We start from the raw sequence: 144,179 nt of genomic DNA on the forward strand, positions 1-144,179 counted from the left end.
GTGGTAACCACTGTGATAATTTCTGCTTGTCTCCCTTCAGCTGGCTTCCTTTCACTGCCCAGAGCTTGGCGCCTTGTGCTTGCTTGTTGCTGCTATTCTAGAGGAACACTCCTCCTGCCTCTTCAGCAATACATGGATGCTGTGATGCTTCCTTTAGGTCTGCCATCTTCAGTAGAATGGGGTTCTATTTCTAGAACTTACTTCAGGCTCCCGATCTGTGCATGATCCAGTTAGAGAGCCCAATAGAGTAGCCTGTGCCAATTAGGTCAGCGCTAACCTTCACCTTTACCTGGTTGAAGGAGGGCTGCTGAGACAGCCTGTCAGTGTGCGCCCTCCGGCATTCTGGCTTTTCTTCCTGAGGAGTGCTGCCTGTGGTCCTGTAACAGTTGCGTTTCTGGTTCCAATGGCCGGACAGTCCAGGTATTCATCAAAAAGTGCATATGAAGGGACTCTTCATTTCTAGATGCTGTGTGGACAGTGGTGGACGAAATAGACACTGATGTCGCATTGAGCTTGGAGAAAAATGGGGACACAGACATTACACAGACAGAAACACAGGGAAAAATATTTACAAATTTGGTAAGTACCACAAAGGAAGTGGTATGAGGAAGAATTAGGAGTCTGATTGAGATCAAGAAAGTGTATTAATTTGCTAGGGCTGCTGTAACAAAGTGCCAAGAGCTATGTGACTTTAACATCAGAAATTTATTGCCTCACAGCTCTGAAGACTAGATATCTAAGATCAAGATGTTGGCAGGCTTAGTTCCTTCTGAGGTCTGTGAGGAAGAATCTGTTCTATGCCTCCTTCCTAGCGTCTGGGGGTTTGCTGGTAGTCTCTGGCGTTCCGTGGTTTTTGCTACACCATCCTAATCTCTGCCTTCATCTTCACATTGTCTGCTCCTGGTGTGCATGTCTGACTTCAGATTTCCCCTTTTTATAAGGACTGCAGTCCTGTTGGACTAGAGGCCCATCCTACTCCGGGAAGACCTCATGTAATTGCCAAACAAGTTTACATTCTGAAGTATTGGGGATTAGGACTTCAACACATGAATTTTGTGGTTATGCAATCAAACCCCTGCAGTCAACAGGGAAGAGCTCTCCGGAGCAGAAAAGAAAGACAGACATTTTAGTGGTAGAAGTGTCTCTTGGGGCTCTACAATCATTCAGTATAAACAGCTGGTGCTCAGCCCTGTGTGAAGTTGGCCTTGTCACAGTAGCTTAGGCTGGGAATGGAGAAAGAAAAACTCACATGGATTGTGTTTGTATATCTTGTTACTCATCTGATACTACATTTGAAAGTGCAAATTCAGTCTCCCACACAAGAGATGGGGCAGGAGGCTTTTTTAATTTCTTGTGCTTTGACATTAATGTGATGATCACTCTAGTTTAGACTTCTGGGTCACAGGGCAGGGGATGGAAATTTGGATAGTGTGAAAGATTTATATAATCATCTCACATGTCAGAGCTGCATGGAAATGTTAAGATACTGAAAAAATATCATCTGTGTTTTCATCTATCCATCCTTTGCTATATGTGGGCACTGTGGTAGCTAATGGCAATACAATCAGGTGATGGAAAAAATATTTAACCAGGCTGGCACGGTGGCTCATGCCTGTAATCCCAGCACTTTGAGAGGACGAGGTGGGTGGATCACAAGGTCAGGAGTTTGAGACCAGCCTGACCAACATAGTAAAACCCCATCTTTACTAAAAATACAAATATTAGCCAGGTGAGGTGGCCCATGCCTGTAATCCCAGCTACTCAGGAGGCTGAGGCAGGAGAATCGCTTGAACCTGGGAGGTGGAGGTTGCAGTGAGCTGGGATCATGCTGCTGCACTCCAGAGTAAGAGAGCGAGACTCCATCTCCAGAAAAAAAAAAAAGAAAAAAAATATATTTAACCACTCCTGATGTCAGGGCACTGGCCAAAACCAGTAACATCAGTAAACAATTGGTATGGCCCCCTGCCGATGCACTAGCTACCAGCCACATGTACAATACTTAATAACCAGCAATTGTCCTAGGTCTCACGAAGCTGGCAGCTGGCTAATAGAAATATGATGCATACGCCTGTGTAATTTAAAGTTTTGTTTTTTGTTTTTTTTTTCTAGAGTATGGGGTTTCATTTTGTTACCCGGGCTGGAGTGCAATGGTATGATCATGGCTTACTGAAACCTCAAATTCTTGGGCTCAAGGAATCCTCCCACCTCAGCCTCCCGAGTTGCTAAGACTACAGTGTGTACCACCATGCCTTGCTATTTTTCAAAATTGTTTTTTATACCGATGTGGTTTTACTGTGTTGCCCAGGCCGGTCTTGAACTCCTGGCCTTAAACAATTCTCTAGTACTGGCCTCTGAAGTGTTGAGATTACAGGCATGAGCCACTGCACCTAGCCAATTTAAGGTTTTTTAAATAGCTATGTTAAAATGTAAGAAGAGACCAATGAATTTAATTTAACAATATATTTTATTTATCCCAATTTATCATTTCAACATGCAATGAATATAAAAATTATTAATGCAATATACCACGTTCTTTTTTAATATTAAGTCTTCAAAATCTGGTATGTATTCTAATGCATTTACAGCACATCTTAATGGAGAAACCACATTTCCAGGGCTCAATATTCACGTGTGGCTGGCACCTACCATATTGGATAGCACAGGCCTCGAAGATAAATGGAGATCAGAGATCTAGCTCTCACTTTGTTAGAAAGAGAAGAGGCCTATATAGAATAAATGTCCTTTGAGGGGCATTTGAAAAGAGATGTAGTAGGGGGATCATGGAGTGAGAGAAGTATATTAAAATATGAAATGAATATATTTTTCATTTCCCTTTCCTCCAACTTGAAATCATGTTTTCTTGCAGCCTTTCTGTCAGTATGAGTCCTAGAAAAGTGGTGAGTATAAATAACAATTTGGGGAGAAGGAAATAATCTGATGCAAGGCCCTGAAAATCAAAATAAAGAAATAAAAGAAGTTTCTTCTAATATGAAGAAGAAAAGGATAGATAGAAGGGAGGGAGCAAGAGAGAGAGATGTCAGTGTCCTTGCTTTCTCCTACTCTCTTGGGGTTGAACTGTGATAACAGGTGAGGTCTAGAAATGTGTGTAAGCATGAGGGAATGTAATGAAAGTGGTAGTAGTGGCCCACTTCCATAAAGCATATGAAAGGGTACCAGCATATGCAACCCCAGTATATGCCTCTTTGGCATATGAGTTATTTTGAACTAAAGCCATTAAGAACCAGCAGATGTAGGGAGAACTCTCAAAAAAAGGCACAGTTTTCTTTTTGTAAAGGAAACGTTGTTAAAACGTGTGCACTGTATGAAGAGACTCCCGAAACAGGTTTTGTGTGAGCAAAATGACTGTTTATTCACCTGGGTGCAGGTGGGCTGAGACCGAAAAGGGTGGTGGGTTAGGAGTTGGTTTTATAGGTTGGAGCAAGTGGTCAGTTAAAGGTGGTAATCTATTTTAGGGAGGGAAAGGGCATCACGGGATGCATGGTCACAAGGGTAGGGGTTATCTATTACAAATAGGCATGATTATAAGGGTGGGTGTTATCGGTTGCAATCAGAGGGGAGTGTGCGGTAAATTACATAGTTACAGGGGTGGGGGTTTTGAGAAACCTAAGGTCCAGGGGGGAAGTTTCACAAGGCTGAGCAGGAACAATGGCTGCAGGTTGCAGGGGGAGAGAAATTAGTTGAGGCAGGAACAAGTTGTTTCACTTCTTTCTATGGCCACCTGGTTACTTGTGCTTACATCAGACTTTCTGGCTTCTGGGGACCATCCAGAGGTGTGCGTGCAAGTCACCAAGGCTATAATGGCCAGGCTTGGACTCGGAGGCCTAACAAAGATTACATTTAAAAAGGAAATTTCCATTTGTAAAAGGTGTCACCCTCCACCATAGCAGGACGAGTAGGATTCTTAACAGCTCCTATCAATGGAGAAGGCACATATTTAAATCTTTATAACCTTACTAAACAACCCTTGGTTACTATACTTTTCCTGGTTATCTTCCCATAACTTGACCACCCAGAAGCTCAAACTTTCTTTCCTTTATTTAGCCTAAGATGTTATACAAGCCCAAGTTCTATCCATCCCTTGGGGTTACTTATCACTGGGTGCTTCCGTGTACATACATGTGTTAAACTTATGTTTGTTTTTCTCTTTTTAATCTATTGCAAGACTAATTTATAGGGCCCCAGCCAGAAAACATAATATAGGTAGAGAAAAAAGGTTTTCTTCTTCTTCCCTTCAAGAGCCTGGGGAAGAATGCAAGCTTCTGCATTTAAATTGGCACCATATCCCAAAAGGTGAAAGAAAGGGCAATGGGGTAGAATGGGATAGAGTGGGTGGGGGGTGGGGGGGAGAAGAGAGAGAGAGAAACAGAGATAACAGGAAAGAGAGATGAGCCTGAGACTTTGGGTAACCACAACCTGCTCAGGATATCACAGAGCCTCTGTGTGCCCCAGTGAGGGGATTTGGAGACACTCAGAAGTTGGAGTACCATTAGGGGCTAAGAATCAGAAGAAATAAATGAATAATTTGAAGACCTGTTAAATGGAAGCAAATGACTGGAATCGTGGACTGTAATAGCAGATGTCAGCTCAGTGTCCCTGAAGGCCAGGGTGATATTGTGATATAGAATATATATTGTGATATAAAATATATAGAATATATATTGGTTTTCACTCCCAGTTCCTGGCCCAGAGCTCCTAAAATCCTGGTAATTTCCTGAATGATAGGGGTAATATAAACATCTTTTGTTATAATGTTTGGTCTTAGTCCCAGGTCCCTGACACAGAGCTTCTAAGACCCTTGTAATCCCCACAGTGATGAATGTCTTTTGCATGGTAATGAGATGATTCATGGCTGGGGCCCCTAGAAAGCTGGGGGCTGCTCACCATAAAGACTAAGGCATAATGAGAGAGATGGAACTTTCAGCCCCACTCCCTGACTTTTGAAGAGGGGAGAGGGGCTGGAGATAAAGTCAATCACCACTGGTCAATGATTTAATCAGTCATGCCCACATAATGAAATTTTCATAAAAATCCTAAATGACAGTGTTTGGAGAGCTTTTAGGTTGATGAACACAGTGATGTGCTTGGAGGGTGGTGCACCCAGAGAGAACATGGAAATTCCGCACTCCTTCCCACATACCTTGCCCACTGCAGTTCTTCCATGTGGCTGTTCTTGAGTTGTATCCTTTAGAAGAAGCTTGTAAATGTAGGCAGTGTTTTCCTGAGTTCTGTGAGTTTGCTAGGAGCTGTGAAAAAAAGTTCTGAAAAAGGAATTTGGAGGAAAGAGACTTTTTTTCCAGTAAATAGTTTGCAAACTGGCAGAAGCAGCCTTTGGAGTAAAAGGAAGCTACCTTCCAGAGAAAAAAGAGAGAGTTTGAATTTTACAGCAAAATTCAGGTCCAGGTTCCCAACTAGGTCTGTTTATACAAGTGGAGGATTGAAACTCACTTAGTTCTGATTGGTCAATACAGCTGAGCCCCGATTGGTTAATATAGCTGATATTTGATTGGTTGGCTTCCAAGCCCCACACCAGAAGTCTCTGTCAGATGATTCTTTTAAACAGCCATTAGGGGTGTTTCAGGCCATGGTTTATCTTGGTAAAACAACAACAGGAACTGGTTTGACTTAATTGTAGAAAGGGAAGTCCTGTGGTACTTTTACAATATCTTTCTGAGAACACAGAGTAAGTGACTGCTCCCTCACTCAGCCATGCTGCCTGGTTCTGTTTTAACTTTGAGCACCTCAAAATGTCCATTTGTGAAAATGGGAACCCCTGATTTGTAGCCAGTTGGTCAGAGCATGGGAGGTCTGAACTTGGGATTGGCATCTGCAATGAAGGTGAGTCTTGTTGTGGGGCTGGGCCCTTAACCTATGGAATCTGATGCTAGCTCCAGGTACATAGTGTCAGAATTGAATTGAATTGTAGGACACCCAGTTGGTGTCCTGAGACTTAGAGAATTGGTTAGTGTGGGACCCTCCTCCCCTCACCAATGTTTGGTGTTGTGTGGATAGAAATAGATCACAGTAGCTAGAAGACACACAAGGGACCAGAGTACATTGTAGAGGGCCAGGCAAAACCGTTGTAGGGGAGGAAAAATGGCCTCCTTCTACCTTTCCGGGTTCTTGCTGGTCTAGAAATTAAATTGACATAGGATTAACAGGACAAAACAGTTTTAATTATGTACATGTGCATGGGAGTCCTACTAAAGTATGATACTTAAAGAAGTGGTCAGGTGAGGTTTATGTATCACCCAGAATTACAGAAAAGAATAGGGATTTGGCATTGATGGAAATTATAGGCAGGTGGGAGAAAAGGCCAAATTAAGAGGAGATGGCCATGAAAAGCACGTTAAACAAAGTAAGGTTTGTTATGTCTTCTCCGCTGATTGAGTCCCTAGAGATTTAGTTGTCTTTTTCTTTCTGGTGCAGAGAGGGAAACACCATTACAAATGGAATTTTCCTTTATTGTTGTAAATTTCTCTTATAAAATGGTAACTTTTCAGACATTTTCTGTCTGCAGTTTCTCAAAATAACCAGCTCAAAATAATCAATATGCCAAAAAGGCACATTTTAGGTGGCATATTCTGGTCTCCTGCAATCATATTATGGTGTGGTGTGTCCTGACCCCCACCATCATCTGTTCTTCAGCATCAGCAAAAACCTGGAGAACTCAACCATTGCTGAGGCTTATTTGCAATGGTCAGCATCCAGTCTGGAAAACAGAACCCATGCTAGGCAGCAGAGGGCATATATTATGGACAACAGTGGAAGAGGTGTTGGAAAAGTGAAAAGGGGGAAAAGGTGAGGCAACCCCTAGATTAAAAGCAAGAAGCCTTCATTCTAGGGCTTCAGTAGCTCCTTGCAGGCAAGATGTTCAACCCAGATGCTCTGTATTTGTCTAAAGCACTGTTGTACCAGTAAGAAGAAAGAGAGAATGGGTATCGGAGGAATAAAGACCCACTGATAAAGTGAGTGAGAATGAATGTAAGATCTGATCTTACATTAAGTCAGGAGTGGTAAAAGCAGCCAGGGGCAACACTTTGAGAACAGCAGACAAGAGGGAGTGGCCTTGGAGAGGCCTGGGACTGTTCTGGCCAGGTGAGGTGGTCTCCACCCACAGAGGTAAGGAATTGGACTCAGAGCTCTTGGCTTATCTTAAGTGTGAAGGAGAACCAGGTGTGTTTATTTACATTTCTAGGAGAACAAGCTCTCTGGGAGGCCATTCTTGACATGCAAACCACCTGGGGGGTCTGGCGCCAGCATTTCTGGTGGCACTATTGATGTTGGCAATTCTCATTCCTCCAAAACACTTTTTTCCAGAGAGCTTCAGTGAGGCCATAATTGAGGTAGGGTGTGAAGAGGCTTTGAAGAAAAATTCTCACTGTGCTTCAGAGGAGTTAATGCCTATTTTCTGCTACTGATAAATAAAAAGATAAGGACAGATTCTAGTTTCCCTTGATATCCTCACCTAACTTCATCTAAAGGGACAGATCTCAGCCAGGTTTGCTGGAAACGTTTAGGGAAACGTTTCCATCATTCTCTGCATTGAGCTATAAGAGATGAAAGGTAAAAAAATCATTTGAGACAAGAGAAACAAAAGGAAATGGTAGCTTTGTAAATGGTAATATATATTCCTACAGCATTGGCAGGAAAATACTGTTTCCTGCACTATCAAAGCCAAGATGAGGGATTTTATTTTATGCAAAATTGTAAATGATGATTCAGATGTCATTTAGTTAATAGAGGTACCCCTTGCCCTATTTATACACTTTTCCTGTTCTCATTAACTTCTCCACCAGTGTTACTACCATCATAATTCATTTGGGGGGTATTGTGTGCTAGGATTTGTAAAACTGGTTAGCTTTTTTAATAAAAATATTTGAGGTAAGATAGGTTGGAAAAGATGGCAAACAGTAAAATCCAGGGATTATTTGTGGATTTCACCATTCTGGGCCTATCCTATTCTTCTTTTTTTTAATTTTTTTAAAATTCTTTTTTTTTTTTTTATTGCATTTTAAGTTTTGGGTACATGTGAAAAACATGCAAGGTTGTTGCATAGGTGCATACGTGGCAGTATGATTTGCTGCCTCCCTCCCCTTCACCTATATCTGGCATTTCTCCCCATGCTATCCCTCCCCAACTCCCCCCCCACCGCTGTCCCCCCCCAACAGACCCCCGTGTATAGTGCTCCCCTCCCTGTGTCCATGTGTTCTCCTTGTTCAACACCCACCTATGAGTGAGAACATGTGGTGTTTGATTTTGTGTTTTTGTGTCAGTTTGCTGAGAATGATGTTTTCCAGGTTCATCCATGTCACTACGAAGGATGTGAACTCCTCGTTTTTAATGGCTGCATAATATTCCATGGTGTATATGTGCCACATTTTTCCTGTCCAGTCTATCATCGATGGGCATTTGGGCTGGTTCCAGGTCTTTGCTATTGTAAACTGTGCTGCAATGAACATTCGTGTGCATGTGTCCTTATAGTAGAACGATTTATAATCCTTTGGATATATGCCCAGTAATGGGATTGCTGGGTCAAATGGAATTTCTATTTCTAGGTCCTTGAGGAATCGCCACACTGTCTTCCACAGTGGTTGAACTAATTTACACTCCCACCAACAGTGTAAAAGTGTTCCTATTTCTCCACATCCTCTCCAGCATCTGTTTTCTCCAGATTTTTTAATGATCGCCATTCTAACTGGCGTGAGATGGTATCTCAATGTAGTTTTGATTTGCATTTCTCTAATGACCAGTGATGATGAGCATTTTTTCATATGTTTGTTGGCCTCATGTATGTCTTCTTTTGTAAAGTATCTGTTCATATCCTTCGCCCATTTTTGAATGGGCTTGTTTGTTTTTTTCTTGTAAATCTGTTTTAGCTCGTTGTAAATTCTGGATATCAGCCCTTTGTCAGATGGGTAAACTGCAAAAATTTTTTCCCATTCTGTTGGTTGCCGATTCACTCTATTGACTGTTTCTTTTGCCGTGCAGAAGCTGTGGAGTTTGATTAGGTCCCATTTGTCTATTTTGGCTTTTGTTGCCAATGCTTTTGGTGTTTTGGTCATAAAGTCCTTGCCTACGCCTATGTCCTGAATGGTTTTGCCTAGGTTTCCTTCTAGGGTTTTTATGGTGTTACGTCTTATGTTTAAGTCTTTAATCCATCTGGAGTCGATTTTAGTGTAAGGAGTCAGGAAGGGGTCCAGTTTCTGCTTTCTGCATATGGCTAGCCAGTTTTCCCAACACCACTTATTGAACAGGGAATCCTTTCCCCATTGCTTGGTTTTTTCAGGTTTGTCAAAGATCGGGTGGTTGTAGATATGTTGTGTCACCTCCGACGCCTCTGTTCTGTTCCATTGGTCTATATCTCTGTTTTGGTAGCAGTACCATGCTGTTTTGATTACTGTAGCCTTGTTGTATAGTTTGAAGTCCAATAGTGTGATGCCTCCCGCTTTGTTCTTTTTGCTTAGAATTGACTTGGCTATGCGGGCTCTCTTTTGGTTCCATATGAAGTTTAAGGTGGTTTTTTCCAGTTCTGTGAGGAAGGTCATTGGTAGCTTGATGGGGATAGCGTTGAATCTGTAAATTACTTTGGGCAGTATGGCCATTTTCACGATATTAATTCTTCCTAACCATGAACATGGAATGTTTCTCCATCTGTTTGTGTCCTCTCTTATTTCGTTGAGCAGTGATTTGTAGTTCTCCTTGAAGAGGTCCTTTACGTTCCTTGTTAGTTGTATTCCTAGATATTTTATTCTCTTTGTAGCAATTGTGAATGGCAGTTCGTTCTTGATTTGGCTCTCTTTAAGTCTGTTATTGGTGTATAGGAATGCTTGTGATTTTTGCACATTGATTTTGTATCCTGAGACTTTGCTGCAGTTGCTTATCAGTTTCAGGAGATTTTGGGCTGAGGTGATAGGGTCTTCTAGATATACAATCAGTCGTCTGCAAATAGAGACAATTTGACTTCCTCCTTTCCTAATTGAATACCCTTTATTTCTTTTTCTTGCCTGATTGCTCTGGCTAGAACTTCCAGTACTATATTGAATAGGAGTGGTGAGAGAGGGCATCCTTGTCTAGTGCCAGATTTCAAAGGGAATGCTTCCAGTTTTTGCCCATTCAGTATGATATTGGCTGTTGGTTTGTCATAAATAGCTTTTATTATTTTGAGATACGTTCCATTGATACCTAGTTTATTGAGAGTTTTTAGCATAAAGAGCTGTTGAATTTTGTCGAAGGCCTTCTCTGCATCAATTGAGATAATCATGTGGTTTTTGTTTTTGGTTCTGTTTATGTCGTGAATTACATTTATAGACTTGCGTATATTGAACCAGCCTTGCATCCCCGGGATGAATCCTACTTGATCATGGTGGATAAGCTTTTTGATGTGCTGTTGTAATCGGCTTGCCAGTATTTTATTGAAGATTTTTGCATCTATGTTCATCATGGATATTGGCCTGTAATTTTCTTTTCTTGTTGAGTCTCTGCTGGGTTTTGGTATTAGGATGATGTTGGTCTCATAAAATGATTTGGGAAGGATTCCCTCTTTTTGGATTATTTGGAATAGTTTCAGTAGGAATGGTACCAGTTCCTCTTTGTATGTCTGGTAGAATTCGGCTGTGAAACCATCTGGGCCTGGGCTTTTTTTGGGTGGTAGGCTCTTAATTGCTGCCTCGACTTCAGACCTTGTTATTGGTCTATTCAGGGTTTCGACTTCTCCCTGGTTTAGGCATGGGAGGAGGCTACTGTCCAGGAATTTATCCATTTCTTCCAGGTTTTCTAGTTTATGTGTATAGAGTTGTTTGTAATAATCTCTGATGATGGTTTGAATTTCTGTGGCATCTGTGGTGATATCCCCTTTATCATTTTTTTATTGCATCTATTTGGTTATTCTCTCTTTTCTTTTTTATTAGTCTGGCTAGTGGTCTGTCTATTTTGTTGATCTTTTCAAAAAACCAGCTCCTGGATTTATTGATTTTTTGTAGGGTTTTTCATGTCTCTATCTCCTTCAATTCTGCTTTGATCTTAGCTATTTCTTGTCTTCTGCTAGGTTTTGAGTTTTTTTGATCTTGCTCCTCTAGTTCTTTCAGTTTTGATGATAGGGTGTCAATTTTAGTTCTCTCCTTTCTTCTCATGTGGGCACTTATTGCTATATATTTTCCTCTAGAGACTGCTTTAAATGTGTCCCAGAGATTCTGGTATGTTGTGTCTTCATTCTCGTTGGTTTCGAAGAACATCTTTATTTCTGCCTTCATTTCAGTGTTTATCCAGTCAACATTAAGGAGAAAGTTGTTCAATTTCCATGAGGCTGTGCGGTTCTGGGTTGGCTTCTGAATTCTGAGTTCTAACTTGATTGCACTGTGGTCTGAGAGACTGTTTGTTATGGTTTCCATTCTTTTGCATTTGCTGAGGAGTGATTTACTTCCAATGATGTGGTCAATTTTAGAGTAGGTGTGATGTGGTGCTGAGAAGAATGTATATTCTGTGGATTTGGGCTGGAGAGTTCTGTAAATTTCTATTAGGTTTGCTTGTTCCAGGTCTGAGTTCAGGTCCTGGATATCCTTATTAATTTTCTGTCTCGTTGATCTGTCTAATATTGACAATGGTGTGTTGAAGTCTCCCACTATTAATGTGTGGGAGTCTAAGTCTCTTTTCAAGTCTTTAAGAACTTGCCTTATGTATCTGGGTGCTCCTGTACTAGGTGCATATATATTTAGGATCGTTAGCTCTTCTTGTTGCATTGATCCTTTTACCATTATGTAATGTCCTTCTTTGTCTCTTTTGATCTTTGTTGCTTTAAAGTCTATTTTATCAGAGATGAGAATTGCAACTCCTGCTTTTTTTTGCTCTCCATTTGCTTGGTAAATCTTCCTCCATCCCTTTATTTTGAGCCTTTGTGTATCCTTGCATGTGAGGTGGGTTTCCTGGATATAGCACACTGATGGGTTTTTGTCCAATTTGCCGGTCTGTGTCTTTTGATTGGGGCATTTAGTCCATTTACGTTTAGGGTTAATATTGTTATGTGTGAATTTGATCCTGTCATTTTGATGCTAGCTGGCTGTTTTGCCCATTGGTTGATGCAGATTCTTCATTGTGTTGCTGCTCTTTACCATTTCGTGCGTTTTTGGAGTGGCTGGTGCTGGTTGTTTTTTTCTATGTGTAGTGTCTCCTTCAGGAGCTCTTGTAAAGCTGGTCTGGTGGTGATGAAATCTGTGAGTACTTGCTTGTTCACAAAGGATTTTATTTTTCCTTCACTTATGAAGCTTAGTTTGGCTGGATATGAAATTCTGGGTTGAAAGTTCTTTTCTTTAAGGATGTTGAATATCGGCCCCCACTCTCTTCTGGCCTGTAGGGTTTCTGCTGAGAGATCTGCTGTGAGTCTGATGGGTTTCCCTTTGTGGGTAACCCGACCTTTCTCTCTGGCTGCCCTTAGCATTTTCTCCTTCATTTCAACCCTGGTGAATCTGAAGATTATGTGCCTTGGGGTTGCTCTTCTAGAGGAATATCTTTGTGGTGTTCTCTGTATTTCCTGGACTTGAATATTGGCCTGCCTTGCTAGGTTGGGGAAGTTTTCCTGGATAATATCCTGAAGAGTATTTTCCAGCTTGGATGCATTCTCTTCGTCACATTCAGGTACACCTATCAAACGTAGATTAGGTCTTTTCACGTAGTCCCATATTTCTTGTTGACTCTGTTCATTCCTTTTTACCCTGTTTTCTCTAATCTTCCCTTCTTGTTTTATTTCATTGAGTTGATCTTCGACTTCTGATATCCTTTCTTCTGCTTGGTCAGTTCTGCTGTTGAAACTTGTGCATGCTTTGCGAAGTTCTCATGTTGTGTTTTTCAGCTCCATCAGTTCGCTCATATTCCTCTCTAAGTTGTCCATTCTCGTTAGCATTTCATCAAGTCTTTTTTCAAGGTTCTTAGTTTCTTTGCATTGGGTTAGAACATGTTCTTTTAGCTCACAGAAGTTTCTTATTATCCATTTTCTGAAAGCTGATTCTGTCATTTCATCACACTCATTCTCCGTCCAGTCTTGTTCCCGTGCTGGTGAGGAGTTATGCTGCCTTGTAGGAGGAGAGGTGTTCTGGTTTTGGGTGTTTTCATCCTTTTTGCGCTGGTTTCTTCCCATCTTTGTGGATTTATCTGCCTATTGACTTTGTAGTTGCTGTCTTTCTGATTTTGGTAATTTTAAGTCTGCAGCAGCTGAACTCATAAACCCCCTTTTCTTCCCCCCAGGTGTTCTGGCCCAGGGGGTTAGGGCTTTATGCTTTTCAGCTGTGTTGCTACCGTTTTCCCTGCCCACAAGGTGGCAGTCTAGTCACACTCAGCCTGCAGAGGCTTTGCTGAGCTGCTGTGGGCTCCGCCCAGCTTCCGTGTGAGCTTCCTTGCAGTCCTGTTTATATGGGTGTAGTTAGAACTGCTTCCGCTATGCTGGCCTGCCCTTGTAGTGATGGAGTCTCTGTAGTGGCGGGTTGTCTTGGTTACAGCAAATTGCCCCGGGAACTGCAGGGTGTTTCCCAATGGAGGATGCCCCTCCCCCACAGAGCTGGACTGTCCTGGGTTCAGCCGTGTTTCCAGTGGGGCCCTCTTTGCCCGGGAATCTCTTGGCTTGCCTCCTTGCCTCAGCTCCCCTTGCTGGCCCAGAGGGGACACAGTCTCGTTCACTTTGCTCAAGGAGCCGCTGCTCCCTGCCCCCGGTGCAGGCCGAGCGGCTGCTCTGGTCCAACCAGCGGCGCTGGGAACCCGTGGAGCTTCTCCCCCTGTGAATCTCCTGGTCTGTGGGCAGTTAAAATCCGCTGCCCTGTGTGCCGCTGTGTCAGCTGAAGCAGCGGCTTTGAGATTCGTGGTGCGTCTTTGCCCGGGGGTCTCCTGGCTTGACTCCCTGCTTCAGCTCCCCTTGCTGGCTCAGAGGGAACTCTGTCTCTCTCGCTCTGCATAAGAAGCCACTGCCCCCTACCCCAGGGCATAGGCTGAGTGGCCACGCCACTCAAACCAGCGGCGCTGGCGACCCGTGGGGCTTCTCCTCCTGTGAACCTCCTGGTCTGTGGGCAGTAAAAATCCGTCTGGAAATGCGGCGTCCACTCACCCTCTGCACCTTCTCTCGGAGCTGCAATCCCGACTTCCTCCTAAGCAGCCATATTTATCCTATTCTTCTTAATCATCTATAAGCATTTATGATTATAATGCAAGTAATTCCTAGTTTCTGGAAGTTATTTTTTCTGGACGTGAAATTACTTTTGGAATTCAGTAATTTCTTATCTGAAGAAAAGTGTTCTTTTATCATAAATTCCTACTTTAGGATAAAAATGCTATTGAAGTTACAGTATTTAAATTTTTCTGTGGGATGAAACCTTGATTTTCATACTTTTAACTGGCATTTCTTATAGTCAGAGTTATGGTGCTTGGGGAGAAAAACATGCAGAAGAAAAGGCCCCTAGAGTGTTAACCCCTTTCTTCCCCAGAGGAAGCCACACTCAGGAGTGCACACTTTGCTCATTGGGCAGTCAGGGCCCCATGAACAGCCTAAATGCTATAATTTAAGGGGTCCTGGTCCTAACCTGTCCTTGTCCCTAGAGACCGCTCCCATGCCAAAAAAAAAAAAAAAAGTCTTCTGTTTGATGTGCTACCTGAAATTCTGCCAATTTGTTCTTTGTTTGAATTATTGTCCTGGCTTTCTTTTTAAAATGCACATATCTCTGGGTGGGTTAGACAGTCATTGCCAGATAAGAATTGATTTTTAACCAGATTGATTTCTGGGGACTCTAAGGCTTCTTGGAGGTTATAAAGGGAGACAACAAAGGACAGCATTTCTGGAGCCTCTGTGAGGCAGGGTGCGGGGAGAGGCGGAGAGAAAAGTGCCAAGGTTCGTACAAGCAGCATGCAATACCAAGGAAGGCACCAGGGCCAATCTGGCTTATTGGAAATATTGCCTAGAACATATCCAGTTGTTGATTGAACCATAACTACTTCTAGAAAGAATATCCCTCATTTGCAGAGCTAGTAAAAACATCTTTGGAACTGCATTTCCAATTAATTCAATGACTGTTTATTAAGGCATTATCGTATATGGGATATTGAGTAAGACTGTGTTGGCATTTACTGAGCACCTATTTATTACATGATATAATTTTTGCCTACATTATTTTACTTAATCTCCTCATCAACCCATTTTGCAGGTGATGAAACCTAAAGCAAGAGAAGTCAAGTTACTAGGTAGGGAGTGACAGACTTGGAATTCAAGTCTACTTCTAGCCTTGTATTTTTAGAAACCATGTTTCCGAGATTTTAATCTGGTCTGTGTGAAACTGCCTTTGCAAAAATTATGACAGTGAGGAAAACCTGACATAGGAAAATTATGACAAAGAGAGAAATCTGACCTAACCAATTTCCTCTTGCTTCTAACCCTAAGCTGGCCTTGTTCTTTCCTGGGAGTAGGCTAACTATAGGAAGAATTTAGTTTATAGTTTAACTTAGAAACAAAGGTGACAAACCCCCTCCTAGTTTGTGGATCTGACTACCTTTGTAAAACCAACAAATTAGCCACAAGATTAGAAATCATGGCTCAGGAGTCATGCAGCCAGAGGCCACAAGATTCCTAACCTCCCCAGTTGCTCCTATGGATAACATCACTATTGTAAAACCTAAGATTGGTGTTCGAGGTATTTTTCAGATCCTACATTCTGATGGACCAGCTGGTGCCACCTAGACTGATAAACTGCTTCATCTGGTCTTGTAGGCCCCACCCAGAAATTGACACAGGACAGGAAGGCAGCTTTGACCACCCCCCATGATTTCATCCCTGACACAACCAATCAGCATTCCCCATTTCCTAGACTCCTGCCTAACAAGCTATCATTTAAAACCCCTAGCCTCCACATTTTCAAGGAGCTAATCTGAGTAATAACAGGAGTTTACTCCTGTTCTCTTGCTTAGCTGGCTCTGCATTTATTAAACTCGTTCTCTATTGCAAAAACAGGAGTAAAAAACAGGAGTTTACTCCTGTTATCTTGCTTAGCTGGCTCTGCATTTATTAAACTCTTTCTCTATTGCAAAAATCCACTGTTCTTGGTGCATTGGCTTTTCTGAGCAGTGAGCAAGATGAACCGTGGGTGATTTCATGTGTGTCTAGAAGAGAGCTAATATTATATTGTGGGATAATCTTTCTGTAGAGCACATAGCACTTTTTAAAAAGCACTGAGTACCCCAGAACTTTAAGTATATATATGTGTGTGTATATATGTATATATGCACTGAGTAATTACACGATAGGGAAATAGCATAGAAAATCTAATGCCAGGTCTTGCATGTCTCCCTTGGGTAAAATTATCTTCTATAATAAGGTCAGGTGAATTTTTTAGATGCAAATAACATGCACATGGGATATGAGATATTGCAGAACTCACAGCTGATGTATATATATGTGCTGCTAGTTAAAAACATTGAGAGATGGCTGGGTGCGGTGGCTCACACTTGTAATCCCAGCACTTTGGGAGGCTGAGGCAGGCAGATCACCTGAGGTCAGGAGTTCAAGACCAGCCTGGCCAACATGGTGAAACCTTGTCTCTACTAAAAATACAAAAATTAGCTGGTCGTGGTGGCCCGTAATCCCAGCTACTCAGGAGGCTGAGGCAGGAGAATTGCTTGAACCCCAGAGGCAGAGGTTGCAGTGAGCCGAGGTGGCACCACTGCACTCCAGCCTGGGTGACAGAGTGAGACTCCATCTCAAAACAAAAGAAAACAAAACATTGAGAGACAATTTGTTAAAATATTGAAGAATATATTTTTTACAAGCAAATATATTTAATGAAGCCATAATTCCATTAAGTGGAATATGAAGAACCCATATTTCAGAACAAGCCTGACAGAAGACTAATACTTTCAGTAATTGAAGTATTTTAAAAAACTTTTTAAGGATAATTTTAGCATGCCAGTGCACAATAGAAATAACCTTATTCCCTGCTAATTGGAATGTATAATTCTGAAAGAGGCATACATCATCTTAATTAGAAATAAGGTTTATGATGTTGTGATAATGGCCTTTGGTTTAATAATTTGCAGCAAGTTAATTTAGAATGGGAAACAGAAACCTGACCCAAGACTCTTTCTCTTGCTTCTCGTTCAGGTCTGTTAGTCCACACGGTTTACTCATCTTTCAACTGCAAGGCAGCTTCGCATGGAGGATGGTAAGACTTTGGGCCAGCCCAAGGCAAGACTGAGGGAAGTAAGTAGTGGTCACATTGCTGAGTCCTTCTCCTTTCCCTCTCTCAACTATGCTCCACCTCCTGGTGCTCTGTCTCACCTGCTCTGCAGTGGGCCGGGAGGGAGTTTGCCAGTCATTGCTCTTTGGAGCACACCAGGCAGAAAGACACCTACTGCCAAATCCATCTCCTCCTATTCCTCCACCTCTCTCTTCCACTCTACTCAAGCTCAGGAAGAGTGGCTGCTTCCACCTAGTTAGAAGGAAAAGATTGGATTACATCTAGAAACATACAGAAAGGATGGGGAGTTTGTAGAGTTATCCAAAGCACCTAGCCTGGGGAGAGTGAGTGGAAATCCAGCTGTGCCTCATCTACCCTATCCTGTCCTTTTTTTTTCTCACCTAGTGGCCCCACTGCCCCCAACCAGCATAGGATGTGGCTGTGTCACCCCAAAGGGGGACTTTATGTCATCATCTGCCTGGTGTTCTGCAGATACCATTTAGGCTCTGCCTAAATTATTACTGCAGTGACATAGTACTTTAAATAAAGATTTTATTCTTCACTACAGGTCCAATGCACTATCCATTGTGCCACAGAGCCACTTTTAAGATTTTGTTCTAAATGCCCTTGTACACATTCTCCCATTTTAAAATTATGATAGTCTAGTCACTTAAAATGGATCAGAGATCATTTATTTCTGCTGTACAGATGAGGAAGCTGAGACTCTTATTGAGACTCCTTTTTCTAAGGTGCTAGATCTTGATTTTGAACCGTGTTCTTGTGATTTTATGTTGTCCTTTCTACCCTTCCTTTGTTGGAATAGATTAATTGTGAACTGCGAATGACTAATAGTATTTTAAAAATTCTTTATTATTAACTGTGCATACGTATATGAAAATATAGACAGCAGATTAATAAACTCGTATATCTATTATCCAGATCCAACAATTATTAGATTTCATCAAAATCTGTAAGTAAATCTCAGGTACCATGGCTTTTCATCTTACATATTTAGTTTGTATGTCTTTAAAAAAAATAGATATATTCTTGTGTAGCCACAATGCCATTATCATACCTAACAAAACTAATAATTATTCCTTGGCATCATCTAATAGCCACTTCATATTCAAATTTTCTAATTTGTCTAAAGAAATTATTTTATTGTGGCTGTGTTCAAATTGGGGTTCAAAAAAGTTTTCATTATATTATTCCTTCTTATTTTCAACTTTTTTACTTCTGTCTACTCTGTTGTTTGGAAGCTTACTGAAACATTCACCATCTTTAACACACATACACATACACACACACACATGTGCATGCACATACACACATAGACATATTTGCTGTTGGGGAATCAGGTGGCAGGTGGCATAGCCCTTGTGCTCCAAGAAGCTGATAAGACACATATATGGGAAACAGACAGTGCTAAGATAGACTTGCAAGGTTAGGCAAGTCTTATTTATGCAGAAATATTCTTTTGAGAACCTGATATATACCAGATTCTGTGCTATATGCTAGAGATAAAAGTTACTTTAAACTTAAAGTTTAAAGTCAGAGGTTGGGAACAGACTTTAAAATAAATAGCCATAAAGGGCATTATTGCATGTTGTCTTCTAATTGTTTCTGCATGTCCTACCTTTCAGGTTGACTTGCTTTTGGTACTGTATCTCTAAAATGAAAATTGTCTGTTCTCATTGTATTCAATTCTCTTTGTTTTCACATAAAGTTGTGTGTTATTTTGGATGGTTCTAGCTTTATTAAATGAACAACTGAGATCTTCATTGCATGTAACTGTAACCCTTTGATTCCTTTCACTATTATTTACTTTCATCTTTCATTATATTTGGTTTTTATTTCTTATGAAGGATAAAATTTGGATTTAAGCCTGTGATGTTGAACATGCTGGATGGCTGTTAGAGAGAGAAAGCCAACTGCTTGCCTGAACAGTTTTACAATAGTACTGACAGAATATTAATGTTGGCTGCTGCATTAGGTAATGCTAGCCATGTAGCAAACGTGTCCCAAAATGTACAGGCTATTTAGAGCCGCAATTTTCTTATTGCATATAAGCTTATGTATGATAATAATAAAATATTATTACATGTTTCTCCTAGGACTTCTGTAGAGAAATAATGCATATTGACACATTTTACAAATTAACTTGCTAAACTAGTGTTAGTATCAACAGCAGGCACAGGGTTGGCAGCGGCATCAGCAGTAGTAGCAGTAGCAGTAGCAGCAGTAGTTACTGTGACTCTTGTCAAAATGTCAGTAAACCATCCTTGCTAATCTCTGAGCCTGGGTTTGTTGTCAGAATACAAAGTTAAGAAAGAAAATCTGGTGATCTCATTCCTGTTTTTGATATAGCAGTGATTCACTTCCTACAGGAGTCTGTGATTGGGAAGAATTAATGATTTGGTTCAGGGAAAGCCTGAGATAATGAGAAAACTCTTCTGTATTCATTGGCCTCTGCTTTGTTTTATGATAGAAGGTGCCCTTGGGAACACTGCACTGGATACTAATGCATCCTCTTCTTCTGCATTCATTGCTAGATGTTGTTTAAGTTTATGCTTGTTTATTTTTCTTTAGTGGCCTCTGAATAGATTTATCTTTTTATAATGTGTGGCACTTAATAATTACAGCTATGAGCAATTTGTAAAAAAATTTGCTGGATGTTTATCTAAGTTCTACTATAGTGGACATCAAACGAGTGAGCGTAGGCACCACCAGGGGGACCTTAATAAATTTTCACGTTCTAGGCCAACCATTATAGATTGAATTGTAGGTCTGAGAAAGGTCTAGTCATCAGGGATCTTTGTTAAGTTTTTCTGCTTAATTAACTGTTCAAATATGCATTCTTGTGACACCTTTTTAGCGATTACCCTAGAAATTTTAAAATGCATTCCTGACTAACTATAAAATACCTTCCTTAAGTTTTACCCAAACAATGAAAAAGCTTATGATGGTTTAACTTTAGTTATTGCCTCTTGCTCTTTATGCTATTGTAGTCATATATTCATATATTTTAATTTTTACATATGAGTTAATTCCCACAGAACATATTATTACTGTGTTTAAAGCAGTGAAAGTAACTTTTTTTTTTTTTTCTTTAGAAACGGAATCTCACTCTGTCACCCAGGCTGGAATGCAGTGGCAGGATCTCAGCTCACTGCAACCTATGCCTCCTGGGTTCAAGCAATTCTCGTGCCTTAGCCTCCCAAGTAGCTGGAATTACAAATGTGTGCCACCATGCCTGGCTAGTTTTTGTATTTTTAGTAGAGATTGGGTTTCACGATGTTGGCCAGGCTGGTCTCGAACTCCTGATCTCAGGTGATCTGTTTGCCTTGGCCTTCCAAAGTACTGAAAATACAGGCATGAGCCACTGTGCCTGGCTGAATTTGACTTTATAGTTCCCTTTTCTATTGAGTTTCATTTCTTCCTGTAATTTCTGTTAGCTTTCATCTGGGGTTGCTTTCTCTAACTTGAAGAACTTCCTTTAGTACACTCACAGTACAAGTTATTTCAGCTTTTGTTTGAAAACATCTTTATTTCACTTTTATTTTTTGAAGGATACATTCACTGGGTATAGTATTTTAGATTGGCTTTATTTTTTTTTTACCACACCCCTTGCATCCCAGCATATTAAAAATGTTATTTCTTTGTCTTCTGGTTTTCAGTTTCCTTTAAAAATTCAGCTTTCAATATTGTTGTTACTCCTTTGTAGGTAACACATTTTTTTCTTCTGACAGCTTTTAATATTTTTTTTTCCTTTTTTAAAATTTGGATTTTTATACTTTAACCAAAATCATGTTCCGGAATGACTTTGATTTTATCCTGCTTGGTGTTTATGGAATTTCTTGAATCTGCCAGTTGATGTCTTTCATCAACTTTAGAAAATAAAAAACTATTTTCTCTTCAAATATTACTTCTGTCCCAATTTCTCTCTCCTTTCCTCTGGAACTCCAAATACATACATATTAAGCTTTTGACTGTTTTCCATGTATTTTTTATGCTCTGTTCTTGTCATTCTTCCTATTCTCTCTGTGCTCCTATATGGATATTTTAAACTGTCTTTTAGCTCACTAATTTTATATTCTTTTGTGCCCAGGTCACTGTTAAGGATGCCCAATTATTTAATTTTACATATAGTATAGTTTTATTCTAGAATGTTTATTTTATTCTTGTATATAATTCATTTATCTGTTGAATTTTTTCATATTTTTGTCTATTTTGCCCATTTCTTTTTATTTATTTTCTTTAACATTTTAACTTAGTTATTTTGAAGTGTTAGTCTACTAAGTCCAACATCTGGATCATCTGTGGGTACATTATCTGCTTTCTTTTCATTTGATTTTGCCCACATTCTCCTGCCTATTCATATGTCTGTTAACATTTGATTGTATTCTGGTCATTGTGTCAAGAGAATAGTAACATCTCTGCATGATGCCTTTTACCAGAGAGTTCCCCCTTTTCCTCTACTAGATAGATAAAGTGTATTATCCTGTGGTAATTTTTCTGGCAACTCTTGTTTAAAACCTAAAAGAATTGTGAAACTGTGCTACCGTGGTCTGTGTTCATATTAAAAATCAAGACCAAGCAAGTTTTGCCCTTCTTTTCTGTGGGCTCATGATTTGGCCTTGCACCCAGGGACCGAGCTGAGCCAGGGTTTAGTAAAAAAGTCAGTCTACTTTTGTTTGCTATTATTCTTCAGACCTGGTCTATGCAGGCTTTTGATTCACATTTTGGAAGGTGTGTCTTACTTTGGCCTGAAGCTTTTGCCCTTTGAGGAATTTGAGGTGTTAACTCTTTAACTTCCTGTCCAGGCAAACTTAAAATATGGGAACTGTCTTCAGGGAGAGACTAATTGTATTATTGCAGACCCTTTCTCTCCAGTGGGATATTATCTTCAAGGCACCAAGAGTATGTGGAGATTTCACTTGGCTTTTCTAGCCTAGCATCCTCAGGCCTCCAGCCTCCCAAGCTGTTCCAGAACATAGCAAATGATTGGTGGTAAAAATCCGTCTTGAATTTGGGTCTCCTCTAGTTTGCAGTCTTCCAGATCTGTACAGACACCAAAGGCTCTGCTTGTTTCACTCTCCTTAGTCCAAGAGCCATGGGCCTCTTAACAGTGGCACTTATGTCTTGCCAAATGCCTCAAGGGAAAAAGATAGGTGACTGTGGTCAACTCACCTGGGAAGTATTTACCCACCCTTCATTTTGGAATTAATCTAAACTTTATTGCCTCTAGAGAATTCTGGTATCTTAAAATAAAATTTTTTGTAATTTATTTACCTTTTGGTTATTGTAGTGGGAATATTGGCCCTATATAACCTGCTTTATCCCACCTTACTTTTTTTTTTTTAATATTTTAAGTTCTGGGGTACATGTGCAGATCATGCCGGAGGATTGTTACATAGGTATACACATGCCATGGTGGTTTGCTGCATCCATCCTCCTGTCGTCTACATTAGGTATTTCTCCTAATGTTATCCCTCCCCAATCCCCCTACCCCCTGCTATCCCTCCCCCAGCTCTCCTACTCCCCAAAAGGTCCTGGTGTGTGATGTTGCCCTCCCTGTATCCATGTGTTCTGATTGTTCAACACCTACTTATGAGTGAGAACACACGGCGTTTGGTTTTCTGTTCTTGTGTCAGTTTGCTGAGAATGATGGTTTCTAGCTTCATCCATGTCCCTGCAAAGGTCATGAACTCATTCTTTTTTGTGGCTGCATAGTATTCCATGGTGTATATGTGCCACATTTTCTTTATCCAGTCTACAAATTGATGGGCATTTGGGTTGGTTCCAAGACTTTGCTATTGTAAACAGTGCCTCAGTGAACATACGTGTGCATGTGTCTTTATAATAGAATGATTTATGATCCTTCGGGTATATACCCAGTAATGGGATTGCTGGGTCAAATGATATTTCTAGTTCTAGATCTTTGAGGAATTGCCACACTGTCTTCCACAATGGTTGAATTAATTTACATTCCCACCAACAGTGTAAAAGCATTCCTATTTCTCCACATCCTCTCCAGCATCTGTTGTCTCCAGATTTTTTAATGATCGCCATTCTAACTTGTGTGAGATGGTATCTCAATGTGGTTTTGATTTGCATTTCTCTAATGACCAGTGATGATGAGCATTTTTTCATATGTTTGTTGGCTGCATAGATGTCCTCTTTTGAAAAGTGTCTGTTCATATCCTTCACCCACTTTTTGATGGGGTTGTTTGTTTTTTTTTCCTTGTAAATTTGTTTAAGTTCTTTGTAGATTCTGGATATTAGCCCTTTGTCAGATGGGAAGATTGTAAAAATTTTTTCCCATTCTGTTGGTTGCTGGGTCACTCTATTGATAGTTTCTTTTGCTGTGCAGAAGCTTTTCAGTTTAATTAGATCCCATTTGTCTATTTTGGCTTTTGTTGCCACTGCTTTTGGTGTTTTAGTCATAAAGTCCTTGCCTATGCCTATGTCCTGAATGGTATTGCCTAAGTTTTCTATTAGGGTTTTTATGGTGTTAGGTCTTATGTTTAAGTCTTTAATCCATCTGGAGTTATTTTTTGTATAAAGTGTAAGGAAGGGGTCCAGTTTCAGCTTACTGCACATGGCTAGCCAGTTTTTCCAGCACCATTTATTAAATAGGGAATCCTTTCCCCATTGCTTGTTTTTGTCAGGTTTGTCAAAGGTCAGATTGTTGTAGATTTGTGGCGTTACTTCTGAGGCCTCTATTCTGTTCCATTGGTCTATATCTCTGTTTTGGTACCAGCACCATGCTGTTTTGTTTTGATTACTGTAGCCTTGTAGTATAGTTTGAAGTCAGGTAGTGTGATACCTCCAGCTTTGTCTTTTTTTTTTGCTTAGGTTTGTCTTGGCTATGCAGGCTCTTTTTTGGTTCTATATGAAGTTTAAGGTATCCTGCCTTACTTTGAATGGTACTGATGCTAGTGATTGGAGGCCCACAGCTTTAGTCCCACTACCTTTTGTTTCAGAAAAGGCAATATACTTGGTTGGAATGTATAAATTTTGTATTAATCTACAAATAAAGATTTAGGATTTAAATATGTTACTGAGAAATGTGCATGAAGACATCATCCTTAATCACCTTCTGAGAACAAAACCTGCTTTATTCTAAATTCACTGTGCTATGGGTCATAAAATGGTATACACAGTTAAATAGAATTATATATAATTCCAAAGTATTATTTTTATGAGTGAATTTGTTTGAAAAACAGTTTTGGGAAGCATATTCTCTAGCAACTTATTTGAAAAAGATTTCAAATTCATTTATAAAAAGAAAGAAAAATAAAAATGTAAACCTTGAAGAAATTAATCTCCTGCTAATTTAGCCTCTTTAATTTTTAAAAATATGTTTTCATCTTGTAAAAAGCCACTTTATTGAGGTATAACTTACCTTTTAAAAATTTTAGCCATTTTACATTTATATTTCAATGAGCTTTTGACAAATGTATATACCTAGGTAACGATCTTTACAGTTAAGATAAAAAACATTTCCTCAGCTGAGCACAGTGGCTCACGCCTGTAATCTCAGCACTTTGGGAAGCCAAGGTGGGTGGATCACCCGAGGTCAGGAGTTCAAGACCAGCCTGGCCAACATGGTAAAACCCCATCTCTACTAAAAATACAAAAATCAGCCAGGTGTGGTGGTGGGCACCTGTAATCCCAGCTACTCGGGAGGCTAAGGCAAAAGAATTGCTTGAATCCGGGAGGCCAAGGTTGTGGTGAACCGAGATCACACCACTGCACTCTAGCCTGGGCGACAGAGTGAGACTCCATCTAAAAAAAAAGAAAAGAAAAGCAAAAAAAATTTCATCAAATATTCCACCTTTTGTTTTTACTCTCATATAGGCATTCCACAGCAGCTAGTTACTTAGTTTTCTTCCCCTTCTTCACAAGTCACTTGTTCCTGACTCACATTTATACACATTCCCACTACTGCTTCTGAAATACTCTCTCACAATTTGAGTCCTCTGATCTCTGCTTCCTTTTTCTTACGTCTAAATTCTCTTTTTTTGAGATGGAGTCTTGCTCTGCTGTCCAGGCTGGAGTGCAGTGGCACGATCTTGGCTCGTGCAACCTCTGCCTCCTGGGTTCAAGCAATTCTCCTGCCTCAGCCTCCCAAGTAGCTGGGACTACAGGTGCATACCACCATGCCTAGCTGATTTTTGTATTTTTAGTAGAGATGGGGTTTCACCATGTTGGTGGTGAGGCTGGTCTCGAACTCCTGACCACGTGATCTGCCCACCTCAGCCTCCCAAAGTACTGGGATTACAGGCATGAGCCACTGCACCTGGCCCTAAATTATTATGCATGTGGGGGAATGGGTTGGACATGGGCATATTGGCATAGTGCTCTGTTAATGTTTTCTAGTTGATTAATATTTCTGTACCCTGACTGCCCTCCTTGGAGACAGAGATCTATTTTTCTTGAAATTTCCCAGAGGACCCATTACTATATTTTGTTCAATAAGTGCTATTAATAAACACAATTTGAAAAATGTAAATAAACTTTATTTTTTAAAGTTCTAGACTCACCTCAAGCAGCCTCTGTGTGGCTCATTCTATGAGAAGAGTTCCGAGCATGCACCCACAGCACACACAGTGCCATTAGCTCATCCAGCCTCTCAACGTGATTTCATACCTGACTGGTATGAGATTGTCTTTTATAAAAGCATTGACCCATACAGTGGCAGCATCTGTCTATTAGTGTGCTCAACATTAAACTGGAATTTTAATGCTAATAATTAACTAGAACAATATCTCACTTGGACAGAAGCCATTTCATCCTCTCCTGTGAGCTAAAATGTTATTTGAACAACTATCAAGGCCATAGAAGTAGAAAGAACATTTTGATATTACAATGTTTTAGCAAATGTAAAAGAAGAAATTCAGGTTTCATGAAAATATTAAAGATAATGATCATTCTGAAATGGCGTTGGTTAGCACAAAACGATCTTGTTACTAAAATGCTATTATTTCAGTTTTCTTCTATTTTAAAGCCAAGTGAGTCATGAAAAAATAATATTGGTCCTTATATCTATATTGCTAATGCAAACGTGAGTAGGCTTTTAATAGTATTCAAGAAAATCTAGAGAAATGAAATTCACAAATTTTATTTAAAACCAGTACTAGTAATTTTCTTTCATAACATTCTGTAGGAATGCTTAAGTCTGCTTTGGTTTCCTCTTTTGGTCAGGGTAACCTTAAATGAAGAGCCTAGCAACTATGGAAATGCAGAAAAAGAGAGAAAGGAGGGGGGGAAAAAAAGAAAAAAAGAAGATCTGTGTAATCCTTGACCAGTAAATCAGCTGATGAATAATTAGGAGTTGATAGAGGTCAGGGTAGGGACATGAAGCAGGACACAAAGCTTTATTACAAACATACTAAATCCAGGGGATTTCCTATGCGAAACCCCATTTAATTCCTTATCACTGTTCAGTTATATGTGTGGGTATGTGTGTATATATATATATAATTATTTTATAGATAAGGAAGCTGAGATTCAAGGGAGTTTCATTGATTAGATCAGAGTTACAAACAGCCAGGGTCTAAACCTTAATATTCTGACTCAAAGGTTTATGTAACTACAGCCCATGCTCATGTCTAGCTTCTTGGAGTCATAGAATGGGGCTAAAGAAACAAATCCTCCTTGTTATTTACTGTATTATTCTTTGCCAACATACATGTGAGATTATACCCATCAGTGTCAAACCCAGATATGATAATCTCAGGTTTTTGAGGTTTTCATTTGTTTGACAAGTTTAGTTATCCAAAAATCTTCCTGACTGTTTTAAACAGAATGCCTTGGTCCTCTGAGAATAGGACACCTTCACTGGGCACCGACAGGGACTGTCACCTTGAAGTGACACCTTATAGCCTTCCTAATTGTGGCTTCTTTTAATTTTCAGGAAGCTTCCTGCTAGTGTAAGCATTGAGACTGCAGGGCTCAACCCTGGCTCAAGATTGACAATGGTGGACTTTGTAGGTGACAAAAACCCAATTAATAAGCTGAATGTACAAAAATGGTCTCTAAACTTTGGAAATGGGGCCAGGTGGTGATGACAAAGATAAATGTGGTTGGTTTGCCCTCTGCATGTTGGCTTTGCCCTGTACTAACAGCTTCCTTCTCACGTTGTCACCATCTCTCTCTCTTCTTTTCTTTTTAACACATGTTATTTGAATTCATGCAGCGTGAGTCAGTTTTACAGATTAGGGCATATCAGGAATACAAAGTTATGGAGGCAGAACTTGTGTGGCCAGTGAGTTTTACTTTTTGGGAACTAGATTACATGAACCAATTTATTTGATGATCATTTTGTTCCGATTATGTAAATCTGTAGATAAATGTGAAATAGGAATGCCTGATAAAGATCTATTGCATATGTTGCATGAAGGTATCTGCTAGTACCATTTAATAGTTGTAATAAGAGCAGTTAACATTTGTGAGTGCTCACTATGTGCAAGGCACTGTGCTAAACTTATGTTATTTAATTATTACACCATCTTTATGAGATAGCTGTGATTATACCCATTTTAAAGGTAAAGAAATGGAGATTTGGAGAGGTTAAGTAATGCAAAGACACACCGTCACTAAGTGGCAGAGCTGGGACTGGAAGCCAGCTCTGTGTGACTTGAAAGTCTGTGCCCTCAAGCACCACATTATTTGGAGTAAGCAATGCCCTCCAAACCCATGAGGTGTTCATTTTCACCTTCCAGGTTCCCTGGGAGAACCAGACATGGAACCTAGATTTTCAAGTCTCAGTCCTTTACAAGCTAATTGGCTGACTTCACTTCTTTGGAATTAATTTGCTTTTTTTTTGCATTTTTCAGAAAACAGGATTTGAAGGAAAACATATGCCAATTGAAATTATTGTTTCAAACTAAAAACAAAATGAAAGCTGTGCATTTGATTACTTTGTAGTGATCACTCTGGTGAACAGAAATGAAGACTGTCCAAATCTAGGGCCATACTTCCTTCTGATCCTTCTTTGCCTAATATCAATACTATATCATTACAAAGAGGGCGGTTCAGACCCAAGAAGCCTCCTTATGGATGGTTACTGATTTTATCATAAGAGAAATCTCAGTGGGAATGCAGACCATGTCCATTTGCGGGGCACATACGTATCTTCCTAGTTCTTCCCTTGTCGGTCACGTCAGGCTGTCTCTTGTGGCTGCTCTAGGCTTCCACACGTGCTACTGCTTGCAAAGGCAGCTGACGTTAGCATGGTTTTCAATAAACAAAATTTGGTTAAATCGTGCTACTGCCACATCAGCTCTTTCAAATTGCACAAAGAAACTCTGTTTGAGAGACATCAGCTATATATATAGCCAACATACTTGTTAAAAACGATTCCTCATGGCTGGGGAAAATAAATCATGACTTCCTTAAGTTCTATCAGAATTGTTGATTGGCATTTCTGATTAAATTCACTCAGTTTTCACTACAAGATTTTATAAAAATAATATTTCATCCATTTCTGGGACTTTTACTAGGCATTTGAAGCTTTCTAACATTCAACTGAGGTACCTTAAGATCACTTCTAAAATTGGGTCTCTTTACTGTAAAAGAAAGGTATAATTTGGGAGTTAAATGCATTTTATAGGATTTTAAAACTTTTCTTTTGCCTCACAAAACTGACTGGCTTTGTATTAAGCATAAGCAAACATTTCTGTTATACAATGAATTTCCTGTACCATAATAGTGTGTGAATAACTGAAAAACTTCATGCCATTAGATGCTCAATATAACCCTTACCTTATAATAAATGCGGATTTCTACTTTAGAGAAAATAAGGACTTTTGGATCCATCTCTACATCCTAGTGAAAGGAAGTGAAAAGGTGAGAAATTGAATCAAAGATAATTTTGGTTAGAAAATTCCATGTGGCACGGAATTTGGAAAAAACAAAGTCTTTGTTGGAGATGAGCACATTTTTATTTGGGACGTTGTATTAATTTCCTATTGCCATTGTAAGAAATTACTCCTTTCATAACAGCTTAAAAATGATACATTTATTTTTTCTGAGTTTTGTATATTGTAAATCTGGTAGGCTCAGCTTAGCGTCTTAGAATGCTGAGGTGTGGGCAGGGTTGTGTTTCTAACTTGAAGCTCTTGTGGGAGAATCCCTTCCAGTTTCACTCAGGAGGTTGACTGCATTCAGTTCCTTGCAGTTGTAGAAATTAGGCCCTTATTTTTTCACTGGATGGCGGCAGAATGTTGTTCTCAGTTTCTAGACCCTATCCACATTCCCCGTATCATGGCTCCATTCCTCTATCTTCAAAGCCAACAAAGGCTGGCTGAATGCTTATCTCACTCCATCTCTCTCTGACCCCCTTCCCTCCCAGGCTTATCTTTCTCCCCTTCTGCTGCTGCATCTCTCTGATTGCAGCTAGAGAAATAGCTCTGACTTACGGGCTCAAATGATTAGATTTGGCACATTCAGATAATCCAGGATAATCTCTCTATTTTAAGATCTAGACTCTTAATTATATCTGCAAAATTCCTTCGTAGCAGTACCTGGATTCCTGTTTGGTTGAATAATCTTAGAGTGACATCTTTAGAAGTCTATTTTCCTCTGAAATGAATACAGCAGAGGCCATCCATGAGAAACTCTTTGGCTAGAGGTGGATGGACTACAAGGTTTGATTCAGAATTCCATATCATTGCTGCCTCTAATATTTTTAAGAAACTAAAGTGCAAAGAAACTAATCAATAAACTACTTGGCCAGTACATAGAAACATTTTAATATGTAACCAACTGATACACATTTACTGACATGAAGAATTATTTTTGTGTTTGCATCGTCATTAGATACTTGAGTTATGGGAGAACTTAAAGAGAGTCTTTCCCTTAGCAGTGTTGGGCTACATGCTAGTTACCCCAGAGATCTCAGCAGAAGATCATTATTGCCTTCACTCTCAAAGTACTGACTTCAGCTGACATAGTCCACTGGGGATAGAGTCAGAAATGAAGACGGCTTTCCCAAGGGCCTCACCTGGGGCAGTGGCATTGAGAAAGTGATGACCCAGATCTGAGATCTCCTGGAAAGTTGAAGTTCAGTCTCAAGAAAGGTGAAGAAATAGGATTGTGGAGAAAAACTCCAAGGGCTGGGAGTAGGAGTTTCTCTAGGTTTATCAGAGAGTAAAGGAAAGGGGGACCTGTAACTGAATTCGGGGGAGGTGGGGGAGTCTCAGCTCTCTCAAGAGGATGTTCTTCCAGGCTCTTGGTCTCTCACTCACCCAGGAATGGGAGGGGGACCATGCCGGGTGCGGTGAGCGATTAAGTAAATATCAGACCCCAAAGAGTTTTGCAGAAAGTGATTTATTTAGGCAGAGAAAGAGAAAAAGGAGAGAGAAAAAGATGAGAGAGAGAAGCTTCCACAATATTGTGGAAGGGGATCCAGATATGAAGTCCGTCTGGATGTGGAGACAGGGACTTTTAACCTGGGAAGAATTCCCAACCTTTTTAGGTTTTCTGGGCCCATGAAAGGAGTTCCCTTAAACTTCCGCTGGATCTTTGATTTTTCCCACGTGTGTGAACATTTAGGCAAAGCCCTCTAAGATCCCAGATGGAGTGGTCGGGGTATGGCGCTGGGAAGTTCTTGCCTTTGAAACTATGCCCCCTTGTGGACCCGGGAAGAGAATACATTCCTTCAGTCCCCCTCTGAACAGGAAAGTCCAACTTCTGTTGGGACCCAGGGCGTCGATCGCTCTTTAGCTACTTCCTGCTGAAATGGGGCGTAGAAGGGGAACTGCAGTTGAGGTTTCCTCCAGAGGGGAGTCTTTTAGGGGTGCAGGTTGATCCAGAGGTCCACAACAGAGCTCATGAGCCAAGGACATCCGGGATTCCAGTTGCAGGATTATTTGTGGCCTTATGATTCTAGAAGAAATGAATGTGACAAGAAGGTTAAAGATGAAAAGCCCAGAGGCCAACAATTATAGAATGGTTATAGACAGGCCTCGGAGAGGATATAGCCAGAACGGCCAGTTGTTAAACAAGCTCCACGAACTATTTCTTGAAGGTCTTTAGTCATGCATTTGATTGATCCCTGAGTTCTTTAACTTTGTTTAAAACAGCACTTAATTGGTTTATAAAGTAGCAGCATTTCTTCCTAGAGACAGGTTCTCTCTTTCTGTTGTTAATAGATTTAGGGCCCTTTTACTTTGAAGAGCTATGACAGCTAAAGAGTTAAGCTGTTTTGCAGAGTGAGCTGCCTTTGCAGAGAGAATTAGCAACCAACCTTTTTATGTTATTAATTAACTCCTGAGATAGCTTATAGTAACTGAATAGTGGTAGTGACTTTTCTAATACCAGCACCAAGTTTTCCTATTATTCGACCACTCCCTCCTTATGGAAGGAATAACTGGAGTTTGAGAGATAGCAAAGTTAAGAGTTATAGTCCTGCTAATGCCAGGATATCAATTAGACTCATGAGTGGTTACTTTCCTGAGGATCTTGTTGGAAGAGCAGATGCAGGTCCTTTAATGGCTCGTAGGTGTACGAAGGGTCATCTTCTGGAACTTCAGGCTGCAGAGTGGAGGGTTTATGAGTTTTTTAGGAGGTGTCCAAGGCTTTAGCTGAGTGTGATGAATCCATGAGTCAATTCCCACCATCTTAACTGCCGTTGGTGTAGACAGAATAACCAAAAATAGTCCTTCCCTAGATGGGCCTAGAGAAGGAGAGTCTAAGGGGAGAGACTTAACAAGCACCAAGTCTCCAGGGCAGGAGAGAAATACTGAGAAGGCTATGCCAGTGTCCAGGAGAAGATTAACCTCCTGGCCCTCTATGGTGAGCTTTCTCCGGGGCTCTGTGAGGGTGACAGCTAGTGCTGGCACTTGCCCCAGGGACCCTCAGTCCTGCAGTTGGATCATCTGGTTAGACACCTTAGGCCCTGGGAACCTTTATCCCATGGGACAGTGTGCTTTCCAATGATCCCCTCAGCACAGTGGGCAAGGACAGGGTGGTGGCCCATTCCTCTGGGGACAATTTCTTATAAAATGTCCCTTCAGACTGCACTGGTAGCAAGTTCTGCCAGACTGGCAGCTAACCCAAGCTTTTCCCTCAGTTGAGCCCCTGGGGTCTGCTTGCCTGAAGGCCATGACTAAGGCAGCAGCCTTTCTCTGGTCTCTCCTATTTCTTTCAGCCTGTTCCTCCTGGTCTCTGTTATAAAACACTGAGGTTGCCTGGTTCAGTAATGATTCTAGACTCTGTTCTGGCCCCAAGGCCAGCTTCTGGAGCTTCCTTTTAATATCTGCTGCTGACTTCATAATAAATTTGTCCTTTAGTATTAACTGGCCCTCGATGGAGTCTGGTGACAGTGGAGTGTAATTTCTTAAAGTCTCCTGCAATCGTTCAAGGAAAGCTGTTGGGTTTTCTTCCTTTCCCTGGGTTGTGGTGGATAACATTGCATAGTTCATGGGCTTCTTCCTAGGTTGCCTTAATCCCTCAAATATGCAGGTCAGGAAATGCCTACGGCTCCAGTCCCCCTGTTCTGAATCCAGATCCCAGTGAGGGTCTGTGCCAGGGACTGCTTATTTACCTGTAGGATATCTATCCTTTTCCTGTGGCATCATTAGGTTATGTACTTAGCTAAGGTACCAGGTGTCCCCAAACTCTTGAATCTCTGCTAGAGCAGCCTCTCTCTCATTGCTGGTTAGGGTTTGATTAAACAATAGCATGATATCTTTCCAGTCTAATTCAAAGGACTGATCCAGGCCCTGCAGAACATTTATGTACTTGTCTGGGACATCTGAAAACTTTCCTAAGTCCACCTTAATTTGCTTTAAGTCAGAAAGTGAAAAGAGAGTATGTAACTTGGTTGGGCCAAATTCTCCTCCTACTGCCTGTAAGGGGCAGAGTCTGGGCATCCTAGTAGCCTGAGTTGCCCTGGCCATCTCGGCTCTCCCTGGCTCCTATTGGGGTTCAGGGGCCAAGGAGCCCTGGTTGACATTGGTGGAGGTAGTTACCACAGGGAGTCCCACATGTGGAGGTAGTCCTGAGGACAGCTGAGTAGGGAATGGGGAATAGTCCTGACAGAGCTGAGACTTATTCCTTAGAGAAAAGAAAAGTTGCACATAGGGGACCACAAACCATTTACCCTCACTTTTACTAAACAGGTCTATAGAATAGTGTCATAATCTATACTTCCATGTGAAGGCCAGGTTTTTCCACTTAGCAGAGGGCATTTTGGCCACGCTGTTCAGCAGAGAAAAATGAACCAGTTCTTCTTCAAAGATTGTGTGTCAAATTGGTCCCAATTTTCCAAGATACATTTTAATGGGGACTTTAATTTGGGAAGAGTAGCACCCATCTGAAATCGAACACAAGGGATGCCCACATCCCCAGTTATTAATTGCAGCTTCTAAATCAGAGGCGTCCCTCAGATAGGGTATTTGATTTGGGGTGTCCCTAAGTCAGTACCTCATAATTTCTGTGTGCCTAAGATGCATGATCATCTTTTTGGGGCCTCCCACATACTGGATTCAAATCATGCCTACCAGAGTAATGGGACTCACACTCACTGTCTGCATGCCTTTAGTGACCACCATAAAGACATGTGGACTGTTGGGATGGGTTGTTCATACCAGCATGTCCCCGAACCAGGCCAGTGAGGCTCGGGAGATGAGTACTAATATTCCCTGGCAAAAGTCCAATTTACACAGGCCAGATTATGAAACTGCCCTAGAAGGGTAAACTTCTAGGGAGGGACCTTTATGCACATTAATCTGAAGAAGGCAGGACCATGTGGCTGAGGCCAGAACAATGACCTCAGGACCCGGACCTGCTCCCTAACTCCATTTTCCATTATAGAAAAATGCTAGGACCGGTTTGACTATGATCTTCTAGATGGAAAATTTCTGCCATAGAGAGAGAGATCCAATTCTAAGCAAGACAAATTATACACAAAACACAGAGTCCCATAGCCTTTAGCTTCTGAATTTCCCAAAAGGTTTTCCTACTCGAGACTGTTTCCACCAGGATTTTGAACCAGTAGCCTCATAGCTGCTGGCCCTATGCCTTAACCCCTTTACCATTTGGCTGCTTGTGATAAATGCCTGCCAGGAAGAGGTTTGCCTTATGGAAATCTGGACCCAGGTGTGGGCCCGAAAGCCTGGGATGGGCTCACAGCCAGCGGTCCCTTTTTGCTTCAGCCACTGTCTCCTTACAATGCTCCGATAGAAAAAAAACTGCTTGCCGCTGTGAGTTTAAAAGTCATGTGCATCCATTTGGGAGCCTGCAGCCTCAGCTATGCGCCGGAGGGGAATCAACCCACCCTTGCAGTATCCTGGTTTGCCATGATGCTGGGACCGTGTGCGCACCTTGGCCCCCTTTTTTTACTGCTACCTCCAACTGGGGAACACCAGAGAGGCCTGCTGAGCTGTGTGTGAGGTTGCCTCACTCCCTGGTCCCATGCAGGCCCGGGCCATATCTTGCCTCCTCCCCGCTGTTTTTCTCCCACCCACAGTGCTGGTGACTGCAGCTTTTAACAGCCTGGGCCCACCCCGGGGCCAAGCTGCGGTTTCCACTGTCCGAGTTTATGGCCCAGATGCGAGGCTGGTGAGGAGCCAAAGACCTGGGGAGAGTGCTTGTCTGTTCCTCCCCCACACCATGATCCCAACGGCTGCTGCATGCACCCGGTTTCTGTAGATAGCATCTGCCTGCCCTGCCTCCCACAGGTACTTGGCACAGAGAAAACAGCTGAGAGAGAGGGAGGAAGAGAGCAGAAAGCAAGCAGAGAGGGTGGGGATGAAGCCAAGCGCAGCGTGCTTTTTAAATTTGGCCAGGGATTCCTGCAGAACCTCCGAAACCCCTACAGCCCAGCATGGCCACTCCCAGTGTTTCCTTAAAGTGACAGGACAGATTGCAAGTGAGAGAGGGGCATCTGATATAACTTACCCCTCTGAAGTAACAGTTTCTTTTTTTAGCATTTTAGGTTTTGGGGTACGTGTGAAGAACATGCAAGATTGTTGCATAGGTGCATATGTGGCAGTGTGATTTGCTGCCTTCCTCCCCATCACCTATATGTGGCATTTCTCCCCATGCTATCCCTCCCCAACCTCCCACGCCCCGCTGTCCCTCCCCTATTTCCCCCCAACAGACCCCAGTGTGTAGTGCTCCCCTCCCTGTGTCCATGTGTTCTCATTGTTCAACACCCGCCTATGAGTGAGAACATGCGGTGTTTGATTTTGTGTTCTTGTGTCAATTTGCTGAGAATGATGGCTTCCAGGTTCATCCATGTCCCTACAAAGGATGCGAACTCATGGTTCTTGATGGCTGCATAATATTCCATGGTGTACATGTGCCACATTTTCCCTGTCCAGTCTATCATTGATGGGCATTTGGGTTGGTTCCAGGTCTTTGCTATTGTAAACTGTGCTGCTATGAACATTCGTGTGCATGTGTCTTTATAGTAGAATGATTTATAATCCTTTGGATATATACCCAGTAATGGGATTGCTGGGTCAAATGGAATTTCTACTTCTAGGTCCTTGAGGAATCGCCACACTGTCTTCCACAATGGTTGAACTAATGTACACTCCCACCAACAGTGTAAAAGTGTTCCTATTTCTCCACATCCTCTCCAGCATCTGTTGTCTCCAGATTTTTTAATGATCGCCATTCTAACTGGCGTGAGATGGTATCTCAATGTGGTTTTGATTTGCATTTCTCTAATGACCAGTGATGATGAGCATTTTTTCATGTTTGTTGGTCTCATGTATGTCTTCTTTTGTAAAGTATGTGCTCATATCCTTTGCCCACTTTTGAATGGGCTTGTTTTTTTTTCTTGTAAATCTGTTTTAGTTCTTTGTAAATTCTGGATATCAGCCCTTTGTCAGATGGGCAAATTGCAAAAATTTTTTCCCATTCTGTTGGTTGCCGATTCACTCTAATGACTGTTTCTTTTGCGGTGCAGAAGCTGTGGAGTTTGATTAGGTCCCATTTGTCTATTTTGGCTTTTGTTGCCAATGCTTTTGGTGTTTCGGTCATAAAGTCCTTGCCTACGCCTATGTCCTGAATGGTTTTGCCTAGGTTTTCTTCTAGGGTTTTTATGGTGTTAGGTCTTATGTTTAAGTCTTTAATCCATCTGGAGTTAATTTTAGTGTAAGGTGTCAGGAAGGGGTCCAGTTTCTGCTTTCTGCACATGGCTAGCCAGTTTTCCCAACCCCACTTATTAAACAGGGAATCATTTCCCCAATGCTTGTTTTTGTCAGGTTTGTCAAAGATCGAATGGTTGTAGATATATTGTGTTGCCTCCGAGGCCTCTGTTCTGTTCCATTGGTCTATATATCTGTTTTGGTACCAGTACCATGCTGTTTTGATTACTGTAGCCTTGTAGTATAGTTTGAAGTCCAGTAGTGTGATACCTCCCGCGTTGTTCCTTTTGCTTAGAATTGACTTGGCTATGCGGGCTCTCGTTTGGTTCCATATGAAGTTTAAGGTGTTTTTTCCCAGTTCTTTGAAGAAGGTCATTGATAGCTTGATGGGGATAGCGTTGAATCTGTAAATTACTTTGGGCAGTATGGTCATTTTCACGATATTGATTCTTCCTAACCATGAACATGGAATGTTTCTCCATCTGTTTGTGTCCTCTCTTATTTCATTGAGCAGTGGTTTGTAGTTCTCCTTGAAGAGGTCCTTTACATTCCTTGTTAGTTGTATTCCTAGGTATTTTATTCTCTTTGTAGCAATTGTGAATGGCAGTTCGTTCTTGATTTGGCTCTCTTTAAGTCTGTTATTGGTGTATAGGAATGCTAGTGATTTTTGCACATTGATTTTGTATCCTGAGACTTTGCTGAAGTTGCTTATCAGTTTCAGGAGACTTTGGGCTGAGATGATGGGGTCTTCTAGATATACAATCATGTCTTCTGCAAATAGAGACAATTTGACTTCCTCCTTTCCTATTTGAATACCCTTTATTTCTTGTTCTTACCTGATTGCTCTGGCTAGAACTTCCAATACTATATTGAATAGGAGTGGTGAGAGAGGGCATCCTTGTCTAGTGCCAGATTTCAAAGGGAATGCTTCCAGTTTTTGCCCATTCAGTATGATATTGGCTGTTGGTTTGTCATAAATAGCTTTTATTATTTTGAGGTACGTTCCGTCGATACCTAGTCTATTGAGGGTTTTAGCATAAAGGGCTGTTGAATTTTGTCAAAGGCCTTCTCTGCATCAATTGAGATAATCATTTGGTTTTTGTCTTTGGTTTTGTTTATGTGGTGAATTACATTTATAGACTTGCGTATGTTGAACCAGCCTTGCATCCCCGGGATGAATCCTACTTGATCATGGTGGATAAGCTTTTTGATGTGCTGTTGCAATCGGCTTGCCAGTATTTTATTGAAGATTTTTGCATTTATGTTCATCATGGATATTGGCATGTAGTTTTCTTTTCTTGTTGAGTCTCTGCTGGGTTTTGGTATCAGGATGATGTTGGTCTCATAAAATGATTTGGGAAGGATTCCCTCTTTTTGGATTATTTGGAATAGTTTCAGAAGGAATGGTACCAGATCCTCTTTGTATGTCTGGTAGAATTCAGCTGTGAACCCATCTGGACCTGGGTTTTTTTTTGCGTGGTAGGCTCTTAATTGCTGCCTCGACTTCAGACCTTGTTATTGGTCTATTCAGGGTTTCGACTTCTTCCTAGTTTAGGCTTGGGAGAAGGCAAGTTTCCAGGAATTTATCTATTTCTTCCAGGTTTTCTAGTTTATGTGCATAGAGTTGTTTGTAATAATCTCTGATGGTGGTTTGAATTTCTTTGGAATCTGTGGTGATATCCCCTTTCTCGTTTTTTATTGCATCTATTTGGTTATTCTCTCTTTTCTTTTTTATTAATCTGGCTAGTGGTCTATCTATTTTGTTGATCTTTTCAAAAAACTAGGTCCTGGATTTATTGATTTTTTGAAGGGTTTTTTGTGTCTCTATCTCCCTCAGTTATGCTCTGATCTTAGTTATTTCTTGTCTTCTGATAGGTTTTGAGTTTTTTTGATCTTGCTCCTGTAGATCTTTTAATTTTGATGATAGGGTGTCAATTTTAGATCTCTCTTTGCTTCTCATGTGGGCACTTCTATATATTTTCCTCTAGAGACTGCTTTAAATGTGTCCCAGAGATTCTGGTATGTGGTGTCTTCGTTCTCGTTGGTTTCGAAGAACATCTTTATTTCTGCCTTCATTTCATTGTTTATCCAGTCAACATTCAGGAGAAAGTTGTTCATTTTCCATGAAGCTGTGCAGTTCTGGGTTGGTTTCTGAATTCTGAGTTCTAACTTGATTGCACTGTGGTCTGAGAGACTGTTTGTTATGATTTCCGTTCTTTTGCATTTGCTGAGGAGTGATTTACTTCCAATTATGTGGTCAATTTTAGAGTAGGTGTGATGTGGTGCTGAGAAGAATGTATATTCTGTGGATTTGGGGTGGAGAGTTCTGTAAATGTCTATTAGGTTTGCTTGTTCCAGGTCTGAGTTCAAGTCCTGGATATCCTTGTTAATTTTCTGTTTTGTTGATCTGTCTAATATTGACAATGGGATGTTGAAGTCTCCCACTATTATTGTGTGGGAGTCTAAGTCTCTTTGTAAGTCATTAAGAACTTGCCTTATGTATCTGGGTGCTCCTGTATTGGGGGTGTATACATTTAGGATCGTTAGCTCTTCCTGATGCATTGATCCTTTTACCATTATGTAATGTCCTTCTTTGTCTCTTTTGATCTTTGTTGCTTTAAAGTCTATTTTATCAGAGATGAGAATTGCCACTCCTGCTTTTTTTTGCTCTCCATTTGCTTGGTAAATCTTCCTCCATCCCTTTATTTTGAGCCTTTGTGTATCCTTGCATGTGAGATGGGTTTCCTGGATACAGCGCACCAATGGGTTTTGGCTTTTTATCCAATTTGCCAGTCTGTGTCTTTTGATTGGGGCATTTAGTCCATTTACTTTTAGGGTTAATATTGTTATGTGTGAATTTGATACTGCCATTTTGATGCTAGCTGGCTGTTTTGCCCATTAGTTGATTCAGATTCTTCATTGTGTTGATGCTCTTTACCATTTGGTATGTTTTTGGAGTGGCTGGTACCGGTTGTTCTTTTCTATATGTAGTGCCTCTTTTAAGAGCTCTTGTAAAGCAGGTCTGGTGGTGATGAAATCTCTGAGTACTTGCTTGTTCGCAAAGGATTTTATTTTTCCTTCACTTATGAAGCTTATTTTGGCTGGATATGAAATTCTGGGTTGAAAGTTCTTTTCTTTAAGGATGTTGAATATCGGCCCCCACTCTCTTCTGGCTTGTAGGGTTTCTGCTGAGAGATCTGCTGTGATTCTGATGGGCTTCCCTTTGTGGGTAACCTGACCTTTATCTCTGGCTGCCCTTAGCATTTTCTCCTTCATTTCAACCCTGGTGAATCTGACGATTATTTGCCTTGGGGTTGCTCTTCTTGAGGAATATCTTTGTGGTGTTCTCTGTATTTCCTGGACTTGAATATTGGCCTGCCTTGCTAGGTTGGGGAAGTTTTCCTGGATAATATCCTGAAGAGTATTTTCCAGCTTGGATTCATTCTCTTCCTCACATTCAGGTACACCTATCAAACGTGGATTAGGTCTTTTCACATAGTCCCATATTTCTTGTTGACTTTGTTCATTCCTTTTTACCCTGTTTTCTCTAATCTTGCCTTCTCTTTTTATTTCATTGAGTTGATCTTCGACCTCTGATATCCTTTCTTCTACTTGGTCAATTCGGCTGTTGAAACTTGTGCATATTTCATGAAGTTCTCATGTTGTGTTTTTCAGCTACATCAATTCACTTATATTCCTCTCTAAGTTGTCCATTCTCATTAGCATTTCAACCAATCTTTTTTCAAGGTTCTTAGTTTCTTTGCATTAGGTTAGAACATGTTCTTTTAGCTCTCGGAAGTTTCTTATTACCCACCTTCTGAAGCCTGATTCTGTCATTTCATCACACTCATTCTCCATCCAGTCTTGTTCCCTTGCTGGGGAGGAGTTGTGATCCCTTCTAGGAGGAGAGGTGTTCTGGTTTCAGCTGTTTTCATCCTTTTTGCGCTGGTTTCTTCCCATCTTTGTGGATTTATGCATCTGTCATCTTTGTAGTTGCTGACTTTCTGATTGGGTCTCTGAGTGGACGTCCTGTTTGTTGATGATGAAGTTATTTCTGTTTCTTAGTTTTCCTTCTAACAGTCTGGCCCCTCTGCTGTAGGACTTCTCAGGTCCACTCCAGGCCCTGCTTGCCTGGGGATCACCTGCAGCAGCTGCAGAACAGTAAAGGTTGCCACCAGTTTCTTCTTCTGCTTTGTCCCAGAAGGATAACTGCGAAATGTCAGTCTGAGCTCTCCTTTATGAGGTGACTCTTTGGATATACAGGGTTCAGGGAGCTGCTTGAGGAGACTGTCCTTTATAGTTGCTCAAGTGCTGAGCTGTGAGCTCTGTTGTTCGTTCAGAGCTGCTGGGCAGGTACGTTTAAGTCTGCTGCAGCAGAACTCATAAAACCCCTTTTTTTCCCCAGGTGTTCTGTCCCTGGGAGTTAGGGCTTTATTTATGAGTTTCCGCTGTGCTGCTGCCTTTGTTTTTTTTTTTTTTTTAGGGCTGCCCTGCCCTGCCCAGCAAGGAGGCAGCCTAGTCACTCTCTGCCTGCAGAGGCTTCGCTGAGCTGCTGTGGGCTCCGCCCAGCTGCTGTGTGAACTTCCCTGCAGTCCTGTTTATATGGGTGTAGTTAGGACTGCCTCAGCAATGGTGGCCTGCCTCTGTAATGGCGGACTCTCTCTGTAATGACGGGTTGCCTTGGCAACGGCAGACTGCCTCCATAGTGGTGGAGTGCCTTGGTAATGGCGGACACCCCTCCCCCACAGAGCTGGACTATCCCGGGTTCAGCTGTGCTTGCTGTGAAACTCTCAACCCAGAGTGTTTCCAATTGCTGTTTTTTGGTTTTTGTTTTTATTTTTGTGGAGGTGGGATCAGCCAGGCCTGATCACCTGGCTCCCTGTCTCAGAGCCTTTTGTTTTTTAGTTGAACGGTTGGCTCTCTCCCAGGTGTTCTGGTTGCCTGTTGGAAAGGCTCCGGGATCTGTGCGATTTCCCATGTGGCAACCCACTGTGCAAGCTGAGACAGCAGCTCTGAGATTTGTGGCGCTTTTTTGCCCAGGAATTTCCTGGACTGGCTCCCTGTTTCAGTCCCCCCCCTTTTTTTTAATCAGAGGAATGAGCAACTCTGCCTTCCTGGAGGTTCCCGGAGCTCCCCGGAGCTCCCCTTGCTTGCTAAGAGGGGACCCAGTTCCATTTACTCTGCAGTGGGAACCGCCGTGCCGGGGCACCGGCAAAACAGCCACGCCGGCCAAAATAGCCGTGCTGGCGACCCCTGGGGCTCCTCCACCTGGGAATTTCCTGGTCTGTGGGCAATAAAAATCCATCTGGAAATGTGGCATCCATTCACCCTCTGTGCTTTCACTGGGAGCTGCAATCCTGAGCTGCTCCTAACCAGCCATCTTGGATCTCCCCCCCAGTAACAGTTTCTTACACTGCACTTTCTCCTGGCTGGCTCGCCAATATTTTTAACCAAATTCTGGGGAGTGGGGGAGTCTCAGCTCTCTCAAGAGGATGTTATTCCAGGCTCTTGGTCTCTCATTCACCCAAGAATGGGAAAGGGGACCACACTGGGTGCAGTGAGCGATTAAGTAAATATTGGATCCCAAAGAGTTTTGCAGAGAGTGATTTATTTAGGCAGAGAAAGAAAAAAAGGAGAGAGAAAAAGATGAGAGAGAGAAGCTTCCACAATATTGTGGAAGGGGATCCAGATATGGAGTCCACCTGGATGTGGGGGACAGGGACTTTTAACCTGTGAGGAATTCCCACCATCTTTAGGTTTTCTGGGCCCATGAAAGGAGTTCCCTTAAACTTCCACTGGAGTGATTGATCTTTGTTTTTTCCACACCCGGGAAAGTTTAGACAAAGACCTCTAAGATCCTGGTTGGAGAGGTGGGGGTATGGCATTGGGAAGTTCTTGTTTCTCTGATGTTTCCTTGAAGTCCTGAACCAACTTTTTGGACAAATTCCAGTGATTTTTCTATTTGCCCATCTCTATGTTCATAGTTCTCATCCTTGAATCCAAAGCATAAATTCAGTTATTAAATAGATCAAACTTTAGGAAGATGAAAAGGGCTAACACAATAGAAAATAGCCTGTTTTTCAAATGAACTTGACCATAGCTATTCTGGACAAAAAATATTTACATGGTTTTTACTCAGTTGACCACTTTCATGGATTTTGGTTTATGTAGGATAAAATATGGAAATAAAAATGTAAGACACTCTTTCAGTCCATAGACAAATACAATATACTGTCTGTCATACAGTAAATCCCATTTACATTGTACTTCTCTTCCTCGCTGGAAGTTTACAATGTAGTGATTGCTTTGTCTGATAGTAGCCTGAGGATGCAATCCAGACTTCTGAATTCTCAAACAAAGGTGAACATGTGTCCAGTTTAAATGTTAGGAATTATATACAGATTCTTTTAAAATAGGCATTTTATGCTCCATATATATATGGACACCTCTGATTTAACTAGTGTACTTGGTTGACAGAATTCTCCATTCACTAAATATAAACTCTAGATTACTATTAGGTTTTTAGAGTTCTGTCTTTGTTTTCTTTGCAGGATCCCATGGAGAGATTTTTGTTGTTGTTGTTTTTACTTTAAGTTCTGGGATACATGTGCAAAATGTGCAGGTTTGTTACATAGGAATACATGTGCCATGGTGGTTTGCTGCACCTATCAACCCATCATCTAGGATTTTAAGCCCCACATACATTAGGTATTTGTCCTAATGCTCTACCTCCCCTTGCCCTCCACCCACCAACAGGCCCCAGGGTGTGGTGTGATGTTCTCCTCCCTGTGTTCATGTGTTCTCATGGTTTAACTCCCACTTATGGGTGAGAACATGCAATATTTAGTTTTTTGTTCCTGTGTTAGTTTGCTGAGAATGATGGCTTACAGCTTCATCCCATCCATGTCCCTGCAAAGTATATCAACTTGTTCTTTTTTATGCCTGCATAGTATTCCACCCATGGGGAGATTTCCATGAAAATCAGCATCAACTTGGCCCAGTTCAGAAATTAAGAACAATCAGATGGCAAAATGGAGGGCTTGGTCCTGCCTGAACTGTGTCCCCAGCCATCTGTGTCAGTGACTGCAAATACCACCGGCAACAGCACTAGCCAAAGGCTTGTCATCACCTGGGTTGAAGTTACATCTGTAAAGTATTTAACATCTGATTCAAAGTACAGGGCATTCTGCAAGAAGTATATCATACTGTGAGTTTTGGTTTAAAACTCTCTTGTACCCATGCAGGGTCCATCAGTTATTAACTTTGTAAACCTGAGAAAGTTGACCTCTCTGAGCTTCAGTTTACTTATTTGTAAAAGGAGAATAGTACTTCAAAGGGCTGATGTGAAAATTAAATGACATAATGCAAGACAATCGATTGACATAGGAAGCTCTTGGTAAGTCTTCACTATTATTATTAATAGTAACATGCATCCAGTTGATGCTTATAAAGACTTGTGAGTAAACAACAGTACAAATGGTTGTCTTGCTGGATAATTAGGCAGGGGAGAATTCTAATTTAAGTAGGCTCAATATTTCAACATTTTAATTTTCATAACCAGAAAAAGCAATATGGGGTAATCTTAACCCATAAGAGGCAGTGCAGTTGCCAGGGATGAAGGGTGGGGGCACATCGGCATGCCTTTTGATTCATATGACCACCACCTGGACTGGTGCTTACAAGCTATGTATTGAGAAATTACTGAATTCCACTATGTGCTTTACTACACTGTCTTCTTCAATCCTTGAAGTAATCCTAGGAAGTGGATACTGTTACAAACCATCTCCAGTTTACAGATGAAGAAACTGAGGCTGAGTAATTTGCCATTGCTACAGTCACATGGCTAATAGGTGTCAGAGCTGACATTCACATCTGTCTCAGTCCACACTGTGAGCACAGAATCACCAAGGTATACTACCTTTGACAGTGTCTGGACCCTCCAGCATTCCCTGGAGCTCTAAGGAGCAGGGTTATTCAGGTCTGTAACCATTCACTGTAATAGCACCTCCTGCCTTAAGTAAGGTCAACAGATAATTTTAAGGCAAGTAATTATAATAGGCATATATTGGCTTGCTCTGTGCTAGTAGTACAAACAGAACTTCATATGCATGTATCTCCACAATGACGCACAAAGTAGTATTATTATTCCTTTATTACAGTTGAGAAAAAAGGCACAGTAATTTGCCCAAGGCTCAGAATCAGTTGCAGGAATAGGAAATACTATCTCTGAAATGTTAATGTAAGACAGTAGGAATCAGGCCCTCATCAAAGAGCTATTTTGGAAATGAGAAGTTGCTGGCAAGTGAGAGATGCTTTTGTACCTTCAAACCCTGTGAATTCAGCCATGGGAACTTCGGGAAACTAAGTTATTCCAGTGGAGAGATTTGGGGATAGAGAGCTTGTGAAAACCAAAGCCACAAAGGATCTGAGTAATAGTGAAAACCAAAGTCACAGAGGACCTTGCTCCATTAGAATAATTCAATAACAGTTGCATAACAAGTTGTTTATAGTAAAAATAACCTCATATTTATCTATCTTTTCCCCTCACATTTGATGAAATATTCAAGACATTTTCTCAGAAAGGCTTGAGTAACACCTAGAAAGAAAAGAAAAACATGACATTTTTAGGTTAGATTGCAGCTTGTCACCATAGATTTTTTTTTTAATCCTTTTAAAGCTTGCCAATTAACATAGGAAATTATGACTAAAAATAAAAGTGAGGTTGAAAAGGACAGAATGCAAAAGCCGCTAACCAAAACTATTCAGCTTACCTCCCACACATTCTCTCTGGGTATTTCAGTCAACAGCATTTTAACTTTTTTTAAAACTGCTTTTTAAAACTCTACAGAACTCCAAGGTGGGCTGATCACAAGGTTAGGAGATTGAGACTATCCTGGTCAACATGGTGAAACCCTGTCTCTACTAAAAATACAAAAATTAGCTTGGTGTGGTGGCGCATGTCTGTAGTCCCAGCTACTTGGAGGCTGAGGCAGGAGAATTGCTTGAACCCCAGAAGTGGAGGTCATACCACTGCACGCCAGCCTGGTGACAGAATGAGACTCCATCTCAAACAAAAAAACAAACAAACAAACCCAACTCTACAAAACAGACTATATTAATGCTTAATTTTAATTTTCATTGCAGAAAATACATTAATGGTTGAAGCTTAAGTTGACTTTAAAAACTTCCAAAACGGATGATCGATGACAAGGGGATGTCAATGATAGAACAGCCTTTGACATCTGGCTCTCTTTTGAGATCTGAGGTGGCCCAGGTGAAAACTGTTAGTGTGCAGGAAAGTAGACTTTCTGGAGATAAACAGTCTTTTTCTGTAGCTCTTCCTTTTAGTTGTAAGATGCAGAATCAATCTTCTGTGAATTGGGAGAGTTGAAACAGAGATACAAGGAGCCTCTTGCATTTCAGTGCTTGCTCTTCTTGTAGCTCTACTTTAACTCGAATGTTCTCTAGTTTTTCCAAAATCATGTGCTTTGTGTTTGCATATATGGAAAAAAAAACATGGCAAGTGGGAGGCAAGCTCAAGGCAATCTTTTGAACCAGTAACTTCTCTGGTTATGATGTCTGGGGGTTAGCATTGCTATTATGTAACTATGTCATAACAATTCATAGCTGTAATTTGTTGAGCATTTAGTATTTTCCAGGTGTTGCCCTAAACCCTTGAATTTATTATCTCATTTCTCATCTGATAGATGAGGAACCAGAAGCTTAGAGAGGTTAAATGATGCTTCCAGGGTCGCAGAGCTGGTGGGGGCTGTGATCTGATGTTAGGCTTGTCTATGTTGTAAGATCTAAGAATCCAAGCTTAGGGATCAGGCAACCTGGATTTCCCACTTATGATTGTGTAATTTGGGACAAGTTATATAAACTCTTTGTGCATCTGCTCCCTCAACTGTAAAATAATGGTGACAATAATGCCTACCTACTTCAAGGTTAGGCACTCAATAAATGTCAGCTGTAGCCAGCATTCCAAAGCTCATATTCTTGATCGGTTCACCCTGCACCAAACTGAAGCAAGAGTCTGTGTTGATAGTGCAAAAGGTGAATTCTGTCTGAAATTCATACTCCTTACTTCTAGCTGTTTGCTATCCTGCCCTCCAAACTTGAATCTTTTTGTTTTTATATATACTTAACATCTGAATGAGCACGTCCTTGTAGAACATCAAGAGTGATAGAATGAGGTTCCAACCAGCAAAGACTATGTTGGACAAATTCAAACTGGATTTTCCTTTTTTCTTTTACATAAAAAGTTGTCAAGTTTTGGGTTTTAATTACATTTTGGTTTTAAAAATGGAATAAACTATCACAAAATTTTCTCCTAAGAAACTGTTTTTTTTAAAAAATATACATAAGTGATACATTAATACAACCTGTGGTAAAAAAAAGTCTTCAAACACAGGAGTGTACACAATACAAAGCACAAGTTCCTCTTTAATCCATTCCAACTCGACCTCCCGCTCATTCTAGAGGCAACCACTGATAATACCTCTGTTTGTATCATTGCAGATTGTTTTCTGTGCATTTTAAGATGTAGGTAAATATGCTCCTGTGGCTATTTTTCAACCATAAATGGGATAAGACTTGACATAATTTAATGTTTTTATTTTTATTTTACTTTAAGTTCTAGGGTACATGTGCAGGTCTTGCAGGACTGTTACATAGGTGTACACATGCCATGGTGGTTTGCTATCTCCATCTTCCTGTCACCTAAATTTTTTAAATGACTGCTCTGCCCAGTGAAATTCAAACTCATCATGGTATCAATGAAGACCATTTATTATGTTTAATAATAATAATAGCATTATTTTTATTGCCCTCCTCTCCCCCATCATTCCTGCTCCCTGACTAATGCCTCCTTTTTAGGAAAATTCCCCTGCTATCTTCTGAGTGAGGCCTGGTCACCACCACCTTTATAGATGTGCTATTATGGCTTCTTATGCGGGAATATGCATCCCTGCTTTCACCACCTTTAGCTCATTAGCCCATTCTTTAGGGGCCAGCCAGGTCCTCTTTTCTTAGGAGACCTCTTAGATTCCTCTTACGTCTCAAGATTACCTAGTGCTGATGGGCTTTCCTTTGAGATGTGCACCTTGTTGTATTCTATTTAACAGGTCAAGGCCTGAGGAAGTGCATTGCTACTTCTGCATATCTTGTCTCCTCAATAGAATTATGTTGCTTTAGTTTTAGACTGTATCTTATACCATCTTCTGTTCTTCCTATGGTTTTTGGCATAGATAGTAGCCATTAAGACATACTTAGAGACTTGAACTAAATTGTTTTAAAGGAGGGCAGACCAAAGAAGGTCTTTTGAGTATTATGCTGGTGGTTTAAGATGATTAATAAGTTTTCTGTAAGCAGCTTTTAGTGTATTCATTTTAGAAGACATTGAATAAGAGGTGCTATCCTTAGTCAATATTCCTAGGATGTTGTATGTTGCCAGGGGGTGGGTGGTCCTTGCAACATAAAGGAATGTTGAGAACGAAATACTTTTAATATTTCCTGCTATATAGCAAGTATTTTTTTACTTCTACTTGATTGATTGATTGATTGATTAGGACAGAATCTTGCTCTGTTGTCTAGGCTGGAGAGCAGTGGCTGTGATGTTGGCTCACTGCAACCTCCACCTCCTGGGTTCAAACGATTCTCATGCCTCAGCCTCCCGAGTAGCTGGGATGACAGGCGTGTATCACCATGCTGGGTTACTTTTTGTATTTTTAGTAGACAGGGTCTTGTCATGTTAGCCAGGCTGGTCTGAACTCCTGGCCTCAAGTGATCTGCCCACCTTGGCCTCCCAGAGTGCTGGGATTACAGGTGTGAGCCACTGTGCTTGGCCAATTCTATATATATTTTTTCCTTTGGTCTGGATACATTGGCCACATAAAGACTAAAATAAAAGTGAATTAGGTGGTTATGACAAAGGAATTGTGTAATCAGTTACAAGATTACCCATTTGTGACTGAGAAGAACAATGTTCAATTTCAGCTACTTTACAAATACAAGCAGGGTCTTATAACATAATATCCAGTGAAGCTTAGCTGGGACAAAGGTGAAGCAATGTAACCATGGAAAACAAGTGAATTATTGTAAATTATTTATAATTTTTATTTCTATTAAAGTATTTTTAGTAACTAAATGCCAGAGTATTGGACCAATTTTGGCAAATTACTGGTGATACTGAAAATTCAAATTTATTGGAACTATGAATGTTAGACTTAAGTGACTATGTTTAGTCACTTAATAAATTTACTAAGGTAAAGCTTCAAGCAACTGTGCTACAGAATTAGTTATTTTAGTAATCCTTTAAATTCTGTTACAATAATCTTGGCGAGTGTGGGGCTAGATTCTTTGGACTGGAATTTAGGTGTTTAATAAGTGGGTGGTAAATAAGCTTTGGAACTTTTTCTTTATGGTAAAAATTTGAATCTATGTGATTTTTAAATCTTTTCTTCCTAAAATAGCTAAAGCATTTTTCCTCTTTATTTTTTTTTTTTGAAATTCAGTACATATAGAGTTTTCAGTAACTACTTATGCTCTTGCCTATATTTGTCAATAATTAGAGACTTCTGAATTAATTCCTCAAATGTGAAGCATTCTTTGTAAACTGATATTCCCTTATAGAAATAAATTAGCAATTGATGGATAGAACCTTCATAACCAGAATGCTGTAGAAACACATCATAAATTTTTTCTCCTTAGCACATTTAAAAAGCATTAAAATAAATGACAAAGAACTTACTAAATGTTTATGACTTTGCTTTATGCATGTGGGCTAATGGAACGAAAGGCTAATCCATCAGTTAACTCTTACTGCGTTTAATTAGCCTGAATCACTTCATCCTATATGGGAAATAACTTATCTCTTCTTCTTTTCCTTAGGACAAACAAGGTAAAATTAACAGTAGTAGGAAATAGTTCCCTTAAATTTAGGGTTGATGTAAATGGAGAGAAAAATAAGCTTACTGCAGAGAACAAATAAGGAGCACCTGCAGCCAGCAGCCACTCTTGAACCTTTAAATGGATTATTTCAATTTGAGATTTTGAGATTTTTGTCTTCTTCCTTGTGTCTTTGCTACCTTGTTTCATCTGTGACATTACATCAGTTGTGTCTTGATATGGGCCACTGATATAGACAGGAGTGTGCAGTGTTTAGACAGCAAGACTCATGGATTTATGTTCTTATTTATAGAGAATAATTTTGTATTCTTATTTCTAAAATTAGGCAGCATCTTATATTTTTAAAATGCTTTGCAATCAGTAATTAGTTGTTCATGTTACAAATTTGACAACCAAAATGTTGTGCTTGGTTCTAGATTATGCAGAATAACAGTGCTGTTTTTAATGGGAGAAACCCCACGATTGTGGTGTTTGATGGAAAAAATGTTCATTAACTGCTATATCAAATTATGTAATAAAAAGTGACTTTTATCTTGGGCAATAAAGGAGGGAGCTGACTATATCTTTTTTTTTTTTTTTCTGTTCATCCAGGCTTTCTTTCTAGAAGAGACCTGGGCATTGATTGGAAGCAATTACATCTGGGTTCTATTGTCAAGTTAGCAACTAGCTAATTGTGTCAATTTAAGAAAGTGATTTCACTTCTGTTGGATTTGTTTTTCTCAACTCAAATAAAATAAGAGGTTCTTTGTAGATTAGTGGCTTTCAAACTGTCCTGAGTAAAGATTTCGCAGTTCCGAATCCTGCTGGATGCTCTGGAAACTCTTGTGCTGGGGGCCAGAGCAAGAGCAAGAATGGGAGGAACCCTTGAACAAATGGGTCTCCAAGACCTCCCAGTGAGTGGGAAACTCTGCTATTTATTTTATTTATTGGGCCTCTTTTATGGGAGCTGGGGAAAGTTTCTTCTTTTAAAAAAAGGTTGCAAAAACTCTATCCAAGACAATGTCTAGGTTTCCCTCCAGTGTTTTAATTTTATAATTTGAATTACAAACTGGCAACATGAATTAAAAATGATTATAATTTAAAAAATAAATACCTTTAGAAGAACATAGTAATTCCTGTCCATTTGTGCCTTAGGGTTTATATATGCCCGTGATGAATGATGCATACTGCACACAGTGGGAAGGCAATGTCATAGTTAAATGACGTTCTTTTGGCTAATCACTGTCTATGATGTATATCTCTGTGAATCTAATGAAGCCAAACAGGCTACACTTGAAGTGACTTGTATTGAATTTGGTGCATATAAACAGTTTTCTCAGTTAATGTGTTCCTATCTTAAATCAATTTTATTATCTAATTTAATTGGGAACATTTTGTTTTGGTGAGCACAATTACCAATACATAGTGTTTTCTTAGCCTGATTTGTTATGTTTTAAATTTCCTTACAGATACTTTCAGACAAAAATATTAAGAAAGCACTAAAGTTTATAGAAGTGATGACAGTGATGGAAAAAAAGAAAACTAAAAATTTAGTAAAAGGAAATGTAAAATATATCCAGGATACACAGAGCTGCATGGCACTTTATTCATTGTGTACTTAAAGGCTACCCGAGATTGGTGCAGTTTGCAGAAGCTAGCTTGAGACTCTTCTCTGGTTTGGAAAGCTGGTGATGTGACCTTGATACGGAGTAAACGGACAATCAAGGAAGGGGCGAGGGAGAAAGGAGTCCTATTTCATTTGCCTGTAGTTTCAGATCTTGCATCTGCCACCTGCCTGCAGGATTCCTAGGGTCTCAAGTGTGCTTGAACTTATCTGTCTTAGTTTCTATGGGAGGTAAGAAGGGAAGCTGTGTGTTTTTATCACTATGCTGTCCCCTGTGCTTTCACTTACTTCCAATAAAACTTGTCCTTTAAACCTATTAATACTTTGCCCCCAAGAAATCTACCCCTAGTTGGAGGAGGGACATTGAGGTCAGGATTTTCTGTGCTTGAGTTCAGGAGGGTCTCATCAGCCAATAGTCAGGAAATGCCACCGCAACTAATCAGGGACAATAAATCTTCAAGCCACCCAGTGTAATGCAATCTCCCACACATGGGAAAGGTCGGGTTTGAACAGTAAATAAATTCCTGTCACACAGCAGCATGTCTGTTCAGGTTAGATCGTAAATCTTCATGAAGAGAAGTAACCACATATACCATAATTCTGTTTCTATGACCCTGGACTTCATTAGTTAATTTTTACACAGCTGGTCTTCTCTTTTGTGAGGCTTGGGCCTTACTATTCTTGTGTGTAAAGACCTCCCAGGACACAGAGTCTGGATGAAGTGGACTGGGTGGGCCTCCAGAGGATTCTGAATTCTGTTTATAGTGTATAAACTCAAATGCCCTTGAAGGGAAGAACATTTAGATTTACAGCCTGTCCATATTTAATAGAAGACAGAGGATTGTTGATGCTTCCTTTGATATATAAAATTCCTTACACATTTTTGTAACAAACCTTTTAGAATGCTGTAAATGGAAAAATCTCCAGCATATTACAATATATTACACCCAATTTCCTTTATCTTAACAGTCCAGAGGTTAGTAGTTGGAGTCAAGCACCTGAAGTCTCAATTCTGATTCTTTAGCCAGCCAATCAGCATTTATTAAGCTATCAAGCTGTAAAGATACAAAAATGAATAAAGTTGGCTGCCTCAGAGAACTCACAGCCTGGCTAAAGGAAGAAAGACACTCCAGCAAATCATTAAAATGTAAATCCTGAGTGCTATAACCAAGCTTTCCCCAAAGGGCAATAGGAACGGAGGGGAAGAAGCCACTAATTTCCTAGGAAATTTGAAAAGGATTCACCAAGGAAGTTTGTACTTGGGCAGATTTTTTAGGGAATGAGTAGTTTTTCTCCATAGAAAAGGAAAGAAAAGGAAGTACACTACGGACAGAGGAAAGGCTGTATGCAGAGGCTCTGTTAGTCTGTTCGCAGAGGCTCTGTTAGTCTGTTCTAGCATTGCTATAAAGAAATACCCTTTTGGGAGGCCAAGGCAGGTGGATCATGGGGTCAAGAGATCAAGACCATCCTGGCCAACATGGTGAAACCCCGTCCCTACTAAAAATGCAAAAACTTAGCTGGGCGTGGTGGAACATGCCTGTAATCCCAGCTATTTGGGCGGCTGAGGCAGGAGAATCAGTTGAACCCAGGAGGCGGAGGTTGCAGTGAGCTGAGAGTGCGCTATTGCACTCCAGCCTGGGCAACAAGAGCAAAACTCTGTCTCAAAAAAAAAAAAAGAAATACCCGAGACTGGGTAATTTATACAGAAAAGAGGTTTAATTGGCTCACGGTACTGCAGGCTGTATAAGAAGCATAGCAGTTTCTGCTTCAGGAAGCCTCAGGAAATTTACAGTTGTGGGGGAAGGTGATGGGGAAGTAGGCACTCCCACGATGGGAGCAGGAGGAAGAGAAAGATGGGCAGATGCTACATAATTTTAAATGACCAGATCTTGGGATGACTAACTGTTGTCATGACAGCACCAAGGAAGGTGGTGGTAAACCACCAGAAACTGCCCCCATGATCCAATCACCTCCCAGGGAACATATTACAGATAGAGGAAAGGCTGTATACAGAAGTCTAGAGATGTAAAGGAGCAGGACATGTATTAGTAAGTATGAGAATTTCAATATGATGTGAACTTAGGGTATATGCTGGGAAGTGGTAGGAGATGCAGCTTGAAAGATCAAAATGGTTCAGGTTAAGTCCAAAGACATGCATGCCAAAGGCAAAGTTCTGGCAGATTTCTTCTTGTCCCTGACGGCCAAGTTTAAGGCAAGATCAGGCCTCTTTCCATCCCTATTATATACCCTTCTCTTTGCGAACTGGATCACTATCTTGGCATAGCCAGATGAGTTGTAGCGAAGTTTCCTTGCTTTCAACTCTGATCATAAAGAATTTCTTAAATGGCAGTGCATTTTAGAGGAAGCCCTTGTCTTTGACTTTCTTCGCTGTTTCCATTTGACAGATGTCAAGAATGACAGTTTTCAGAATATAAGTCCATATCCCTGAGATGATCCAAGAGCTACTGGAAGAATTTTTGTGTCATATTTTTGGCAACATTATTTTGTGTTTATGTTTGTAGGGCAATTGATTTTCAAAATCTAGACTGAATTTTTTAAAAATTTTATTTTGTAGCCCTAGGCATCTGTTTTATAGCTCCCATAAATAAATGCAAAGAGAAGGTCACAAGGGAGTAAGCTTTCTGAGATATGTTGACAGACTATATTGCTTTACCAGAATTTGAATTCTTACCACTAGCAAGCAAGATCTTTACTAATTCATGGGTTGCCCAGTGAAACATAAGTTCAGGTAAATTATATCCACCTGCTTGTTCAGGGATTAAAATGTTTACACTGTAGCATGAGAATTTCTAAAATTAGTGCTGAAAGGACAGTCGTACATACAAGAAGAGGCTTTTCTTTTTTTTCTTGTAAAGGAATTCTGTTGGATGTAAAATGGATTTCCAACAGGATGGCAGATGCTGAAATGCATTTCTAAGGGTCCCCACTCCCACCCATTTCCCTTGGATATTTTATCTGAATGCAGGGATTCATTCATTTAATCTATCCACAGATACAGATTGAATTCTTCTTGTGTCATAAGATTAGGAATATAGTGTGAATAAGACAGATAGGTCCCAGACTCCATGGAACTGCAGCCTAATTGTATTTAAGTAAATACATGAGACAATTAGAGGTTGAAGATTAGTCAGAATGGGCTTGCTCTAGATGACGGAGGCATCAGCTTTGAGCTGACTTCCACCTGTTGGCCTGTGAAACTTGGCTAATCCTCACAAATAGAAATGGGTGCTCACTCTTCTAGATGTCTTTGGTACCTTGCAGCTTTACGTGGCCCTTATTCCATGTTGCATGGTGTGACAGCTATGCTGGGGATGGAATTATTATGACATGAGTATCAACAGTTTTGCTGCTGGTCAGGTGCAAAGTAATCCCAGCACTTTGGGAGGGTAGGCGGGTTTATCATTTAAGGTTGGGAGTTCAAGATTAGCCTGGCCAACATGGTGAAACTCTGTTTCTACAAAAAATACAAAAATTATCTGGCATGGTGGCGGATGCCTGTAATCCCAGCTCCTGAGGAAACTGAGGCATGAGAATCACTTGAACCCTGGAAGCGGAGGTTGTAGTGAGCTGAGATTGTGCCACTGCACTCCAGCCTGGGTGACAGAGTGAGACTGTCTTAAAAAAAAAAAAGGTTTTAGTGCCTTCTCTTGGCCCCCAAATAAAGCAGAGGGCACTTGATTGGGGAACAGTTTTGAGGCCTGGACTTCTAATAATCAGAATAATAGCGCTACAGAGGCTCAGCAAAACTTGGAGTGGCTAGAAAGGACCTGGAGCTATGCCTAAAATAGCACATTTACTTTGGGATATTAGACAAAGAAAGGGAGTTGGGCAAGAGAAAGAGAATTCCAAACCCTCGCTGGCATTGGGATGGGAGGGAGAGATTGGATGCAAGCAGATGTTCTGAAAAGTGGGACTATGAAGAGAAGATCTTTATGATGACTGCTTTGGGTTGTACAATGTAAGGTCTGTGAAGTGCTGTTTTGAGATATTTCAGTACATTTATAAATTTGTTTTCAATATTTAAACATTTGCTTCAATGTCATCTGGTGTGAACACAAGTGCATCATAATTCTGAAACATGAGGTGGTTTGGATTTGTTATATCACTGGGCTTGTCTCTTTTTCTTTTATCTATGCTGCTGTTAATGCGTATTTCTGGAGGAAAGGAAATGTAAAGAATACTTTGCCTATAGTGGATAGTAATAAAGATTTGAACTAATGAATGAGCATACATATACATTAGCTGACAAAAAAAAAATTGTTCCTTTCTTCAAAAAAAGAGGTTGTTTTGGAATATGCCCCGGAATCAGGATCTAAGTAATGCCAGAAAGGGAAAAAAAATGTAAAAGGATTTTTCTGGGGGGAGCAAGTGAGTGATAACAGATGCCAAACTGCACTCTAGGTGAGCAAGAGTTAAGATGAGAGAGCTGTAAACAGGCAATGTTTTTAAGCACAACACTGAATCATTCCAAATAATCCAGCAACAACATCTTAAACAGCTCTAAAAGGACAGCAGATGTTCTAATGCATTATCAAAACGGAATTTGATGTTTTTGAACAAAGCAACAAATGGCTTATGTAAAGTTGTCTAAAGCACAGTCAAGACAAATTGGCTAATGTAAACTTCAGCACGACCCAAAACTGTTTTTTATAAAGACTCAACAAACTGATAAAAAGCAATTTTCAGAAGAGCCGGGCATGATGGCACATGCTTGTAGTCCCAGCTATTCAGGAGGCTGAGGCGGGAGGATCTCTTAAGCCCAGAGTTTGAGTCTAGCCTTGGCAACACAGTGAGATCCCCATCCCTGAAAAAAAATTTTATATAATTTGTTAAGAGCCACAGTGGCAAAATTTTATTTCTGCACTTGCTGTGAGCAAACAGATCTTGCAGGACAATCCAAAGATTTACTATTGGCTGGGCACGATGACTCATGCCTGTAATCCCAGTACTTTGGGAGACTGAGCTGAGGTGGGTGGATCACTTGAGTCCACGAGTTTGAGACCATCTTGGGTAACATTACAAAACCCTGTCTCTATAAAAAATACAAAAAAAAAAAAATTACCCAGGTGTGATGGTGTGTACTTGTGGTCCCAGCTACTCGGGAGGCTGAGGTGAGAGGATCATCTGAGCCCCAGGAGGTTGAGATTGCAGTGAGCCAAGCCATGATTGTACCACTGCACTCCAGCCTGGGTGACAGAGTGAGACCCCGTCTCAAAAACAAAACAACAATAAAACCCAAAGATTTACTTTGGGTAAGGACATTTTATAGAAAAAGAGAATGGTTAGATATGATTAGATAATCTGTGGTCACTGAGTATAATAAAATGCTGCATCTGTTTCAGTACCATCAGGTTCCTGACAAACATGCAGCCGAAGATAGGGGAAGTAAGTTCTCAAAAGGGATCTTAATCTAATTGAAGTTTATCATAAAATTGCTTCAGCATTTCTATTCAGGAATGGTATTTTTTCCCCCCAGAAGAAGGTTGTAAAGAACCTTGTAAAGTGATTTTGTCCCAGACTGTGTCTGGGACATTTTTCTCCATAGATTAATAAAGAAAATATGTTTTCAATCATATAAGTATACATAGATAAACATAGTTTTCCTCTTCAGCAACTGGGATTATTCCAGCAGTAACTTCAGTCTTATTGGCTAGGTACAACCAGGTTTTGTCTAGAGCATATGCTAGATTATGCTAGGATGTTCTCTGGAGCAGCCAAAAGCACACGTAGTTTGTGGTGAATGCAATTTCAGGGAACCAAGGCTTCGAACTAGAGACACAATAATTATCAGGCATTGGAGAGAGAAGCAAAGTCAGAGACAGGAGCTGAGAAGTTGAGAGCTGGCATCATTAGAAGAGGCTGGAAAATATAAGTGTGAAGCATGTCTCGGCAGGAAGGTCCAATGTTGGCCAGGGAACAAAGCAGACTCCTTGGCATGCCCTCTCACTGAGGCTGTGTGAACTGCTGGGCAGGCTGGCTGACTTAAAGGTAAGGGCTTCAAAGTGGGACAGATGCTGGGTGTTACATGGGGTGAAACTCACCATTTGGCTGTTCACCTTATGCACGTACTTGAACAATTTCCTGTGTCTCTTCCCAATTTACAAACCCATTTTCTATTCTCTACTTCACACAGTCTATTACAACTTCCCTTGGACTTTTCTAGTTTATTTTTTCAGTGTCTTCACCCTGGCATATTAAGCAGTCCTGCTGTGCTCTATGCAATGATCTACAAGTCTTTAGTAGAAAGCTTCAGTAATACTAGTTGGCTTGATTATTAAATGTGTTCTTCCTTCCAGGAAGTACAGAGGCACAAAGAAGTGGTGGGTGTACAATTACGAGGGGAGAGAAAATGGGGGCATGAATTGAGACCCTTTACAACAGCATCTCATTGGAGTACTGCAGTGAATTTTGAGCACTTTACTTTAGAGTTAGTGGTAAGTGGAATAGGCTTTGGAGGAAAATGACAGGGAAATTTAAACGATTGAAAAATTGGGACCCATGTCTATGGGTTAAGAGAATTAGAAATGGTTGACTTAAAAGTAGAAAAGCCTGTGGGATGATGTCATATGAAAGCATAATCTGGGGGGATATAGTGCTAGGGGTGGCCTTTGCGAAAACAAGACATATCTTCCTGGAATATCAGTTTATTCAAATACTCCAGAAGAGAGGTGGTGAGGAAGAAATTATTTTAGTGGGAATCAGTTATAGCTATATCATGGAGTAGAGTGTAAAATGCTCAATAATTGTTGATATAAAATTCAAATTTAAAAAAAATCTCAAGCTTTTGTCTGAGCTGTTGTGGTTTTGCCTCCTGGGTCCTAGATATATGGATTTAATTTCTTTAGTCATTAGGAGGCATTTGAGTGTTTAATTACAATAGGGAGGATGGTGACCAATTTTCTATGAGTCTGATAGAACTAGAATTACAGGTTACATAGAGAGTTTTAACTTAAATACAAAGGAGGACTTTTATTGAGGTTTATTACAATTAATCGGATTAGCAAAATGAGTTTAGGAACATTTAAGAGTGTATTCCTTACCTTGGAGAGAAAAGTAACATGGAGAACAACGCTATGTTATCTTCTAAAGCCTTTGGTGGGCTTCTCTCTCAGGTAGAGTCCTGGCTGGTGCATACTTTTTTCTTCTGATGGGGCTTCTTTGCTAAAGTGGAATTGTGGTTAATAGGCCCCTTGCTGAGGGTCCCAGAGGACAGGACTGAGACAGCTTTTTCCAGAGTGTTTTATATTTATACCTATCTGGAAACAAATTTCCAAATTACCATAGTAGGAGTCCTGAGTATTTTTATATCAATAAATTTTTTGATTCTAATGACAAGAGAAATACTGTGGATTTAAGTGAAAAGTAAACGTCATATTCCTTCTTAGTCTTATCTTCCAAAAATAGCTACTAATAATGCTTTCTTATGTGTTCTTCTACAGATTTTCTTTCTTTTCCTTTTTTTTGAGACAGAGTCTCACTCTGTTGCCAGGCTGGAGTTCAGTGGCACAATCTCAGCCCCCTGCAACCTCCGCCTCCCGGGTTCAAACGATTCTCCTGCCTAAGCCTCCTGAGTAGTTGGGACTACAGGCGTGTGCTACCACACCCAGCTAATTTTTGTATTTTTAGTAGAGACAGAGTTTCACCATGTTGTCCTGGATGGTATCTATCTCCTGACCTCGTGATCTGCCTGCCTCGGCCTCCCAAAGTGCTGGGATTACAGGCGTAAGCCACCATGCCCGACCTCTTCTACAGATTTTCTATACGTGTACTAGGAGATACACACACACCCATCCATACACAAATGTATACATGCATGTGATCATATTATTTAAATTTTTTCAACTTTTTCATTTTTTAAATGAAAATTTTTTTTCATTTAAAATGTCTAGGACATTTACCATACAATTTTCTCCTTTATTCTTCCTCTGGCAACAGACATCTGTAGAGAATTCCATCATGTGATTGTACATTCATTTCTCAAACAGTCTCATATTGCAGGATATTAAAGTTGTGTGGCAGATGCAGCAAGTTGTCATTTCTACTTCTTTCTGATGAGGAGAACTCTGACTTTGTTCAAGATAGTAATATTCTCAACTAAACCTATTAGCGTCCCCAGGATCCTATGTAGGTAGGGGTGGCACGTGACACTGTCTGGGCTCAATGGAATTACCGTATTCCATTGTTACTGGTGGAGGGTGTCCAGGTTCTTGGCATCTTGAACAAAGAATTGGACAAAATGCACAAGCAAAGCAAGGAAAGAATGAAGCAACAAAAGCAGAGATTTATTGAAAATGAAAATATACCCCACAGAGAGCTGGCGGAGCATGGGGGCTCAAGAGCCTGGTTACAGAATTGCCTGGGGTTTAAATACCCTCTAGAGGTTTCCCATTGGTTACTTGGTCTACATCCTATGTAAATGAAGTGTAGCCCACAATCAGAGGCTGGTGTGAAGTTACAAATGTTACACCCTATGCAAGTGTCTGATTGATTGTGGAAAGCAACCAATCAGAGACTGAAGTGAAGTTACAAAGTTACACTCCTATGCTTTCTGCAACCAATCAGAGACACTTTCAATTTTCCATCTGCCAGACAGAAAAAGCGGGTGAAGGGTTTGCAAAGGGAATAGCCTTCCATCCCTTTGTTTCTTACGTGTGGAAAGCTGGGGTTTTCCTTTTGCCTTAGTCCTAGGAGGTCAGCGTGAATCGGCCTTAGGTTCCGTGCTTCCACACCCTATTCTCCTGCCTCACCATTGTATGGGCACATCATAATTTATTTAGCCAATCAGGGAAAGCTAAGTTTGGACACGGAGGTTGTCTTTGAATTTTTACTGTTGTAACATAAGCTTCAGTTATAGTTCATCTGCTTGATACTTTCCTTTGACAAAAAAATTGAGTTTGCGTGGTGGAGTTTTGAGCAGAGGCCAGTGGGTAGGGAAGGTATTTCAGGGTGGGGAGCTGCCATCTTTTTAGTCTGTGTATTCCGAGCCTTCTCCTCCTGGATTTTGTTGGAAATATAGGTTGACTCAGGGTTACATCATGCATCACCAACACAATTTTTACAGTTTATTGAGCCCCCATTTTCTTGATGGCATCTCCTTGGTTCCTTCCTTGCCTGCCTGCTTCTGTGGCCAGAGGTCAGCTCCCAGTCAGTGCCTATGAGAGTCTGGATGTTACTGCCATTTGCATTCTGCCTGATCTGCTCTGATGATTTCAGCATAACTGGGTTAAAAGAGAAGGCTTTCTCGTGGGAAGCAAGTTCATCCAGGCTGCAGGCAAATTTATTCTGTTGCATCTTGATATCCAAGGTGAAAGAAATTGAGGTTACATATCATAAGCAGACAGAAAACAGAATTCTAAAATATTCCTAAGCAATTTCAATTTGTTGAAAATATGTTGCAGCATAGATATGGACAGCAGTGATAATCAAGATACCTAACAATCAGAAGATGTGGATACCACTTATCAGAATGGATGCTGGCATGAAGAAACCAGCATGGCTGTACTGGTGTGAACCAACTGAATATCAGCTGTGGTACAGGAAAATAGGATTCGCCTTCTTTGTATTCTCAGGAACTTAGTTATGAAATTCTTGCCAGCTGGACTTCATTTCAGCAGTTTATTATCTCTCCCAACCAGTTTGTGAAAACTAGTCTTCCTAAATTAAAAACATATCTCTTTGATTAAATCATCAATGGATATTTATTTTTTACTAAAATTAACTTGGATGTATTGGTCAGAACTCTTTGGGTTGTAAGTGGCAGAGCCCAATTAAGACTATATTAAACACAGTGGGAAGTTTTTAGTTTCCTTTACTGGGAAGCCCAGGATGGAAGACTTCAGGCATATTTGGATTCAAGCTCAATGGTACAGTTAAAACTCCTTAATAATTATCTTCATCTCTCTTTATATGCTAGCCTCATTCTCTTCATTGGCAGATAGTGTTCTTCCAATTTGGTGGATAGAGCCATACTCATGGACAAGCAACTTTTGCACTCACCAAAGTTCTGGCACCAAGAAGGGTCCTGAGCACACACACCTGAGCAAGCCCAGCTCCTACTCCCTGAGCCAGACTCCAATCAGCAGAACCTTCCAGTTAACTTACAAGCAAAAATCAATCCTTATTGTGTTAATCAATCCTTATTGTGTATTGTATTGGGGGGACTATTTGTTACATAGTGTTAGTATGGCAATAGCTAACAAATACATGTGACTGTGGTTAGTCTTCCAATGCCTTGCCATACTTGGTGAGCTCTGTAGAGCATGAAATGTAAAGTGTTTATATTCCTATTCTCCAGTTGTACTTAGTACAATGCCTTACATTTCATACTTGGGTGATAAATATATTTTGAGTAATAGCTACTTCCCTATTACTCTGCTACTTGTCTCCTTGAAATGTCTTAAGTTACTTTTCTGTAGTTACTGACTTCATCCCCATTTTATTGAACTTGTGATCCCACCTCTCCACTGAGACGGTTCTTGAATTGCCCATCAATAGCCTCTTGGCTGCTGATTACAGTCACACCACTTCCTTCCCTTACTTGGCATCTCTACAGCATGAGGTGCAGTTGGCTATTCCTTTCTATGTAGAACACTTTAGTCTTCTGGCTTTCATGGCACCACACTTACTTAGTTTTTTTTCTACCTTTCTGGCTGCTTTTTTGCAGACTACTTTGATGTATCCTCTTTCTTCTTCTTATTCTAAACAATGGAATATCCCAGGGGTTATGACTTGGAATTTTTTTCTTCACTTTTCTTTCAGTTCTTCCCTCCCTTGATGACCTCATCTATTCTTATGCCATCAAATAACGTTTTTATATTGATAACCCAAAATACTGTTTTCTAGCACTGACTTGCCCAAATCTGTCTACCTGATATCTCTATTTGGGTGTCCAAATGGTATCTAAAACCTAACGTGATTAAGGACAATCTTTATTCTTTACCAGCCTCCCATTTGTTTCTATTCAGTAGACTCCATTTCAGTAAGTGGCCTCACACCACCCCAGTTGCTTAAGTCACAAATCTAGACATTATTCTTGTTCCCTCTATTTCCCTTATTCCACATCCATCTCTCACCATGTCCTGCCAATTCTGTTTCAAAGTCCGTCTCAAAGTCTTCCACTTTTCTCCATCTGTACTGCTATCCTAAGGCAAGGCCTCACCGTCTCTTGCCTAGAGGACTATAATGGTTTCTGTATTGATTTTCCATTATTATCTCTTAACAATCAGAAGCAGCCAGAACACAATGTCAAAAATGTAGGTCAGGTCGTGGTTATGTTATTCTCCTGATTTAATGCCCCCCATCATCTGTCTTCCGGTCAAACTTAGAATAAAATCCAAATTCAGCAAAGTCCTTCCTTGAAAAGCCCTCAGCACATGACCCTCGCCTGCCTCTCTGCGTGCACCTCTTATCATCCTTACATCACACACAGGCTTCAGACACACCAAGCTTCTTTCTGCTCCCTGACATTTGCTCCTACCATAGGTCCTTTACATGAACATTTTCTTCACTCTGGAATGTACTCCTTGTTGATCTCTGTGTGACTGTTTCTCATCGTCCAGATCAATTTTAATTCACCTTCTCAGACAGGCCCTTCCTAGACCACTCAATCCCTGTTTACTACCAAGCCGCTCTCTCATGTCATCCTATATCCCTGCATAACTTTCACCCTTGGAAAGTGTTCTTATTGGAGGGCCTCTGTGCAGTGGTTATAAACTCCTTGATAACAAAGGGTTCTCTCTTTTCCTGTTAAATCCTAGTACCCAGGACCTTATCTTGAACTTGGTGGGCTTTCTGTATTTGTTGAATGAACATGAAATATGTATATATATATTGAGATGGAGTTTCACTCTTGTCTCCCAGACTGGAGTGAAGTGACACGATCTTGGCTCGCTGTAACCTCCGCCTCCTGGGTTCAAGTGATTCTCCTGCCTCAGCCTCCCGAGTAGCTGGGATTACAGGTACCCACCACCATGCCCATCTAATTTTTGTATTTTTAGTAGAGGTGGCGTTTCATCATGTTGGCCAGGCTGGTCTCAAACCCCTTACCTCAGGTGATCCACCTGCCTCAGCCTCCCAAAGTGCTGGGATTACAGGCATGAGCCACCGTGCCTGGCCTATTTTTCTTTAAAAATGGTATTTACGACCCAAACCTGAAAATAGCACTTTGACAAACTTCCATATAATCTACCCTTTTGAAGATAAAAACCAACCTTGATTCCGAGTCTCTTATTCTTAGTGAAAATGAGTTGCTGAAAGAAAGGAAGAGAAAGAGAAAAAGAGGAGGTGTAGATCCTAATTAACATCACTACTAACTTTAGATTAATTGCATGAATATAAAATTCTCAAAAAATAATTTTTAGAGTTGGAAAAAAACCAAAGATTCGATAATCATAAACCTCTTCTTGGGGCTGGGTGTGGTGGCTCATGCCTGTAATGCCAGCACTTTGAGAGGCTGAAGCGGGCAGATCACGAGGTCAAAAGATCAAGACCATCCTGGCCAACATGGTGAAACCCTGTCTGTATTAAAAATACAAAAATTAGCTGGGCATGGTGGTGCGTGCCTATAGTTCCAGCTACTTGGGAGGCTGAGGCAGGAGAATCGCTTGAACCCAGAAGGCGGAGGTTGCAGTGATCTGAGATCACGCCACTGCACTCCAACCTGGGCGACAGAGTAAGACTTTGTCTCAAATAAAAATCAAAAAACAAAACCTCTTTTCACTGTTTCTTTCCATCACCGCTTTGGGGTGACTGTGATATAATTTTAAAAGAAAAAAATATGATATGTAAATATGATATGTATTATACTACACTACTATATTATTTAAGTGAGAAGACACATATCCAACCTCCCTAGTTGCAGCTAATAGGCTAAGAAGATAATTTTATTGTGATCACATATAAAGCAGTGACTAGCCAAAACCTGGCAAGTACATAATTAAATAGAATTACACCATTTATCAAGTAAATGTCTGTGTGATAGTAACCAGAGACAGGAAATCAGGGGAGATACACATTTTGGAAAGTGTGGCTGAAGTGTGAGTTGGAAAACCTTATGTTGTAACTTTCACAGCATAGAATCTCTGAGATCAACAGCATGCTAATGCTGTTTCTTTAAAGCTTCCTTTTAGCTTAAACAACAGAAAAAAACCCACAAAATTTTCATCTCTGTCTTCAACAGTTGCCAGGTAGATGCTCATGCTGCTGGCTGTCCTGGTCTTTAAACTGAGAATGAATAAGGCTTTCCACTTGGGTGCTCCTGGCTGATCCCTGATAAATGTTCCACAGGTCCTGTTCAGCATAGAGTAAGAGAAATTGCTGGTTCAGTTGACCTTCAGCAGACAGCGATTCAAGAGCAGTGAAAGAATTGACCAGCACCTCCTATAATTAGACATTTGCTCTGACCTATGCGAGTCATACATAGGCTTCCCAGCAGTGTCATGACTCACTTTTCTCCCAATACGACAGAAGGCAGAGGGTCCTTAGAAATGTGACCCTCTCTGTTGGAGAATTAAGTGCATCTGGGCAAGTGTGTGCATGTTCCTGGAAGGAAGCCATACCTTAGTTGTGAAATTTCCTGAAGGACAAATGAATCCCCAGTCATCCTCTATAATTAAATACCTGTTATGGACAGTTGGAGAAACTGGATATGACAAACGGGTCAGTAACGGTAACTGCTGGGTTGCCTTCTTGGTGAGCCGCTTGTGTTGAGTTTGCCACACATGGCTGAGGTGGTTGTCATCGTTATTTGTTCCTCTGCTACAGCTGGAGTCTTCAGATAGGGTAAGAAAATGCTTGACTCTGCACTTGTGTATGTAACCAGTATTTTGAAAAAGCAAGTGTGATTAAAAATATATGTAACTCAGCATCATAAAACAAGGTGAAAAATAAGTAAATAAAAATAAAAATATAGCTTTCCTTTTCCCTTCCTCTGTCCCATGACTTTTCTACTGATTCTTAGGTAATAAACTGTTCTATCTATGATCTCTTTAAGTTGGAAATAGTCTCCATTCAGAAATTAAGTGTGTTCAGTCCAGGGTCTCTGAATTGGATTTAATGTCAAGTATTTGCTCCTCTCCTGGCTGTCTTCCCCAGGCTGGAAGCTTGCTGGGGAGAAAGGGTGCAGGATTGCTGGCTGCTGCTGCTTTATTTCTCTTCCTCTGGCTCTTCCTCCTGTTCCAAACCAGCTTCCTGGCCAGCTTCTAATGTCTCCAGGGTAGGTGTGCCAGGGAGGGAAGAGGAGTGAGGAGTGAGGAAGGCTATCATGTGAACTGGTGGGAGTATTCGCTGGCCTTGTATGCTGCAGGTCTGACCGAATGTTGCAGTGAATTTGACCTTCATGGACTTTTCCATAGCTAGGCTGTGTTCTGCTCACCTCCTCCTCCTTTGCCTCAAGCTGATGCATCTATAGCAGGGTTGATAAAGTGTGGCCTATAGGCTCCATCCAACCTGCCTCCTGTTTTTGTCAATAGTTTCACCTGCACATAGACACATCCATTTGTTTATACATTGCTTATGACTGCTTTTGTGCAATAATCAGAGTTGAGTAGTTGCTACAAAGACGGTATAGCCCTCAAAGCCTGGAATATTTACTATCTGACTCTTTCCAGAGAAATATTGCTGACCTTTCTTTGAGAATTTGCATGGTCATTTCCAACTCTTTCTGGAACCAGTAGACATCCAATTTCCCCCTCCAGCTTCTTGTTGATAGATTCCTTCTAGCCCTTTGGGAAGTCCTAGGGCTGACCCTCCGTTGGCTTGCTCTGTCCAAGGGAAGCATTCATGTATCCCTTGCTGTCACTGTAGAAGTACAGATGATCTGTCCACAGGCTCATTAGGCTTAAGGTGGAACCTTAAGGGTAGGGATGGGAACTGACATTCATAATATGGCGATATTTCTCTAAACATTTTTTAAATAAAACCTTCACCTTTGTGTGTCCTTAATCTGGCTGAGCATCTGAACATTGTAAGCTAAGTTTGATATTTCTGTCAGTCTTGTACATATGCAGCATGTCGTATTCACTTTGACATCTTATATTTATAATATTGGTACCTCAGTTCAAACTTCAACATTTACATCCTACAAAACACAATAATCTACATTGCTGAGCAAGTAGGTAATCATGAAGTTAGATTAAAACAATTTGATAAGGGTTTCATTGACCCCAAACATTTCTCTATTATAGGTCAGCAACTCTATCATTTGGGAAAGATATCTTTGTTTTTGTTTCTAATCTTATATTTTAAGTTCTGGGGTACATGTGCAGAATGTGCAGGTTTGTTACATAGGTATACATGTGCCACGGTGGTTTGCTGCATCCATCACCCTGTCATCTATATTAGGTATTTCTCCTAATGCTATCCTTCCCTAGCTCCCCACCCCACTGACAGGCCCCAGTGTGTGATGTTCCCCTCCCTGTGTCCATGTGCTCTCATTGTTCAACTCCCGCTTATGAGTGAGAACATGCAGTGTTTGGTTTTCTGTTCTTGTGTTAGTTTGCTGAGAATGATGGTTTCCAGCTTCATCCATCTCCTTGCAAAGGATATGAACTCACCCTTTTTTATGGCTGCATAGGATTCCATGGTATATATGTGCCACATTTTCTTTATCCAGTCTATCACTGATGGACATTTGGATTGGTTCCAAGTCTTTGCTATTGTGAACAGTGCCACAGTAAACATACGTGCATGTGTCTTTAAAATAGAATGATTTATAATCGATTGAGTATATATGCAGTAATGGAATTGCTGGGTCAAATGATATTTCTGATTCTAGATCCTTGAGGAATCACCACACTATCTTCCACAATGGTTGAACTAATTTACACTCCCACCAACAGTGTAAAAGCATTTCTATTTCTCCACATCCTCTTCAGCCTCTGTTGTCTCCTGACTTTTTAATGATTGCCATTCTAACTGGCATGAGATGGTATCTCATTGTGGTTTTGATTTGCATTTCTCTAATGACCAGCTTTTATTGATATGTTTGTTAGCTGCACAGATGTCTCCTTTTGCAAAGTGTCTGTTCATATCCTTTGCCCACTTTTTGATGGGGTTGTTTTTTTTTCCTGTAAATTTATTTAAGTTCTCTGTAGATTCTGGATATTAGCCTTTTGTCAGATGGGTAGATTGCAAAAATTTTTTCCCATTCTGTACGTTGCCTGTTCACTCTGATGAAAGTTTCTTTTGCTGTGTAGAAGCTCTTTAGTTTAATTAGATCTGATTTGTCTATTTTGGCTTTTGTTGCCATTGCTTTTGGTGTTTTAGTCATAAAGTCTTTGCCAATGCCTATGCCTGAATGGTACTGCCAAGGTTTTCTTCTAGAGTTTATATGGTTTTAGGTCTTACATTTAAATCTTTTATCCATCTTGAGGTAATTTTTAGATAAGGTAAAAGGAAGGGATCCAGTTTCAGCTTTCTACATATGGCTAGCCAGTTTTCCCAACACCATTTAATAAATAAAGAATCCTTTCCCTATTGCTTGTTTTTGTCAGGTTTGTCAAAGATGGTTGTGTGTGTGTGATGTTATTTCTGAGGCCTCTATTCTGTTCCATTGGTCTATATATCTGTTTTGGTACCAGTACCATGCTGTTTTGATTACTGTAGCCTTGTAGTGTAGTTTGAAGTCAGGTTGTTTGATGCCTCTATCATTTTGTTTGTTTGTTTGTTTGCTTAGTATTGTCTTGGTTATGTGGGCTCTTTTTTGGTTCCATATGAAATTTAAGGTGGCTTTTTCCAATTCTGTGAAGAAAGTCAGTGGTAGCTTGATGGGGATAGCATTGAATCTATAGATTCCTTTGGGCAGTATGGCCATTTTTATGATGTCGATTCTTCCTAACCATGAGTATGGAATGTTTTTTCATTTGTTTGTGTCCTCTCTTATTTCCTTAAGCAGTGGTTTGTAGTTCTCCTTGAAGAGGTCCTTCACATCCTTTTTAAGTTGTATTTCTAGGTATTTAATTCTCTTTGCAGTAATTGTGAATGGGAGTTCACTCATGATTTGGCTCTCTGTTTATCTGTTACTGGTGTATAGGAATGCTTGTGATGTTTGCACATTGATTTTATATCCTGATACTTTGCTGAAGTTGCTTATCAGCTTAAGGAGATTTTGGGCTGAGATGATGTGGTCTTCTAAACATACAATCATGTCATCTGCAAATAAAGACAATTTGACTTCCTCTTTTCCTATTCAAATACCCTTTATTTCTTTCTCTTGCCTGATTGCTCTGGTCAGAACTTGCAATACTATGTTGGATAGGAGTGGTGAGAGAGGGCATCCTTGTTTCATGCTAGTTTTCAAAGGGAGTGCTTCCAGTTTTTGCCCATTCAGTATGATATTGGCATTGGGTCTGACATAAATAGCTCTTATTATTTTGAGATACGTTCAATTCTTACCTAGTTTATTGAGAGTTTTTAGCATGAAAGTCTGTTGAATTTTGTCAAAGACCTTCTCTGCATCTATTGAGATAATCATGTGGCTTTTGTCTTTGGCTCTGTTTATGTGGTGGATTACATTTATTGGTTTGCATATATTGAACCAGCCTTGCATGCCAGGGATGAAGCTGACTTGATTGTGATGGATAAGCTTTTTGATGTGCTGTTGAATTCAGTTTGCCAGTATTTTATTGAGGATTTTCGCCTTGATGTTCATCAGGGATATTGGCCTGAAATTTTCTTTTTTAGTTGTGTTTCTGCCAGGTTTTGGTATCAGGGTGATATTGGTCTCATAAAATGAGTTAGGGAGGATTCCCTCTTTTTGTATTTTTTGGAATAGTTTCAGAAGAAATGGTACCAGCTCCTCTTTGTACCTCTGGTAGATTTTGGCTGTGAAACCATCTGGTCCTGGATTTTTTTTGGTTGGTAGGCTATTAATTGCTGCCTGAATTTCAGAACTTGTTGTTGGTCTATTCAGGGATTTGACTACTTTCTAGTTTAGTCTTGGGAGGGTGTAAGTGTCCAGGGATTTATTCATTTCCTCTAGATTTTCTGATTATTTGCATAGAGGTGTTTCTAGTATTCTCTGATGGTAGTTTGTATTTATATGGGATTGGGGGTGATATTGCCTTTATCATTTTTTATTGCATCTATTTGATTCTTCTCTCTTTTCTTCTTTATTAGTCTGGTTATCTATTTTGTTGATCTTTTCAAAAAACCGGCTCCTGGATTCATTGATTTTTTTGAAGGGTTTTTTGTATCTCTCTCTCCTTCAGTTCTGCTCTGATCTTAGTTATTTCTTGTCTTCTGCTGGCTTTTGAATTTCTTGGTTCTTGCTTCTCTAATTCCTTTAATTGTGATGTTAGGGTGTCAATCTGCTTTCTCTTATGGGCATTTAGTGCTAAATTTCCCTCTACACACTGCTTTAAACGTGTCCCAGAGATTCTGGTACATTGTGTCTTCATTCTCATTGGTTTCAAAGAGCATCTTTATTTCTGCTTTCATTTCGTTATTTATCTAGTAGTCATTCAGGAGCAGGTTGTTGTTCAGTTTCCACGTAGTTATATGGTTTTGAGTGAGTTTCTTAATCCTGAGTTGTTATTTGATTGCATCGTGTTCTGAGAGACTGTTATGATTTCCATTCTTTTGTATTTGCTGAGAAGTGTTTTAGTTCCAATTATGTGGTCAATTTTAGAGTAAGTGCAATGTGGTGCTCAGAAGAATGTATGTTCTGTTGATTTGGGGTGGAGAGTATTATAGAGGTCCATTAGGTCTGCTTTGTCCAGACCTGTGTTCAAGTCCTGGATATCCTTGTTCATATTCTGTCTCATCGATCTGTCTAATATCGACAGTGGAGTGTTAAAGTCTTCCACTATTATTGTGTAAGAGTCTAAGTCTCTTTGTAGGTCTCTAAGAACTTGCTTTATGTACCTGGGTGCTCCTGCATTGGGTGCAAATATATTTAGGATGGTTAGCTCTTCTTGTTGCATTGATCCCTTTACTATTATGTAATACCCTTCCTTTTCTCTTTTGATCTTTGTTGGTTTAAAGTCTGTTTTGTCAGAGACTAGGATTGTAACCCCTGCTTTTTTTTTTTTTTTTTTTTTTTTTGCTTTCCATTTGCTTGTTATATCTTCCTCCATCCCTTTATTTTGAGCCTATGTGTGTCTGCACATGAGATGGATCTCCTGAATACAGCACTCTGATGGGTCTTGACTCTTTATCCAATCTGCCAGTCTGTGTCTTTTGATTGGGGTATTTAACCAATTTATATTTAAGGTTAATATTGTTATGTGCTAATTTGATTCTGCCATTTTGATGCTAGCTGGTTATTTTTCTTGTTAGTTGATGCGGTTTCTTCATAGCATCAATGGTCTTTACAATTTGGTATGTTTTTGCAGTGACTGGTACTGGTTGTTCCTTTCCATGTTTAGTGCTACCTTCAGGAACTCTTGTAAGGCAGGCCTGGTGGTGACAAAATCTCTTAGCATTTGCTTGTCCATAAAGGATTTTATTTCTCCTTAGTTTACAAAGCTTAGTTTGGCTGGATGTGAAATTCCGGGTTGAAAATTCTTTTCTTTAAGAATGTTGAATATTGGCCCCCACTCTCTTTTGGCTTGTAGGGTTTTTTCCAAGAGATCTGCTGTTAGTCTGATGGGCTTCCCTTTGTGGATAACCCAAACTTTCTCTCTGGCTGCCCTTAGCATATTTTCCTTCATTTCAACCTTGGTGAATCTGACCATTATGTGCCTTGGGGTTGCTATTCTTGAGGAATATCTTTGTGGCGTTCTCTATATATCCTGGACTTGAACGTTGGCCTGCCTTGCTAGGTTAGGGAAGTTCTCTTGGATAATATCCTGAAGAGTGCTTTCCAACTTGGTTTTATTCTCCCCTTCACTTCCAGGTACACCAATCAAATGTAGATTTGATTTTTTACATGATCCCATATTTCTTGGAGGCTTTGTTCGTTTCTTTTGTCTCTTTTTTCTGTAATCTTGCCTTCTCACTTTATTTCATTGAGTTGATCTTCAATGTCTGATATCCTTTCTTCCACTTGATTAATTTGGCTATTGAAACTTGTGTATGCTTCATGAAGTTTTCATGCTGTGTTTTTCAGCTCCATCAGGTTGTTTATGTTCTTCTCTAAGATGGTTATTCTAGTTAGCGTTTCATCTAACCTTTTTGCAAGGTTCTTAGCTTCCTTGCATTGGATTATAACATGCTCCTTTAGCTCAGAGAAGTTGGTTATTACCTGCCTTCTGAAGGCCTGCTTCTGTCAATTTGTCAAACTCATTCTTCATCCAGTTTTGTTCCCTTGCTGGTAAGGAGTTGTGATCCCTTGGAAGAGAAGAGGCATTCTGGTTTTTGAAATGTTCAGCCTTTTTGTGCTAGTTTCTTCCCATCTTCATGGATTTATTTTCCTTTGGTCTTTGAGGTCAGTGACCTTTGGATGGAGTCTCTGAGTGGACGTCCTTTTTGTTAATGTTGAAACTATTTCTTTCTGTTTGTTAGTTTTGCTTCTGATAGTCAGTCCCCTCTGCTGCAGGTCTGCTGGAGTTTGCTGGAGGTCCACTCCAGACCCTGCTTGCCTGGGAATCACCAGTGGAGGCTGCAGACCAGCAAAGATTGCTGCCTGTTCCTTTCTTTGGTAGCTTCATCCCAGAGGGGTACCTGCCAGATGCCAGCCAGAGCTCTCCTATATGAGGTATCTGTCAACCCCTACTGGGAGGTGTCTCCCAGTCAGGATACATGGGTGTCAGGGAGTCACTTGAAAAGGAAGTCTGCCCCTTATCAGAGCTTGAATGCTGTGCTGGGAGATCTGCTGCTCTCTTCAGAGCTGTCATGCAGGGATGTTTAAGTCTGCTGAAGCTGCACCCACAGCTACCCCTTCCCTCAGGTGCTCTGTACCAAGGAGATGGGAATTTTATCTATAAGTCCCTCACTGGGGCTGCTGCCTTTTTTTTTCAGGGATGCCCTGCCCATAGAGGAGGAATCTAGAGAGGCAGTCTGGCTGCAGTGGCCTTGCTGAGCTGGAGTGGTCTCTGCCCAGTTTGAACTTCCCGGTGGCTTTGTTTATACTGTGAGGGTAAAACTGCCTACTCAAGCCTCAGCAATGGCTGCTGCCCCTCCCCTCACCAAGCTTGAGGGTCCCAGGTTGAACTCAGACTGCTATGAGAAATTCAAGCCAGTGAATCTTAGCTTGATGGGCTCTGTGGTGATGGGACCTGCCAAGCCACTTAGCCACAGACCACTTGGCTCCCTGACTTCAGCCTCCTTTCCAGGAGAGTGAATGGTTCTGTCTTGCTGGCATTCCAGGTGCCACTGGGGTATGAAAAAAAAAAAAAAAAAAAAACTCCTGTCTCTAGCTCAGTGTCTGCCCAAATGACCACGCAGATCTGTGCTTGAAAGCCAGGGATCTGGTAGAGTAGGCACTAGAGGGAATCCCCTGATCTGCCGGTTGCAAAGACCATGGGAAATGTACAGTATCTGGGCTGGAATGGACTGTTCCTCATACAAGCTCTCATGGCTTCCCTTGGCTACGGGAGGAATGTTCCCCGACCCCTTGCACTTCCTGGGTGAGGCAACACCCCACCTTGCTTCAGTTCACCCTATGTGGGTTGTACCCACTGTTTAATAAGTCCCAGTGAGATGAACCGGGTACCTCAGTTGGAAATGCAGAAGTCACCCGCCTTCTACATTGATCTCATTGGGAGCTGCAGACTGGAGCTCTTCCTATTTGGCCATCTTGCCAGCAGGATGGAAATTTTTATTTTGAGAAGCTGCTTTATTATTTAGTTATTTATTTAGAGTCAAAGTCTCACTCTGTCACCCAGGCTTGAGTGCAATGGTGCAATCTCAGCTCACTGCAGCCTCTGCCTCCTAGGTTCAAGTGATTCTTCTGTTTCAGCCTTCCAGAGTAGCTGGGATTACAGGTGTGCATCACCAAACTTGGCAAACTTTTGTATTTTTAGTAGAGACTGGGTTTTGCCATATTGGCCAGGCTGGGCTCGAACTCCTGGCCCCAAGTTATCCTTCTGCCTCAGCCTCCCAAAGTGCTGGGATTACATGCATGAGCCACCTCGTCTGGTCCAAGTGTTGGAAAATCTTAATATGACCTTGTTGAGTCTTTGAGTAGGTTTTTTTTCAATTGCGTGGCAGTCACTATGCTAAATGTTATTTCCACTGGATGGCTTGAAGAAGTTCTCCTTTCATTGTTGTTCATTGACTAAGAGGTCTGAGAGGAGGGGAACTGGAGCTTGAGGCGATTACATTTAGGCAAAGTTACTCTAGGAATGGGAAAGGGAACTGAGTGGTAACAAAGTGAAGGCTTGCTGATGTACCTGAGAAATCACATGTTTTTAATAGAACTACATGGAAACTATCTGATATCCTGCAGGGGTACTGTGGCTGGAGACTGGTGACTTCATCAATACTGGAATGGAGATTGCCAGGATTGTTGCTCCAGAAGAACAAAGAGACGAGCTATAGTTGAAATTGCTGCCATTGGGGTTCGCACTAGGTAGGAAAGGAAGCAACTTCAGGAAGGAGTCAGAGAATGGAGGTGGGGGGTACAGAGGACTGAGCTCTGAAGGTTTAGGAGCAGTAACACCGAGTGTGGCCACAGGCAGCACTGGCATCACCTGGAGCTTGTGGGAAATGGAGAATCTCTCATCCCACTCCAAACCTACTGAATCAGAACACACATTTTAATAAGATTCCAGATGTATATGTACATTCAAGGAGAAAGATTTAGTGTTAGAGTATGAAAGATATCAGCAAAACAAAAGATTAGCCTAGTAGAGTAAAATACTGAAGTTTGATATTTTAGAGGTGATCTTTTTTCCTTCCTTCCTTCCTTCTTTCTTTCTTTTCTTTCTTTCTTTTTTGAAATGGAGCCTCACTCTGTAATCCATGCTGGGGTGCAATGGCATGATTTTAGCTAAGTGCAGCCTCTGCCTCAGAGGTCCAAGCAATTCTCCTGACTCAGCCTCCTGAGTAGCTGAGAATACAGGCCTGCCACTATGCCTGGCTAATTTTTTTATTTTTAGTAGAGACAGGGTTTCACCATGTTGGCCAGGCTGGTCTCAAACTCCTGGCCTCAAGTTATCTGCCAATCTTCACCTCCCAAAATGCTACAGGGGTGAGCCAGTGGGCCTGGCCCTAGAAGTGATCTTTCTAAGCATGACACCATTAAAGGTAAAACCATAACAAAAAAGCTAATAATTTAAAAACATAAAAATATATGACTTCTGTACAGGAAACCTTATACAGGTTATAAGAAAAAAGGTTTAAATCAGGTTATAAGAAAAATTTCAAACTGGAAGAAGGAATTAATAGCTCTTACAAAATCAAGAATAAGCAAAGGACATTAATAAGCTGTTCATAAAAGCAGTAACACAAATAGCTAATAAATACAGTAAAGGTGACCAACCTGGTAAGCAATCAAAGAATTACAAGTTAAAAAGATAAAGTACTATTTTGTTTCGCTTGTCACAAAGCAAGATTTAAATGATTGACAATACCTGGAAGTAGACAGGATCTCAGGAAATGACATTTATGCTGTTTCAATGGTATTCTACAGTAATACAATCTTTCTGGAGGGAAATCTGGGAATAGACGTCAACATTTTAAATGTGCCATTCCTTGCTAGAGATTTATGCTATATAAGTAATTTAAAGATGTACTGAGTTTGTATATGTTAGAAGCTTCATAAGTGCGGCTGCTTTCAATTGTAACAAAGTAGATAAAACCTAAATGTCAAACAATAGCAGACTGGTTAGATCAGTGGTTCTCAACTTGAGGCAGTATTGCCCACAGCAGACATCTGGCAATATCTGGAGACATTTCTGATGGTCATCACTAGGGATGGGAGCTCCTGGCATCTAGTACTGATACAGAGGACAGGGAGGCTATTAAACATCCTTCAGTGCACAACACAGCCTCCCGCAACAAAGACTTATCCAGCCCAAAATGTCAATAGTGCTGAAGTTGAGACACCCTAGAATATAAAGAATATTATAGCTGTACAATTAATTATTTTTCAGCCATAATAATTTCAATATAGATCTGTTTTTACTAACTTGGAAAGATAAATTGTTTAGTGGCAAAAGGCAGATAATAAAAGTAAAATGAATAGTAAGATCTCATTTAGATGAAGCAAACGAAAAACTATTCCTAGCAATATGTTTCTGAGGTGACCAACATGCTGAGTGGTAATCCACAAGCTGCAATGTTTTTTCTTTTTAGATCTTTCTTTATTTTCTGAAAAGTTTTTCCAGCAAACATGCATTCTTTTTTAAATTGGAAAAACAATGAAAACATTTTCATCTAAAAGCAAAGCAGAAAAAAGCACAAAAGTGTTAGAGAGGACCAATGACTAATTCTGAATGAAAACAGGATCAAAATGTCTTAGAGTGAATTACAAAAGTGCAGAGGAGGTAAAGATCACTGGAAATGGGAGGAAATACAGGAATGAAAAAGCCAGAGTGTTGGATCAGTTCTGTTTAAGGCTCTGAATTCCCTAAGATAGTAGCAGGAATTGGGACAGAGGGAAAAACTATAGTCAGGGGCTAAGCCCCTCAATAGATGTCAACAAGAATGAGAACAGTTGAACTAGACTTTGTGACTTTCAAACTTTTTTCTTTTGAAAGTGTCACAAGAAAATATGAACAACATGAAAGAAAAATTTTGAACTTACGAATTTTATGTACCTGGATATAACCATTCTTAAAACATATTTGGGGTGGGGCACACTGGCACACACCTGTAGTCCCAGCTACTCAGGAGGCTGGGGCAGGAGGATTGCTTGAGCCCAGGATTTTGAAGTTACAGTGAGCCATGATCACAGCACTGCACTCCAGCTTGGGTGACAGAATGAGATTCTCTCTTTAAAAACAAAACAAAACAAAACAAACCTCCAGAACACACACACACACACACACACACACACACGTAGGTATTAATCAGTGCCCTAATGTTGCACATTTGTTTCTGATATTTCATTGTTATACATGACACATCTATAAACATTCTCAGAGCTAAATCTTTGAGCACCTCAGTACCTCCTTAGGATCAATTCTTAGACATGCAATTGCGAGGTTAAAAAGCATGTATATTTTTAAGACTTTACATAGTATTTTTGTCTCTATGGGACAAAAATATTAACATCTTACCAATTTTCTATAAGCTAACATCTGAATTTACAGTTGTAAATTGTGCAAATCAATAATAACATATTGAGATTCAATTCACCTTAGATGGGCTAGTTAGGCAGTGCTCTAACATGAAAACAAATTATGCAATCATATTTTGCCTTCCAAGTTTTGGAAAATCTTTTTCTGACCAAAGGTCATCCCAATTTACAGTCCTCACTGGTCATATGTGAAAGGACCTGTTTGGCCCCTCGTGATTACTATTATCTCTTTTAAAAAGGTGTTCCAATGTCATAGATAAAAATGAAATCTCATAATTTTAAGTTTTAGTATTAATGTGACTGAACATTTCTCTCATAGTCTTATTGAACATTTATTGTTCTTCTTTTTTAAAAAATATTAATATCTTTTGCTCATTTTTCTAGTGGTGTATTTGTATTAGTCTTCCTTCTTGAGTCATGCTTTTTGATATATTCCTACTAAGTTTATTCTTAAATTATATATTTATATTTTCTTCTATTTTTATTTCCTTGGCATTTTTATTTTTTCATTTACTTTTTCTTCTTTCATCTCATTTTTTAAAATGAATTTTTAGAGCAGTTTGAGGTTTGCAGAAAAATTGAACAGAATGTGTGGAGTTCCCATATACCCTTTTCCTGCCCCACCCACAGACAGTTTCCCCTATTTTTGACATCTGGCATTAGTGTGGCATATCTGTTACAACTGATGAGCCAGTACTGATACATTATTATCAACTAAACTCATAGTTCACATTAGGGTTCCCATTACGTATGCTATGAGTTTTTTTGATAGTAAAACTAGCTGATTTTATTATCAATGCCAAGCAACTCTTTAAATCAACTAAAATTTATTTAATTCACATAAATTTACTTTCACATTTGTCTACAACCACAGTAAATACAGTCCTTGGCATAAAGACACAGCCTCTAGAATTCAATGCCTCCCCACCTGCAAGATTACAGATATAAAACTTCCATGGTTGTTTATATAATGATGGATTAATCAAATTAAAAGTTATACTATCTAGAATAAAATAAAATGGAAATAATTTAATTATAAGATTCATATTTAAATCATCTTTATTTACAAAATACTAGCCTGGAATTATAATGCCATTAAGCTTCCATTTTAGCAAAAGTATAAATAAAGTAAGCGTAAGTAACAGTTATACAGTAACAGCAGTTACTTTAAATTAAAAATGAGATCAGTCAAAATTATTTTTGAAGAGAGCAAAAAATATCGTGAAGTTTCTTGCTGTAGTCCTGGATGTTCAGTAGCAGGCTCATTTGAAGATGGACTCAACCCTGAAGGACTTACTTCTGGAGTGGAGGTGGGAGGAAAAATCCAGGTTTTGGGGGAAGGTGAGGAGGAAAACTCCTCAGTGGATACATATTTCTCACTGTTCAAAGAGATTGGTAAAAGACATTTTATAACTTTGAAAACCTGCACTGTGCCCTAATAAATCATTACATTTATAACTTCCATTACTTATTCTTTTATTTGAAAATTTACACCAGAATAATTACTTGATCTAACAAGCTAATTTTTACAACATTGAGAAAAATATACCTCTTTAAATACAGATGATTAAAGGAAATATAATTAATTTTTAATGTAATTTTTGTCCTATCTTAACACCTCTTTTAAAAAAGAGGAATTATTTCAAAATATATAAAACTTACCATAAAAATAATGTTTTTCTTTCATTATCAAAGTCCTTCTCAAAGACCACTTTCATGTAATATAATTTTCACCAAACTTAAAATTCATATCAGTGATTCCCAATTCTGATTTGATATTACACTAAAACATTTCCAGTTATATCAAAGACCACCTTAAAATTCCCACAAACAAAATTTGTTTTAATTCACTTTAAATTTTAAAAAGAGGAGAAACAAGGGAAGGAATGACTAGATGAGACATTCATAGGCAAACCTAGTATTTGGTAACCACATATTTCTTCTGCAGAACCCTATAGTTCAAAATAGTAAAGTATGAATATAAAAGAAATACATTATTCCTTTTTCTTATGTGAAACTTTAAAAGAATTCAATAAATCCAACAATTAGGTCAAAAGTAATACATACATTTTAAGTTTTAAGTAAGTAGGACTACATCAGAACCACTTATGAAAAAGACTTTAAAAAATATCGCAGCCAGTAATTTTAATGCTGGAATAAAAATATTAATTATTTTAACTAACTGCCAGAGTAACAAGTTGCTACCAAATAAGATACAGATAATTTTAGTTTTATAAGACCTGTAAAAAGTCAACTATTTTCTTGACTACCAAAATACAGAAATAATTCTATATTATTAAGATGAATCCATTTGAAACCTTATTACACTCCACTTCCCAGTTCAGAAGAGTAATGGTACACTCACAGAATGCTAGAAGAGTTTTTCCTCCACTGTGTTACTACATGAACAGGTAGTAAAATTCGTATCTCTGATTAATAAAACACCTTGAGGTTAAAAACAAATTTTAAAAAAGCATACTTGCAACTGGAGCATATGGTGGACCTGGGAAATCCCTTGGTGGAAAATCATCTCCAGAAGCTCCCTGTTTCCACAGAGGTGACAGGGGCCCAGTGTCAGAAGGACCCCTGTGAGAATCGGTTAACATATCAGAGCTTGATTCTCCTCTTTCATTGGTAATCTGATGGTCCAGTGGATTCTCTGGGCCTCTTGAGCCTCTTCCTCCTCTCCTTGTGAGCAAAGGTCAGAATCTGGGTGGACTATCCAATGAAGTTGGAGGGACAGAAAAGCTCTCATTTCAGATGAAGGCTGACCCAATGGTGAGGAGCCACATGGGGAAGGCTCTCTGCCAAGTCGTGTATTTGGAATATTCAGTGCATATGGATCTCTTTCTAAAAGTTCAAATTTAAACTCTAGTTCAGTTAATTTTTGTCTGTTATGAGCATTTTATTTCCTTAAATCATGGAGATGTCTTTCAGCAGTTTGAGCTACAAACCAATTATGATGTGCTTTGTTCTCATAGGAAATAGTGTGCTTTTGATGATAATGCATCGTTCTCTCCAATTCTTCTTCAAGATCTTTGGCTCACTTTCTATAGGTCTCCAGCTTTGCGGTGGCATGGCTGATCCTTTTGTCTACCTTAGAAAGTTTATCTTCTGTCTCTAACCAGTAATTTTCCTCTGTTGTTAATTTTCTGTAGAGTTTCATTTCATTTTCTTGATATAATTCAGTCATTAGTTTAAGTTTCTGTTGAAGCTTCTGATTCTCACTTTCAAAATGTGTGTTTTCTGACTGCAAAGATGCAATTAGTCTCAAGATTTTTAATACGTTCTGTAAGTTCTTCCTTCATTTTATCAACTTCAGATAACTGAATATAAATTTGGGATCTTTCTCCTTCTCAGCTTTTGAAAGAAGCATTGAACTTAGCAGCATGAATCAGTTTCTTCAAAGCTCCATTTGGAGGATGATCTAAGTAAGCACGATTTTCTGACTCACTGTTCATTTCTGACTCCAAGTTATCTTCATCCATTCTGTCTTCTCCAAGCATAGCCGCCCAATCTTCATCTTCAGCAAGTGTTCAGTCAGAGTCTTGATGTGATTGTCTTTATCACTGAGAACTTGTTCTGCATGTACTTTGGAGTCTTCCAATGTTATTTTCTGTTTATTAAGTTCACTCACTTGTTCTTTCTATACTTCAGCTTCTTGCAAAAGCTGTTTCTGGCTTTCCTGAAGTTGAGAATTTTCATCCAAAGTATCTTCAATTGTCAGCTTCAGTGGTTCTTCGTTCATTGGAAATAAAGCCTTGAAGGTCATTTTGGCTTCAGCTACTTGTGATTTGAGGGATTTTGACTCATCTTCTAGAGACTGTATCGTTTTGGAAATATCCACCATCAGTTCATTTTGTTCAGACTGTTTTGATTTCTCTTCTTTTAACTCTTTTACTAGACATAGTATTTCTTCCTCAAGTTCCGCATTGGACCTGTTCAGCTTTTCACAGGTTACCTCCAAGCTTTGTGCTTCTGTTGCCTCCTTCTCAAAGCTGGCATCCTTTAAAGATGACTCTACTTCATAGTCTTCATACTCTTTTTGAATAATGCTAAGTTTTTCAAGTAGTTTACATTTTTCTTTAATTTGTGTATACAGCGTTTCAGCAAGCTTTTTCTCTCTTCCCATATAAAGCCGACTCCTAACGGATCTAAAACCTCTCCACACAAAAAAGAGAACAGCAATAAATCCAAACATAGCTGCCTATATCACCCATTCCCATGGAAAACCATAAGAATTAGAATCTGCTCCCATACTTTGACGCAGTGCTGCCACAACCCTGTGTAGCACCTCCAGAACCAGCCTCAAGTATGGCTCAGGGGTAGCCTGGGGCTCCTCCATAGTGCCAAGGCTGCTCTGGTGGTCACTGCAGTAACCAGGGCCTGTGGGGGCCACAACAAAGGGCAGAGAACAGGCAGCCTTCTGTCTGGAGCCTGAATCTGCAGAGGGCAACTGGAGCGGACCACTGCAGAGCAGGCTGCGGGGGGAGCTGGGAAATGCTGGGGAGCTGGAAGACGCGGGGGTGGAGCTGGGGGACGCTGGCACCCACAGGCCTCACAGGCCCATGCTGCATTTTTCTCTTTTATTTTTACTTTATTTTTAGACTGGGGGCTTGTCAATGTTGTCCAGGCTGGTCTTGAACTCCTAGCCTCCAGCGATCCTCCCACCTTTCTCAACTAATCTTGGCATTTCAAATTCCACACTTCCCCCTAACAAGGGTAATTTTGCAGTTTCAAAATCCTATTCATTCTTCTTTGACTAAGCGTTTGTCAATACCATAACTGAAAAGGTTCTTCTACGTCTGATTATCCTTACTACTTGTATAACACTGAATTAAATAGTCTCACACATAAATGAGGCAAAACACAATTTTGGAAGTATGTTTCTCATCTGAATTATATATACTTTTGAGCTAAGACCTGTCTTACTCATCTTTATATGTCCACATTAGTAGGATGCAAGTAACAAGACACAACACTTAATATTTATGGGATTTTTTCCTTAGAAAAATGTCTCAAGTCATAGATACTTATGTTTTTTAATAAACTTTAAGATTTCCTTTTAAAGAGCCTTTAGGCAATTTAAAAAAAAAAGTCTGCAACTGCTCATCTGATTCCTCATTTCAGGACTTCAATAAATAAGATACTACCTAATAAATAAATAAATAATACCCAATAAGACCTTCAGGCCCATATTTGCTGTCAGTGGCTAAGGGTAGGAGCATATATGAAGTAGAAGGCTACAGTTGGAAAAAGTCTGGCAGTCAGGATATGACTTGTTCTACACTTGCCACTAAGTAGCTAATGTAACACTTACAAACATCATTTAACTTTTTTTTTTTTTTTTTTTTTTAAGACAGAGCCTTACTCTGTTGCCCAAGTTGGAATGCAGTGGTGCAATCCAGGCTCACTGCAACCTCCACCTTTGGAGTTCAAGCAATTCTCCTGCCTCAGCCTCCCAAGTAGCTGTGACTACAGGCATCCACCACCACACCAGGCTAATATTTATATTTTTAGTGAAGATGGAGTTTCACCATGTTGGCTGGGTTGGTCTTGAACTCCTGACCTCTAGTGATCTGCTGCCTCGGTCTCCCAAAGTGCTGGGATTACAGTCATGAGCCACTGTGCCCAGCCCATATCATTTAACTTCTAAAGGCTGTAGCTACTTCATCTAGAAAAGGAGTTTAGATTAAATGACTTCCATTATCTATTTCAGTTCTAAAAACAGAAACAAAGTATATTCTTTCATGGCCTCTGATGTCAAAAGACTTTTGTAGAGTCATGTTAGGAAAGAGTAGTGGCAACATTCATCAAGCTTCAGCTCTAATTTCTAACAAGGGCTCTGCTGACAATCACCTTAGAATCACAAGCCAAGTTAGGATACAATTAACATCTCTAACAAAGTAACCCAACAAACCAAATACTTCTACTCAAGTCCTTAGTGCGCTAATTTTAGAATAAGGGGGTAAATCACAAGAAACATTCAGTCTCAGAAAACATGCTCCGTGGAAGGGGTCTGCACCTATGGCCCATCACCCACCTATTTGTATTAATAAAGTTTGCTTGAGCACAGCCATGCCCATGTTTACTTGTTGTCTGTGGATGCTCCTGCATTACAAGAGTGGGGCTGAGTAGCTGTTAACAGACAACATGGCCCTGCAGAGCCCAAATAATTAACTGCCTGGTTTTTTGCAGAAAGTTTGCCAACTCCTGTCCTAGGGAACCAAAAAATGCATTTGGGAGTGGTTTTAAAAAGTTTTGGCTAATGTTCACAAAAGAATGCCCCAGAAACTATTAAATACTCTATGTTTCAAAAGTATCAGGCTGGGAGTGGTGGCTGATGCCTGTCATCCCAACACTCTGGGAGCCAGTGCAGGGGAATCACTTAAGCCCGGCAGTTTCAGACCAGCCTGGGAAACAGCTGAGACCTCATCTCTGAAAAAAAAGTAAAAAAAATTAGCCAGGTGTGGTGGTTCACACCTGTAGTCCCAGCTAACTCTCAAGGCTGAGGAGGAAGGATTGCTTGAACCCAGGAGGTAGAGGTTGCAGTAAGCCATGATCATGCCACTGCACTCCAGCCTGGGCAACAGACTGAGAGGCTATCTCAAAAATAAAAAAATATTTACAAAGTATCAGATAGGCTTGCTATCTTAGATTTTTGTAGTCAGAAATACCTAGAATTGTTTGAATTTCAATTGTGACAATTAGTTGTAGAAACAAGTTATTTAAAAACCCCAGTCTCAGCTAAAAATGGAATTTGAGGCTGCAAAGATGACAATAGATCATAACATAAACTGCATGGCGTACAGTCTAGAACAGTCTTAGTTTCCCACAATTTATTAAACCCCAAAGAAAGAAAAGATGGGAGAGGAATGCACTTTCACAAACCGGTGAATGATGGCTCCCAATGATGACTATAACATTCTCAAATGAGAGAAATTAAAATTAAGAAGAACAAGAAGAAAAAAAACTGGCCCTACCAAAAGTTTTTGCAACTAGGGACTTAGCCTGAAAAATGAGATATTTTTAATAGGATTTTTTAAGAGCATGGAGGAGAGAACTAACAAAAAGAAAAAAAGAAATATTGTTCTACTCCACTTTGATAATGGAGTGGTAGGAGTTATTAAGAAATTATTTTAGGCAAATAGAAAGGAAAGGGGGTCCTTGGAAGGAAGGTTTTTCACAGCTCCAAAAATGTTTCTTGTCTAGCATAAAAGCCCTTGGTCTTAGACTCCAGCTGGCAACCGTTAAGATGCAAATGCAAAGCCGTTATAAACTGGATTCACCCAACTTAATGATTCCCACTGTTGTCCTCTTGCCCTCGCTCCCACATTTGCCTAACAGCATGGCCTCCCTCACGTATCCCCATGAGTGTAAAACATCAGGGTGCCCTGCATATGCGTCTTAAAGGACGTTGTTTTATCTAACTCAACTCAAAACAAAATCCTGGTGTTTCTCCACTCATCAAAGCCACATCAGTAACAAGGCACTGTCCCAGGTACAAAGGAAAAACAAATATCATTCAGCTAGAATTCTGATATAACTTTAACAAAGGCTATACATTAAATGGGGCGCTGGGCTCAATAGCTCAAGTCTGTAATCCCAACACTTTGGGTGACCAAGGCAGGTGGATCACTTGAGGTGAGTTCAAGACCAGCCTGGCCAACATAGTGAAACCCTGTCTCTACTAAAAATAAAAAATTAACTGGGTACGGCAGTGGGCACCTGTAATCCCAGCTACTCGGGAGGCTGAGACATGAAAATTGCTTGAACCTGGGAGGCAGAAGTTGCAATGAGCCAAGATTGCACCACTGCACTCCAGCCTGGGCAACAGAGTGAGACTCAATCTCAATAAATAAATAAATAAATGGATAGATGGATAGATATAGTAATTATCTTTTTAACCAAACTTGTAGTTTTTGTACTCAAGTTTTAATTGGATCTAATTTTCAGATCACACATATTTGCTCTCAAGAACCTGTGTTTTTCATTGGATTTATTAAATGTTTTCATTTTTATCGTGATCTACTTCCCATTAAGGCAAGAACCGTATCTACCTTGACTACCACTGTCTCTCCAGTGCCATCTCAACTGTATGGAATCTGGTACAAACTTTAAATATCCACAAATGAAGAACCTGCTCTCAGACTGAGCAGGGGCTCATCCTGCCATCTAGCGGTCCACATGAGTAACAGCTCCGTTAAACACAGTACTAACTCTAGAGGGCAGGTATGCTTCATACAGTCACTACTTTGGAAGAGAAAAATATAAAGATAATACAGGAAGTAACAAGAATAGGTAAAAGGTAAAAGACTAGGATTACTATCACAATTGGTTCCATCTCCTACATCTTCTAGAGAACTATGCAGTGATTACTGATATCCAGAATAATAAGCATGAGACACTGTCACATTAGCAAAAAATGTATCCCATGTTTTGGCTTCTCTGGGCAGGGACATTCAGGTTTGCTGAAGTTGTACCCACAACCACCCCTTTTCCCAGGTGCTCTGTCCCAGGAAGGTGGGGGCTTTATGTTTAAGTCCCTGATGGGCTGCTGCCTGTTTTCAGACATCCCCTGCCCAGCGAGGACATCTAGTGAGACAGTCTGCCTGCAGTTGTCTTGCAGTTCAACTTCCCAGCAGCTGTGTTTACACTGTGAGGTTGGAACTTCTCAGCAGCTTTGTTTACACTGTGAAGTTGAAACCGCCTACTTCAACCTCAGCCGACGCCCCTGCCCCCAGCGAGCTCGAACATCCCAGGTCCAGCTTAGGCTGCTGTCCTGGCTGGGAGAACCTCAAGCCAGTGGATTTTAGCTTGCTGGTCTCTGTGGGGGTGGGACCCCTGAGCCAGACCACTTGGCTCCATGGCGTCAGCACCCTTTCCAGGGGAGTTAACGGTTCTGTCTCGCTGGTGTTCCAGGCGCCCTTCAGTTGGAAATGTGGAAATCACCCACTTTCTGCGTAGATCTCACTGCGAGCTGCACACTGGAGCTGTTTCTATTCGGCCATCTTGCCGCCCACCTTCTTAGGGTTTTTATTTAGGTGTAACAAGCTTTTAAGAGCATATGTTCCATGTTACATGAATTTACATGAAGGCAGAATTAGCAAAATGTTTTCAAATTCTAAACTCTTCAAATTTCCTCAAAAATTAAAAGAAATTATTTTGTGTAACATAAGAAATTTTTTGTTTAAACATTCATTTTAGAATACTGTATTTTAATGTTAATTTTAAAGAACTCAGTGTTCAACTATGTAACAATAGGCTTTATTTTTCTATTTTAGTATGTAATACAAGATATTTAGCTTTCTTTAACTTGCATAAAAACTTATAAAAATATAATGTTATAAGTGACATGTTTTATTTCTGGAGCAAACACCATGTAGTTTGAAATAATTTAAAAGTATGACATGAAAATATACAAAAATGTTTAAAGAATCTGATGCTCAAATTCTTAAGATGTGGGCTATAAAAATTAACTTGTTAATTTTAAAATGGAGACATGAGATGCTTGCCTTTAAGCGTATACCATCTGGCATTTTACAAGAGATAAACAACACCGTAGCGTTTGACTGTCAGAATTAACTGCTGGATTCACAAAAATTAAATACAATCTTGGTGTTGGGTCAAGGTTTTAGTGACCTGGGACGTGACGCACAGTGGTGTGTGTTTACGTCAGATAAGCTGTTCAAGCAAAACCATGTTTAGTCCAGCAGTCACCTTCATGTTGTCTATCTTCAGAGGGAACAGAAGGACAAATGTTAAGTGGAAACTCAAACTTTTCGGCCTCACAATCTAGTTTCTGCTTCTGTCATTGGATTCTGTACTTTTATTTTCTTAGAGAAATAAAGAGCATTCTGGGCTCTGTGTTTGCTATCAAATGTGAAATCAGGACTCTACTTGGGTCAGCCCAAGGCATCCCCTTTAAGAAAGAAAGAATGTACCATATCAATACCCCTAAAGGCACCACAGGGACAAAAGAGTCCAGCTAAAATCTCAACAGGTGTGAGATGTGTTTCTTTTCAATGAAATGTGGTAGTGAAGAGGAGTTCATAAATTTTTTTAAAAAGTGACAATCAATAACCTGAGAATTTTTTATACCTCTAGATTTTTTTTTTTTTTTGAAACAGAGTCTTGTCCTGTTGCCCAGACTGGAGTGCAATGGCAGGATCTCAGCTCACTGCAACCTCCACCTCCCGGGTTCAAGCAATTCTCCTGCCTCAGCCTCCCGAGTAGCTGAGATTACAGGCGCCTACCACCATGCCTGGCTAATTTTTTATATCTTTAATAGAAATGGGATTTCACCATGTTGGCAGGCTGGTTTTGAACTCCTGACCTTGTGATCCCCCCACCTTGGCCTCCCAAAGTGTTGGGACTACAGCCATTGCACCCAGCCACCTCTAGATATTTTTTCCAGATTATGAAAGAATAGACCACAGTAAAGGTATGTCTATCAGCAAGGCCTGTACATCTCTCAATTTACAAAGTCTGTAAATAAAGAAAAAACGATATATGTAAATAAATATTATTTGACCTTCACAAAGAAGGAAATCCTGCCATTGAGACAATATGGATGAACCTGGAGGACATTATGCTATGAGACACTCCAGACTCAGAAGGACAAATACTTGAGATCTCACCTATCTAAAATAGTCAGACTTGTAGGATCAGGGAGTGGAATGGTGGTTGCCAGGGACTGGGAGTGGGCTGGGTGTGCTGGGGTAGAATGGGGAGATTTTGGTCAAGGGATATCAAGTCAGTTATACAAAATATAAGTTTCAGAGATCTAATATATAGCACTGTAAATATTGTGAAGAATACTATTGTACACTTGACATTTGCTGAGCCAGTAGGTCTAAAATGTTCTCATCACATAACACACAAAAGATGGCAACTATGTGAGGTGATAGATATGTTAATTAGCTTGATTGTGGTGATTATTTCACAATATATTTGTGTATCAAGTCATCAATTTACACACACCATAAATATATACTTTTTAATTGCCAAAAATCAAAATATTAAATTTATGATCAAATGCTTGGACCTAAAATAAAAATACATTGTAAGAAACAAAACAATAACCAAAGTCTGTAGGAACAAAAAAGTTGCTTCTTCATAATGAGATTCTGCTCATTTGATTATTTATATTCCTAGATAATTTGTACTTAATATTAAAAAGAAAATGTAAGATTTTTTTTTCCTGCACATTTTTTTGGGAATATCTAAAAACATGGTAAAACTAGGGATTAAATTGTTGAAAAACGTGCGCTTTGAATGAAGAGACCTTCCAAACAGGCTTTGTGTGAGCAACATGGCTGTTTATTCACCTGGGTGCAGGTGGGCTAAGGCTGAAAAGGGCATTAGCAAAGGACAGTGGGATAGGAGTTGGTTTTATAGGTTTGGGTAGTTTTTTGGGGGGGAGGGTGTTGCAGAGTAAGTTCAGTTACACTGGTGGGGGGTAGGGGCAAGGAGTATACAAGTTCAGTTACAATGGCAGGGTTGGGTGAGAGGTATTTACATTATCATAAGAACATTTAAGATGGCAGGGTTGGGTGAGGGGCTTGTGAGAAGCTCAGCTGGGTGATCAGGGACAATGGCTAATGCAGGCAAGGGGTGGGAGACTTCAGCCGGAGGCAAGCAGGACTTCAGACTTTCAGGCTCCAGGCTTGCCTATGGAGACCTGACATAAATTTTAACAATTTTGACATAATTCCTTCTGGTAATATCACCCACTTGCATTATTAGTAGGTCTCAAACTTCAGCATATATAAGGAAGACCTCGAGGCAGGCAGTGGTTTATGGATAAATGTCTAGTAACTAGCTTTCTGGTGGAGAACAGAAAAGCCCTGATTTGTAGCATTTGCCAACTTCCATGATGTAAATACTTCCACCACAGCAAATTTCAGTCTACCGTTGAATGTGAAGCCAAATAGCTCACTAATTTCTAAAATTCCTGGAATTTTAATAATAATCTGTTCCAGAGAGTTGATACCTCCCAGCTCCAGGATACCATTATCTGGAGGGCTTGTTAAAGCTAATATTTCTGAGCTCCACCTCCAAAGATTCTGATTCAGGAAGTCTGGGGTAGGCCTGGAGGATCTGCCTTTTTAAATAACTTTCTGGCCTCTACCAAGTGGAGGATGCTTGCAGGTGCACAGATCTGTCTTAGAGCAGCATTTTCCAAATTTGCTCAGTGGAACCCTAGCTTAGTAAGTGTTAATAAATGTTCCAGAGGGGGGGAAAAAAGACGTTAACACTGGGAAATGCTAGGGCAAGCAAAGTGAAGTAGGCTTTCTTTAATGTATGACTTTTTAGGCCTTAATGCACCCTTCTGCAATGTGAAACATGAAGGAGAGGATTTTGACTGCTGTATTTCAGATATGTATTTGATCCTAGAACATTTTCACCTAGCATGATGTTTTTCAAAATACGATTAGTATTTACACTTTCTATATGTGAAATTAGAGTTAGATCTCAGAGTCACGAGACTGTATAAACAAATTCACGTTGACAATACTAGGCAGGAGGTAAATGCTGTCCTGCTTTCAGAAGAAGGATTAAACTCAATGAGCAGTAAATAGAAAGCCCTTTATCTAAGTCCTGCGTAAACTTTGCCACCTTTTTCAATACCAAATTGAGGCTGGGGAACAGATACTCAGCTCCTTAGCATTCTTGAAGCCTCTGTCTAGAGAAATATGAATCATTCAGTTCCATAATTTCAGAGCTGGAAGAGATCAAGAGGTCATCTGGTCCAATCCCCCTTTTCAATGCATGAGGAAATCAAACCAGGGAGTTGAGGTACCTTTCCCAGAGCAGGCTAAGACTTTCTAACACCATCCGTTGCTCTTTTCACTATATTAAAATTTCTTCTCTTTCCTGGAAAAAGTTCAAGACTCCAGCTGCCTCTGATGCCTGTTTGAGCAAATAGTTAGGGGGCCAAAAGTCCAAAGTCCTACTCAGAGCTGTTTCGGAATAATCCTCTTAAATTCAACTGGATATCTGCTTCCTTTGAAATTCTGATTAGTCGAGGGTGTTTGATTCTGATAACCCACCAGGGAGGAAATTATGCTCTGAGGTCCAGCAGCTGCCAGAAGCAAGCTGTCAGCCTAATACCAGCTTTCTTTCTCTCCATTTTATCAGCAAAGCAGCTGGGAACAAAGGCATGGAGGGTAGAGCTGGGTGAGGAAACACAACACCAGCGAAAGCTGGCATGTGCTGAGCTCTGTTGCTGAAAGGGCTATGAAATTTTACGACGTTGCTTAATTAGAGTCAAATATAAACATCAAACAAAACAAAACGCCAGTGATGTGTGACAATAGGTTATTAGATACGGGTTACCAAAGACAAAGCGTTCCTTTGTACCCTTAAAACATCATTGTCCACTACTCATTTTATACCTATTATGCCATTGAAATGTGATCTGAAAGGGTCTGGTTGAGTTCATAAAATGGAATAATTATTCTCTCATCTCTCTCTCAATGCCCACCCGCATCCTCACATATAAGCCACAGGTGACTCAGTAAGTGCTAAGAATGGCGTTGAGGTGATAACAGTGTTAAAATTGACAAGGCTCACTACTTATACACTTTCCACTTATTTATTAGTCGCATTGATTAAGCGCCAACTATGTCCCAGGCACTGTGCTGCACTAGCAGGATTCGACAATGAGCAGCAACGAGCCTGGTTGGTCCTTGCTGTCAGGAAGCTAGGAGTCTTGTGTGGGAGACAGACCAAAAGAAAAACAATTTACAAAAAATACATAAAAATATCAACTGGGATAGATGCTTTGAAAACAAGGTGCATGGTGCTGTGAGTGTATAACACGGCATTGTGACCTAGACTAGTGCGTCTCAAACTGCATGTGCTGAAGGACCGCTTTTCCCCTCAGTCTGCCCTGGACTGATACCAGCATACAAATGTGCTGCATGTGACTGACCACATGAGTCTGACAACACCTGAACTGCTCTTTGCCCTGTTCAACAAGGGGAGTCTACTGACCATGTGCTTGGATGTCATGGTAATATTAAAACACTGTAGCACTTTCTAAATGCTTATTTCTCAATTTTAACTTTTATCATATTGGAAACAGTTTGTAGATTGGCACCAAAGTATGGATTGCACTTTGAGCAGCTCCGACCTAGACTGTGGAATCAAGGAAGTCTTCCTGGAGGAAATGGTTTTTGCCTAGTGTTCTGTGATGAATGTATGATCACTACGACCATCATAGATCACTGTGATGTATATTGAAGGGCAAATAGGCAAAATCGAGATGGGAAGGAGAATTCCAGGTAGAGACAATCCAGATGAGGAGTATGGCTGGAGCATGCAAATAGGTAGTTAGTCAAGATGAGTTCAATGGGAAATGCCATGCCAGGCCTATGTTATCTTTGTGTTTTCTTTATGGCAAAGAGCAGATTTTGAAAGTTTTTAAACAGCGTGATTTTATTAGAGTCGAGGTGTTCAGATCACGTTGCTGCCGTATTGACAATATACTAGGTGTGTCAGTCTGTTCAGGCAGTTGTAACAAAATACCACAGACTGGGTGGCTTACAGACAATAGACGTTTATTTCTTACAGTTCTGGAGGCTGTGAAGTCCAAGATCAAGGCACTGGCAAATTAGGTGTCTAGTGAGGACTGGCTTTATGGTTCATAGATACTGCCTTCTTGCTGCATCCTCAGGGCAGAAGAGGCAAGGGCTCTCTTTGGGGTCTCTTGTATAAGGATACTAATCCCAATCATGAGGGTGCCACCCTCATGACCTCATCACCTCCCAAAGCCCCACCTTCTAATACTATCACCTTAAGGTTTAGGATTTCAACATAGGAATTTTTGTGGGACACAAATATTCAGACCATAGCAGGAGAATAAAAGTGAAAGTAGGGAAACCAGTGAGTAGACTATGGCAGTAGTCCAGGTAACTTAAGCCAAAGGGGCAGTGGAGGTATAAGAAGTGGGAGACTGAGGCTGAGCGCATTGGCTTACGCCTGTAATCCCAGCACCTTGGGAGGTGAAGGTGGGTGGGTTGCTTGAGTCCAGGAGTTAGAGACCAGCCTGGGCAACGTGGAGAAACACTGTGCCTATAAAAAATACAGAAATTAGCCAGGCATGATGGTGACTGGCTGTGGTCCCAGCTAGTTGGGAGGCTGGGGTGGGAGGATCACTTGAGCCCAGGAGGTCAAGCCTGCGGTGAGTGGAGAGTGCACCACTGGAAGTGGGAGACTGAGATTGAGAACATAGGATAGGATTTCTGGTGGAGTGGATGTGAGGTTGAAAGAGTGGGAAAGATCAAAGAGGACGCTTCTGGTAGCTGATCATCCCAATATTCCATTCTAACGCAGACAAGGAATATTGCTCCCTTTCTGTTCAGGACAAAAAGAGTTCCTTTATTCCTAAGGAATTTCCTGGCAGGGAATGGCAGTCCATTTCCCAAGTCCTTCAGAGGCCCTACCAATACTTTTAGATGTGCTTCACAACTGCCATTCTTTCTCCAATTAACTTTCCGTTTATGGAACTAAATGACTTCTCTCTTTGAATATAAATTCTCCTCTGTAGTGTTTCCTCAATTTTATTCTTTAAAACCTTATTCTCACTTTGGGAGGCCGAGGCGGGTGGATCACGAGGTCAAGAGATCGAGACCATCCTGTTCAACATGGTGAAATCCCGTCTCTACTAAAAATACAAAAAAATTAGCTGGGCATGGTGGCGCGTGCCTGTAATCCCAGCTACTCAGGAGGCTGAGGCAGGAGAATTGCCTGAACCCAGGAGGCGGAGGTTAAGATGAGCCGAGATCGCGCCATTGCACTCCAGCCTGGGTAACAAGGGCGAAACTCCGTCTCCAAAAAAAAAAAACAAAAACAAAAACAAAAAAACCTTATTTTATAAATATTAATTAAGCACTCAATGAAAAAGGAGCCTCATCAAAGAACGTATTTGGGAAACACTAAGCTAAACGAGAGTCAGGCTGTTTTTTTCTTCAGTGCATGACTTTGCAGAGCATTTAATATGCTAATATGCATCTTCGGTTTCCAAGAGGGGATAGACAAAATACATTGTTTACAAAACTTAGTTATGAGTTCCTTTTTGCCAGGAGCATTTACTAGGCTAGTGTTCTATGAAACCTTCGGGAAAGGATGCCGCCTGGTGACTAGAGCAGCCCTGTGTTCAGCATTGGACATTTGGTTCTGCTTCACATTTTTTTGAAAGACAGGGTCTTGCTATGTTGCCCAGGCTGGAGTACAGTAGCTATTCACAGGTGCGATCCCACTACTGATCAGCACGGGAGTTCTGACCTGCTTTGTTTCCGACCTGGGCCGGTTCACCCCTCCTTAGGCAACCTGGTGGTCCCCTGCTCCCAGGAGGTCACCATATTGATGCCGAACTTCGTGCAGACACCCGATCGGCATAGCACACTACAGCCCAGAACTCCTGGACTCAAGAGATCCTCCCACCTCAGCCTCCAGAAGAGCTGGGACTACAGGCACATGCCACTGCTCCCAGCTCTGCTTCACATTTTGAGGCAAGCAGAGGTGTTCATTGGTTTGTCATAGGACAATCTAGTTCCATTCCCTAAGGCACTTTTACTGAAAGGCTAAGTAAGTTTTTTTACAATCAGCAATGACCCTCCCTGTACCTGACTAAACTTGCAATTCTAGCTCTGTGATAAGCATTGCTGTGCTAGCTCTAAGTGTTGTCCTGAGGACAACATCCTGTGTCTGTCTGGGGGCAATGTGCCCCACTCAGGCAATACATGGGAAAGGAGGACCTGGGGTACTTCTTTGATGAACTTAATTGACATTGGTGTGAGAGCAGTCCATTTTCCATTTAGCTGACTGGGAAACAGCAGTAGTTATAAATGATAGCTATGTCTGCAGAGGCTGATCTTCTCTTCATCCTCTCTTCTTCCTAGCTTTTGAGGGTAACCAGGGGAGCAGCAAAGAACAGCGTTTTCTTTATCTGGTAAATGGGTGTCATTCATTAGCAGGTGTTACGGATCCGGGCCTCTCAGATTTGAAGGTGCACGGCAATTCCCTGGGGATCATGGTAAATGCAGATTTCTGGGCCTCACTTCTAGAGATCCTTATTTGGCAGATCTGGAATGAGACATTGTCATCTGTAGTTATTTTTATCTTTATGCCTTTACTCCTATATACTTGAGTTCATTTCCTAAAATTAAGAACTATTTTCTTAAATAATCACAGTACAGTGATCAAAATTAGTAAATCAACCTTGTTAGGAGAGTGCTATTAGATCTCATTCTAATCTCTCTAATTAATCACAATCATTTACTTTCTAGCAAACCCTCCCTGAAAAAAAAGTTCTGCCTCAGGCCAAAGGGGCCAGATGTTCGATGTTACCAAATTAGCCTAGGCCTAAGACAATAGGAAACAATGGAATATGGTGGAAATTGTGGCTAATTCTGCTGAGTCCCCTGCCTAAAGACATTTACATTGAAATTTCTCAAACCCACAATACCAGCCTATGTTGTGATCTTGCATGTACCCCACCTTCGGCTTCTCTCTGCCTTGCCTATACCTGCTACTATGTCTTTGCAGCTTGAGGCTTCCTAAGCTATGTGATTTCCCTGTCCACAGCCCTCTCACTCCCCTAACAGAATACCCCACTGTGCCAGGCAACACAGCCATTATGCCCATGAGTCAGTTATTATGCCCATGAGGCAATCTTTGATCCATTCAGACAAATGGATAAATGCTGGTTAGAAATGCCAGGTGGGCTTGTGAGCGTTTAAGCTTGTTAAATGCAGGACAAAATATTGCATTTAAACTAGCTGCTGCAATGCTGTTGAACCGGTTTTTGTCAAGAAACACTCCCTGAAAACTAAGGAGGTGGTTCTGGTAGCTGGTTAGAGTCAGATATCATCCCAGTATTCAGTTTCCTAGGAAAACAGCAGCCGATAGCAACACAATATAGTTTTGATTAGATACAACTAAAAGAAATTGCCTTCCTTCAGAAAGGCATTCTCTTCCCTTGTGTCTTGAGGAAGTTGGCTAAGCAGACAGGTTCTACTTACTAGAACCTTGGCCATTAAAGCCACATTGCTAGCATGCCCATTGATTTGGTGATTTAATTCCGAGAGAGTGACCTTATTGTTAATTTCTTAGAGGGCCTCTCCCCGACGGCTTCCAAGTACCATCTGTGGTTCCCAATTAATCAGAATGACTTCCTTGTCACCTTTGCTCCCTTTCCCCGATACCCCATCTTAATACCAGGCAATGGTTCTGGAAAACAAAAGACATTTTCGGTTTGAATTATGTGTGTGGCAGTGGAGGGTGGCTTCATGCATGCACACTTAGGAAAATTGTTTGATTATTTAAAACTATGCTCTTTCTATGTAATGATCCCAGGCATCGAATCAATGCCAGGGCACTTACTGTCTTAGAACTTTATTGAAGAGACATCTAGTGGGGCTGAGGCAGAAAATTGTCACTCTGAATTCTGCATCATCGGGGCTGGAGGATTCAGTGCCAAGAGGGACCTCTAGTGTTCTGCAAAGGTTCAGACTTGATAACGTGAAGATTCCTTAGACGCCTTTTCCTATTTTCCATGTGTCAAAGAAGAGTGTATTTTTATTCAAAATTTGACACTCTGTCTATGAAATAAAAAGGCATAGCCTATTCATAATTTCTGTCTAGGTATTTTTAAGTTGATGAATTTAAATAAACAAAATGTTTTCCATGGAGTACCGGGATGCACTGTTTCCACAGGCCTATCATAACACCAGATCTTATTTATTGTGCTTTCTACAAACTGGCACCAGGCTCAGCACTGCACATGGGTTGCTTCTTCTTCTATTGTTTTTTTTTTAGAAAAAAAATATGGTATGATGTTGGCTCGCTGCAATCTCTGCCTCCTGGGTTCAAGCTATTCTCCTGCCTCAGCCTCCCTAGAAGCTGGGATTACAGGTGCACACTGCCACACCCGGCTATTTTCTGTATTTTTAGTAGAGACGGTGTTTTGTCACATTGTCCAGGCTGGTCTCAAACTCCTGATCTCAGGTGATCCACCCTCCTCGACCTCCCAAAGTGCTGGAATTACAGGCGTGAGCCACCACGCTCTGCCAGGTTGCTTCTTTTAATCATTATTAATTGTACTCTTATTTTTCATTTTTCCAGTGAAGACTGTGAGACATATGAAGGTGAAGTTACCAAGTGTAGATAACTCTTAAGGGGCAGGACCTGACCTTGGTCTTATATCTCCCTTAATTCCAAAGCCTGTTTCCTGATCTGGCAAAATTTTATCATAAATTTGAAGGGTAGATTGAAAGGTCACCCTCCGTCCTTCCCTGCCTCTCTCCCCCTCCCCCCTTTTTTAATCCTTTCCTTTCTTCCTTCCTCCCTTTTTTTCCTTCTAGTTTCCTCCTAAAGGGAAACGTATTCTTCCTTCCAGTCTTTATTCTCCCAAACTAGCAAATATATCCATTTTCCATCAGAAGCTTGGTGAAATTTGCAGAGGGAGTGGATGTGTTTCTGTCAGGGCTACACTTGGAGTGGCATGTTGACGACTGCCGGGAATCGGCATGTTTTGTCTTGACATTGCTAAATAATCTCCCACATGAAGTCAAAGCAGATATTTCATATGTCACTGCTGGGTAATGGCTTTTCTTGGATTGTATCCAATTCAGAGAATTGAAATTGTTTTATTTCCCTGATGAAAACTGTTATTTGGCCTATTAAAAGCTAGAAAGCTTTTAAATTACTCTCTTAGAATTTCTATCTCAGCTGAAGTGGTAAATCTGTTTTAAAGAACAGGTGCTTTTTGCTAAAACAGAGACATTGTGGTTAGGCAAATCATTTGTTAGAAGTTGAACATTTGGAAGCCTTTAAATTTAATATAGTGCCTGGAATCTCGTGGCTTCCTCAATCATGAGTGGTTTTGTTTTGTTTTGTTTGTTGTTGTTGCTGTTATTTGTTTTTTGCTTTTTGCTTTGTTTTGTTTCAGGTTTGAACTGAACCTAGGAGGAAATTTTTTTAGGCCTTTTGTTTAAAAACATAATTAGGCCATATATGGGGAGGTTGTGAATTGGGTGGTTGAGGGGACACTCTACACAGATCTTGACCTTAGGGCATAAGAAACTCTTCTGTCTGCCTAGCATCTCACTGTTGGAAATCCCAGCCTCTCATGTCTGTGGAGCTGTCACACACATGGCCATTTTCTGAAACAACTGAGCATTTGAGCCAGATTGGACAATCATGCTCCGTCCTCCCCAATATTGTGATGTGTCCTGCAGTGGGTATCTAACTCAACAAGAGGCATTTAGAGTCATTTCAGAGTCACTGATGTCAGGGTGGCACTGAGAGAGTCATTCTGAAGATTGCAGGATCAAAGAACCATTTAAACCTGAATCTGCAGAGATAATTTGTGCTGCCCAGTGTAGAAACTTTGTTTAGGGAAGAGAGAAGCAGAGCCTGAAGATGAAGAGGAATCCCAGCCTGTAATCCCTGAACTAGAAACCTACTTTTCAACTTTTCAGTTGTAAGAACCAGTACATTCCCATTTGTGTCACACTAGTTTGAGTTGGGTTTTGTCACTTGAAATTGGAAGTGTCCTGATGAATACAACAATATATGTAGAAATTCCTGGTTGAACAAACAGGAAGTGAAGAAATAGGATTCACTAACCCTTGATATTGATCCTCTTCTAGGGAGGATCTCATGAGGGCCGGTAAATGGTCTCCTGGTATCAACTGTGAATGAATCAAGACTTGTTTTTGTTCCTACTTCTCTGTCAATGTGAAATCCATATGAAGTAACTGAAAGTTGCTTAGTCAGTCTTCTGAGTCTTCTCCATCACCTGCTGCAGGTCACTTCCATATAACTAAAGAGAGAGTTGTTCTGACCACAATTTTAATAAGAATTAATACTTTGGGATGCTTAGGTGGGCTGATCACTTGAGATCAGAAGTTCGAGCCCAGCCTGGGCAACACAGTGAGACCCTGTCTCTGCAAAAAATAAAGAAATTAGCTGGGTGTGGTGGCGCATGCCTGTAATCTCAGCTACTTGGGAGGCTAAGATGGGAGGGTGGCTTGAGCATGGGACGTTGAGGCTGCAGTGAGCCATGAATTGTGCCACTGCACTCCAGCCTGGGTGACACAGCAAGGCCCTGTCTCAAAAATAAATAATTAATAAACACATTTAGTGATATTTAATTCTTTGAAATTGAATTGCACTGCATTGGTTCCCATACTATTTACCACCAAGAACAAGAACAATTTTTATTTATTTCTATGTGAAAGAGTTTCTTTACAAAAACATCACAGTTGCTAAATAATAAGAACTTTGCTTATTTATATTTATATATAAAATAATATGATATTTATATATTATGTGGTTTTGCCCTAGGAAATAAACACATATAAAGGAATCAGTAAGAATTGCTTATCATTTGCTAAAAATAGCTTTCTACACAGAACTGATATAATTCCTGCTGTGAAGAGCAATCTTTAGAATAATGTTATAGTTTTTGTTAGGATTTTTGCAATATTGTATATATTGTGAATATAAATATATTATAAATATTGCACATGAAATATATATATATATATGTATGCAACTCTACCTTTGGAAACCCTATATCGGGCACATCTGACCTATTATACACTGATATTAAGTACTAAGAAGATGAAATGACATAGACCCTGTCGTATTGCAATTTATAATTCAGTTTATAGAGGAAAAAAATAACCCTTTTTCCTCTACCCTCTTAGGTTCCCAGGAGCACTGCAAATTAGACTGACAAAAGACAGATTAGCAGGAGAAAAGGCATACAAAGAAGCTAATAGGCCGAAAGGCTTATCTACCATTTTAAACAAAGCCTGATAAACTGTGGAGATTTGACAGGAAAGAAAGGGTTTGGGGCTTTGAAGAGTAGTCCATTACGGGAAGGTAAGTATTTGAGGAACACTAACGAAAGCCAAGGGCTGTCTTGGCAAGGTCTCTTTGTTCAGGTCCATCTCAGTGGTGACTTTCTGTGTTCTTCATGGCCTTAAAAATTCCCTTGGAGAGGCAATTTATGGCAGTCCTCATTTCCCAGGAATTTCTGATTTTAGTCAGATTTTTTAAGAAAGAGAAGCTCTGGAAACACTTCATTCTGCATCTGTTGAATCTCGAAATAGTCCTTATGCCATAGTGGCATATTTTGGGGTGGCATATTCCCTTCAGGTTTCATTCATCTCTTCACCAAAAGTTTATCTACTGCTTATCAACCAAATTTCATTGAGATACGACGTTGATGGACACATGGCTTCTGCTCTCAAGGAACTTGCAGCTTGATCCCCAAGACGCTTACATTTCTGAAAGTAATGCAACTCTCAGGCTGTTATAACTAAATGCTGTAATAGGATAGTATGTATTTTACACATTAGAATAATTAGGTTTCCATGAGAACACTGCCATAGCCCCTGGCCAACCTGCTGTGCTCAGTTCCTCCTAGCTCCTATGACAATAGAGGTAATGGTGACACAGCATATTCACAGAATGATCACCCTTACTCAGCAGCAACGTGACCAGCATGTGTTACGGACCTGTGGGGAAGGTAGTGGGATACTGCAAGAACCAGGACGTTACATACAGGAGGCATGGTTTGTCACACACTGTTTTTTAGATGATACAAATTAGTTATACTGGATTTCGGGGTGATACAGTTGGTGTTAGATGAGGCTGGGTAGGGCCTCATTCAGAAGCTGTTACTGGAAAGGGGTCCTGATCCAGACTCCAAGAGAGGGTTCTTGGATCTCGCGCAAGAAAGAATTCAGAGCGAATCTATAGAGTAAAATGAAGGCAAGTTTATTAGGCAAGTAAAGGAATAAAAGAATGGCTACTCCACAGACAGAGCAGCAGCAGGGCTGCTGTTTGTACATTTTTGTGGTTATTTCTTGATCATATGCTAAACAAAGTGTCGAGTATTCATGCCTCCTCCTTATGGACCACATACGGTAACTTCCTATTGTTGCCATGGCATTTGTAAGCTGTCATGGTGATGGTGGCAGTGTAGCAGTGAGGATGACCAGAGATCGCTCTTGTTGCCCTCTTGGTTTCTGTTTTATCAGCAAAGTTTTTATACGTGTATCTTGTACCAACCTTGTATCTCATCCTGTGACTTAGAATGCCTTAACCTCCTGGGAATGCAGCCCAGCGGGTCTCAGCCTCATTTTACCCAGCCCCTATTCGAGATGGAGTTGCTCTGGTTCAAGCACCTCTGACAAACTCACTGTAACCTCATGGGACTTGTTAAACTAACTTAATGAGAGGTCATTAGGCTGAGATGACTCTATCACCCTGCATTCCTATGTAAACAAATTGAAACTTAAGCCAATTGAGCATTATATTACCAGGGACTTTCTGCTGAGATAATCCAAATAAGGCAATATCTGATCTGAACAAATTAAATATTTTCTTTGCCTCACTTTTGCAGTCACCCTATAATAGCTTTTCTCTCTCTTGCACTTCTTTGGCAGGGCCCTGACCACTTCTGGTTTGGAGCTGCCCTGTGCATGAATTGCTGTCTCCTCAGATAAACTCTTAATATGCCAGTTTGTTTTTTAACAGATCTCATCCTGGACAAGTAAACACCAATACCACCAACCTGAGTAGTCCTTCCATGAGATACTGGGGACACTAAGAAGCCATGCCCACTGAACCATTATGTGGTAGCTTGGCATTTGAAGCAAATTGGAAAGGTGAGAAAGCTTGATAATTGGGTGCTTTGTGAGCTGACAGAAAATAAAACAAATTGTCATTTTGAAGTGTCATCTTCTCTTATTCTATGCAACAACAATGAACTGTTTCTCAATCGGATTGTGATGTGTGAGGAAAAGTGGATTTTATATGACAATCTGTGACCATCAGCTCAGTGGTTGGACCAAGAAGAAGCTCCAAAGCACTTCCCAAAGCCAAACTTGCACCAAAAGAAAAAAAGAGATCATCTTCACTGTGTGGTGATCTGCTGCCCGTCTGATCCACTACAGCTTTCTGAATCCCTGGGACTCCATTACATCTGAGAAGTATGCCCAGCAAATCAATGAGACACACCTGAAACTGCAATGCCTGCAGCTGGCATTGGTCCACAGGAAAGGCCCCATTCTTCACAACAATGCCTGACTGCACATCACACAACCAGCACTTCAGAAGTTGAACGAATTGGGCTATGAAGTTTTGCCTCATGCCTCATATTCACTCTCACCAACTGACTACCACTTCTTCAAGCATCTCGACAGCTTTTGCAGGGAAAATGCTTCCACAACCAGCAGGATGCAGAAAATGCTTTCCAAGAGTTTGTCGAATCCCAAAGAACGGATTTTTATGCTACAGGAATAAACAAACATTTCTCATTAGCAAAAGTGTATCGATCGTAATAGTTCCTATTTTTATTAAAGATATGTTTGAGCCTAGTTATAATGATTTAAAATTCAGGGTCCAAAACTGCAAGTACTTTTTGCATCAACAAGATGTGCTTCTGAGAGGCTTATTTCACCAAGCTTCTTATACAGTCATCTGTAGAATTATTTCAAGCACAGGAGGGACCCTACTTCATCCTGGGGAAGATTAAGGAAGGCTTCCTGGAGGATTGCCTCAGAACTTGCTGCAGGTGCATATTGAAAAGCAATTCATTACCACTGTCTGTAAGAGACTGTGGCAGAACAGTCTGATACACAGGTATGGTCAGAACTTTGTGTAACAATTTCTCCATCACATGTGTAGAAATCCCAAGGAAAGGAATACTCTCTCTCAGCAACCTGAGCCCTATAGCCAGGTACCTTGAATAGTGTTTCCTGAATCCTTAAAACGCACTGACTTCAAAGGGCATGACTTCCAGAGTATAGAGGTGGGTACAAAGAGCAACTCAGCTCCCCCTTTAAAATCACGTCTTGTCAAAATCCTGCAGACTTTTAAGACTTGTGGATTCATTCCTCTTTCCATTGCCATTGCAAAAGCTCATAGGAAATTTTTCTCTGTATGTAAAGAAGGAAATCATGCTCTGGCAGCTGCATCCTGAGTAATCACTTTTGAGATAAGACGATTTTTCTAGCTGTAAAGGCTATATTTGAATTTCACCAGCTGCTTTCTTAATGATTATTAGACTATTTTGATAATGGCACCAGCTTCAGGAAAGGTGGTGATGCTACCTAACCTTTCTTGGTTAAGAAATATTTTTGCATCAGGGGAGATTACACTTATTTAATGTAATCCAGATGTCTCCTTTCTCAGTGTTCCCCAATTCTGCCAGCTTCATTAATTGCTCCAACTATTAATATTCAAATAAAAATGGCTTGCACATGTAAAGGGAAACCCAGAATACTTTGTTATTCATTTTCTATGGAAATTCTGGGGGCCAGGATGGGGTGGGATGTGGTCATTTTCTTCTAGATTCTCTGATTTCGGTAAACTCTTTCACTTCTCGGCCTCAGGTAGGTTTTTTTTCTCAAAACTACACACAGTTGCTTCTCTTTTTTAAAAATTTTTCCTAAATGCCTTTATAGAAAGCATTTGTGTGTAGTTAATTTTTACAAGGGTTTTAGAAAACAGGAAGATTGCATTGCTGCAGAGCATAGCAAATTCTTTAAAGCTAAATACGGTATATCTCCATTGAGTTCTAAATGCAGATATTCTCAGCCCTTTTCATCAGTGAGAATTTCTCTTGAGCTCTCTTTTCCTGGGCCTCCAGATTTCATTTTCCTGAACCCCCATCCTCCCACCTTCTCTCATTTCCTCCCTATTTCCTCCACCAATTTATGTCTCCACCATCTCCGTCTGCCTTTAGAAACTTATTTTTTTCTTCCATCATTATGCAGAGAAACAAAGTTACCACTGGCTTCCTGGTTTTTCTTCTGAGTGATATTTCAAACTTATTTTATTTTATTTTTTTAATAGCCAAATGGCTCTTCAAAGCATTTTGCTAAGGAAAAAACACTTTCCTCTTAAGAAAAATTTCATCACCAGCATTTACACTTGATCTTAGCCAAAAGGCTGAGAAGTAATCATCAACAGCCTTTAAAATAAGATTTTGTCATCTCCTTGCTACATTAAAGTCTATATCATATCCAGACTATAGTAACTAATCAGCATTACTTTTATAGTATTGCCAAAATAAGGCTATATTTTGAAAATCACTGAGTAAGGAGACATAAGACTCAATATGGTCAGATTTTAAATTCATGTGCTTTCCATCTTTTTTGGTAATTTTTGCTTATTGTTTCTTGAGGAAGAGATTCCTTCCCACAAGCAGCCTCATTGTATTTTTCTTTAAAAGGGTTTTTTTTTTAAATTATTTTTTTTGGTAGGCATTTATTTCCAGGAAACTGGGGGTTAGCTTGAGATAGATATTAAAATTGAGGTTCTAAACCTGAGGTTGCATCTGACATGTGCAAAAAAGTCAGGAGTTTGGAAAGAGGGGAAATGATCACTTACTTGCTACCGTCTTTGCTATAGCCAGAAATTTATACTTGGAAGCAAAATCTAGAACACTGAGGCAAAGTTGTTTCTAGTTTTGAATCACAAATGTTCATTCTTGGTGTCTTGTCCCATCTCAAGACTACAAATCTATTCCTTCAAATCTTACTCGGGAAATGAGAGTTGATAAATCTCTGTGGTTTTAATGATGATAGCAATTCCATAAATTATTTAAAGTGGTTTGCATTTTCTACCAGGTCATTTAATCCTCACTCACATCACATCTCTAAGAGATATCCTTCTTTTGAAAAGTTTGCTAAGAAGTTCCCACGCAGGTCAATTTTGATACAAAGACCTATCATCACAGCAGCCTCTTGCTGGGTTCACTTCCAGCCCTCTGAAATGGGTATGATCTGAATATGCTTTAGTGGGTTGAAGAACAAGGCATGTCAGCTCCATTCCTGTGCACCAACCGGCTTGTCTGCCTCAGGGTCACCATGTGACTTTGTGTAGTGACATCATCAGACAAAAGGGATGCTTCCAGGGGGTGCTTGGGCCTGGACTAGGCCACTAGGGGACTGCCCTAGCCTGACTCTGGTCCTAAGATGTCCATCTGTTTAGCCTTACATTTCTTATCCAGTTGTTTCCTGGTTTTACCAGCTACAGATATAAAACAGGCATGTAAAATATGGTAAAATCTTAATGTCTCTGAGATCCCTTCCTCTGCATCAACAGGAACTCAGCACCCAAAAGTGTCTCTGATCATCTCTGCAATTTTCCCATGAGGGTTTTACACGTGCCCACAGAGCAGTCGGTCATTTGGTGGCCTCTCATGCTCTTCTGTTTCTTATTTTAATTCTCACATTTCTCATCTATGCATGTCCGCTGTTTTATAGTAATACATATATAGTAGTAAACATTTGCAGAGTAACTACTATGTGCTGGGCATTATTCCATAGGTCATATACATATTAAGTTATTTAATTTTTATAGCCATCCTATGAGGTAGGAACTGTTATTACTCTCATTTTACAGATAAGGAAACAAAAGCACAGAGAGGGGCCAACAAGGAAGTGGTAGAACCTCTTGGCTTTAACCATTGTGCTATTTGCATGTTAAAGTCACGTTGTAGTGCTGACTTTATCCAGAGAGTGAGAACACAGGGCTTGACAGGAGTCACGCCCAGGCTCAAACCCCAGCTCAGCCACTTTCTCCTCAGGTAACTTTGGCAAGCTGCTTAGCTTCTTTGACCCTCAGTATCCTTATCTGTAAATGGAGAAAATATTAGTACTCTCCTCATCACATTCTTTTGGGGATTAAACAGAATAATGCACGTTTGTTACATGAAATGGAGTCCCTGGAGTGTTACAAGCATGTCCATAAATGTTAGCTCTGAATATGATAGCAATAATAATTCTCCCTATAACCTTTTTGCAGATTAGCAAACTGAGGCTTGGAGAAGTGGAAAACTTGCCTAAGATTAAACAGCATTAAAGGAACAGAGGCTGTGCTTGCAACTCAGCTCTGGGACTCCAGAGTCTGCCTGTTCCAACTGCATCGTCTCGCCGACTGCGAGCTCAGTTGATGCTAAAGACCCATGGTAGGTGCTATGTGGGATGTGGTTTTGATCAAAAGATGCCCTGATCTTGTACACAATTACCTGTGATAAGAGCCATGTGTGAGAAGTTCCACCTGCATGGACTAAATGACACGTGGCTGGAGTGCTGAGCAGAGACGAATCATGTGACCGTGAGCTCAGATCATTCCTGGGTAGTCTCAAACCTTTGGCTGAGTGCCTAAATCTTCATTTCACCTCTTGCTGTGGAACTCTTGTTTTTCTTTAAACCCAAGAGTCCAACTCCACGTGTAATACAATATCATATAAATGAGGGTAACCTTGGAAGGCAGGCTGCTTGTCATACTATAGTGGCTTTGTTGCTATAATGAAAACCACATGCTTCATGGTACTTTTAGACTAGTTAATATTAGCAGGTCAGCTGCATTTTTATTTAGATATTGCTATTCCAGCTGTGCTTTTTCCGGTTATTTCAAGAGAATTCAGAATTTCTACCAAGCCATAAGCTTTTTCAGGAGAGTGGAGAACTGGAAGAAAGTGGCCAGCATTTTCCTCTCCATTCTCTGGTTTCCACATGGAATTTGTCATTGTTTTCTTGAGTCATTGTGAAAGAAAGATGTGGTTGACTCAGGGGCTTGCTTTCAAAGAGTGGTGGAACAGATAGCAAGGTGGAATAAGTGTTGAGAAATGATTGGACTTTTAGTCCTGCGGCTGAGAAAAGAGTAGAAAACAGGAAAGAGGAAGGAAAAGGGGCATGCCTAACCACCTTGCTGAGTTCTTGAAATTTACTGGAGTGATATAGTGATGATTATGATTGTTTTGAGAAAAGGAGGATCATTTCTTTCCATTCTTGAGTCCCTTTGGAGTCATCTGAATCTCTAAATTTGCTTCTCAGAGAAAGTTTTATATTTTTTGGAAAAGATCTTAAATTATTTTCTTTTCAAACTAAATTGGGTCCCTCCTTCTCTACCCAACATTAAATATCCAATGTCCCTGTGACTGGAAGAGTCCCTTCTCTTTCTGTAGAAAGAAACTGGGGCAGATGGAGAACTTCACCATCTAGTAATATCATTAAGAGCAGTGATTTCAATCCTTAGGGTAGGTCTTTGTGGACCTAAAGATTGATTGATGGGCACTTTCTCCTCTGCCCAGCAGGCTGGAGGAAAGGGGTATAAGAAATTTTCAGAGTCCCTCATAACAATCTTAAAAACAAAGACCTGTCTGCTAAGGATTAGGTTAGTTTGTGTCATAATCACAAAAGCAGCAGCTCAGACCCCTCTGTTGGTGGGAGATGGCGCTGATGAGATTTTGCTTTGGCCTATGTATTGTTTAACCAATGTATTGTGCATATATTGAGCCCAATAGCTATGAACAGGAAACGACTTCATTTTCTCTAAAACCATGACAACCTTGAAAATATACTCTGCTCAACCTTCCCCGCCGTCTGCTTCTGTAGTCTGATCGTGTTCAAGTAACAAAAATGAGTCTTTTATTGAGGATTATGACTCATCTATAAGCATGAAAAGACCCAATAGAGACTAAAGCAAAGCTTCAATCTCTTCACATCTTCTCTCATTTTCACAGCCCAGGCCTAACCCTTGCTGGGTTTCCCAAAATAGGGAAGGAGAGTCTGGTCTCATGGTCTGTGTTTTCACTTGTTCCTGACTCACTCCTCCTCCCCGATTTGCCTTGCTGCTTTTGGTTTCTCCATGGTGGTAGTGTGGGGGGGCGGGGGGATGGGAAGCAGAAGATGGGCAGCCTTTTTATGTATCTGGTGCTCTTTGTGGCTCTCTCTTGTCTGGCTTTGCCCAGATGCTGGGCCCTTCATTACACCTTTCCATGATGTGCATTTGTAGGTCCTTTGCATTGGGACTTTTCTGATGTACTAGGAACTGATATTGGTGCAGGCCCTTCAGCCTACCCCATGTGCCCCACTTTCCTCCTTCCACCCCAACTCCTGTCTTGGTGGTTGTATCTCCAGCCTCTCACTGCTGCCATCTCCTTGCTCTGGCAGGCCACCCTCTAAGGTGGGGTCCTTTCAAGATGTTTCAAGATAGGTTTCATGGTGTCCACCAGGCTCATGGGAACTCCTGCATTCCAGCTCTACCCCACCAAGAAAAAAGAAGGCTGCTTCCCCTGCTGCCTCTGTCCTTGTCTGCCCTTTTGTGCAGTTCCTGGCAGGCTCCTGACCTCAGGAATAGTCTTAGCATGAGGCAGGATGTGGTCTCTGTTCAACCATTTCTTCAAGTCTTCAAGGACACGTGTCAGTTTCTCCTATGGGGAGAGAAAAGTCAAGAGATCTCTGTTCTCAGGCCTTCCCTTCAACAAGCTTTCTTGGAGACTTTCAAGTCTTCTTTTACATAGTCTGGAGGTAAAAGATCAGTTTGGGCACCTTCTAGTGAGCCCTAGGACCCAGCAGGTCTCTGTAGGACTGGGGACAGAGGGGCTTGCTACTTTCTGTTTTCATTTTAGGAGCCTCAGCCAAAATGCAGAGACAGCAGGAAAATCCCATTTGCACCTAATGAAAATCTGTAGGTTGAAAGTTCATCAGCAGTGAGCTTGCTGTGCTGTCTGCACTTTGAGACTTCCTCATGAGTCATTTAGAAAAATATTTCCAGATTGTACTGTCTCTGGAAAGTAGTGTTTGCTCTCAGAAGATGTCTGTGAATGTGTATATATCTGCTTCAACAATTATTTGCTAGATAAACAGAAAAATAACAGCCATGTCTACATTGGTGAAAAACCATATATAGCTATACTTAAAATGTATGGAGCACGTCTTTGCTAAGCTGTGCTCCATGTACGTTTTAATTCTTTAAAGCCTCACTATAATTATCACCATATCATAGAAAAGGAGATTGAGGTGCAGGAAGTAACATGAAGAGGTCACAAAGCTGGGAGAAGACATATTCAAGTCCTGGTTGCTTGGTTTCAGAGTTCCTGCTTGTGACCACTGCATTCTCTACCACGGGGCTGGACTGCACTGAGGAATAGAGGTGTTCCCCCATTGCTGACTTCCTGATGAAGCTCCTCTGAATTTCCTTAGTCTGAATGATGCAGAAAATGTACCCCTGGGGAAGGAATGGCTCCAAGATCAAGATCAAGTCTGAGTAGTGAGTTGGGTATCAAACCTTGTTTTCACCACTCGGCAGAGTGGGAAGAACACATTGTTTTGGAGATGTGAGATCGTGTGTAGGAACAAGTTTGTGTCCATGATGGAAATCCCATGAGGAAAGTCTACCTTTTTGGATATAAACAGATTTATATCCAAATATAAATGTATTTTCCCTTAGGCGATGTAAACAGATTGAGGTTTTGTAAGAGGAAAATGTGGTGTTGGCTCCTTGAGTTACCCCGGTTGTTCAGATGAGACTCATGCTCCTCTGTAGTGATGCTGTGGAGAATGAAGGGTCTGGGCGCTTGATTGAAGTATAGCCAGTACCACGTCAACCTCTTGTCTGAACCCATGAAAAGGGAGAAGTATCCATCTGAGGGGATTGTCTGGGAGTTCTGGATGGTGGTCAATGGAGGAGAGGCCTACAGAGGTAGAAAGGAGAACACGGTGCTCAGAGCAAGTTCCAATTCAGAGAAGTGATGTGAAATAAATCTCCCCCTTCCCAATATATTCTTAAAGAATCTGACCCCTATCTGAGGAGTAGGCGAAGAGGATGCTTGGGTTAGATCTTTCTTCAGTAAAGACCAATAAGACTGTCATGTCCTTCATGCTTTCAAAGACAGAGTGAATTCTGTGTATCCTGTTGAATGGGATTTGGCAGACATGGAATTGAGGGGGTCCTGCTAGATCTGCAAGGGCAAGGAGAGTTCAGGCATCGAGCTTTGTTTGGAATCCTGGCTGAGGTGTCGTAGGTAGGCAGTGAGGAAAGCCCGTAGTCTCGGCTTCCAGGGCAAGTGGAGTTTAGAATATAGTGGGGGTAGTCTGGTGGTGAGTATAACTGCAAGAGTCGGGCATGGCAACTCAGAAAAGCATACTACAGAATACTTTAGTGTGTCAGACTTCCTTTGCAGTAACTTTCATCTGAGGACCACATAAATAGCAACAGAACAGCATTTTTACCAGTCTTCATTCATTTTACAAAAGTATATAGAGGGCTTCGTGTGTGTCTGGCCTTGCATTAAGCTCTGGAGACACCTGCAATTAGAAGAGCATGATCTTTGTTTGAACAGTTTATAGTCCAGGGGTGATTTGGAACATCAACACGATGGTCTTCTAAGTTTATTGATGGGATACACACAGGTGCTCTGGGCTCATAGGAGGGTACACACCTAGACTTTAAGTGGGGGAAGTGATATCCAAGAAGACTTCCTGGAGGAAGTGGTATGTCCAAAGGGAGGCCTGTCCAGGAGGGAGAGAGATCATCAGGCATCAGGGACAAATCATAATGGGTTTTATGCCAGCCTAGGAGGTAGGCAGTGCTGTCGTTTTATAGCTGATGCCAGTGAGCTCAGCGGGTTAAGCGACTTGCCCTGAATCAAACAGTGCAGGGAACAGACCTGGAATTGGATCTAAAATCTATCTTACCACAAAGACGAAGCTCTTTCCACTTCACTCCTCCCTGTGTGCTTTTTAACTTGGGAAAAGTTTAATGAGCTAAAATTTATACCCCCTCCCCACATCATGGGTCTGTCTCCGATAGGCCTCTCTGTCCCACTTTGAGCTAAAAGCTATCACATCCTCTCAGGCTGAAACAAATTGAAATTTATTTTAAAGTATTCTTCACTGATCCTGGTGGAGGCAGCAAATCACCAAAAACTCAGCTCAGGGCTTTGGCCTAAAGTCTCTGTGAGGGAAGCCTTAGAAGAGCTGGGTCACATTTGTATTCCAAGTGAGAGTCCAGAGAGAAAAGCACACAGCAGTTTCTTTCATAAAATTTTTAAAAGGACTAGTTTGTTCATGACCTTGGTTGATTAGGGTCAGGTACTTGATATAATAATGCTTAAATATCAGAGAAATCTGTGTTTGCTCATTGGCCCGTGCTCCTGATCCGGCTTCTCCAGCTGTAACTTCTCAGGACTCAGCCCTCGGGAAATACAAGTCACTTTGAGCTGTTTTTTTCCCCCTCCCTTCCCAGTTTGGTGCAAAATCCAATGTAATTTTGGCATTTAACCACTGATAAGTGAAAAATAAAGTTCATTGAAAGTGACTGTTGTCATAGTTCATAAGAACTCACAGTCCCTGCATCTGGAAGGCTGCCTTCTTGGCCAGATATCCAATGACAGTCTTTCCATTTTATCACAAGGCTTTGGACTTCAGTCACTCTATGATTTCCTCCCCGAGGCAGTGCAGACCCTGGTTTGTCTTAGACAAAATTGAGGAGCACTCAAAGAATGGCTTTAGGGCTGTCAACCTTCCCATCTTTCCTCTCCCGTGGAGTTTCACACTCAGTGGCATAGGTGCCCAGCATACCATGATCTTTCTCTCCTTGCATTAAAATGATGACCAGGAAAGAATCTGAAGCATAGTTATTGGAAGAGAGGAAGGAGTAATTATGACAACAATAGCAGCTAACACTTAGATAGCATGTACCATGGGCAAGACACATGATTCTAAGAGTTTCATGTACGTTGACTCACAGATTACTCCAATAACTCTATGGATTAGTGAATATCATTATCCCTTATGACACAGAGAGGTATGTTTACTTATCTGAGGTCATGTAGAAGGTCGTAGAGACATGATTTGAACCCAGGAAGTCTGGTTTCTTCCATGCACTTAACCATTATATTTGAGAATGAGAGTGATTAATTGGCCAAGTTGTTACAAGCACTGAGCTAGATACTGTGATGTGTTACTTTACTTGACATTTCTAACTAGCTTTCAATAAAGGTTTTAAAACCTCATTTCACAAAAAGCAAGACAGAGAGGATAAATGATGTGCTAAGATTTCATACCTAGCAAGTGTCAGGGCAGGGATCTAAATTATGATCTGAATGCGTGCAAATTCCACATTGTTTCCACCAGAGTACTTCAGGACCCAGAACATCAATTCTAGGGTAAGTGTCACTCTCCTCAGATGTGGCTCTCACCTGAAATCTCAGCACTTTGGGAGTAGCTAAGGTAGGACGACTGCTTGAGGCCAGGAGTTCAAGGCTAGCCTGGTCAACAAAGAGAGACCACGTCTCTATAAAAGAAAAATTTACACAAAATTAGGCAGAGTGGCAAGCGCCTGTAATCCCAGCCACTTGGGAGGCTGAGGTAAGAGAATCACTTGAGTCCAGGAGTCTGAGGTTGCAGTGAGCTATGACTGGACACCCCTGCACTCCAATCTGGGCAACAGAGACCCTGTCTCCAAAAGAGAAGAAAAAGTATCAGAGCATTAAGTTAGATGATTGGAGCTATGGTCGTTTGGGATACACCTCTAAGTAGCAACTAGTAGGTAGGAGAAACATTTTATTTGGTGGGGGGATGGGCGATGAGACTTCTTGGCCCTAGAAATTACGCTCAGTAGGCTGGTGTCTGCTCAGCCATGCTAGCATGCTAGCCTCATAAACAAGTTTTTTCTCTGCAGTTCTAGCCCACTGTATTTGACTGGCCTCACCCCAACAGTTCACAGCATTCCCACCCCAAGTCACCATCTCTGAAATTAAACTTGTGTTCCTTTTATTCCCGTCTAGGGTTAATAGCATTGCCTAAGGTTGAAATACCCCTACTCCTTCACCTGCCACATTTAATCAGTCCTTGAGTTTTACAGATTCTATAGATTCTGCCTTTTACAAATGTTTCTAACCTATTCTCTTATGCCTCATCACTCACACTGACTTTGTTTAGATCATTCATCATCCTTTGCCTAAATTATTGTAGTTGTCTCCCAAGTGGCCTCCTTACTCTGAGTTTTTCTCTCCTCTACTCTATCCATCATACTGCCCCTTGTGTAATTGCTCTAATATGAAAATCTGATCATGCCACTTTCTTGCCCAAGATCTGTCTGTTGCAGGCCCCTAGCACTTACATAATATTTCCTCAAACTGTAGGCTGAGGGCTTCAGTAATGCACTCTTGGAACTGATGGTATCTCTTGGAAATTAAAAAAAAATACTTTAATTTCAAGGACAGTTTAAAATTTAAATAGATGCATCTTCTAGATCATTGGATGACTGTTTGTGTAACCAAATGCTGCCAGTTGATTTGTCTTTACATCTGCCTTTGCATTTAAAATTACCCTGGAGTCAGGCTGGGCGTGGTGGCTTCATGCCTGTAATCCCAGCACTTTGGGAGGCCAAGGTAGGTAAATCACCTGAGGTCAGGAGTTTGAGACCAGCCTGGTCAACGTGTCAAAACCCTGTCTCTGCTAAAAATATAAAAATTATCCAGGTGTGGTGGCATGTGCCTGTAGTCCCAGCTACTCAGGAGGCTGAGGCACAAGAATCACTTGAACCCAGGAGGTGGAGGTTGCAGTGAGCCTAGATCATTCCACTGTACGTCAGCCTGGTGACAGAAAAAAAAAAAAAATTACCCCACAGCCAAACTCGACATGTAGACAAGGGAAGTGCTGGCCATATGACATCACCACAGCCCCTTTGAATGGGTGGCTCCATGCTAGTTCGGCTAGAGAGAAGGAGATCACTGAGTCATTACTCGGCACACCATGTAAACAACCTGAACTGAATATATTCCACATGCTTATAGTCAGCACCACAATCCTAGGCAGCAGACAGTTTGTTTCAGTAATATTTGTTGCATTAAATGAATTTTGTTAATTTACATTTAATTGGTTTTACTTTACATTTCTTTTGGATTTATAATTGTGTAAGAGATACACATTGGGAAGTTGTACCCTATTGTTAAACTGAAGTTGGTCTGAGAATGCCTCCCTACCTTACGTGCCCAGGTAACAAACCTCAACCTGACTTAGTACATACACAAACTGAAAACCTACCCAGGAGTGAAGCCTCAGCCAATCACAGGCTACCAGGTGAGGCCATGTGCAAATAAGACAACCACTGAGCTGTAACCCATCAAGCTGTTTCTGTACCTCACTTCTGTTTCCTGTCCACAGGGCTGCCTGCCCAACCTTGTAGAGCGACTTCTCTGAGCTTCTTCTGCTTCCAAGGGCTGCCTGATTCACAAATTGCTTATTGCTCAGTTAAATGCTTTTAAATGTAACTCAAAAGTTTTTTTTTTTTTTTAACATGCCTTATGTTTGTATATATTTAAATAATATAGTAAAAATGAGTTGTCAGTATCAGGAATATTTAATTAAATTCTTTTTAAAAACATGATCCCTACAGTTTTCCATACGAAAGTTTGGGAAATCCTGACCTGACCAGTAGGATCAAATACAAACTCCTCAGAGTGGCACGTGAGGCCATTCTGCCCTGTCTCCGTCACCCTTCAGCCTCGTTTCCTGCATCTCTCCCAAAGACCGCTCCCTTTCACTGGAGTAGAGCTTCTGGACAGTAGGGACCCTTTCCTTTTCACATATGTACCTATAGAACCTATCAGTGAATGTTTACAGAATGAATTAATGCAGGAATAAGTGAATGAATATGTGATGGAAGGCAGGAGGAAAAGGAATAAGGCTCTTTCACAGACCAATTAGCCAACTCCTAACATTACTGGAAATAATAAAGTTCCTTGCATGACCCCAGGCTGGGACTTTCCAGACTCCCCTATATCAGCCACAATTTTATTACAGAATAACAGAATAAGTTATTTTCAGGCAGAGAGAGAGAGAGAGAAAGAGAGAGAGAGAGAGAGAGAGAATGAGAGAGACAGTGTGTGAGCTGAAGCTAACACTCCAAGGAGGAAGGTCAGATGCAGCCTGTATTCTGAGAGGAGGATTCATCTCCCCACGGCATTTTCAACTGGGGAATTCTCAAAGGATCAAAGAGAGACTGTCCACACTGCTAGCCATCCCATCTGCAGCCTATGGACTGCTTCCCTCCCACCCTTTTTTAGCTTCCCAAGAAAGGATGATTCACATAAACAGACTTGTATGTGTACTTTTTTTTAGTCCAGAAAGTATTTGTTTTTCATGTTTGTGTGTGGGAATGTGAGTTCAGATCAGCTGATGTGGTTGTGGGCATGAGTAACTTAGCAAGCAAAGCTGCACAGCTTATTATGATCTCCAAGGCCCATGTGAGTTCCATAGTGCTATGCTCATATTACTTACTGGGTGAACGTCAACTGCAGTGGTCCCTACTCTGCTATCATTCTCATATAGAGGATATGGATGTGCTGTGTAGCCAGCCTCATCCCTTAAAAAGGAAGACTTTTCTTCCTTTCTTTCTTCTTTGCCTCCTTCCTTCTTTTCACCATTCAATAATTGCCTCCAGTGACAAGCTTGTCCGGCCTTTGACTCTGATCCAACACACTAAAATTATAAAATAAGTTCTTCTGTATCTGCAGAAAGCTTTACATATGGACAATTCAGTTGTAACAAAGAGGGTGTCAGCCATGGCTCTTTCCCCATAAACTTGGGTTTTAATAGTGCATTTGGAGATAAGGAGACCTGGGTCCTCCCAGCTGTGTGACCAGGAATCATTCACCTGTTTTGACCTTAGATTCCGCCTCTACAAAACGATGATGGAAAAATAGCTGTTCTTTTTTTTCCACATGAATTTCAGTGATGAGGATTGAAAATAAAATGAGATGATCTTGGTAAAAGAGCTTTGTCAACCATATAAAGTACTAAGCTAATCTAAAGGGGGATAATTCTTCTTAGCATGCCTTTCCCCTCATTAGAACCATTGCATCCTACATATGTGAAAGTAATTTTATAATAGGACATTAGCTTGCTACTGTTTAACAGCCATGATGGACACCCTTAATCATTCTACCAGATAAACGTACTGAGAGAGAACTGGGCCGTGGCATGGGTGCTACTGGACAGAGGCAGGCCACCACCACCCCTGCTTAGACAGCAGGTCAGAGGGCGCGTGCTGTGGGTGGAGAGGGTCCCAGTGTTGAAGGCTGTCTTTGTATTGTGTGTTGAGCTCTAAGGATAGGTGGAAAACACCTAAATGCAAGATGGTTAAGCTTGCTGGTGTCCCCTTCCTGATATGGCTGGGACTTCCCTTCCCATGGATGGTCATTGTTTAAAAAAATTGAATAAATTCCCAGAGATTTTTTGGTCACTTTAATTATATTCTCTCAATGTACTCAAATGGTAAGACAAAGCCATTGTCTGCCTTTTGTGAGCTATATGTAAACACCTTGCTCTATCTGTCTGTCTATCTATCTATCTATCTGATTGATCTATCCTATTACCATTTTGTACATATTAACATGTAAAATATGTACATATTTAATGTAAACAACTCAGTGAATTTGGGGATGTGTCTACTCATAAAGCCATCAAGCCTGTAGACATAAATAATCACCTTTCAATGTTCCCTCCCATCCATTTGTTATTATTACTATATTGTGGTAAGAACACTTAATATAAGATCTGCTCTCTTAGAAAATTTCTAGTGTACAGTACCATATTGTTAGCTGTAGGCACTACATTGCACAGTAGATCCCCAGAACTTATTCATCTTTCATAACTGAAATTGTATGCCCTTTGACCAACACCTCCCCATGTCTCCCTTCCCCCCAGCCCCTGGTAACCACTATGTCTCTGCTTCTATGAGTGTGACTATTTTAGATTCCACATATAAGTGAAATTATACAGTATTTTTCTTTCTGTGTCTGGCTTGTCTCATTTAAATCATGTCTTCCAGGTCCATCCATGTTGTCACAAGTGACAGAATTTCCTTCTTTTTAAAAGCTAAATCAGATTCTACTGTGTATAAATGCCGCATTTTCTTTATCCACTCATCTGTTTTGGACACTTAGGTTGATTCCAGATCTTGGCTATTGTAGATAGTGCCGCAATGAACGTGGGAGTGCAGCTAACTCTTTGAATTATCAATGTCATTTCCTGGTCATATGGTAGTTGTACTTTTAAGTTTTTGAGAAACCTCCATCTGATTTTCCAGAAGGGCTATTCCAGTGTACATTCCTACCAACAATGCACTAGATTCCTTTTCTCCACATCCTCACCAGCATTTCTTCTTCTTAACCACCCCACTTTAAAACCACAGTGATAACTTGGTGAGTTTATTAGTTCTTTAATGCCTGCTCCCTCCTTGCCCACCTTCTGGCATGTCACCCACATGCAGAAATGCATGTTGGAGAGGATGTGTTACTGCTTCAATATGGGAATAAAATATCTTTTCTAATGATACAGATATCCACCTTGTTCCCTACCTCCTTACCTTTAGGAAATGTGCATATCCTCTTCAAGAGATAAAACCTACCCTATTCATGATGGGAGAGCACTTTTCCCACTGCCATCTTGAGCCCCATATTTGGGCTACTCATTCATCCATTCATTTATGTATTCATACATTCAGCATACTGTGATAGAGGTCCTACTATGTGCCAGACACTGTTCAAAATACTTGTAATAAAACAATGAACAAGAGAAACACGGTCCCTGATTTTATGGATCTTATCTATCTATGGAGCAAGAGGAAACAGTGAATAATCAAATAAACAAGTATATGGAAAGACAGCTTCAGATGGTGATGAGTGCCATGAATGAAATACAACAACATGATAGAGAATGACCAGGGAGGGGACTATCTGGGAAGGCTTCTCTGAGGAAGTTGCATTTGAACTGAGACCAAGAACAAGGAGGAGCCAGCCATGGACAGGTCTGGAACAGAGCGTTCCGTGTTAAGGGAACATCAAGTGCTAGAGGGAAAAGGCCTCTCTTGCTTGCTGGGAAGCCAAAATTTGCTTTGCTGAAGTTGAAAGTGGCTGGGTGTCCAGATGCGGAGGCCAGTTTTCTATTCTCTAAACCATGTCACAGTGAGTGCTCACAGGTTCAAGAACATAGGCTATCTGCTTCTCTCCTAACTTCCCCTCTTTTCAGGGTTCTCTCCAGCAAAGAGAATAACACAGAGCTTGTTTTAAGTGACCACCTTTTCTCAATTACCTTGATTTCTTCCTAAGCCTCTAAAGCCTTTCCTGTGATATGCCTACAATATTTACTGAAGCTAAAAGTAGCACAAAATTATTCCTCTTAAGTAGTGCTAACAGACATATTGACCTTCAAATCTTAAGACACTGACCTTAGTTTGGGGACTGATAGTGGGGCTGATGTAGTGTCCATCTAAGAAAGGACATCTGTGTCAGGGTGAGCATGAGCAGCCTCCTGGTGTTCATGGGTGAGCTTAATCAAGGAGAGTGGGGGATGGGCAAAACCCCTGGACAAATCAATGACACAGGAGAAAGAGGAGCGGACTTCAGATGGAAAAATTATTTATTAGGTGTTAAGAGCTATTTTTACTCTTGTAGTAGAACAACCATGAGTATGTTTTTGTGAAAGTTCTTCAAGACACCTGAAGGAAATTGTCCCCCCTCCATTCTTTTCCCCTTATGTGTCCATTGCCTCTGGAAGTATTTGAAATACAAAGTGATACAGTTTGACTCCGTCCCCACCCAAATCTCATCTCCAATTGTAATCCCCACATGTCAGGGGAGGAACCTGGTGGAAGGCGATTGGATCATGGGGGCGATTTCCTCTTTTCTGTACTCATGATAGTGAAGGAGTTCTCACAAGATCCGATGGTTTAAAAGTGGTATTTTCCTCTTCACTCTCTCTTTCTCGCCTTCTGCTGTGTAAGATGTGCCTTGCTTTCCTTTCACCTTCTGCCATAATTGTAAGTTTCCTGAGGCCTCCCTAGCCATGTGTAACTGTGAATCAATTAACCCTTTTTCTTCATAAATTACCAGTCTCAGGTAGTTCTTTATAGCAGTGTGAAAACAGATTAATACACACAGTGATCACTTTTTTATGACATAATTAAATTTAAGAAAGTAGTAAACAAGAAAATACTCTGTAACTCATATCAAACAAAGTGAGTGTTGCTTGTACCCAGGATTTCTGGGCCAACTCAATTCCAGAGTCTTATTCATCTCACAAGGAATGCTATGGATCTTCCTCCCTCTTTGTTTAAAGCCCATCCCTAAAGTCCACCCAAGAGGCTAACTTCGATCTCCAAGTTCTGTGCCATGTACATCTCCATTAGAATATGTTGCTCATTTCTTCTTCAGGGCTAACCTTTGCATGCAGCATTCATTTACTCATTTAAGATGTTTTATCAAGCATCTACTATGAGCCTGGGCTGTATTCAGTTTGGGGGATATAAATTTATTCACCATTATGGACAAACTAAACATGCTTCTGGCCCACGTGGAGCTTGAAGTTTACTGAGAGACATAGACAAACAGGGAAGAGTGATGTGGGGTGACAAGTACTTTAATAGAAGTAAAACAGAAGTCAGAGGGAGCACAGGGGAGAGAAATGAGGAATGCTACTCTCCCAAAGAGAGCCAGAAAGACCTCTCTGCCTCTGCTGGTTTCAGGGCTCATCTTCTAGGTATTTCCACTACTTTTTTTTTTTTTTTTGATATGGAATCTCACTCTGTCAACCAGGCTGGAGTGCAATGGCACAATCTTGGCTCACTTCAACTTCTGCCTCCTGGGTTGGAGTAATTCTCCTGCCTCAGCCTCCCAAGTAGCTGGGATTACAGGTATGTGCCACAACACCTGCCTGATTTTTGTATTTTTAGTAGAGATGGGGTTTTGCCATGTTGTCCAGGCTGGTCTTGACCTCCTGACCTCAGGTGATCCACCCACCTTGGCCTCCCAGAGTGCTGGGATTACAGGTGTGAGTCACTGTGCCCAGCCTTCACTACCTTTTTATCCTCTTTCCTGCCTCTGGAGAGCCAAAGGCCACAAGGTGCAACTGCCCATTTCAGTGACTCTCAGCCACATAGCCAGTTAGAATTCATCTTCTTTTTACCCTTACTGTCTGGCAAGTCCCCATTCTGCATCATTTTTGCCAAACCAAGTTTTCCTCCTAACCTCCTCTGGCCACAGCCTCCTCTTGGCCCACAGCAAATGACCAAGGGTTTCCTATTGACAGGAACATAGGGCTACTGTCTCAGTGGGACAAGGATTTAGGGTCATTGTCCTAGGAGTTATGATGCCTCATCCTCCTTGTGACACATCTAGGTTAAGGGCTTAGGAGAAGACTTTTGTGCTTGTGGGGAGAGTTCTCTCTCTGACACTAACAAGCCTGTATGGGAATACCATCAGCTTCTGAGGCTTCATTAGAGCTGAGCTCTAACCTTAGGGTGGAACTAATGATATTAAGTCAACTATTCAAATGAAGAGATTCGCATGCATTTCCAAGTGCAGGACCTGGTATACCTGCTAGAATTTTAATAATTTAAGCTGTGGCCTTCAGCGTTTTTATTACACATTGACTGACCACACTGGGTAGGAAATACACATTAATAAATTCTATTGGATACTTCTGGGGAAGAGGTGAGAGTCTCAAGGTGAATAGTGTTTATTTCTGCACCAACAACCACAGCTCTTCTCTTATTCTTTGTGAGCCTCATTCAGCCTACATCACAGCAAATGAAGTAACAACATCACAAACTTGTTGTGTTCTATGGACCCTCTCTTTTACAGAATCATCACATCCCAGGCCACCCAATGGCTACCCATTGGCTTGAGACTGACAATTCATTAGGTTTTTTTTTTTTTTTTTTTTTTTTTTAAAGGATTCTTGCTCTGTTGCCCAGGCTGGAGTGCAGTGGCGTGATTTCGGCTCTGCCTCCTGGGCTCAAGTGATTCTCCTGCCTCAGCCTCCGGAGTAGCTAGAACTACAGGTGTGCACCACCACGCATAGCTAATTTTTGTATTTTTTTTAGTAGAGACAGGTTTCACCATGTTGGCCAGGCTGGTCTCCAACTCCTGACCTCAGGTGATCCACCCGCCTCAGCCTCCCAAAGTGCCGGGATTACAGGCGTGAGCTGCTACACTCGATTGAGCTGATATTTTTATTATGTTTTTTTTTTTGTGTGTGTTTTTTTTTTCAGTTGAGAAGCCTGAGCCTCAGAGAGGGAAGTGACTCCTTTCATTTATGCTGCTGGCATCTTGGTCTTGGCATTCAGGCGTGCAGGTGGGTATGTGTGTGGCGGGGAGTAGAAGTCTCTTCTTAATGTTCTGCTGACTGCCTAGTGTTTTATGATGAGCCCAAGTCATTTGTCTTGTATGAGTTTTCCCTTCCTTGTTCTAATGCTTCTCTTTAGATAGAGCAAATTTATTCTTTTGTTCACCAGCTGGTCTTTTTACCTTTGAGGAGGTAAAAGAAGTAGGTTTCCAGCAGAGGGAGAAGGAGTATGAATGAAGGTCATGAGAGCATAGAGCAGGAAGAAATGGTCCCAGTGGAGTTGCCTACTGGTCACCTAGGATGACGGTCAGATTCATAGAATCTGTCTTCAGTGTAAAGTGAGGTTATGCTGTGGGGAGAAAAGAAATGGCAGTGAGGGTGATTAGCCTCCCAGAATACACCAGGGCTCTGCCCACGGTCACTGGTTAATTGGAGCCACACCTGGGTCTGAGATTCGGGCTGGACACAAGATTGCTGTGATTGATGTATTTTTATTTTATCACATCCTATTTTTATCACAGTAATATCAAGAAAATGAACACACAAGCTAGATCACCATGGAGAGCAGTTTAGATGCATTTATTTGTTTTTTTCCTCTGCATTTTTAATGTTTTGCTTGATTTCTCTTCATTTGAAGTTGCTCCTCTGATGTTACAGAGATAACATTTGCCTGATGATCTCAGCCAGAAAGTGGTCACAGGAGTAGCATTCCACAGGACACTGAGCATTCGCTCTTGGGAGCACATTGCACAAGGGCAAAGGAAAGGGCAGCCAAGGCTGGGGCGAAATGCGGCGCCCTCAGCTTCGAGAAGGAAGCATGGGGAGAGCGCCCTCTTGTGGAACTCAGCTCAGTGTCTAATCTGCCTAGTAACAGGCGCTCTTTCGCAGCTCTTTATACCCACTGATACATTTTTTCCCCATGAATTTGTGTTTGAAGGTATTCTTAGAAAATTCTGAGTACAACTCTCGGCTGCTTTTCATATCCACCAAGAACTGACAATCTGAAGTCAATGTGCAATTTAAAAGGTGGCATTTTTTTTAAGTGAGCCAGATTAACTGTAAATTACCTCCCAAATTGGCATGTTGGGTAATTATTTTCATATTTTGGTGCAAAGCCTTTCAAAATATGGGTTTTGCAATTACGTTAAAAAAAGAAAACTACTTCTCTCACCTGTGTAGATTTAAGCAAAGCCCAGGCAGTTTGGGGTTATTTTTAGTCCTGATTAATTATTCAGCCAAGATAATTCCAAGATCAGCAGCTTATTTGGAAGAGACATGACAGCTGGGCTTTCAAGTCAGCCTCAGGTCAAAGCCGACATCTTCATAGCAAAACTGTGCTCTCCCCACCTTTTGGGGAGAGGGTAGGGGGTTGCATTTTCTGTGACACTAGTGTCAGCTTTGCCAGCCTGGAGCCGGCGAGTGGAGGGAAAAACGCCGATTCAGGTGCCTTCAGACATGGCCGATTTCACAGCAGTGAAAATAGGTCACTAATGACACGTGGCAATGAGCCAATAAACTGCGGCCAGGAGCTCGGAACGGTCTGCTGGTGGCAAGATCCACTTCCCTAGAACTCCAGAAAGAAAGCAATCTGCTTTAATTTGTTTAAAACAACCATAGGGTTGCAGAACTCCGAGGCCAAGATTGTGATCTCACTCCCACTTGCCTTTATTTTCCTAAGCGTTCAAGTTTATTGTTTCAGTTTATCCCTTTTCCATTCTGATGCACTGAAATAACTCTGGAGCTCCTGCTTTTCGTTTTTTTTTAAATAGTCAAAACTGATGTGATTCTTTTTTTTTCCCTCAAGTGGCAGGGGGGAGAATGAAGATGACATGATTTGGCTTTGCGTCCACACCCAAATCTCATCTTGAATTGTAATCCCTACCTGTGGAGGGAGGGTCCCGGTGGGAGGTGATTGGGAGCTATTGGGAGGATGATGAGGGCGGGTCCTCCACGCTGTTCTCGCGATAGTGAGGAGTGCTTACGAGGTCTGATGGTTTATAAGTGGCCGTTTCCCCTGCGGCTTTTTCTCCTGCAGCCATGCAAGACGTACTTTGTTTCCCCTTTGGATTCTGCCACAACTGTAAGTTTCCAGAGGCCTCCCAGCCATGTGGAACTGGGGGTCAATTAAACCTTTTTTCTTCGTAAATTATCTGGTCTCAGGTGTGTCTTCGTAGCAGTGTGAGAACAGACTGACACAGGAGACAATGATATCATCCTTTCTGATTCCCTCTGTGTTGATGCTGATGTGGTTCTGGTCGGTTTAGTCCATACCATACTGATCCTCATAAAACCGTCTCTGAGGCTGGGCACAGTGGCTCACACCTGTAATCTCAGCACTTTGGGAGGCTGAGGTGGGTGGATCACGAGGTCAGGAGTTCAAGACCAGCCTGGCCAACATGGTGAAACCCCGTCTCTACTAAAGATACAAAAAAGTTAGCCAGGCATAGTGGCACATGCCTGTAATCCCAGCTACTCAGGAGTCTGAGGCAGGAGAATCAGTTGAACCTGGGAGGCAGAGGTTGCAGTGAGCTGAGATCACACCACTGCCCTCCAGCCTGGGGAATAAAATCAAAACTCTGTCTCATAAAACAAACGAACATCTCTGAGATTCTAGGGAGTGGTGTCACGTGTTGCCATTACGTGAGAAAATAGTATTTTACTTCATTTTAGGTAGTTGCTCTGGATTGATGTTTCCCATTAATCTCGGTAGTTTCCTAAAAGGAGAAGGAGGAGTTGTAGAGAAGAAGGCTTGGAATGGCTAATTGCCCTCCATATAAGCCTGGTGTGATTCAGAACAGAGCCTACACCGGAGACTCCCAAACCAAAGTGAGCCTCAGCATTCCTAGGAGGGCCTGTTAAAACCTAGATGGCTGGATTTTCTTTTCTTGGTCTGATTCAGTAGGTTTCCAGGTGATGCTTGTGCTGTTGGTCTAGGTACCTGCCTAAACCTGAAGTGCTGGCTTAGGCAGGTTAGCAGTGGCCTCAGCACTGACCCACATAAGCAATTTTCCCATCCGATAGCTTCCTCTACACTGCAGACAGTTTAAGGGTAGAGACCATGTCTCATTCATCTTTGAATTTCCAGACTCCAGTATAGTGCTTGACACAGATGTGTTCAATAGTTGTTGAATTAATTAATGACTGAACCCTATCATGTGATCTTCTTAGAATTTCTTACTTGAAGGGGTAATCAGAGACGTTTTACTGAAGCTCTGGAATTACCTTAAATAGGATACTGGTTGCACTGAATGTAAATGATGAAATCACTGAAATTAATTTTTTTTTTTTTTTTTTTTTGAGACAGAGTCTCACTCCATTGCCAGGCGCCAGGCTGGAGTGCAGTGGCACGATCTCGGCTCACTGCAACCTCCGCCTCCCAGGTTCAAGCAATTCTCCTGCCTCAGCCTCCCGAGTAGCTGGGACTACAGGTGTGCACCACCATGCCCAGCTAATTTTTGTATTTTTAGTAGAGATGAGGTTTCACCATGTTGGCCAGGATGGTCTTGATTTGACCTCGTGATCCACCCGCCTCGGCCTCCCAAAGTGCTGGGATTACAGGCGTGAGCCACCGTGCCTGGCTTGAAATTAATATTTTAAAACACAATGGAGTAAGGAGAAATAAGGCAATATGCTTTCCTAAGGGCTGCTCAGGTTGAACAAAAGGAGATAGGTTTTAGGAAGAAGCTGAGCAGAGGAAAGGTGGGCAAACTAAAGTGAACGAGGTATTTTTACCACCATTTCTAGTAAGAGACAGAAACCTTCTGCAAGTAGTGTATTAAGGAGGTGACCTGGCACCTTTCCCCTGGAGGGTCCCATGCACTGAATCTCAGGGCAGGGCAAGAAATGGTTCTTGTATCAAGGGAGAGTTTTTGGCACGGTTTGTGACTTAGGGACTATGAAATATGTTGGCAACAAGTATGTAAAGCCTGGAGATCAGCTCCTAGGACTCCTCCGATCTGTGTGTTCATTCTTTTATTTGGATGGGAACAAAGGCAAGAATTGAGTCTGGTTTGGTTGGAACCTTCCATCCCTCATGACCTTATGGCTGCCTTAGCATGTGCCCTCTCCACGTGTTGCTGGGCATTTTCTGGCATGCTTCTTTTGTTTTTTTTGTTTTTTTTTTTTTCTCATGCTATCCTTCTGCTTGGAATGTCTCTCTACTGTTCAACCAGCCTAATCCTGGGTAATTCAGACTTAACCATTTATAACTTCCCCTAGCAGCTACCTCTTCCAGGAAGTCTCTTTAGGGATCTCTTCTCTGTGTTCTCATAATGCCCTGTGAATACCTCAATTGAGTTCCTAATATGTGCTAGGCGTAGTGCTAGTCATTGGGGATACAAAGATGGACATGACATAGCTCTTGTCCTTAAGTAGCTCATTGCCTAGTGAGAGGATATAAATAAACAAGTAATTACAATACAAAGTGCAAAGTCCTCAGATAGGAGCAAGCACTCACCTATGGAAATACCTAGAAACGATGCCTAACCCCAACTTGAGGTGTCAAGGAGCATTTTCTAGATTAGCAGTCCCCAACTTTTCTGGCACCCAGGACCAGTTTTTTGGAAGACAGTTTTTCCACAGACGGGCAAGGGAGGGATGGTTTCAGGAAAAAACTGTTCCATCTAAGATCATCAGGCATCAGATTCTCATAAGGAGCACACAGCCCAGATTCCTCACATGCACAGTTCACACGTTCCTATGAGAATCTAATGCCACTGCTAATCCGACAGAAGGTTGGGCTCAGGTGGTAACACTGACTGGCCTGCCGCTCACCTCCTGCTGTGCAGCCTGGTTTCTAATGGGACACAGACTGGTACTAGTCCATGGCCTGGGGGTTGGGGACCCTTGTTCCAGATAAAGAAACATCTTACTTAAGATCTAGCAGGTTGAATAGAATTTTGACAGACAAAGAGATGGGAGAAGAGCATACCGATGAGAGAAGAAGCTTTTGCAAAGGTCATTATGTGTTTATATGATTATAGACTTTGGGGACTGAGACTGTTTTACTCCTTAGTTTAGCCCCAACTCACAGCATCGTACCTGGCAAACAGTAGATGTCCAAGGAAATATTTCTTGAATGTGTGAATGAATGAATTAGCCTCTGCTGCAATGACTGTTGAGGGTACTAACTAATAAACTTGGAAGGTGATGATTCTTAGAAAGTCAGCCTTTGTTGGCTCAATGGCTCTCTTTTCTTCTTGTACGCCCCTTCTTGTGTGCTTATCAGTTGGTTAGCAGACATTAAAACAGCATGGGCTCTATGTGCAGGTTCATTTCATGTTCTCAGTATGATTGCTGATGTGATTTCCACGTAGCAGCAGAATGCTCCAACCCAATGCTTTGAAAACAAATGTGCAAATTCCGAAAAGAGGATTTATGCAAACAAGGTTAGAACTGATTGAGCATTTTAACACTGCTTGAAATATAAATAAATCAAACTGTGTTTTCAGAAACAGACTTCTTTTTTTATGATTGGAAAAATGCTGATTCGGTGGTGGTTGTTGCCTCATTGTCAGTTGCCTCTCGAAGTGTGTTCTGCCATTAACGGAACAGCGCGAGGCAGATCTGCAGGCCCGCGCGTCTACCCACTCATTGTCAGTGAGCGCTGGCTTTCTGAATCACCTGGGAAAATGGGAAATGATTAACTCAAAGCAAAAAAGATGACTTACATTTTCTGAATGAATGATAGTGATTGAAGTGCTAACTCCTGAGAGATTTGCAGAGGAGTTCATGCAAGGGGTAGAGAGCATCCCTGTTTTCTTAGGAGTTGCTTTAGTAAAAGGAGCCCTGGCACAGAGTGGGGGAGGCAAGGCAGGCAAGAAACAATGAGTGGGAGAACTGAATAACTTGGTTGGAGAATCCTGGTGCTACTCCTCTATGGCCTGATTGTGTGGGCTGATATCTGGCTGCAAATAGATGCTCAACAAAGGATCATGGCTTAACCATGGCTCATAACAGTGCTTTGAAATTGAGTACACATCAGAATCACTTGCAGAATTTTAAAAAATACCATCCCTAGGGCTTTGTCCCAAGAGTTCCTGATTTAATTGGTGTGGGATAAGACCCAGGCATCAGTATTTTTTAAAAGCTCCCCGGGTGCGTCTATTTGAAAACCAGGATTAAGACTAATTGTTTGTAGTGGATTAGGAGAGCCTCTTGCCAGCCAAGGAGTGGCTTCTTTACTATGAGCTGTCCCTTGTCATGATCTCTCTTCCAGGACAAGAACAGAGAAGGGAGAACAAAAAAAGGGGAGTCATTAAGGGTTTAGTGTGATCATTTTAAAACCCCAGTCCACAGAGGCTTTAAGAAATACAGGTTACATGCACACTGATTGATATTGTTATCCTTGAAATTAAAAAGAGAGTATGGAAAATGAAGAGTTGGCAACATTTTAAAAAATGATGTGGCAATGGGTTATTGGCAAGGTACTTCCAGAAGGTCTTGAAATATGTTTGGCAAGAAACTCACTGATCAGATGAAGGGATCTGTAAAGTGAAATGTGAAGGGAAACAAAGGTAAGTATTGAGGGCGGTGGGGAGAGGAACTGTGGAACTAGAGATCAAGGAGTAAACTGCTATACGATTCACCTGAGAAGCAACAGGGGCCTCTCCGTGTGACCCCCAGGAGAGACAAGGAAAAGGCACAGGGATAGGCTCACAGGTTTGGATGGGGACATATGTTTCATAATTTCTGTTTAGAGAACTTGGTTTAATTTTTTCAATTTATTATTTTAAGTACCACAACACTGTTAGGGTGAGACTTGTAAGCTGAACCCTCCACCAGAGTTCTGCCCTCCAGTTACAGATTTCCAGAAAGTGTACGGCATTGCAATATTGACATAGAGTGTTCCATCCCAAGCCTTGTGAGGTCTTCAAAACCATACTGCAGTATTCCTGGGGGAAAGTTTCTTCATAGAGAATATTTCAGCACTCATATTAATAATACACCCTTAAGCTGTTCTAATTTGTGCCTATCTCAATGCAAAATTCAAATTTAGTTGAAAAGAAAAAAAACACTAGTTCAACCTCTGAAGTCCTGGCTTTCTTTCCTTGATCACCTCCTATGCTGAGCTTCCATCTCGTCCCTCCTGGCTGGAGCAGTTAGGTTTACCAGAGCCACAGAAGTCAGAGCTACCATTTGCCTTTTCTTGGAAAGCCCGAGCTTTCTGGCATAAAGGAACTCGTATCCCTCAGAACCCTGGGAGTCTCATGTGCCTCTGACTCCTTCAAGAGATCCAGCATCTGTAAAACAAAAATGAACACCCACCACTTCCCTGTCATGTCTTGCTTGGCCCTGGAGGGCACAGAAGGGAGGCGTTTGTGGATACCCCCTCCACCTTGTATACACACCTCCTAGAATTGTGTCTCGCTGCCTAACTATGTGCCAACAGCTCTGATCTGTAAACAGGATATTGATATTAGAGCTCATATGGTTTAAGCTTCTGCCAGTAGAATTTAGCTACGTTCTTGACATCTTCCTGCTATGTCAGAAAGCACAGCTCGCAAGCCCTCAGTACAGGAGTCCATGTGTTTAAACTGAAGGAAAGGACTTGATCAGCTGATACTCGTACAAGAACCTGGCTGAAAGAGGTCATGAAGGCCCTGAGCATCTGCTTACAGGCCTTCCCTTTCCAGTTTTGAAAGTGCTCAAAAGGGTGGAGGGCCCTGGCTTCTCTTTTATCCATGGAATGCCTTTTCTGGTGCCTTTTCTTCTTGTCTCTGGCCTGATATGCTTGGGTCAGGTCAGAGAAGGGCTTTGCTTTAATGACATGGTTATCTTCAAATCCCCCTTAGTACCCACTAAACCCTGAGGTCTTTGATCCTCTAAGATTCATGGGAAACGGCTGGGAAGGATATTCAGGATCTGCCCTTACCCCATTCTGATGCTAGCCATCTAGCAGATGTACAGTATTTTAAAATGAACAATGTTAACTCTGATTCTTCCAAGCAGTTCTGAACTTTGAGGATGAAAGTTCATATGCCACAAAGGTTCTATACAATTTGGTTATCTAAAGAAATTAGCACTCCAGGTATTTCATATCAATGATCATTCCTTTTGTCAATTACTGGATAATGTCTAGAGCCCCCAGGATCCCTTGTGGCCTTTGTCTAAAACTGAGAAAACTCACTGAGTGAGCAGCAAACTTCTTCTTATGCCTCTTAGCATCTGAATCTGACACTTACTACTCCTTAAAACCTGCACAGAAAACCATTGTCTCTGGCAAGCAGTAATGGATATTCTTAATCTAGAATTTGGATATGAGTTTCCTTTGGTGTCTATTTAAAAAAACAATTGTTGATGAAAGTCTAAATTTTATCTGAATTTTTATTCTTCACAGTGCATGTGCTATGGGGCTCAGAGATAGTAAGTGTGATGTTTTAAACGGTTACTCTTGGAAAGAATGACTCATTTAGACTTTTCCTAAGTGGTCATGTGTTTTGAATCTCTATTCTAGAATGCTCTAGGCCCGTAGGCAATGCACAGCAGACTCACAGAGGGCATACACTTGGCATCTGGCTTAGAATACCCTCAGCCACATCTTTATCTGCTTGGCTACAAAACTGAAACTTTCTGTGCTCTTAGGGATCTGTTTTAAACACTTTCTGGAGTTAAAATGAAAAAGCTAGTGCTTGAATATTGCCTCTTCCTGTTTGTGTAGCCTTCTGCACATAGGTAGCAATGTAACTGCCCAAATGTGTTGTATTTGCATATGGACTTGCAGAGCAAACAGCAGGAGCAGGCTGTATGGGCCCAGCTCCCTCTCACAAATACCCTGGGTTTGATGTGCTCTTTTCTCCTCTGACTACCACCACCCACACCCAGTTTTTCCCTGACTCTCACTCACATCTGTAAGAGTGGCCGGGAGGCTTTAGCACGTAGGCCATAGGCTCTGAAGTCAGGATGAGGGCACAGGTGCCGCCTCTCAAGTGTCCTTAACGACTCCCTAACCAGCACCACAGAGCTCTAAGTATCTCCTTTCCTTGTGGCTTCTTCCATCCTGGCCTTTCCAGATCCTGTGGGTTGAGGTCTGAAGTTTTTCTCCAGCGTGATCTTGTTCCTGGAAGGCTGGAGACCACACAAATCATGGGCTGATTCAGCTTCCCAACCTTCTCTAAGTGGCTTCTACACCTGGGATGCCAAAAAGTGGTTGTCCACAGATTTTTGGTTGTCAACCGAATTCAACCACTGATTTTGCCTATTCCCTTCCCTTCCACAGCCATATGATGTTATGGGATGATGATAAAGTTTGAATGCTTGTCTCTGCCCAAATCTCATGTTGAATTGTATCGCCCGTGCTGGAGGTGGGGGCTGGCTGGAGGTGTTTGGGTCATGGGGGTGGATCCATCATGACTTGGTGCTGTCCTCACCATAGTGAGTGAGTTCTCAGGAGATCTGGTTGTTTAGAAATGTGTGGTACTTTCCGTCCCCGCATTGTCTCCCTCTTGCTCCTGCTCTTGCCATGTGACATGCCTGCTCCCCCTTCACCTTCCGTCATGATTATAAGTTTCCCGAAACCTCTTAGAAGCTGAGCAGATGCCAGCACCATGTTTCCTGTAAAGCCTGCAGAACTGTGAGCCAATTAAACCTCTTTTCTTTATAAATCACCCAGTCTCAGGTATTTCTTTATAGCAATACAAGACTGGCCTAACACAGATAGTCATCTTTTTCCTTCTTTAGGTACCACCTCTCCCCAACCCCCTAACCTCTCCAGTGCTAGTAAGTGTGATCCTTAAAGCTTAGCTGGCACCATAGGCACGGTGTAGTCCATGCCTGTAGGTCGGGTGCAGGATGAGTCTCTTCTACACCAGTCCTCAGTGGCCTAGTGGGACCTTGAAGTTCCTGAAATTCCATTCCTTCTTTTCCTGTTTAACTTTATTAAGTGAAAGAAATAAGAACTTCATATTTTTTTCCCTCTCTCCTGTCTTTTTTTTTCTACTGCATTCTAGAAAAGTTTCCAGACTCAGTTTATCAGCAGAGGTCATTCTCTTTCCTTTGACATCTGGTTAGAAATTGGACCTGTACAGTCCTGCAGCTGTTGGTATTCAGGAAGGCTGGAGAGTCATTATTGTTCCGAGCCTGACGAGAGGCATTGTTTGCCTTGGGGCCATCAATGACCTCAGATACCTCAGAAACCCAGAGGCTTTCTACCAGCTGCCTTCTCCTATCTACACCTGGCCCCTACCATTCTTCATTCTTGCAGCATCTCAGAGGATCAGAAGGTCCCCTCCAAACCCCCTCACCTCCTCCTCCCACCCACCTCCACCCCAAGTCCTGGAGCAGTGCATCCTGGAATAGTTTCAACTTTTTGTAACAAGCAGCTTTAGCAAATGTGTGGCCTGCATCTCCAATTGATGGTTCCAAAACATGAAAAAATGTTTCAAAACATTTTTATAGACAGAAAAGTTTACATATACATGTACAACTTGATGAATCTTCAAAAACTAAATATTCCTGTGTAACCAGAACCCAGGTGAAGAAGTAGAATAGCAGCAGCATCCCAAAGCGCCCTTCATCTTCCTTTCTAGTCACTCTAGATTTCTAGCATCACAGTTAGCTTTACCTGTTTATACATCTTATGCTGATAGAAGCATATTCAGAGTTTATACAGTTTTGTATCTCACTTTGGTGCAACATTATGTTTGTGTAATTCATCTCTACCATTGCATGTGGTCATAGATCATGCATTTCATGTACTGTGTAGTATATGTGTGAACATACCACATTAAAAAAATCCATTTTACTATTTTTCTTCGTTTTTACTCCAGATTTTGGCCATTACAAACAGTGCCACTGTGAACGTCGTGCTGCCTGTCTTCTGGGTAGACACAGGTGGGTGTTTCTGTTAGGTGGCATGCAGAGGTGAAAATGCTGGGTCATGGTATATGCATGTGCAGCTTTGGAAGATACTGCCAAATAGTTTTTCAAAGTGTATGAGAGTTTCAGTTCCTCTCCATCCTCACCCACACTTGGTATTATCTGCATTTTTATTGTAGCCATACTGGTGGGTGTGTGGTGGTATTCTGTGGTGTGAATTTGCATTTCGAGTGGCTCTGTGGCAGCCCAGGAATGAAGCTGGGGCATCAAATAAAAGATGTTACTGCAGACATATGTCTGTTCTCGCTTTTGACAGATGCGGCTGTATTAGTCTCTTCTCATGCTGCTAATACAGACATATCTGAGACTGGTTAATTTATAAAGGAAAGAGGTTTAATGGACTCACAGCTCTACATGGCTGGGGAGGCCTCACAATCATGGCAGAAGATTGAGGAAGAGCAAAGGAATGTCTTACATGGCAGCAGGCAAGAGAGTACGTGCAGGGGAACTTCACTTTTTAAAACCATCAGATCTCGTGAGACTTATGCACTATCATGAGAACAGCATGGGAAAAACCTGCCCCCATGATGCAATTACCCCCCATTGGATCTCTCCCATGACACATGGGAATTATGGGAGCTATAGTTCAAGATGAGATTTGGGTGGGGACACAGCCAAACCATACCAGCAGCCTTTCTCCCCACTTTAAAGATATCTTATTTGTAGAAGCTAGATTGAAAATCCAGAGTCCTGAAGTCAGCCTACATTCTCAGGAAACATGGTGTTCTTACTAAGACTGGACACATCATGAAGTGTCGTGCAAGTGACTTGGCCTGACTGGTACATTCATTTTCTCTTTCATCCACAAAGAGTAGTGGAGTCCTATATATGCCAGGCACTGTTCTGGGTGCTGAGAGTATAGCAGGAAACCAAACAGAAGGTAGACTCTTGGAAGCTCACATTCTAGGGCAGAGAGACAATCAGTGATGCAATGAGGAAATACCTGGTCAGACGGTGACTGGTGCTGTGAAGAAAAATAAGGCAAGAAAGGTTCAGGACCTCTGGGCACAGCTTTCAACAGAGCAATCAGGGATGGCCTCACTGACAGGGTGACATTGGAGCAAAAGCCTTAAACTTCCATGGGAACAAGTTATGTGGGAATAAGCTATGTGGGAACATTCTAGAGGAAAAAGCATGTGCAAATGCCCTAAAGTGGGAGCATGTTCGAGGAACAGCAAAAAGGCCAGTGTGATTGGAGCCGAGTGAGCAAGAGATGATGTGGTGCAGAGGAGGAGAAGGTTGTGCTGGGCCTGATAGGCAACCCAAGGACTCTCAGTTCTGAGTGAAATGTCCTCAGTGGCTCTCCAGTGTCACCACCATGGAGCCTCCCAGTATCAAATTTTCCTATCAACTGAGACCAGTTGGTTCTCTTTCCATAGCTTAGGACCTGTCAGATTAGAATGCCCCTAACCAAATATTTTCTGGTCATTTTGACTGGTGCAGCAGAAAGGTGAGGGGCCAGGTAGAGTATAAGGATTTCACTTTTTCTGTGATTTGGTGAACAACACTGGAGTTTAAATGTTCCTGAGAGAGTCTCCAGACTGTCCCCCAACACCAGGCAGCAGCATGTGGGGCCTTGTGTTAGGGGACAGTCAGGGGACTGCATCAGTTAAAAGTCACAGTCTATAGGATCTGCATTCCCACCCATATCAGAGACACCTGGATCCCAGCCTGCAGGCCCCTCTTCTACCAAGGGTCTCTTGGGGCAACTCCCAGAGGGAATCCAACACGTGCCCTTGATTTAGGCAAATGTAGCTGTGAATGTTCTGAAAAGGAATAGGAAAGAAGGGGCCTTGGTATCAGAATAGATTGAGCAGAAGAGAAAGACCCAGAAAAAGAAATAATAGTATATGATGAGGGGAGCATTAATTAATAGTAATGGAAGACTCTGGCTAAGCATTGGGGAAAAGAGAAAATTCTTTAGTCCATAGCTCATACCAAAATTAACTTCCATAAAAATATGCCAATAAAATATGGGGAAATTTTTTTTACAACAGAGAGGGAGAGGGACTTTCTAAATAATCTAGAAAGTAAACCACCCATCATCATCAACATCTAATACTCTGTGCTTTACTTGTATCCAGTAATTTAATCCTCACAACCACTTTATTTGATAACATTAATTTTTCTCATTTTCTAGATGATAAAATTGAGGCACAGAGAGGGTAATTTTCCAAAGATTCCAACAAGTGGTAGTGCCAGGGTTCAAAGCAAACAAGTATGACTTCAGAGTTCCTACTTCTAACTTACTGCAAAATAACATATCGAGAGATTTAAATGCATGAATTAAAATCTATCTGGAAGGCTAGGTGTGGTGGCTCATACCTGTAATCCCAGTACTCTGGGAGGCTGAGGCAGGTGGATCACAAGGTCAAGAAATTGAGACCATCCTGGCCAATACGGTGAAACTCTGTCTCTACTGAAAATACAAAAATGAGATGGGCATGGTGGCACGCCTATAGTCCCAGCTACTTGGGAGCCTGAGGCAGGAGAATCAGTTGAACTCTGGAGGCAGAGGTTGCAGTGAGCCAAGATCACGCCACTGCACTCCAGCCTGGCAACAGAGCGAGACTCCACCTCAAAAAAAAAAAAAAAAGCTATATGGAAAACAAAATTATGTAGAGGAAAGGACAAATGACTGGTGGGGGAGGGGGGCATCATACTACATATGTAACAGATAAAGCATTAATATCCTTTACAGAACAATTTCTCAAATGTTAGTTCTCAGAGCACCAGTGTCCTGAACCATGCCAATGGGTATTCTGTGAGGAAAGAGAAAAAAGTTTTCATGGTCAGTGAAGTTTAGGAAATGATGTGTTAAATCTGACCATGAAGCTCTTTTTTCCCTCAGTTCACCTATTAACGTCTCATGGGATAATAAACTATCTGAAATACAGCCCAAAGATCTCATCTTTGTATGTAATGAGTTCCTATAAATCAGGAAGGAAAATATGAAAATCCCAATAAAAAAATGGACATGAGAGAAACCAGTTCAAAAAAAGAAAAATATAAATAGTGGTAAGCATCCAGAAACATATTCAACCTTGTTATTAAAGAAAGGAAAATGAAATATGGAGGTACCCATTTTTATCATTCAGTTGGGAAGAAAGGCTTATGCCCAGTATTTGTAAGAGTAGGAGGAAAAAACTGCACCCTTACAAAGTCAGTGAGATGGACTAAGCAAGTACAGCTTTTCTATGGGAGGGCAATTCGGCACTGTGTATCAAAGATCTTAAAAAATGTGTATGACTTGGTCTAGCAAAGGTTGTTCAGAGGAGCTTATAAAGAAATACAGTTGGTTCTAGAATAATGTTGTGTCTGTCATTCAACGTTATTTTCTTGCAACACTGACAAGAAAAAAATATCGATTCCCTGACGGGGCCGCTGTCTGTGTGGAGTGTGCGCTTTCTCCCCATGTCTGCATGGGTTCTGTCCGTGCACTCCCGTTGCCTCACACCTCCCGAAGCTGTGCATGGTAGGTGAATTGGCCTGCCTCAATGGCCCCAGTCTGAGTGAGTGTGGGTGAGTGTGTGAGTGCACCCTGGGATAGGACAGTGTCCTCTCCAGGATTAGTTCCATCTTGTGCCCTGAGGTGCCGGGACAGACTCTGGTCACTCAAGACCCTGAACTGAAATAATTGGGTAAAAAAAATGACCCTACTCATTTTCGTTAATCTTTTAAAAATGTATGTATAGCTCACATTTATTTCAATGTTTAATATTATTTGGTGTCTTTATTTAGAAGTTTGATATTTTAGTGACCAGAAATGTGCTGTAGGAACTTAACTCTTGTTTCTATCAATTAGCCTGTGGTAAAATTGGTTTCCTTAGCTGTTCTTTTGTTTAAAGTCGTTTCAGTTAAAGTCACAATTTCCAAGAACCTATAGGGGACAGTAAGTGAGGACTTGCTGTACTTGGACAAGTGGGCAAGGATGTATGTACAGGGGAGCTCATTACAGCATGATTTATATCAGCAAAAATGTCTATTAATATGAGTCAATGAACATTTATATATTGAAGTACTGTGCACCTCCTAAAAACAGTGATATTGATCTGTTATATTCTCAGGGAAAGATATCCAATGTATAGGTAAAAATAATCAGATTACCAAATAATTCGTAACTACTTTTGTAAGAAAAAATAAAAAACAAGACTGAAAGCATGTATATTTAAATGTTAATGGTGATTAGTTTTCTACAATGGTTGGACTTCAGTTGATTTTTTCCTTTTTTCTTTATACCTTTCTGCATTGTTTATTTTTTTTTACATTGATTACTTGTTAATTTAAAACTAAAAATGGCTATTACTGTTTTGAAACATGAAGTTTTTACACTGAAAAGGTGAGACACATTAGAGAACTAAGAAGATTTCATTCCTAAGCGAATATTAAGTTTTTTATGCTACTGAACTTAGCCTCAGCCTAATAAGCTAAACTCAAAGTGAGGGTGAGTAAGATTCAAGAGGAAGAAGACAAAGAAGCTTAAAAAGAATCTGAAGTCTGTAGAAATAATAGATCTTTCTTAAAGGGATCTAGAGAAAAGAGGGAATTAACCTTCACATGGTTTAACTGCTGCATTGAATCGTTGGCTTGTCAGAGGAAAAACCTGGACGGTTAACGGCTCTTCTTGTATCAGGCAGGGAAACAAGAAGATGTCAACTAGTGTTTGGCAAATGGACCTACAGAGCCACCCTCCAGCAGTTTCTGAAGGGAATCTCAACTCCTTGTTCTTGAATTTGTGGAACAGATTCTGGGCCAACTCCTCCCCGCCACCCTTTTTTAACTAACCCAGAATGAACTCCTTATGCAAAGTCTGGACGGTTTCCAACCCACCCAGTGCTCAAGGTTGTCAGCCAGCTGTTGGCAGCTCACACTGACTAATTTTCTTTTCTCTTAAATGGTGTAGAAATATGTTGCTTTACATACAGAGAGGAAAAAAAAGGGCGGGTGGAAATTGAAGGGCCTAATTTGAAAATACCTCAAATCTCCTAAAATCAGCCTTAAGAACTAGTCAGTATTTCCCCATTCATTCTGTGGTACTGAATGTGTTGAAGTGGGTCCCACAGAGAACTACCCGTTTTATGGTATGTAAAGGGAATTCCTCAGCAAATTCCTCTGGAAAGGAGAAAACTCGAATACTAATAAAGAATCTCTCTCTCTTGCCATTCTCTTGCCACTGCCAACTGAAAATATAGCGTTTTATAATTATTTAAAATAGAATCTATCATTACATAGGAAATGTATCATCCCTATTCTCTATCATCTAGTCTTGTTGGGAGGTAATGTAGCGTAGTGGTTAAGATCAGAAGCACTGGAGTCTGTTTCCTCATCCATAAAATACTATGTACCCCCACCGGGTTGTTGTAAAGATTAAATGAAATGACAGTACACAGTGCTGGCTTAGCACAGGCCAGTTAGTCGAGGCCAGCAATAAACATAACCTTTACCCCTGGATCACAATCAACATAGCCAGCATCTTCACAGAACCCTTAGGTATTTAGAAAGGCGGGTGTCACAAACTTTTGTTGTTGTTTCAAAATGTCTTTCTCAGAAACGCCACTATTTGCTGGGTTAGGAGGTAAGTTCTCAAACCCCCAATCTACCAGCCTCATTCACCAAGTGTTGCTGGATCTCTTCCCTCACTAACACCACCCTCTGGGGTCAAGCATTCAGCCTTCTCTTTCCAGGGGTGGGAGGTAGGTTTTGTAAGAGTTAGAGATTATTGACACACAGGCCATCCGCAAGGGGCAGCTCAAATGGGCTCAGCACATTCTCGAGTCATGGAGGAGCATCTGCAGCGATGTGAGAATGGGTCATGGGAGGCCCCCACCCAGCCCTGAGGAGAAAAACAAGTGAGGGGGCAGAGTCGTGTGTGCGTGACAGGAGCCAGACCCACAGCAGGCCTCCTGGTAGTGGCCGCCCATAAATCTCTGAGCAGAAACTCTGATCTGTCTTTCGTTTTGAGCCTGGGTGGAAACAAAACTTCAAAACAATAACTTTTCCTTTCCCTTGGCCTTCCAGTCATAACAACTCTAATTTTTCTTCAGACAAAGTGGATCCTTCTGCCCACTAGGGGAAAGGGCAGGAAATGCTGAAAAGAAAGAAAACACGATGCGGAGTATTTCAAGATCTTCTCTTCCACCCTCGCAATGAGAGCCTTTTCTTAGTTCTGTGTAGTTGTTGGGTATGCAAGGAAAAAGGGAGAATGGGGAATGTGGTGCCTCCTTGGGGATTTCTTTGAATGGAGAATATGAAATTGAAAAGCCAAGAGTTCCTGCTTCGGGAGTGGGGAGTAGGGACTCTTTCTCCATGTGTTCCATGTCTTCGGAATAATTTCATGCTCAGCTTTTTGCCTTTTCTCTGAAGTCCTCCCCAAGTACTGGAAGAATCAAGAAATCACCATGGCTCAGAAAGAATTTGTTTTAAGCAAGACTCAATTTGTCAGCTGACACCACAGCTACCTCCTTCTAGACTGTTAGTTGCACTGGCTTGGCCCTGGTTAGGAACTGCTAGACTTTCAGACAGGGCTGGCTCCAGTTTTCCCCTCTGATTCATGGATTAATGTGGATTTTTCCAGTGAGGCTTGCTCTAGGAAGAATCATTCTCTTTGGGTCCACAAGTTCTCTTTATTCAGCAGGGGAATCCTACCCGGTGGCCAAAGGTGGGCCGTCTCTGTCTATTCCACCAACCGCCAGACCTCAGATGAGAAGAGAAATGAGCATCCCTGGCAGAAAGATCTCCAAATACAGAGTGGTTTTCATTCGTTCACACAAGAGTCACAGGCTCATTGATAGCAGTGTATAGAGAATTGGGTTCTCTATTTATTTATTTATTTATATTTTGAGACAGAGTTTTGCTCTTGTTGCCCAGGCTGGAGTGCACTGGTACGATCTTGGCTCACTGCAACCTCTGCCTCCTGGGTTTAAGCGATTCTCCTGCCTCAGCCTCCCTAGTAGCTGGGATTACAGGCATGTGTCATCATGCCTGGCTAATTTTGCATTTTTAGTAGAGATGGGGTTTTTCCATGTTGGTCAGGCTGGTCTCGAACTCCTGACCTCAGGTGATCCACCCACCTTGGCCTCCCAAAGTGCTGGGATTACAGGCGTGAGCCACCGCACCAGCCGGGTTCTCTATTTTTATTAAATAATGTATTATTACCATGAAAGTTTTCACATCTAAGAAATCAAAGGGTTGCACAACTTTTACATCCTTTCTAGCATTAATAACATTATTTTTAAAAAATTTATAATAAAAATAATTTTTATTCTTAATAGGTTTTTTTCTATTTAAAAAAGGTGTCACTGACAAAATTTCAGCTGTTAAAATGTTTATTTCTTGATTGTTTTCTAGGTAACAGTAGGAGTATTATTTGTTAAAAGTTGGACTTACTTGCATTGCATTTTGAGTACACGGTAATATTGCCATTTGAACGTAAATCTAAGAAAGTTTAATCCCTAAAATGCTGTTACTGGATGAAATACTAAGTCAGACTTGAAAGTCAGACCCCAATAATGATGACTAGTGTGAACATGGGATAATTAATGACTCTTTATTACTTAGGGACCGAGTAGTAGGCTTTAACATAGAACATTGGCATGGCAGCAAGGACACGGCATATGAGATTTATGAGGACCAAGACTTTCCAGACTATGGGGAGTGAGCGAGCACCCGCCCAGGGTGGCAGGCCTCACATTCACTTCCCAGCCACTTCTTAAGGGTTATTTCTGTAGACAGGCAATCACTGTGGTTGGAGTAGGAATGGAGAGAGTAGAGGAAGGATGCCTTGGTGTTTTTTCAAGTGAATACTTTAAAAAAAGTTCTTGAAAGGAAGGTCATTATTTATTTTGCTTGGCTTGTTCTTCCTTATTTGGAAAACTTCCCAACAGAATCTACTACTCAATTTCTTCAAGCCATGCAGAGTCAAAGGACAGATGAGATAAAAATGTAGATATTGTTCAGGGGTTTACTGGCCTCCTGTGTTTACCATCTTACCAATGAGCCTTGTTGGATAAGAGGGCAGTAAGAGGGCAGCCTGTATTTAGAAAGTGCACGGTCACACACCTCACAAGCTGTGACATCAGTAGACCTTGGAAGCAATAACATCTATGCTCATACATCTGATGGTATTGATGGGTTCCTATTGTTCTAATAATATCTGAGACTTAGATGCCAGGGAGTCTGCAGTTAGTACCCTCTTCCCTTTGTTTGCCTATGCATGTGAATGTTTCTTGCCTTTTCCTGGAATATGCTAAAGAAGAACAGAAACTCAATGCCCAGCCTTACTTTCATCTTACCCTCATTTCAGATATAAGAAAGAGTGTTTATATCCCAACCTGGAGTTTTACCTGGAGTTTAGTTTCACTGCAAAGCTGTATTCATGCTTTCTTCATACCAGTTGTGGGCTCCTTACTATAATGGACCTGTGGAAATTATTTTACGTCATCCCCAAGAAATATTTTCCCGTCTTTATTACTAAATTGGGGGCTTTTCCCATTGTCTGGCCTTGAGGATTTTTCCAATATTTGTTGCAATTAAAAGAAAAGCCAAGTCATCTGAAGATTTAATACCATATTGTAGCAACTCTTTCAAAGCTTTTGATAGAAGTACTTGGTAGAATATTGAAGACATATAATTATCATCATAATAATAAATACCTCTGAATTGTACAATGTGAATTATATTTTGCCTGTAGGGAGCTTACAATCTATGGATTCAGCTATAACACACACAAACACAGCTTAAGCCAAATAAATCAATAACCTAGTGTCAAACATTCAGAAAAACTAAATGCTGTTACTGAGACCTTGGGTTTAGGAATAAAGGAATGGAATTCTACTTCTGCACACAGTCCACCCATATGAATGACAACTGCAGAGTTTCCTAGATGATTATCAAATGGAAGCAGTAAAAGTATACTTCCTAAAAAGGAATATTGTGGAGCGGGCGTGGTGGCTCACTCCTGTAATCCCAGCACTTTGGGAAGCTGAGGCAGGCAGATCACTTGAGGTCAGGAGTTTGAGACAAGCCTGGCCAACATGGTTAAACCCTATCTCTACAAAAAATACAAAAAGTAGCCAGGCATTGTGGTGCACACCTGTAATCCCAGCTACTCGGGATGCTGAGGCTTGAGGATTACTTGAACCCGGGAGGTGGAGGTTGCAGTAAGCCAGGATCACACCATCATGGGTGACAGAGTGAGACCCTGTCTTAAAAAAAAAAAAAAGAAAAAAGGAAAATCATGTTCATTAGCAATTTCGAGAAGTGGCATACTCCCTTTTTATTAAAATTCAAGTTTCAGGATATGAATTCTGGTTTAATAGTTGTGTCTTTTGTGGATAACACTCTTCCCTTAAAGGTTGAGGCTCATTAGGACCAGGTTACAATAAACAAGTATTTTTATTTTATTCCTTTCCATAGGAACAATGTGTTCAATCAACTATTTGCATAATTTAAGGCAAATTATTCTTCCAACAAGCCTACAACTGCCTCCTCTGAGAGGGCATGTGCTACACAGACCCATCTCTTGGAGATCTGATGAGCGTTATGTGTTTATTTGCTTGTGGCTTGAATAAATGCATGACTTAAGCACGAATAAGCATACTGCAAATACATTTAAATAGACCAGTTATTAGAATAGCATTTTCTAAGATTATTATCACATTTATGTTTGCTCCTCCCTCGTGCTTGGGATTATTGACTGGCTCTAAGGTCACCAGGAGGTATTTATTCTAGGGCTTTTGTTCAGTTTAACAAACTAAGAGCAATCTTGCATTCTTCTTTTTCCTACAAAAATTCCATCACTTGTCCTAGAAATGATGTCAAAGAGAAACTCTAACTCGGAGACTGAAAAAGCAATTAAAACAATTTTTAGGAAGGAGAAAGGAAATTTCTGAATGTGAGTGTCAGGGTCTAAAAGTCAGAGTGGATTTTCTGAGGCCTATGTATGATGGTTTAATCCAATCAGGGGGATTTAAGATTGTATGCTTATCAAAAGTGGCTAAAAAATGAAAGAAACACAAAATACTACTTTTTCCCCATGGCAGGCAATAAGGCAAGTTATTTAACATAAGAAATATACTTTCTTTTTTTTCTCTGTGTAAGATTAGCTAACCATCTCTCAACTCCGACAATGGCTGGTCAATCTCTATCTTATGTGAGTCCAGGAGCTACCTTCCAGGATACCCACCAAATGGCTAGAGATGTATTAGTTGTATTCTTAAGTTTTACCTGATAATCTATTTTATGTTCATATAGTTCTCTGAATTCTTTGCCTTTTTTTGTGGTAGCAGTGATGGCTCATCAGATGGTTGCTGTCTTTTTTTTTTTTTTTTTTTTTATTTTATTTTAATAATAGAACTCCCAGCAAGAGGCTGAGAGTGCCTAAGTACTATACTGATATAAAGGGACAGCTCCATCTGCTCTCTACCTGCTGTGATGAAGGCTTTCTGACCCCTCCAGGCCTCCTCTGTGTGCAGGGCAGGGTATGGTTGGTGCCTGAGACCAGAGGCACAGTAGATGAAGGCAGGCACAATTTTGGCACAAGGATAGGCATTTTCACCACCTGTAAAATTCTTCTCCTGTCTCCTATTTACTTCCCTTCACTTGTGAGAGCCCAGAAGAGAAGCTGAAGCTGCAGTCCATTATCGACCCGAAGGAAAGCAAGAGTCTGAAAAGAACTTGAAGGTCCAAAGGGGATTTTTCTGCAGATATAGCAGTAATTTTAATTAAGAGGGGAAAGCTTTGGAAATGGGTCAGTTTCTTAAGGACATCTATTGCCCATTTGCCTACAAGTTTGTTTTCCCTGCCCCACGTTATGGGGTGGCGCCTCCTGGGAGGCAGAGCTCAAACAGTAAGCCACAGGGAGGAATCAGTGGCCTGTATGGCCGCTGTGATTATCAAAGCCAGGTGGCCAATGTTTCAAAGTTAGAGACATCAATGATTGGCAGTTGTTTGCGAAAGTTTGTGATCTTAAAGGACTCCAAGACCTTAGACTTATTTTAAGGGAGCAGGTGCCAAGCTTGAGAACCTTGAGAAATGGATGCATAAACAAGCACCAGAATGAGCGCAGGTTGGTGTAGCTTAGTGGATTAGCGTTGCACAGAATAAACTGAGCCAAGTGATGTTAAATGAAAGATAACAAATGCAAAGTATGTGAAAATTTTAAACAAGTTCCAGTTAGCCAAAGATGTTTCTCCAACCTGGCAATATAATTCAGGCAAGATTATGTAAATGCAAAGACCCCAGAGATAAAAAATAAATTATAGCCACAAGAGCCAAATCAGATAGTACAGAAACAAACTAATGCAGGCATAGTGTGAGAAAATCCTATAGGCAGTACCTTTCTGGATGCAGGGCAGGCGTGTGGTTCAAGGAGCAACTGATAACCAAGGAACAACATACTGCAGATGGCATCAATTCTTAGGTGACAGTAACACTGATCTTACACATTTGTGATTTTTTTTTGTGTTTTGTGTGTGTCTCTTTAATAAATCTGTAGCTTAAAGATGACAGATACAAGATCTGTTTCTCACTGCTCTTACTTTCGGAGCACTCTATAGGCATTTCTGATAGAGCACACCACTTCCAAACTTGGAAATGGTCTCAGAACCATTCTCAACACAGGATTCAGAGTGATCAGAGTTGGCCTGGGAGGTGAAATCTATTTGTAGTCTCTGCAGTGTTTTTTTTTTTTTTTTTTTTGTCTCCTCAGTGTGTTTGTTTGTAAAGTGTCAAGTAAGAAAGCTCTATTCAGTGTTGTTAAAATAGAAACACTTGAACTTGGCGTTGGGTCACTAGGTTCTGGGACAAAGCTTGATAGCACCTTGTCCTTCGATAAAATTATAGCTGATGACCAACTGTCCAACAAGTTCTGTCCCTGTGTTGCTGTGTTACCTGGGCTTACAAAATAGCACATAAATAGGACAATCCTGAATCTTACCGAGAGAGTATATATTACATTTGCGTGTGTGTGTGTGTGTGTGAGACAGAGACCCTTACTATAGAGGTTGATGAGACATGCAGATTTTTTTGTTAATCCAGTTGCAACTCTAATTCCTGCTCTCCTTGCCTTCTGGTATTTTATGTTAAAACCAGTGCCCTTTTCTTTGAGGAATAGAATTGAATGCAGTATGAGCCCAGATATGGCTGACTGGTTCCAGGATCCATGAGCTTATTTTGGGTACTCAGTGACAGCAGAAATGTACATGACTCCTTTCATCTAGGTACTTGTGTAGTTGCATAGTTGGGAAATGGCTGCCTTAAGTTATTCCTGTGGAGAGCATGCCAAGAGAAGATATTCTTGCTTAAGTAATACGGCTCTATTTCGTAAGTTCTTAGGATGGGAATGTTTTTTAACCTTATTTCCCTAAACATCTTCCATTTTTTCTGACCTCTCTCTTCTCCCCATCCCTTTAAAAAAGTTAAAATTTGTTATTTTTATTTTTGTGGTACATAGTAGATATATGTATTTATGAGGTACATAAAATGTTTTGATATAGGCAATGAAATGTGAAATAAGCACATCATAGAGAATGGGGTATCCATTCCCTCAAACATTTATCCTTTGAGTTACAAACAATCCAACTACACTCTTTAAGTTATTTTAAAATATGCAATTATTATTGACTATAGTCACCCTGTTGTGCTATCAAATAGTAGGCCTTATTCATTCTTTCCAGTTTTTGTACCAATTAACCATCCCCACATTCCCCAAACCCCTCCACTGGCCTTCCCAGCCTCTGGTAACCATCCTCTACTCTCCATCTTCATGAGTTCAATTTTTCTTTTATTTTTAGATCCCACAAATAAGTGAGAACATGCAATGTTTGTCTTTCTGTGCCTGGCCCATTTCACTTAACATAACGATCTCTAGTTCCATCATGTTGATGCAAATGACTGGATCTATTATGGCTGACTAGTATACTCCATTGTGTATAAGTACCACTTTCTTTATCCATTCATCTGTTGATGGCCACTTAGGTTGCTTTCAAATCTTAGCTATTGTATATGGTAGTTCAATTTTTAGTTTTTTAAGGAACCTCCAAATGGTTCTCCATAATGATTGTACTAATTTACATACCCACCAACTGTGTGCAAGGGTTCCCCTTTCTCCACATCCTCACCAGCATTTATTGCTTGTGTTTTGGCTAAAAGTCATTTTAACTGAGGTGAAATGATATCTCATTGTAGTTTTGATTTGCATTTCTCTGATGTTCAGTGATGTTGCACACCTTTTCATATGCCTGTTTGCCATTTGGATGTCTTCTTTTGAGAAACTTCTGTTCAAATATTTTGCTCATTTTTAAATCATCAGGTTTTTTTTCCCCTATAGAGTTGTTTGACCTCTTTGTATATTCTAGCTATTAATTCCTTATCAGATGGGTAGTTTGAAAATATTTTCTCCCATTCTGTGGGTTGTGTCTTCGCTTTGTTGACTATATCTGTTGCTGTGGAGAAGCTTATTAACTTGATATGATCTCATCTGTCCATTTTTGCTTTGGTTGCCTGTGCTTGTGGGATATTGCTCAAGAAATTTTTGCCCAGACCAACATCCTGCAGATTTTCCTTAACGTTTTCTTGTAGTATTTTCATAGTTTGAGGTCTTAGATTCAAGTCTTTAATTCATTTCAATTTGGTTTTTGTATATGCTGAGAGATAGAAGTCTAGTTTCATTCTTCTGCTATGGATATCCAGTTTTCCCAGCACCGTTTATTGAAGAGACTGTCTTTTCCTCAGTGCATGTTCTTGGCACCTTTGTCATTATAGAGATCTTTCACTTCTTTGATTAATTCCTTGGTATTTAAATTTATGTGTGGCTATTGTAAATGGGATTACTTTTTAAAAAATTTCTTTTTCACCTTGTTCATTGTTGGTATATAAAAATGCTACTGACTTTTGTATGTTGATTTTGTTTATCAGTTCTAATCATTTTCTTGTGGAGACTTCAGATTTTTCCAAATAGAAGATCATATCATCTGCAAACTAGGATACATTGACTTCGTCCTTCTCACTTTGGATGCCCTTTATATCTTTCTTTTGTGTGATAGCTCTAGTAAGGCATGTTGTGTTTCCATTATCATTTGTTTCAAGAAATTTTTTAATTTTCTTCTTAAGTTCTTCATTGATCCACTGGTCATTCAGGAGCATATTGTTTAATTTCTATGTATTTGAAGAATTTCCAAAATTCCTCGTTATTAATTTCTAATTTTATTCCATTGTGAGAAGCATGCTTGATATTATTTCCATTTTTTTTGAATGTTTTATTACTTGTTTTGTGATGTAAAACATGGACTACCCTTGAGAACGATCCATATGCTGAGGAAAAGAATGTGTATCCTGCAGCTCTTGGATGATATGTTCTGTAAA

General features: G+C 40.9%; 1 long non-coding RNA gene and 1 pseudogene across 1 annotated transcript; one reads left to right on the forward strand and one right to left on the reverse strand.

Moving 5' to 3' along the window:
* The first annotated feature begins 17,156 nt into the window (after positions 1-17,156).
* Positions 17,157-99,996, forward strand: LOC135275276 (uncharacterized). The gene is made up of 3 exons (XR_010342920.1): positions 17,157-17,239; positions 97,710-97,887; positions 99,550-99,996. It is a non-coding gene; the product is annotated as an uncharacterized LOC135275276 (long non-coding RNA).
* On the reverse strand, positions 73,160-80,341 carry LOC105711965 (melanoma inhibitory activity protein 2-like; annotated as a pseudogene).
* Positions 99,997-144,179: the final 44,183 nt, after the last annotated feature.

The sequence above is a fragment of the Aotus nancymaae genome, unplaced genomic scaffold (assembly GCF_030222135.1).
Source record: "Aotus nancymaae isolate 86718 unplaced genomic scaffold, 86718_ANA_hifiasm-v0.15.2.pri h1tg000016l, whole genome shotgun sequence".
NCBI classification, from domain to species: Eukaryota; Metazoa; Chordata; class Mammalia; order Primates; family Aotidae; genus Aotus; species Aotus nancymaae.